Source organism: Episyrphus balteatus, chromosome 1 (genome assembly GCF_945859705.1).
Source record: "Episyrphus balteatus chromosome 1, idEpiBalt1.1, whole genome shotgun sequence".
Taxonomy (NCBI): Eukaryota; Metazoa; Arthropoda; class Insecta; order Diptera; family Syrphidae; genus Episyrphus; species Episyrphus balteatus.
This window is the reverse complement of record NC_079134.1, coordinates 46,890,111-47,001,907: the sequence shown is the minus strand read 5'-3', so window position 1 is coordinate 47,001,907 and position 111,797 is coordinate 46,890,111. Positions and strand designations below refer to the sequence as shown.

The following is a 111,797-nucleotide window of genomic DNA, read 5'->3' as shown; positions in this document are numbered from 1 at the left end:
AGGCCCCGATAAAAAAATGAAATAAGGCCCCAAAAAAATACACACAAAATAACAACAATGAAATTTCTTAAATTTTGGGGTGTTATTTAATTTTTTGGGGCCTTGTTTCATTTTTTTTTTGGGGCATAATTTCATTACGAAATAAGGCCCCCATGAAATTAGACCCCAACACTTATTTTGGGGCTTACTTTCATTTTATTTTAAAAACAATTTCGGGCTTTATTTCATTTTTCATAATTTACATAAAAATCCTATACTAAATTATCTGTTGTAAAATTCCGCTTATCAAGGACCCACAATTGGCAAAGTACCGCATATTGTGGCATTCGTGGCATATTTGAAAGGCATTCGTTTGCAGCACGATCTTTACATTGAAAAGCATTATTAAATAACAGAATAGATGAAAAAATAGCGCGATTTTTTCAGCTATTCTGTTATTTAATAATGCTTTTCAATGTTAAGATCGTGCTGCAAACGAATGCCTTTCCATGTTAAGACCGTGTAGTAAACCATCAGGGAGTAACAGAATAGCTACAAGAAATCGCGCGATTTCTTACAGCTATTCTATTACTCCCTGATGGTTTGCAGTACGATGTTTACATTGGAAAGCATTATAAAGTAACATAATAGCTGAAAAATCGCGCGATTTTTTCAGCTATTCTGTTACTTTATAATGCTTTTCAATGTAATCATCGTGCTGCACTGCAAACTAACGCCTTTCAATGTAAAGATCGTGCAGTAAACCATCAGGGATCATTGAAAAAAGCATTAATAAGTAACAGAATAACCGACAAAAAACACAACAACAGTTTAAAACATCCTTGAGGAACAATTTTAAAAGCTCCGTCCATAAAGATGGTTCTGTTGGTTTGGGCTGATATTTCATTACCGAAAATAAATTAATTATGAAAAAGAAAAATTGGGGTCTTATTTCATTTTTCTAAAAAACTTCAAAACAAGTTGGGACTTTATTTAATTTATTTTTGGGGCATTTTTTCATTTCAATGGGGCCTTGTTTCATTGGGGCATATTTTCATTATGAAAAAATACCGCAATTTGGGGCCTTATTTCATTTTTTCTTTTGGGGCCTAATTTCGCAGAGCCGTACTGAAAAAAAAATTAGACTTGTGAATTTTTGGCATCAAAATTTAAAAATATTTTTTTGTTACATTTGAGTTATGTTTATACGTACCTACTTTGTTTTCCCGTCTATTTTTCAAGTATAGCCAAAATTTTCTATACATTCAAAAATAAGAAGTACAAAAATATGTTTACATAGTTAAGATTCAATTCCAGATACTGTGTTCCTAAATCATTTTCCTTAATAAACCGACGGAAAAATAGATAAACGCGAAAATAAATAAGGCTCCTGGTAGAAGATGGCGTTGTTGATTATGGTTTTTAAAAAAAGACAAACGAGTCTAAGTTTAGGAACAGAGCCTCCCAACAAATACTTTTACTTCTATAAGGCCTTAAAAAAGCTATATTAGCACCATTAAATCTTTGTAGAAGCATAAATGTTATTTGGACTTTCTTTATCACTTTTAATTTGATAAAATAAACGACTGGGTAGCAATTATACTTACTACTTACTTACTTACTTAGGGTGACCAGCGCCGTAAGGCGGCTACAATCCGCTGTGGATTTGGGCCTCAACCAACAAGCTTCTCCAGCTAGCTCTATCCTTAGCTCGCTGCTTCCAGTTGCGCACGCCAAGTTGATTGAGGTCCCCTTCCACTTGGTTGCGCCACCTCAGACGAGGTCTTCTTCTACTGCGCCGTCCCTCTGGGTTGGAGTCGAAAACTTTCCGGGCCGGAGCATTGTTGTCCATGCGCTCCACGTGACAACTTGCAATTGTATTTTAAAACACTTAATTTAAGCTTTTGGTTAAACAAACAACATTTGTGGGTATACACATTTTTTTCCCCAAAAACTTGTATTTATAATATTTTTTAAGATGAATAGAAGCTATTTTCAAAACATTTTTAATGAAATTGGATGAGCAATTCAGAAGATAAAAAGGAATAACTAGAAAAATATGTCCTTTTTTACAATATTCCATTTAGAGCCGTTTGCTGCATCAAAACTTAAGCATTTATGTTCAACTTAAATTATGTGACAATATGCGCAGAGGAAAAAGTAGAGAATAAGAGCTTATGTTCAGCTTAAATTATTTAGGTTTCGTTTCAGCAAATGTCCCTTAAAAATTTAAATTAATTTAAATTAACCGAGTTTAGGGCAATTTTCCGGAAATTATTTGACTTATTAAGGGGCCAAAATTCACACTAGTTCACATTCTAAACAAAAGAACGGATATCAACTCTTTCGTTTTCCCTAAACCTGAAAAAAAACAGGGTCGCAACAATTCATTATTAAAACTTGAAACTTTATTGATCGGATTTTTACGATTGCGTTCTCATAAAAATTGCAGAGCATCATAAAGCAAAATATGATTCTCCACTTCTCCACTCCAAAAAAATTGCTATATCAAATGAAACGAAATTTTGATATAATAAATTTTGTCCTGGACATTATATCATACGTTGTTCTCTACAATAACTGTATCTCTTTATTGAGTAATTTAAAAATGAAAAGTCAAAGGGCATTTAAAATTGGGAAAATTACCATATTCCATATGTTCACATTAATTTTTTTTTTTCATACACAATATCGACGTAAGGTCGGGTCAAAGTTTACTCGAAACTTGTATCAATAATTAATAATTATTATAAGCCTTTTTATTTTATACCAAAAAATCAATTCAACATTTAAAGTTGAAATGCATTTTAGATAATCGGATTAATTTGTTTACACAAATAAGTAAAATAAAATTTAAAAATAACTAAACATAGGGCATTATTTGACTATGTTTGGCAATGACCTAAAATTGTTTGTTTTTTTTACGATAGATAAACAACATCAAAAAGAATCAAAATTAATGTATAGGCTATTAGATTCCTTTCCAACCACTAACATCACATCTTAAAAAAAAATGGTTTCAAAATCGTCATAGGACATTTTTGACAGTTCGTTGATCTGTCTGCTTCATCTGCCATCTTGTTTCGTTTTTTTATGAGGGAAAATATAATAAATTTTTTTATTAAATAAGCTGGGTTGACACTTAAGAAGGCTTTTTGTGTTTAAAAGGCACCACTTAATAATAACTTTAGCCAGAACCATAATTGGCGGATGGAATCGGAAGCTACTGTCAATTGTTGTTGTTTTCTTTGTAATTTCGATAAGTTTTAATCCGTCGAGTGCGCTCGACAACAACAATTGACAGTAGCTTCCGACTCCATCCGAAAATTATGGTTCTGGCTTTATATAACTTTTTAAATGAATCTTAAATTGCTGTCCATGTAAATGTCAAAAACTCTTTATTGGTAACACTTAAAATGACTTAGCTTGAAACCGAATCAAAATTGTTCAAATAATTTGAAGATAGTCCTCGTTAGACAAAGAATTTTTCTAAGCTATCAACACGGTAACTGTAGTGACTTGTACACTACTCAACTTTTGGTAATTAGGTATATAAAAAATTTCCAAAATTAAGCTAGGTACCTACGCCCTAATTTGCATTATAATTAACCATATAATTCAGTTGCACGTCAGAGAAAATGCATAATTATGCATAAATATTAAAATTGGGTTGACGAACTGCTTTCTTATCAATTGATTATTTCTTCGAAAAAAAATTCTTCTTCGCATATTTAATTTGATTAAAAAGAAATCCCCAAAAAAAGAAATAATATCTTTGTATCTATTAGTCAGTGGTGTTATGATTTGTAAATTTCCAAGATCTTCTGGTATTGGTAAAACCACACCAAACCTAAACTCGTTTATTTTTTCTGATTATAAACCTATAAGAACGCATTGGGGAATTATTTTATTTTAATTATTATTAATAAACAAGATTCTAGTTTCTCTTATAGACTCTTGTCATTTAAATTTGGTTTGGAGACAAATTATAATATAAAAACCAAACTGTCACAAACAATCGATATCAGTATAGTTTGAGATAGTTGAGCAATTAAGTTGTTGGAAGAAGAAAAACGATACATCAAAAATGAAATTATTAATTGTGTCCTTTGCATTGGTGGTAGCTATTGCTGCTAGGCCAAGCCCTTATGGTCATGAACATGATCATCATCATGGACCTGAACATCATCACTTACCACCCCCACCATTGTTTGATGAACCTGGATTTGAGGGACATGAATTTGGATTTGGACCCGGTTTTGGACCAGATTTTGAAGATGACTTCGAACATCATTTGCCACCCCCACCACACCATCATGGACCACCACACCATGTTCCACACCATGAGCCACACCATATTCCACACCATGAACCTCATCATATTCCACATCATGAGCCACACCATTTACCCCACCATGAGCCACATCATGAGCCACATCATTTACCCCACCATGAACCTCACCATGAACCACACCATATTCCCCACCACGAGCCAGTTCACCACGTTCCACACCACGGTGGCGGAGGATTTGGTGGCATCGGAGGTGGAAAACTTGGAGGCGGTGGTTCCCAAAACTTTGGACTATTGGCTGGAGGTGGTGGAAGTTCTTTGGCATCAGGACAAGCCCAAAGTGGACAGGGTATCGGAGGTATTGGCGGAGGTTCCAGTCTTGCTTCTTCATCAGCACAATCACAGAACTTTGGTGGATTAGGTGGTGTTGGAGGTGGTTCCAGCATTGCTTCGGCCCAGTCACAAAGTTTGAACCAAGGTGGACTCGGAGGTGGACTTGGTGGTTCCTCAGCCCTGGCACAATCGCAAAGTCTGAACCAAGGTGGACTTGGTGGATTTGGAGGAGGTTCTGGAGGTTCTAGCAGTGCCACAGCCTCAGCACAAGCTCAAAATGTTATTCAAGATATATTTGGTGGAGTTGGAGGTGGATTGGATAGTGGCAGCAGTGCTAATGCTCTTACACAATCTAATCAAGGTTTATTTGGTAGTGGATTTGGTGGAAGTGGAGCATCTGCTACAGCTCAATCACAAAACTTAAACCAAGGTGGATTTGGAGGTGGTTCATCGAATGCAGTTGCAACAGCACAAAGTTCTTCATTTGGAAGATAAATAGATAATATATATAAATTTAAGAAAACTATACCGATGTATTTTAGAACGTACTAAATATAGTTCTACACAAATAAAACTACTTTTTAAAACAATGAAATAACTTGTCTTATCTCTAACATATTCCTAAACAGTAGTTCTGCAAAAGAGATTTTTCAGTTTATATTAAATACATTTAACAAATCCCTTGGATCATTCGAAAGGTAGTTTCCAAAATGGTGTCAAAGTAGTCGGTACTTTGACTTTCCTCCATGATACGATCTAGTGTTTCTTATCTTTAGTACATTTATGAAATTACTCTGCCTCTCGATTAAAATTTTTCTATAATATTTTCTGAGCATATCCGCTTTTTTGAATAAATGGACTGGGAATATTGACTTCCATGTTAATATTCAAGTTGATCGTTAGTATATATAATAATAGGTACTTTAAAATTCAGTTTAACTAATTTTTTTTTGTAATTGGGAAAGTTTTCCGAAGATTTCCAAAAATTTCAAAGAACTCATTGGCTGAGAGGTTCATAAATTTAAACCAAATTAAATGTATTTCTGTGATCAGAGAACGAATGATCTTTTGATACTTTGCATTTGGTTATCCATTTATGTAATATCCATACCACGCGCTGATCTCTTTATACGCTTATGTCAACCATATATACCACCTTGGCCAAAAGTATTGGACACTGGCCTTCGACCAGAATAGGAACTAGGGAGGAGCCCCAGTTTTCGTTCCTTTAATCTTTCTTTTGAAATTGAAATAATTTATCAATCAAGCAAAATTTCATCAAATTCATAAATGTTGTTTTAGGAGTTTTTGTGTTATCTTTTATGCGAATATCAAAATATCGTGCTACAGTTTGAAGAGTCAAATACGTTGAAATATTGTTGAACAATTAAAAAAATCATGTGTGCAATTCACACGTGTTAGAAGTGAAACCTTAAAAAATCATTTTTCTTGCAAAGAAAATCGAAAAAACCTACCTTTTTTTATCCCAACAACCTGTAATTTTATATCACCTTTTATATGACGCTTCAATAAAACAAATAAAACAAAAAAATTATAATCAATTAATTTTTCCTGTCGCTTTTTCGTTTCATCTTGTTTCAAATCACTACGATACTAAAGAAGTTTTCACTTTAAAAAATTACACCATTGTAATGCACAAAAAGTATAAAAATAATTTATTGAAAACAATCATTTCCATAAAAAAAAAGCGAAAAAAAAACACGTAATTTTATCTTCTCACGCTATTAAATCCATTTTTTGCCTAACAACCTATATATTTTATACCATCTAAAAGCTTATGAACCAAGCTCAAAATATATATATCGATCAGGTCTATGAGACATCTACAAAAAGAGCTAGAATTTTTTAAACTCGATGAAATTTTATCATAAAAAGCAAAAAAAACATTTATTTTTATGTTCTCATGCTGTTGAATCAATTTTTTTGTTTGATATACAAAATTTTATACCATGTGAAAGCTTACTCTTTCACCTTTCATATGACGTATCAATTTCATTTCAAAGATGTCTACAAGAGAAGTTAGAATTTTTTAAAGTCAACCATGTCGAATTTCCAGACTGAGATTACGACGGTACTTCCTACACTGGTGGCTGGTCATCGGCAACAGATCTCCACAGGTGTTTTGAGGTATTTTTCAATTTTTTTCAATATAAGATTGTGTAACTTGTAGAGCACGTACCGTTATGCGTGATATATCAAATAAAAGGTTATGTTATCAGCATTCGTATTAAAGTTAAATCAAATTTGTATGTGCACTAGATCAAAAGATTTAACGTATGTAGGTAAAGAACATCTTTTTACCGTTATCTCAGAATTTTGAATATGAAATTAATTGAAATTTTGTACAATTATAATTTATTATTATTTTAATTATAATTATCTATCTATCTTTTAAAACAAAAAAGTTATAACAAGTTGAATGTTCGTGTCGCGTTTTCGTTTCATCTTGTTTCAAATCACCATGATACTAAAGAAGCTTTCACTTCAAAAATGAATTTTATTGAACTTTCGAAATCGATTTCGAAGCTAGCGAGAGACTGATGTTAGTTCACTTGGAGCACCTGTTTTCCATCCCTGTATCGCGTTTCGGCAAAGCCTTGACTGTCTCTGGTTTATTCTAAATGTTATATCACACTAAATAATAAATATCGGCACCGTCATCTTGTACACTAAAATCCATTTTTATATTATTTAAAATTTCATTTTAATTTTGACATACGTAAGTATAATAGAAAAAAAAACACTAAATAAATATAAATGCTCTCATAGATTAACGCTCGCTCGCTTAAGTTTTCCCTTGCATAACTCAATTCTATTAACGTTTTTGTTTTCAGACCACATGTATTGGATTACGAGGAAAAAGTTACAAATGATCCAAAGCATATATCAAAACTACATAAAGCGTTAAAAGAAACTTATTCAAATTTGAGATATAATCGCGCCTTAAGAAAACTTCCCTTTTCGAGGAAATGTTTTCTCAGGTTGGTGGTCCAAAGGGAAAAGAACGGTTAAGAAAACTTGGTATTCAGCCAAGTTCTCGTGAAAGCAAATAAATTGTTATCCCTGTGTCCTGATCGCAAATTTATTAAACGAAACCACCCTCGAAAACTCCAAACCAGAATTTGGAATTCTATTCGCATGACAGGGTGCCTCATTATTATGGCGTGTTAATTATTTCTTTGTTTATCTTATCTATTAATTGTCTTCTTAATGATTGCTCTAAATCTAGATAAAGAAGAACTAACAAATTGGTCACCAAGGTGTATACGCACTTTTTTGTTTTTTTTTTATAAATTCTTTTAGTTGATTCGTAACAGTTTTTTTACACTCAAGCTCAAATTTAACGCACACCCTATATATTTTACAGAAGAAACCTATTATTATTATCCTCAGTATTATCATTCTTTTCTTATACGAGTCAAGATTATTAATATGGTGGAATGAAATGTGTGTGGAGAAGGTTTAGAGAAAGATTTATTTGAGCTTAAAATTGGCTTATTCCTCTATTAGAAACTTAGAAAGAAAAAAATTGATGGAGCTTTTCTAGTCCCGACACATATCGGAATTTATCCAAATAAATGAACCTGCTTGCAATATTGATGAGAATCGCAAGAAATCTGCTCTTTAGCTTTGGTCCAAGAATTGTTTTCAAATAAAAAAAAAAAACCCAGAGGTTATTCTTTCTGAAACATCAACTAAAACCAAAAAGTAAACATTTGTTACGCTAACAATAATATTTAAAATATATAAATCTGAGAATCGAAAGAAATTAACATTCTAGATTTCCATTAAAACAGGCTTTGTGACGTCATTATACTTTAGTTGATTTTTTGTTTTTTTTTTTAACTAGCCTTTGGGGCCGGAGGCGTATTTAAGTTCAATTGCCGCCCTGGGCTACTTTAATTTTGCCAGTGTCACTAACTTTGGTTAGGTATCATTTTTATACTGTTTTAAGCTAAGCAAAGATGTTCTTTTTCACCCTAGACTAAAACGCTTTCAACTCGTATAAATAGAATTTATTAAATACGGGTCTGCACAAGAAAAAAAATATGTATACAATATAATGCTCAACTTATGCATAACTTGATTTTAACTAACAAGTTATATTTTTATGAGTTAATACTTTTGTCATTTTCGGAGTCAAACAGACTTGGTTCTATTGTTATGTTTTTTTATTCAAAAGAGTCTGGAAGGTGTTCCCCAAATTTATGCAAATTACTTAACAGTTAATTCGAAATTTAATGAGAAGAAGATTATTTGTGTGCGCGAGCCAAGTAAACACTACATAAATCAATCTTATGACATCTAGTGGTGTCAGAACAGGCATCACACGGTTATTGAAATTAATAATAAAAGAGCTTGAACACCTTGAGTTAGGTGCCACACTAATCAACAATTTATTGTATATATTTTGGACATTTAATATTAATATTTCTTGGAAATAATTATATTACATTTTTAAAAGACCTACGCTTTTAAAATACAGCTTACATATTGCTTAAAGAAGGATTTAAGAATCCTAAAGCGCTTCTGACATTCTTCTTTAAGAAAGATTAAGAAAGAAATGTTCTTTATCAAATTCTTGAATGAACTTTCTTTCTTCCACATGCAGCAATGCAACTATACAAAATGGATCATTTATTGTTTTTTTTTTTTTCCTAGAAAAGAAACAATCAATTTGATAACAAATTAGTTTATGTGGTTTGAAAATAACCTGAAATTTTGTCTGCAGGAATTCCCCTTGTTAGTTTTTGATCTGTTTCTGTTTTTTGTCACAATGTTTTCTTCCAAAAAATACAAAAAAATTAAAAAAAGGTCTAATTATTTGAATGAATCATGGAACCTATATTATAGGTCTAATACCAAATAACCAGTAACCTAACCATGACGTAGTCGAGCATTTAGAAATTCAAACTTAGTTTCACAATATCATCTACCAAACCTGTTTTTATTTTTATTTTTTAAATAAAATAATCAAAATAATATTCTAATAAAATAGTAATAAAATGTTTATCAAATTCAAATAACTTCTTTCACATAATTTTTCCATTCAATCTAAATTGGTATAAATACTGATGTTGTTCTCTAATTTGATATCAGTTTAACTTTGAACAACGAAAATGAAGTTTCTTATTGTGTTCTCGATTATGATTGTGGCAATTGCTGCCCAAGGACATCATGGTGGTGGTCATGGAGGTGGCCATCATGGTCAAGGAGGTTTCGGAGGCAGTAACCAAGGAGGATTCGGTGGTAGCCAAGGAGGATTTGGCGGTAATCAAGGAGGTGGCCATCATGGTCAAGGGGGGTTCGGCGGCGGTAGTCAAGGAGGATTTGGAGGTAATCAAGGAGGCTTCGGCGGCGGTAACCAAGGAGGTTTCGGCGGTAGCCAAGGAGGTGGACACCATAGCCAAGGTGGGTTCGGTGGTAACCAAGGAGGATTTGGAGGCAACCAAGGAGGTTTCGGTGGTAACCAAGGTTTTGGAAAGTAAAGTAACAACGTGAAGAAATCGAATCCAATTCAATCTTAAGGAATTTTTTACAATTCAAAGTGCTATTCCTACATGCATCCAAAATAAAAGACTTAAAAATGTAAATATTTATATACTCGTACTTTAGAAATAAATTTAAAAATCTTTTAAAATACAATTTAAATTAAAAACAAATTCTACATTTATTTAATTACTTGGGGTAAATAATTTATAAAATAAAAAAAAAACAAAAATATTTTTTTGGGGCTCTTGTCAATAAATGGAAATTTGAAAAAAAAAAGAAACTCAGCTGTGATCGCATATTACCTAATAATTTTCCATGAATATGGACATAGTACCTCTTGTGAAATAGGTTTAAATAAAAAATGTTACCCTTATGAAACCTACCAAGAAGTTTGCTTTTTGATAAGTCCGATTAAATAAATGGTACCCTTTCGAACATTATAATTAAAGATTTGGTATTTGCCATGGGAATTAAGAATAAAATAAATCTTTACTTTTTTTAATGTGAAAGGGTGTTTTTTTTTTGTGTAGAGAAAATTTGGTTATATGTATTGCAAAAACATTTTAATAATAATTATAACCTATTAAAATTAAGCAAGTATGTTACATTTGAGTAAAACAGGGTGTTTTTATTAGAAAAAAATGATGGGCCACCCAAATGAAAATTGGTAATAACGTTACATTAACGATAGAAAAAAAGTAAAAAGAGAATTTATAAAATAATTTTGGGTGATAAGGTGTAGTTCTATTATATCATAAAAGATTTACTTAGAAAATATGTACCTATGCTATCTATCATTCACTTATATTTATTCCAAAAATTCCTTAGAGTTTTTAAGTTTAATTATTGTAGGGTAAATTGGGTCAGATGGGCAGGTAGGGTAAATTGGTTCAGATGGGCAGGTAGGTTAAATAGGGTAGGTTGGGCAGGTAGAGTAAATTAGGTAAGTTTTGCAGGTAGGGTAAATTGGGTCAGATGGGCAGGTAGGTAAATTGGGTAAATGGGGTAAATCTGTTTTAGAGCTGTGCAGGTTGGGTAAATTGGGTAGTTTGGGCAGGTAGTATTGTATATTGGGTAAGTGATGCAGGCAGGGTAAATTGGGTTAGTGGAAAATGTTTTTAATGGTATAGAGCTTATCAAAATTGTGTAGTTTCATAACTTCTTTTATTAAAATAACAAAAGTGATAAATTCATCACACTTTCTAAATAACTTTTTTATTTAGTTTTTATATTAATAACATCATGCACTCAACAATACTTTTACTTTACTCTTACACCTGACAAGAACAATGTCAAATATTTGAATTTATCTATCAATGATGCCCATTAAAATTTTGAACTGATGATGTAGCAGATGCCTGAGCAGAAGAAGAACCCCCACCACCTATGGTGGAGCTGGATGCTGAAGCTTGAGCTGAAGATGAACCACCTCCTCCGCCGCCTCCGCCACCACCACCGTGTCCATGTCCTCCATATCCACCACGTCGATTGTTATATCCATTAGGAGCTCCCATTGCCAAAGTAATAGCAAGGAATATGCAAAATACGATATAGAATTTCATTCTTAACAAAATCCTTATTGTACTTTGTAGTTTAAACGATCAACGATTATAATGCATTATAAGAAAACGAAATTGTCTTAAATAGTAGATTTTTGGTACAAAAAAAAATATTAAGTGTTAATTGTAATTTAGCTTTGTTTACTTTTTAATTTAGTATAAAATTAAACAACCAGTATTATATGATTTAATTATCACAATAAACATTTATATGGAAATGGATGCATGCAAAATATGTTAACATGAGGGTAGACACAAAGAAAAACGACTAAAAATAAAACTTAATAAATTGCGCGTGTTATCGTATTTATACAATAGTTTTTTTTGAGGAATTCACTTTAAATCCGGAATGACTCCAAAAAGTCTGGATTTGGAAATGCCATTCTCTTATCAAAAACTTTGTGAGCAAAAGTTCCCTTTACAGGAAAGCTCGAAGAAGACAATTTTACCATGTTTATGGGGAGATAATACAGTACTTATCTCATAAAAAAAAAAAATTAAAAAAAAAAGGAATTCTCAAAGGGACATGTTGTTGTGCTTTTCGCTTCTGGAACAAACTTGACCAAATTTTTACGGAGTTTCAACAGTTCCTTTGCGTTTCCCGGATCATTGAGATAGAAATTTGTGAGAATGTGGTCCATGAAACTTTGTTTTTGAATGAAAGAAGCATACCAATATGTTCCTTTGAGAATTCAATTTTTTTCGATTTTTGTTTTATGAGATAAATACTGTATTATCTCCCCATAAACATGGTAAAATTGTCTTCTTCGAGCTTTCCTGTAAAGGGAACTTTTGCTCACAAAGTTTTTGATAAGAGAATGGCATTTCCAAATCCAGACTTTTTGGAGTCATTCCGGATTTAAAGTGAATTCCTCAAAATGCGTCTCTTTTTTTTTAATGCATTTTTTCATTTTTTTGTCCATTCGTGTAAATTTTTCATAGGATAATTATATTTTAGTGTTGTCATATTTGGTAATTTTTAGTTTCCCGTGATAAATTCAGTTCTCCACAGATCTTTTAACAGACACACCGAAATTATGACTTGCAACAGAAGATGCACTAATTTCGATGTTAAGTTCCGCCGTTTTGTCCAATTTTTTACAAATCGGAGCCTTAATAACTCTGTCAGTTGTATACGTGCTTGAAACACGCAAAATGCATTACCTTACCTTACCAACGTTGAAAAAGAACGTTTGTCAAAATACTTTTTTCCCTCAAAAATTAGTACTTTTTATACAAAAAATGCGCCTCTAAGCATAATACCAACTATATGACTGACATTGACCATCATGAGATTCACCATAATATACTTATTAAATAACCGTCAACTTCCTTATTTAATGTTTAACCGTTATAGATTTTTCTCATCAGTTAAAAAAATGTTCATTTTGTCAAAATACTTTTTCCGACTATTGTAACCTTAATGTCGTCAGCTGCTCCTAAAAAGCATGGCTTGCATCGGCAGTCGGTTTAAATATCTCTTCCAATCTAACCTATACATGTTTAGAATACTTGCATCAAGAGCATTCATAACTCTAAATCCAAACACCAGTACTTTGTGGCCCTTGTTACACATCCCATATCTCTAGATCTCCACACACAAACAAAGCTCATGTTTATAGTGTGCTTTGCTTCTGATGGACATATTGGACAGGATCCATAAGAAAATGGCCCGATATCTTGGTTTACTTTAGTACTGCATAAATGCACCGAACTGCGATATTCTCACGACTTTATGGCATAAACTCGTAATTTAGCTTGAGTAGTTCTTCCATCCTCGATATCGATATGTAATCCAAAAATATAATAGTGAAAATATCAAAAAGCTTATATTAGAAGGCATCCCTGTTTTATCTATTTTTATTCCATATTGTTGATTAGTTAGCGCTATAATAGCCGTGTTTTTGTTGTACTCAGTATTTTACTGAGTAAACATTTTATATGTTTAACAACAAGAAGCGATTACTTTTATTTTTTATTATAATAGTCCTTTTTTACAGAAGGGTCAAAAATGTATATAAATTCCTTATTTATTTATTTATTTATTTAAACAAAATTTTCTCTGTAAGCCAACAAATAAATAACTATTGTTTATCCCTAGCAATCATCTGTTGTTGTTTCCCGTGAAAATTTTATTGAGCCAAGTATACTGAGTTACCAACGAAATACGTTTAATATTAATAAAGAACTTTTTTGTTGAAACGCCGATTTGTGAAAAAGAATGCCCATTTTACTATGGAGCCATGGTCCCGAGTGTACAGAGATAAGTTTAATATTAAATGAAAGATGGCGTTGAGCTTGTTATGTGTGTTAAATATTTTTAAAATCGTTCATGGGAGAGTCAAGATATTTGAGGTTGAAATTGCCCATCTCAAAATCAAGATTTTAGATATTTTTTCAAATAATTGATCATTGAATGAGTAATATAACGTAGAAAAATCAAATTGGTATCAAATAAAAGGTATTTTTAATGTCTATAAATCTGTATCAAAAATACTTTATTTTCAACCCAACCCAAAGATATATTAAGTGTTTACTTCTCAGGAATTAATTTTTTAAACGAGGCATTTGATGCGTCGAAACAGAGAGTTTACTATTTAATTAAATAAACTTTAGTTATTGGTACCTGCCTGGCGACCTTAAACGGAGCAACGAATTACGTGAATTAAAAATTACTTTCGTTGCTAAAAATTAGTTTCTTTTCAGATACTAAGTGTTTACTAGGTTACCATGAGAGAATGGAGTTTAATCCCACCTTATATGGCGACAAAGGTCACTTTAAAAAGGATTTCGTTTAGTAGACTTGGTTCCCCTTTACTAAGTTCTGCACCAGGTGGCAACTGTATTGTGAGCAATTTTTGAATAAGAAGTTTCCTATGATATACTTTCCAACATCCAAATCTAATTTTTGAGAAGTACTCGCATCACAGCCGTAGTAATTAGTGTGGTGTTAAAAAACTTCAAGAAAGGAAAGACAATTTTTTAGATATTATATCTTCTGAGTTCTGAAAAAAGATGAGAGACATGTAGTCTTGATAGATTTAGATTCTCATCTCCAAACTTATCAGCGGTAATTGAATACCTAATCAGAGGAACAGGAATTTCCCTTCTCCCAATCTACAAGGGGGAGGATTATACACGAAACTGTGATAACACCGGTTTGATTTATTATTATTAATGATCGTCTATGAAAAATAATGCAACTGTCTGATAACCAGTGTTGGGTTTTTACAGTTAAATCAACCATAAATCAATCGGAAGAGAAAAACAAAGTCATTCCTCAAGGGATTTTTATATTATGTTAGCGAACTGAAAACGCATTTAATAGACTCTTTCTGATATGGGTTTCTTTAAGACAACGAGGTGCCCCAAAGATCTATTTGTGAGATTATGAGCACATGCAAGTAAGAACAAAGTTAAGATTTCTCGCAGGAGTCACCGAAGAGTTCCCAATCAACATTGGTATACACCAGGGAGGCGTCTTGAGTCCTTTTCTATGTAACAGTTCTTGGCTTTCAGCTTGAGGCAAGCCGGGGGATTCAAAATTGAATAAGTTATTTAATCTTATTTATCTTTCGAATAATAATATATTTTTAGGGGTGCGAAACAGTTTTGGCCAAGACTGTTATTAGCAAGAGTAGACACTATAGGCTTAGGTAATACTTTAGTAACAATTTTTTCAATTTAGTTTAATGTATTTGTTTGTTTACAGAAAAAAAAAAAAAAACAAATCTTAAGAATTTAAAAACTAGGAAAAAAATTCCAATGGACCAAATCTTTGAATAATCATTTCTTAGAATTTAAAAGTGTAGTTTTTTTAAGAGATTTTATTACATTTTCTATCTTTTAAAACGTCATTACTTGATGAGTGCTTCAGACAAGCATTAATTACTGTCAACATATATAATTTGTCGTCTATTGGTTATATATGTACAACAAAAGTTATTTGATATCTTCAGAGGAAAAATGAAATCTTAAACACTTTAACGTGGATATACCTATTGCTTATTGCAAAACTGTGTGTCCTTGGTATTGAACAAAGACTTTCAAATTAAGTTCGTCTGGAGTTTAGTCATTCTCAATACACGCGTCATTTATCAAACAATGAAAAACATCAACAAAATCAACGCTAATAAAATAATAATTAACAAAACAAACATCCAAGTTATTATTATCTTCTTTCTAGTCATGTTTATTTAAAAAAAAAAATCTTACAATAGGAACAATTTAACCATAGGAATGAGGGTTGTTGCCTGCTGATGATGTAGCACTAGCTTGTGCATTGGAAGAGCTCAGACCACCATGATTTGAACTTTGAGCATTGGCACTAGCTATTGCATTACTACTGGAACCGCCACCACCAAATCCACCTTGAAAAAAAAAAGCAAAATATAATTTATATAAACCTCCACTTCACCACTGAATGTAATTATACGAAAACATACCTCCTAATCCTGGACCGCCACCACCACCATGTCCTCCTAATTGCTGTTGACCCCCAAATCCTCCACCACCTCCTTGATGTCCGCCTCCACCCCCACCTTGATGTCCACCAAATCCTCCACCGCCTCCTTGGTGTCCTCCAAGTCCTCCACCACCTCCTTGGTTGCCACCAAATCCTCCACCACCTCCATGTCCACCACCGAAACCACCGCCTCCTCCAGGTCCTCCTCCGTAGTTTCCTCCTCCATATCCTGGCTTCACTCCACCTCCAAATCCACCACCACCATATCCTGGTTGAACACTACCAAATCCACCGCCTCCACCTGGACCGAATCCTTGACCTCCTTGGCCATATCCACCACCTCCACCATATCCTCCGCCAAAGCCACCACCGCCTCCTCCACCGCCGCCGCCACCACCATGTCCATGTCCTCGTTTACCATATTGCGGCGCCGAATGAACAGCAACAGCGAAAAGACACAAAACCACGAAAACCTTCATTATTATCCAACTATAGCTGAAGCAACTTATTGTTCAGCAAACAGAATCTCAACTGATTGACGAATGGATAAGGTGATTAAGCTTTTATAAGAATCAAATCCGAGATGAGAAAAATCTAACAATAATGCGTGCAACACTGGAGAAAACCTGATTTCCAAAAAGTTTTTTTTTTTTTGGTGTGAGTGATTAGAGTAAGCTGTCAGTTCTAAAATCTCATTAATTATTATCCCCAGGGGTGTTCCCCATCATTCTATAGCTTAAATAGATTTGTGCAAAAACATATTTCAGTACTTAAAGTTCTTACACAGATCGAGTCAATGGTCTCATCTTTTTTTTTTTGTTCATTATTATTGTTTATCGAAATGATGCTCAAGAAATATGGTTGTTAAGGGGCTTTATCGAAATATATTATTTACACCTTCAATTAGGAGTGGGATGTGGGAATTTCTGAGATCAATCATTGTATGTACTTTATCTATGACATCAAACATTGTTCATTTATCTAAATTCAATTCGATTAATGTACCGAGAGAGGTAAATATTATTTTTGTTTGCTAAAATTGCAATTCCAAACTAAACTCTCTGATTCAACACAAAAAAAAAATTAACAAACAAAATAAACATTAACATGTCATTAAGACTTGCGATTTCATTTAATTATTTATAATTTATTACTTCTGGTAAATACTCAAAGACGTAAAGTAGGTACCTATGTTTATAAGAAATTTCTGCTTGTTGTGTTTCCTGACTTAAACTACCAAGAAAATGATGATTTTTTGTTTTGTTGTACAAAACGTGCCAAAAATATATTCATCATTATTTTCTATAAGTAATTTTTGATACAAAAAAAAATTGGTTCCCAATTTTGAGTCGAAGGCAGTACCTACATCTGGTTTTTTTTAAGGTTCGTACATCAACTCTTTTGTTTGATGTATTTTCAACAAATATTGTCTTATTGTCTTATTGATTTGCTTTTTTAGTTTAGTTTTAGTTGAAATTAGTTCATGGAACATATTTCACATCTTTAATTTGCATATAAGAAATTCGAAGCGAAGATTGTGTTGAGTAAAATAGTGATGCTATCTGATTTGATCTCGGCATAAGATTAATACAAGTTAAAAAAAAAAATTAAATGAATTATTCTCTGTCGTGTTGGTTTAAAAATACAATTTTGTGCGAAAAATAGAAGTACAATATTGTTAACTTTGTTGGTGCAATATGGTATTTGATTTAATCTTCAGTATTTAGGGAAATACGACGATAACAGTTGCCAAAATCGCATACCATATGGTACAAGATATAAAAAGAATGTGACACAGGTACGATATTTTACTTTCGACTTTTTGTTGTGTTTCTGCTCGGAAATTGATTTAATCGAAAATTATTTCTGAATCAATGAATTAACATCTTGTCATTTTGTTTCAGCTTTCTCTGCAAAAGAGCTATGAGCGAAGGTGATTGCATCCTTCTGAAAGTGTTTTATTCGCGCAAAAATTAAAATTGGAAAAATTCTCTCCATGATTTCAAAACATAATTCACTCAAAATCACTAATATTTAAATAATTATATACGTCAAAATAAATTTCCTATATATAGTCGAAAAGCAAAACATTTTTATTTGATTATATTCACCAATACAAATATAAAATTTTAAAATTGAGTGGAAGCGATTCAAAGTGTTTTATTTGATTTCAAAATGAGTGAATCCTTGAGTGAAACCAATCGAAAACGACATTAGACTTGTGCTTGAGAAAAAATTTATCTTGAGTGACGACTGTGAATTTCGCCCTTAACCCTCTACCGCATACCAACTCATATATGGTTTATCGATTTCATATCGATTTGTTTCCGTTATATTGCACCAAATGTCAAAAAGAAAAAAACTATAATAAAACTACGTCTATTTCTTTATATAAAATCGGTTTTATTATCAGTAAGAGAGTCGTGATTCTGAAATAAACTCATTGTTTCAAGAGCATGTCTAAAGTGCAAATCAGTGAATAAAACTGTGTACTTTTCAGGTGTTTTTTTATAATAAACAAGTAAGTTGTATCCAATTAAAAATAAGTTTCGTATATATTTATTATACTTTTATATGTTTACGAAGTTTGTTTTTTGTTTTTATAATAATTTTTCTGTTTTTTTGGCGTTTTTTCCAAAACACCATATATGGGTTATCATGCGTTGGCGACAAACATTACTAATTTTTATGGGATTTTTATTTTTTTTGTATAATGAATTCGAAGACTTTCTATAGAAACAATAAGTGTGTAAATGCTATAACTGGTGATGGCTTTCGAAGTGATGATGATCTAGCTTCAGATTCTGGCTCTTTTTAAGCCATCTCCGAGCACTTATATGGAAATCTTTAAAACCTACAATGTCACGAAAAAGAGGATGAACTTTAACTTTGGCAGGTGATCAAAGCAGAGATGGAACAAAACAAAGGTGAGGGAGTTATACAAGTCACGGAAGTCTATCCCCATCATATCCCGAAACATCAATTCACTTACAACAACCAAAGGCAAAAGTCGTTGAATTCAGTGCGAACTGGAAAAATCGACCATATCCTTGAATGGCAAAAAACGCCAATTTGTCAAATTTGCGGACTGAAGACGTACACAATGTGTAGAAAATGGAATGTGTTCTTCTGCTACAATGATAAAAGAAAGAGTTTGAATAAATTCCATGAATAAGAAAAGTCCATTGTAATAAAACCATACTTTACAAAACATACCTTGAATGCATACTTAACCATATACATATGGGTTATTAATTTTTTGCTGGAAATCGCCTTGCTGCATACTAACCCATATATGGTTTATGTTTCTAAAAATGTATATTAGGGTGCTTCTTAAAAATCAATTTTCGAAATTTTAATGGGACACCCTTTCATTTTGTTCTTCCTGCCTTAAAAATAAATTGGTTAAAATTTGGTCCAGTTTAAACACGTTCTAGGGGTCGCTACCACAATTCAAAGTTTTGAAAAATACACCAAATTCTGTTTTTTTTTCTCAGAAAATTTTAAAATTTGTAATCAGAATTATATTAATACATTATATTAAATCTCTAACTGTTTTGAAAGAAATTTTGATAAAAATTCAGCGGAATAAAAATAAAGTTTAATTTTGAATATTTTTGAATTTGACATTTTTTTTTTTTGTTATTATGTAAAATAGCTAACTGAGTGATCTTTCTTAATTGAAAAATTCAATGATTTTATCTGATTGTTTATGATCCTAATATCTTTATTCGACAGACAGTTAACTGACTGTTTATTAGAAGATTGAAAAATCGGGTCTTAAGCGTACTTTGTACTGTAACAAAAAAAATTTTGTTGAAATTGATCTTTTTTTTTACTTAAATCCTTAGTGAATGGTAGCGACCCCTAAATTTTAATATTAAAATCGGAAAAAAATACCATGCTTATATGGTAGAACATAATGCAGGGGTATCCCATTAAAAAATCGAAAAAAAGATTTTTTCGACCATATAAGAAGCACCCTAATGTATAGTATATGTAAAAAAATAAAAATTTCTATGTTATACCTTTTATCAACCCCTAATAAAGCTAAAAAATTGTAAAAAAAAATTTTATATCACTTCGTTCATGATTCATGCAGTAGAGGGTTAAATCCTGGTATGCAGTTGGCGCTTATGTAATTTTAGCCAAGCTAACATGAATCCCAAACAAATTATCGATAATTTGTATGGGAATTTTATCTCGGCTGAAATTCAGCTCGATCTGCTTACCAGGCTTAAAAAACGAAATATCGAAAAAATTTGAATATTTTTTTTAATCTTAAAATCGTCGTCTTTCAATGAAAACTCCCTAAGTAATTTTTTGTTTTTTTGAGAAATCACATTAAATATTGGTATAATCCAATATTAAAAATTTAAAAAAAAATGGCTTAAGCTCTGGGTGTTAACATTTTGGTAAAACAATTGTTTTGTAACAATTGAAAACTAAAGCTTCCGTTTTTGGTTAACTTTAGAAAATTAATTAAAGATTACGAAATATTCTTTTTGAAAATTTCGTTAAATGTATGTATAACGGTAACTTTAAAGTGCCGCTAAATAAAAGTTTTCGTTGAAATGTGCTTAATCAGTTAAGAGAAATAAAGAAATCATAAAAACGGTTCTGATGTTTTTCCTTGAATTTTTGTATTTGTTTTCCATTATTTTGACTTTCACATAATACTCTATGGTATATTATCGTTAACATATGTTAGCTGTTGACTTCCCTACTAACAATTTTGTTTCTATAATGCTTTACAGAAGCAACAATTGCATCTGTAAAGCTTTATAGAACCAAAATTGTTTGTCGGGTTTGGAGACTTAAAAATTTTTCCGTTTCGCTTCAGCTGCTTACTAGTTTTTTTAGAACAGTTCAAGCAAAACTTAAAATGCCTTCTTAAGAGGAAATGTAGGAGGCCTCCTCCGAACACTTCTAGGAAGTCTTAAAGGGTTTTTTTTTCAAAATAGTTAACTTGCATAAGCAAGCCTTAATATAATCCTATAGAAGCATGTTAGCTTATACACATAAGAATCCTTATCGAAAATTTAAAGCTCTCAAATTTTAACACTCCTTAGCTTACGCAAATTCTTTTTATTTATTCAGTTTTCTCTTTCTAATAAAGCAAAAAATGAGACCCAACAAGCAAGCAACAAAAACTCCAAGCCTAGTAAGCAGATCGGGAAAAAACAAATTATATCTCTACAATTTTAATCTTTACAAAACATTTTTTAATCCCGCGCAAAATTTTGAAGTTGCAGAAATTACCTACATAAGTAATTTTTATCAATAGTTTTTTCTTCTTTCAAATTAAATTGAATTTTTTTTTTTTTTATTCGATTCTGAGTTTTTTTTATCTCACCTTCACTTTCCAAGTTTTTATTAAAGACTCCACCCTAATTTTGTTTGATTTTTTTTTTTCAATTTTGTTATTTTGTTATTTTTTTTCCCTTGTCACAATTTTGCAGGCAGATTAAAGGCTTGGCCACACCGGAGGGTATGCGGTAGCGGTACGGGTAGAGGTAACGATATTTGTATGAAAAAAATTCAACATCTGAACGTTGATATGTCAGTTTGGAATTTTTTTCATACAAGTACCGTTACCTCTACCCGTACCGCTACCGCATACCCTCCGGTGTGACCAAGCCTTAAAGGCTTGGCCACACCGGAGGGTATGCGGTATAGCGGTAACGATATTTGTACTAAAAAAATTCCACACCTGAACGTTGATGTGTCAGTTTGGAATTTTTTTCATACAAGTACCCTCACCGCTACCCGTACCGCTACCGCATACCCTCCAGTGTGGCCAAGCCTTAAAGGCTTGGCCACACCGGAGGGTACGCGGTAGAGGTACAGGTAACGGTACGGGTATTTGTATGGAAAAAATTCCAAACTGACACATCAACGTTCGGGTGTGGAATTTTTTTAATACAAATATCGTTGCCGCTACCCGTACCGCTACCGCATACCCTCCGGTGTGGCCAAGCCTTAATGCTTCGAATATTATTCGTCCGCAGTGTTGCCAGAGCCGGCTATTTATCGCCAAACAGGCTCCTTAAACATTTCACTCGCTCCTTAAAATTTTTATTTCCGATTTATCGGAATTTGGCTCTTTTCAATTTGAACTTGGCGATTTAAGGCTCCTTTAAAATTCAAGCATTTTACAGCAAAAATCCACCAGAGATGTGAACAGAGACAACTTATTTGCATACATTTTTTATTTCTATGTATTGCAAATATAATTTCCCCCCGTCAATGAGCATGAAAACCAGAATATATCGACAAAATGAAATACTTGAAGTCGACTTAGCTAAAGTTATCTGAAAATAAAAAAAAATAGTTTTTTTGGACAGTTTTTGAAAACGGCTATTTTTCAAGATTTTTCAAGATCGGCTCCTTATTTCCTCCAAAATATTCTGGCAACACTGTTCGTCCGCGCAAAATTAAGTGGAGAGTTTTTCTTTACAGCGGCTAGAGCGCGCGAACTGCGTACTGCTTGGAAAAATTTTCAATTAAAAAGTCCCGAGAAAAAAAATTTGTATGAGAAATAAAATTTTTCCCGATCTGTGCCTACGTTCTGTAACTCTCGCATCGAGAAATTTCTCGCATGAAACAGGCAAATCGAAACAAAAATAATGTGAATCGGCACAAAAACTGTTTTCTCACATTCGCTTGTGTCTGTATCTTGAATTTTCTCGACTTGAAACGTTTCGGAATAAAATTGACTGGAAGCCTGGAAAAATGTGAATAAAACTGTGTCTGTAAAAAAATTATCGAGATAATTCCTCGATTTTTCTGTCAAAACTACTCACAAGCAAAAATAATGTGAGAAAGGAATCAATGAAAGATGTCTGAAAAAAAAGAGCCGGTAAATATTTTTAAATATTATTTTTTAAAAACAAAACTGAATTTTTCATCAATTCATTATTATAGAAAAACCAAAGAATTTCCAAAAATCAAAAAGAAAAGCTGGTGGAATATATGTCCACGCATTTAGAATTTGCAAGGGGGCAATTCGGAACAACCAACGCTAATGTTAAGAGCCAGGGAGATTGGCTGGCTTTAACTACAAAATTAAACTCCTTGGGCGGTAGTAACAAAACTACCGATCAGTGGAAAAAGGTATGTAAATTGTTTATTTACACTTTTAGTAATCAAAATAACTTTTGAAAATGTTGTATATTTTTCCATGCCACCTGGCGAATTCCTTTTTTGCATATCCCGATAGTATGCTTTTCATCTTAGTTCATGTTAATTTTTACATGCAGTACTAAAATAAAAGCGGTTCGCACTATTTAATAGTGAACATTTTACAAATTTCACTTGGATTTGCAAAAGGGAAAGACCTTTTCTTTGAAGTATTTATTTCTTATATAGAAATTCATTTTTAAGTTTTAAAATGTATTACAAAAATTAAACATGATTTGTTTGATTTTCAAGTCAAATTATAACGGTAACTACAGGTTTTTACTACCATTTTTCTTTACAAAAATAACGGTTCTAAACAAATTATATTTATTTATTGCTTACTATTAGGTGTTTTTTTACTACGTCTGTGCTAAATGGGACAGCAAAATGCAGTCACAGTTGTTGTTGCATTTAACATGAAAATTGTTTAGCCCCGTCTGCGTTTTTTGTCCAGTTTAACCAAGGCGTAGTGTCATTTTCTTTTTGCAGTCATTAGTTGTGTTTTTTGGCAAAGATATACGCAGTAGGATTCCCCAAATATCAATATTAAAAAAAGTTATATGCATGTACCAAGATAAAGGAACAAATAAACAAAAATACTTCGTAAAAATTCAATTCGCAGCTATACTTAGCTTCTATTCTTATCGGTAGTTGGGTCTTGTTATTGTAATACATGTAAACTTAAACTGTGGATAAGGATAGCAATGCCAAAAAACACAGGTATTGATGAAATGCCTTTATCTTAAGACTTTAAATATTATATAGCTTTTTAGCATACATGTTTTTTTTTAGTGTTGGATAGATCTTAAATCTGCGGTAAAAAAAAAAATTAACCTGAAAAGAAGCTTTTTGAATAAAACAGGTGGAGGGAGCATCAAGGATGTTCCAAATGACTTAAACGGTTTTGAGGAGCAAATTTTGGGTGTGATGGGAACCCATGCAGTGCATGGTGATTCAACGGCTGTAGAATCAGGCGTGGCTCCACTTGCTGTAAGTTTTTAAAAACTTTAATTTAATAAAAAGTAAATATTTTTTTTTTACAGGAACCTATGTTCTCCGTCGAGTTATTAGGAGATGACTTCTTAGAAGATATAACACTCGATGAGAGTAACTTGGAGCCACCACCAAAAGTATCTAAAGTTGAGCCAAGTATCAAAACTTCTGATCCATCAAGTTCCTTAAAACCGAAGTCCACCGAAGCACCACCATCAGCTCGATTCAAGACTGGAATTGAAACAGCAAAGGAGATGCATGGTGCATTGGTAAAAGACATCAAACAAATACATACAAAAATCGACAACATGGAAAAAAAAATTGAAATCATTGAAAAGCAAAACAATGATTTGTTACAAAAAGTTGATTTATTAATTAATTTGTTCCGAACAGGAAAAAAAAGTGTTATTAGGATTAGCAAGGAGTTAATCCCACATTAGCCCTGTTCTATTGGAGGTGGTAGTTTACTCATGAGTAGATCTAGTACTACATACAATCAACACATGATCTGCTCGAGGAAATAGAGGGATGTGTAGTTGTTGTACTGGATTTCTACTCATGAGTAAACTACCACCTCCAATAGAACAGGGCTAATGTGGGATTAACTCCTTGCTAATCCTAATAACACTTTTTTTTTCCTGAATGGAGTATAAAAGATTCCATAAAATGTTCTAAAGGCTTTCAAGAGTTATCGATTAAAAAACGCACGTGAAAAAAAAATAAAATATACAATAAATATACAAGTTTCAAGATATGTAATATAAAATAATTCTATTTAAAAAGTAGGGTATGTAGTTATACCTTTAAGCAGAGGCGTTGGAAAATGTATTTGATTTTTTAATTACATTAATAAAACTTACCAACTGAACGTTTTTTGAATGATAACTTTTCCGGTTGAGGTAAGCACATTCAATTTCGGCATCCGGCCTTTTGATTCGGATGTGGGTGCAATCCACCGCACCGATGACTCCTGGAAATCCAGTTTCTTCAAAAAACCTAAAACAAAATCTGCTAAGTATGGTTTTTATTCATATGCAATATTTACCTTAATTTAATGGCTTCGTATTCTTCTTCAGTTGGAAACTGGATCCACTTTGGCATCAATTTATTTTGTAGAACGGTGGACACCTCTTTTACTGACCGTGATACCATCGTTCGGCTAAGAGCAGCTGTAAAATCTTGCCCTACATCTCTTTGAAACGAGCCCGTTGCAAAGAAATGGAGGGCGGTGCAAACCCTTAAAGGGATAGGCACAAAAGTTTTTCTCTGCCCTTTTGCCATATGAGGGCTCATTTCTTCTATTAGTTTAAAGGCACACTCCCGAGTAAATCGATAAACCGCACGAAATTGCTCATCCGGCATTTCGAACGGATCTTGAGCATCACGAAGACGCCGGCGCTCGATTCGCATAGCGTTTCGTCGATTGTACTCATCGTATATTACCATATGATACATTTTTTTATCACTGTTTTATATTTATTTAATTGTTAATTTATTTAACACAGCCAAATGTTTTAAAAATTAATATTTTTGAAATTTTAACAGAAATTTTTTGACATTTGGTTTCCACTATTGAACTGGAATATGAAATCTCCAGGGTAGCTTTTCACATCGAGATACAGATACAGTCTATTTTTCCAGATAGAGAAACGGTTGGAATTTTTGTTTCACAATTTTTCGATGCGAGAAGTTCTCGACTAAGTTACAGAACGTGGGTACTGCGTACCATTGTATATATATTTCCATAGTACTATCATGAAGTAAAACGATCTTAGGAACTCTAGTGGTGACTTCAAAAATCAGAATTTGTATGAAAAAAACACACTGAGCGCCACCTCAAAAAAGTGGCGACATGAACTAATACTAAATTCGACTTCATGATAGTACTATAGAAGTATATATACAATGCTGCGTACTAGACTTTTGGTTTAGTTTTCTCAAAGCGCTCAATAATTGAACGCATCCATTATCTTCTCTGAATTCTGTCATTTTACTATTTTAGAATAGTGTTGAATGCACCCATTCTAAACGTCAAAAATAACATTTCCCATTTTTGTTTGTGTCGAATAAAAAACAAAATAAACTTTAATCAAAACAAAAAGAGTAGATATTTTAATAAAAACCCAAATTAAAACTTAAATGAAATCGAAACAAAATGAAAATTCTATGCGAAACACAAATATTTAATCGTCAAACAAATTCCAATAAACCAAAAACAGCTAAAGCCACTGTAGCAATTGGTTTTCATCCAACAACAAAACAAGACAACAAATCTACTCTAGAATTAATTCATTTTACTCCACAAAATCGAAACGGAGTTCGTTATAAAATCTCTGATAATATTGAGAATATGTTTACAAAATTTATAAATGATGGTAAAGCAACAATATCATTTAAAACTCCACCTGAAAATTTAATGATTAAATGCGATCCAATTCAACTGAAATCATTTTTGCAAACACTCAAATTAGGACTTCAGGGGAAGTCCTCAATGAATTTGAAAAGCAATTTGGCAGCTGCTACAGCTATTCCTGTCAAATCACAACCAATTACAAAGATTGTTGTGACAAAACGTGCGGAATATCCTTTAAAAGGATTTCCCAGATCACTTAAACAACTTACAGTCAATGGAATTGGTTTGCATAAGGTTACTTTTGAAATTTGTAGCCTTACAAACTTGACTACTTTGAAACTGAATGACAATAGTATTTCAAAGATTCCCAATGAATTTGGAAGATTACGATTGATCGAATTGGATCTTTCAAATAATGCATTGGGCGAAGATACAAATTTTCGCTGGTTGATTGGGAAAGAACTTAAAAAGACTTTGTGTGAACTTGATTTGAGTAACAATAAGTTAGATTACTTTCCAATTGAGTTAATCAAACTGGAGAATGTTGTCACACTCAAACTTAGTCATAATTCCATAAAAAAGGTTCCATTCGGGATCAGGGGAATGAAAAACCTTCGATATTTGCATTTGTCAACTAACAAACTAGAGTCATTACCATCATCAATTGATGAAGTTAAACTAGAGTTGTTGGATGTTTGGGAGAATAACTTTCAACCGATTTGTGAGAAGACTGTTGAAGGTCGTCTTAATGTTACAAATAGCCCACAATCATTATGGTTGATGGCGGCAAATGCTGTTTCAAATTTTCGTCTGCCAATCAGTTCGAGGACACTTCCTTGGATATTAGTTGATTTGATTTGCGAGAGTCCCAAGTGTTTTTGTGGAAGACTATGTTATGGTGAGCCTGTATGGGAGCGAGCTATTGAAGCAACTTTGGATAATATCAAACAATTGGTGTTTAGTCGAGATCGTTTGATTTATGCTGATATTGTGGTTTGCAGTGCGGCGTGTGCGGCGAAGAAAGCAATATTCTAAAAATACTATCTTGTTATATATTTTTTTTTTAGTTAATTTAAATTATTACTGAAAACTGTTAGATTTTATATTCGAAATTTTGTTTCTAATAAATTTGAAAAATATTTGTTTGTTTTGTAAGAAAAACTTTCAAGATGTTTAATTGAATGGAGTTTTTTTGTTCTTGCATTCTTTTGAGAAACGATACACAACTAGATATCTTTTTAGTTTCGGTATAGTGGAGTTGATTAGTGCAGGTAAATATAACAAACAAATATCTTGATGTCAAAATCTATGGTAATGAAACTGTTTTTATTTGCAAGGAGTTAAAAAACGACATTTTTTTCCTAAATTTAAATATGTATTGAATGAAGTTGTTTTGATGAATGTAGGCAGAGCTTACCAGCTAATTTTGGAGGTATAAACAAAATATGAGTACGCAGTTTTATAGGTTTACGCGTCCTAATGACGACTTCAAAAGTCTAGCAGCTTTAATTCGAGGCACTATGTATAGTATATTTTTCGAGTTCTCGAACAATGTGAATGTGGTTAGACTTAATTCATACTATTTTACACCTGTAAGAACTGATGCTTTGTCGTTTTTCTAATCCTGAAGAACTCAATCTTGACAATGTGATCAATAGAACATAAAATACAAGCTTTTTAACTTACAATCGACCTTTTTTTTTGGAGAGTTTTCAATTCAAACAAGAAATTAAGCAAAAAAGTCTTCAAAACATAACCGTTTTAACAAATTTTATCTTGAGATGTATTAATCGAAAACTATATAATACCGCGAATTAAAACTTCCAGGCTTTTAAACTCGTAATTACCTAGAACCAGTAACGAGAAAGCCTATTAAACAGCGGTAGGAGTAATTGTATGAAAAAAATTCCAAACTGGAACATCAATATTCAGGGTTGGAATTGTTTTCATACAAGTACCCGTATCGCTAATGCATATACCTTCCGCTGTGGCCTCAATAGTTTTTGAAAACATAATTTTCAAACTTGAAGTTTTGAAAAATAAAATAAATAAATCCAAAGTCCAAAAACTCTTTTGGAGCAAGAAAATTGACCTGGGGCCTATTTCTCTTTTAACTCTTTTTTAGCTGATGTAGTTGATTAAGCTTGATGAGAAATAGGCCCCTGGACAATTAAATGTAAAAAACAAATGATTGAAACTATTCCAACCAACTATTCTGGAACAAATAAGAATTTCGTAAGTCAAGCTGCGACCTGTGCATTGGATGATTGGATCTCTACTTTTCTCTAACAAAAAAAAAAAAAAAACATAATTTTGAACCATAAACAAAATGTAATTCATTTCAATTCCCATCTACTTTCTACCACATTTCTTGAAGTATCACACTATAAAACTTAAACGTTGGCACTCTCTTACAAGAACTGGTTATAGAGATCAGAACAAATTTTCAAATACAGTAAAACCCGGATAAGTACCTCACCTTAAATGCCCCGTTTTGTTAGGCACTAAAGCGGGTAAGTTACTTACAAGAACCCGCTTAAGTGCTCATAGGCACTTATCTCTATATTTACTTAAAAATATAAAAAAACATGTTTGATTACACTGGCAAAAAACAAAAAAAAGTCGGGAGCAAGAACTTTGTAAGTTGATTTTAATTAACTTTAGTGTGCTTAATTCAAAACTGTTTACAGTTTTATTCTATCACGTCTAGTTTTTGAGCTACACTCCTCACTATTTTCGCTATAAACTCCCAAAAACTAATTTTCAATTTAGTTCTTTTTGATGTTTAGTCAAAAATATATATATTTTCCCGTAATATGGTGCTTTTTTAAGTCAAAAACAGAAGACGCAAACTGGAATTTGGTTCAAAAACCATTCATTTCTTTGGAAAAAAACAAGCAAGTTTTGGAGATATTTATCATAAATTTCTTTTTTCAATGTCTTCGAGAAAAAAAAAAATAATTTGAAAAAAAAATAAGTAACTTAAGGACGTTTTAATATGGCGTTTCGAGATTGCATAAGTAGTTTTGGAAAAAAAAATAACTTAACGGTAATGTAATTTGACGTCAAATGTACCCAAAAAACGCGTTTTTGACCTGTTTATATTCAAGTATTTCGAAAACGTGACGTGCTAGTGAAATTTTGACTTCGGATTCGGACTCAGCACACAAAAATTCTTTAGAAAAGTAGGGTTTGCTTCCTGCTCTATTTTCGTTGCCGACCAATGTTATTAAAAACAGAATCTTCACAAACAAAATAACTTTGAAAGTTTAAAATAACTAACTACTTAGTTTCTACTTTTAGTAGAATTTTTGAATCTTAAAGCTCTTTAGCAAATGAAGTTTTTTTTACTGCTGAAACTTGTTTCAAATGTGTACTTAAAAGAATTTCCTGCAAGTAAATTCAATTATAAGTATTTAAAATAGAAGGTAGTTAAGCGGGAAAGGCAGTTAAGCGAAAGGTACTCAAAAGATGAGTTTTATATGAAAAAATCCTTAAAATTTTGGTTCTAAAAAACAAAGGCACTTATGCGGGTTAGGCACTTAAGAGAGAGGCACTTATACGGGTTTTACTGTATATATTTTGTGATGTTTTCATTTCGTTTGAAACACAATTGTTATACCAATGGTATATAAAAGGTCTGCAGACCACCTGAACTTAAACTCTTAATTTTTAGAGGCTTTGCTTTGCCAGATGTCATCAATAGTTAAAAGACATTTGGTTTGGTTTGGTGACCAAAAATAAATCAATTTGTTTGTCCAAACCCAAAAATTATCCTTGAGAATGAAACTCATTACACCCTTAGAGTATTCCTTTCAACATTGTGCTTTCAACTTGAGCTCTTTTAGATTTCACTGCCTTTATAAGCAAAACTACTCTCTGCCTTTGTAACTTCGCTGCTTTTTTCAGAAAATGTTCTCGGCTCTTTAAAAAATCATTCTGTTCATAATTATGATTTGATAAACGATGAATAAAGGAAAGATGTAGAAAAAAGTTTACCATAATAATGACGAAACAGAGGAGTTTATTTTGAAATACAATTGTTTTCAGTGCAGTCATTCAAGCAAGACTGTTACCATCATCCATATCAAGATTTTCGTAAACGGTTATTTTTTCGTTTGGAATCCGGAATCATAAAACATAGACGGCGCTGTCGAGGTATCCGTCGAAGAGCAAATTATTTAAATTTCATACGAATCGGAGAGTTTCTACCTTTCGCACACCTAGAAACATGATTCATATGAAATCGGAAAATATTCCGCTCACACGGATACCTAAACACAGATGAGAATAAAACAGAAATATCGTGTTCGCCTGTACGACCGGAAGCATCAAGAAGCTTCTGATACTACGGTTTTATGGCAAAAAAAAAAATGATATTCTGCTTCTCAGAAGAGGAATTCGTTCCTTGATTTCGTTACGACCGGATTCTGATTCATAACGACTAACTTGTTTCCCTGTATTTTTCTTATTTTAGAAATTAGAATATTCTTTAAGAGCACCTTTTAAAGTACTTCAAATTTAATTTCTTCCTTCCTTATAGTCCAGTAATTTTAGGTTTTATCTGCGGAAAAATTCCTACTGGGCTGAATTTTGGTATACAGCTTAATGACGGCTTTGTTATGAAGATGTGAAAAATCGACATTGATATCGTGTCCGCGTTAAGAGTTATAGGGGTCAAAAGGTCACAAAAACTGGTTTTTCACGATTTTCAGCAAAACGGTAAGTCTTATCAAAAAATTTTCAATGCAAGAATTGTAGACCAGATTATTATATATAAAAAGTGTCATGACACTTTTTTTCCTAAGACCCACCGTTTCTTAGGTATAACGATTCAAAAAGTTGAAGTTTAGTTGTAATCGTCATAATCCTATTCCTGAAAAAAAAAACTCCTAACTGAAAAGTTCCTGAAATTTCATTATTTTTTTAGCTTGAATTTCGTTCCTCAACTGTTAAGAATATGGGGAAACCAAACAAAAATGGAAATTTTCGCCATTTTTCCGATTGGGGCCCTTCTCCCGAAACCATTTCCCTGGGAATTTTTGTTTAGAATATGTCTGAAAATATACAGGGTGTGCAATAGAGAATGGACAACCCTAAAACGGCTTATAGCTACACTTATGATTGTTCTAAAAACAGATAGAAAAAAGTTCTATCGCAACCAGTTCATAAAATATGGACTTTTTTTCGTTCAGTGTATTTTAAATTTTATCATCTTATGTTTTCGTTCACTACAACCACGAATGAATGAATTTTATTTATTTCTTTTTTTTTATAATTTTCTACAATAATTGTATGAGTACATAAATGCTTAAAAAACTGCACAGCTATTGCACATTTTTGTAAAAAAAATTTTTAAATCTATTTTTTGATGCAAAATGTAAAAAAAGTATTTTATGAAAAATTTTAAACACCTGTGGTATAAAATAAATCTATAGAAACCTAGGTGGCCAACTTTCTTAAAAATATTCTGGTATAAGGAGAATATTTTTAAGAAAGATGGCCACCTAGGTTTCTATAGATTTATTTAATACCACAGGTGTTTAAAATTTTTCATAAAATACTTTTTTTACATTTTGCATCAAAAAACAGATTTCAAAATTTTTTTTACAAAAATGTGCAATAGCTGTGCAGTTTTTTAAGCATTTATGTACTCATACAATTATTGTAGAAAATTATAAAAAAAAGAAATAAATAAAATTCATTCATTCGTGGTTGAAGTGAACGAAAACATAAGATGATAAAATTTAAAATACACTGAACGAAAAAAAGTCCATATTTTATGAACTGGTTGCGATAGAACTTTTTTCTATCTGTTTTTAGAACAATCATAAGTGTAGCTATAAGCCGTTTTAGGGTTGTCCATTCTCTATTGCACACCCTGTATATTTTCAGACATATTCTAAACAAAAATTCCCAGGGAAATGGTTTCGGGAGAAGGGCCCCAATCGGAAAAATGGCGAAAATTTCCATTTTTGTTTGGTTTCCCCATATTCTTAACAGTTGAGGAACGAAATTCAAGCTAAAAAAATAATGAAATTTCAGGAACTTTTCAGTTAGGAGTTTTTTTTCAGGAATAGGATTATGACGATTACAACTAAACTTCAACTTTTTGAATCGTTATACCTAAGAAACGGTGGGTCTTAGGAAAAAAAGTGTCATGACACTTTTTATATATAATAATCTGGTCTACAATTCTTGCATTGAAAATTTTTTGATAAGACTTACCGTTTTGCTGAAAATCGTGAATTGTGACCTTTTGACCCCTATAACTCTTAACGCGGACACGATATCAATGTCGATTTTTCACATCTTTATAACAAAGCCGTCATTAAGCTATATACCAAAATTCAGCCCAGTAGGAATTTTTCCGCAGATTGGGCTTAAAAATGACTAAAATGACTGGGCTATTAGACCATTAGTTGGTCATCGTTTGTATAATACTTACTATATAAAACTGACCTCTCCTTTATATCTAATGTAGCAAATAAAATAATAGTTATAGGCAAAAGAAAATAATTATAACATAAGTTTTCTTTTTATCATCAACTTTCAGTGTTTTATTTATTTTATAATAATCAATTTTTTTTTTTTGTTTTGTAAATTATAAATAGCAGTAACTGGTCATAATAAATTATTATAGTTAGAACAACCACTTTTTGTAAGCCTTCTATTTGACATTATTTTTTTTTTCTTCTTGCATAATCATTTTTTTTGTTTTTATTAAATTAATCTAAACTATTTTTATTTATAAAAGAAATTAAATAAGAATAATAAATCTATTTGTTTTTGAATTAAATTACATAACTAAAAAAAGAAAAAAAAAAAACAAACATTAAAAAAAAATAGCTTTGCTCATAAAAAAAAAAAATAAAGAAAAAACAAAATAAACTTAAGTAAATCACAGCTTGCATAGGCAAAATAGCAGAGGAATAAATGCTCCAATTGCAATAAATACAGGCAGCATTACTGACGAATCATCCATTGTATAAGGATTCGGCTGTTTCGGTCCGCTCGTTTTGCGCGATTTCAATACCGGCTTCTCCACAAGATCCTCAATCGGTATCTCAGTCTCTAATGGAGTAGCACGCTCCTCCATCACAATGGGCGGTAATCTAGGAATACTTTCTACATCGCCTTTCAACAAGGCAAATGCATTTATCTTAGGATTATCCTTAATCCCTTTGACAAATTCCAACCGAATTCGGCCATTTCTGATCTCAGATTCCTCTTCTTTTACAAACAGTCGCTTTCTCGACACAGTGAAGAACACATACTCATCGTGAGCTGTTCCCTTGCCCACCTGATGGAATATATCTAAATCCGAGATGACAGTGTGGTCACCATTAAGTACAACATCAAATACTTTCATATTCGGTGCATTAAAGTAGACTTCGCAGAATTTTAGTATTAGCACATATTCACCGTCTTCGGTGACTGGGAGGTCATAACCAAAAGTGGCAGTGTGATAGCGTTCTGTTTGATAAAGAATCTCATCTTGTTGTGAGACTCTTCCAATTATAAGCAATTGCTTGCCATAATCAGATTCTGTGCCAATTTTGCCTCTCAATGGATCCTGTTCAAAGAGGATACCATTTTTGTCAGTGTGACTATCGCCACCAGCATTGACAGCGTAGACAACACGCAGACGATTGCTAGATTCGGCGGCACGTGTCAATTGGACTAATAGAATCAAAGCTAATATAGCATTTTGTGCGGATTTAGTCAGTGTACAAGAAGAGGAGGACTTAAAGTTCCAGGCAAGCATTATGTTTATTTTCATTGAGAAACTACATAAATATTTGTACCTTTTTGAATTTAGTTAGTGTGTGATTTTGACTTTGCTCTGTGAGAGTGTGAACCACTTTATTTTTTATAGCTGCATAGTTTTAGTGCACTTTTAATTGGCAAGTGTTTGATTAATGCATTGGAGCATTTTGTAGAAGGGTTTTTATTGAATTGAAGAAGTTTTTTTTTTAGATACGATTTGGATGAATGTGAAAATTTAATGTTGGTTATGAGTTGAGAGGAATAAAAATATACAACTCCTTCAACACCACACACAACCAAATTGCGGAACGAAAAAGTTGACACGTAATGTGGATATTTTATTTTTTGCACTACAGAAATGTGTAAGGGGTTTGTCCTTATCACACATATGGGGAAAATGTTAGTGCGGTATTAAACGTCACTTCAGTTGAGTGTTGTGAGTGCGAGAAAGAGATGACGAGAGAAGTGAAGAAACATGCATATTTATACAGGGCTATACTTACTTACTATGGGGATGATAAGGCGATACCATAGTTTTCTGGCCCAATTCCGCAAGAGTGAGTTTTTGATTAAATATTTGTCTGGCCGTTAATGTTAGATTTTCACAATTTGATCAAAATATCAATTTAAAAGAATTTTTCAGCTTTCCAAAACTACACGGAGAAAAATGAATCTAGTATTTTTTACTCAATCCGAATAGTAAGATAATTAAAGTAAAAAGCTCTAGATTTTTAACAAAATTTACCTTAGCGCCTGGCTTACGGTCATTTTTCAATCGCCTAAGCAGTGAGTTTGTAGGCAAAAAGGATGAGGAGTGAAGGGGGGGGGGGGGGGAAGATTCTCACGAAGGGAACTGAATTTTCTGAATTTTTCCTCTTTCTGACGTTTGTTCCTAGAAAATGTAAAAGTGGAACGTGAGTCGGCACAACAGTGTGTAGCCACCGCATGTGATTTTTCAATCGATTAAAAAATCACTGTGACGTATTGAACATTTTAGGGCCGGTTGTACAAATTGAGGGTTAACCCACAGATCAGCTGAACTATAGTTAAAGCCTGGTACACTGCTGAAGCGAAAAGAAATTTTCCATACAAAATTTCGTTAGCGAAATCCTGAACGGAAAATTTCGTTTTGCTTTTCGTTTTTCAGTACGCAGTTCGCTCTACCGAAAAATTGGAGAGTTTTTACTCATTTGTCACTTACTTTTTGCTGTCCTGTGCATTTTTCTTGAATCCAAGAGCTGTGCGTTGACGATTTTTTCATATTAATTCATTTATTTCTTGCTTTAAGCCTTAACTACATTGGCTCAAAAAGTGAAAAAATACAAAAGTAAACATTTTCAAACGCATTTTTATATGTTTTTTCGGGATAGAAAATTAAAACAAATGATGCAGAAAGCTTATTTTTTTGGCTAGAAAACAACTTGTGAACTCTTTTTTACAAAAAAACGGCGCTAGAGAAAAAAAAAATATTTTCAATTTTGTACTTTTTCAAAAAGTGGTGAATGTAGTTAAGCCTTTACAAATTTTTTTTTCGCATCCAGCAGAGTACCAGGCTTCAGTGCGCGGTTTTCAAGTTTTCACTTCCCCCACTTAAAGCCTGGTACGAAATCGAGCTAAATTTTAGCAGAAATAAAACTCCCATACAAGTTATATCGATAACACGGTGCGACACTGAAAATACACCCGAGAAATAACATAGTGTAGGCTGTTCGTATGGTCAAATATTGCATAAAAATATTTTTATTATATTTTTGGAACCCTCCATTTTTTTTTTTTATTTGCAAAAAACCATTTTTACAGACCATAAGATGTAATCTATCAATATTTCAGTCATTTTTCTAACAACTCTCAATATGTTATATGTTTTTGGAAAGAGGATTTCCAGACCTTTTGAATGATGTATATAAGTCTATTGTTTAAACAAATTAAGTGTAGGTTTTTATCCCACAAATCTTGAAAAAGTGATTTTTTTCCCAATTTTTTCAACTTTACCCAATTTTTTTTTGCAAAATAAAACAAACAAAAAGATAAAGTATGGTTATATTCTGAAAGAATATACGTTTAAGCAAAAATTGGCGTATTTTTTTTATTGAATTTGACCAAAACTGCGGAATCTATGCTATTTTTTCGTAAAGCCTGGTACGCTGCTCGCGCTAAATTTTAGCCAAGATAAAATTCCCATACAAGTTATCGATAATTTGTATGGGATCCATTTTAGCTCAGATAAAATTTTTCGATAATTTGTATGGGAGCTAAAATTTAGCGCGAGCAGCGTACCAGGCTTAAGTCTGGTACGCTGCTCGCGCTAAATTTTAGCTCCCATACAAATTATCGAAAATTTTTAGCCGAGATGAAATGGATCCCATACAAGTTATCAATAACTTGTATGGGAATTTTATCTCAGCTAAAATTTAGCGCGAGCAGCGTACCAGGCTTTAAATAGAAAATGTGGCTTTTCATGATGTGAATTGCAAGGTGCACAATGGGGTGTTCATTATTTTAAAATAATAAGAATTTCTATGCTCCTAGGATCTTATATGGTTGGAAATAAACTAAAAAAAATATTTTCCAAGTTTCAAGTCTCTAACTTAATTCTAACCCGTGCCGGAGTGAAAAAAATACAGCATGACCGTTTAAGCTGGTACTGTCATGTACAAAGACGAAACCCTGAGAACCCAGTTCAAAAGGCGATCGCTTACGACGTTCCAACGCAATCGCGAAGAAGAGGCAGGCCTAAGAACTCATGGAGAAGACAAATGCAACGACAACTGCATTCAGTTGGCCTTAGACATGGAACAATTCGAAATCGAGAAGCCTGCCGACGTTTCCTGAGGTCAACCCAGCGAACCCCACATGCGGAGCCGTAGTGTGAAGCAGTAGAGTGGGAGAGTTGTGACCCCATCCGAGATCATGACTATCGTCGATAATGGAGAAGAAGAAGAAGACATAAGGGAGTGAATCACTCCTTTTTCGTGCAATTTTGGAATCTGTTCACGAAGAATTTGACAATTGGAGTGATTTGACGTTTGCTTTGCATGTGTTTTAAATACGAAATAATGAATAAAATAATAACACAATCTTTTAAATTCACTTTTAGTGATTTTTTACAATACTTTATCTATTGAATTTTTTTTTGTAAATCATCATCATATAATAAAACGGCAAACACTTATTTTGTGGTACAAAATACGTGGCCCACAAAAACCGAAGGGGCATAAATTATATACGGAACGATTGGAAATTTTATCTAGATGTGCAGAATATATACTTTATTTATTTTTTTTTTTACAGAAATAGCTAAAAACAATAAATTAAAATTGAGGAAAAAAACAAAAACAAATGTGCTGAACCACGCCCTCTCCCTTCTGGAAGTGGAAACTTCTAAAAGCAAAGACGAGAACCTTCGAAAACATTCTCGAATTTCGAAAAAAAATTAAGTGTTGCATATTCTTAGTAGTAAATAAAGTGATTTATATAGTGTGCTTATTTGAGCATAAATAAAAGTTACAGTTGGCACTCGAATTTTGAGTGCGGGGTCGGCTAGTAAATATAATTTCCTTCACAAAAAAAAATTAAAACAACCACCCAACAATTTGACAAGCAGTCCATGAAGTCAAATGTAGAAGTATTGGTAATCACTCCGTCACTCCTTCAAAATTTTGGGAGTGAAGAATTCACTCCAAAAATTCACTCCTTTTTCAATTTTGGAATTTGAAATCACTCCTTTTGGAGTGATTATATAGCTAGGAGTGTCACTCCTTGAATTTTGGAAAACGACACTAGTAGGTACAAAGCCTAAATCCTAATCTTTTTCCACTAGAATCTGGAATGTTTATTGGAATAATCACAAAACGTCATGAATGTCAAACTTGTGTCGACCGTCTGTCAAGCAAAACGAAGCGCTATCGAGAGCACGTGTGGTATAAAAATTAACAAAATAAACGAGGAAAATTAGTTAATATTAAATATATTTAATTATTAAAAATAATTCCACAAAAAGAACAATGGACGAAAATCCAGATAAATTAAAACTGCAATATTTAGCTGGAGGTAGTTTAGTCAATCATGCACCAATCTTTTCTCCCGATAGCAGGTTTGCAAAATCAGTTTTTTTTCCTTAAACTTTTTTAAAATTTATAAATTTTTTTTTTAATATTTCTAGTCTTCTTTTTGTTGTGACTGACAAATGTATCCAAGCATATTCTACCAAGACTGGCCTCGTTACTCATGTCTTCGAAGGCACAAAAGATTCTCTCATTAGTTTAGAATATGATTTACTTGATGAGAATATTCTTGTGGCTTGTTCAAAATCTGGCGAAGTCATTCGTTGGAAATGGGTCAACGGACGTGTGCATAGTCGACTTCAACTAACATTTAGTGAAGTCGCTGAATATCAAACATTTAATTTGATGAATTTACATAAAAAAGGGGAATCGTCGTACGCATTTGTTACTTGCACCAGGCCAAAATATCCTGTTCAATGGTTTATTGTAAACACTGTGGATGGAAAGCTGCTAAAACCTAGAATGGAAATGATCTTAAAGTAAGTTTTAACTTAAATTAAATCAAGCTATTTAAAATATATAAATCATTTTGGATTTCTTTTAAAAAAAGACGTACGAAAGCTATTGTAGATGTGAGTAAGACATATTTCAAATATTTGGTCATTGCTCAGGGACCTTTTTTGTTTTTTGTCGATTATGAAAAATGGACATGGAGAAAGTAAGTTGAATTGAAAAAAAATTATATATTTTTCATGATTGCATCTAAGTTTTTTTCCTTTTTTTTTTATTCAAGATTATCAAATGAAATGAAAACACCAGTAAAAAGTGTAAAGACCCATCCAACTGAACTAATGGTAATGACGGGAGATGAAAAAGGAAAAATTATGCTTTGGAGAAACTTTTTCTTTGTCAACGATACCGTTAGAATGGTAAACAATTTTTTAAATCTTTATTGTATTAATCTTAAGCTATTTGTTATTATTATTATTGTTTGCATTCCTGTAGGGTGTTGTACGTGTACTTTGCTGTACACGTTTGTAGGTTTAAAATATTTTGATCGGCGTTATTATTTTTCCCATTCATATCGTAGGTATACTTGTTGCGAATCCATCGCGATGGAACAAATTCAACACTCTCGGATTTTAAAAATCCATGAAAATGCTCGTTGTCATAACTATCTCGCGTATCTGCTTCACCTGTGCGGTTCGCCGGGTTGAAAAAACGGCGGCAAGTTTCCTGGGTTTTAATTGTTTCCCTTTTGAGGCCTGGAGTTTTTGTAATTGCTAGTACCAGAAAGGTGTTCCCATGATCTCTCTGTTTAACACGGCAATACCAACTGAGTTTGAGGTGTTCTTTTTTCGAATATGTTAACATGTAGCATGTAGGCTAGGGTGCTTTTTTTTCGATTTTTTAATGGGACACCCCCGCATTATGTTCTACCATATAAGCTATCGTTCACTAATAGCTGTGTCTTATTTTCCTCGTGATCCAGATCAGATCATTGTTTTTATTAGCTTTACAACAAAAGTAGGATTTTGTTTTGTTATTGTTTCGCAAATAAATTCATGATCTGATCTGGATCACGATCAAAATAAAACACAGCTAATGTCACTATCATTTAAGTACATGATTTAAGTACAAAAAAAAAAAATGATCAATTTCAACCAATTTTTTTTAATGATTTATTATGGGAAAAACAATACAAAATAAGCTTAAAAATAAAATTATTTTTATTTATTTATTATTTATTAATACTATGTTTCCACCTACGCTAAATCTGAGATTTAGCTAAGTAGATTTAGAATAAACTTCGAGATTTATTTTAAATCTACTTCGCTAAATCTCAGATTTGGGTTCAGCTACCCTAAATCTAAGATTTTCACCTGCTTTCAATCCGAGATTTAGAATAAAACTCGAGATTTATGCTAAATCTACTTAGCTAAATCTCGGATTTAGGGTAGGTGGAAACGTAGGATAACAAGCACTTAAAAGTAACAAGCTAATACATAGTGTAAAGAGCCTAGCTGCGAGGACTATTAGCTCTGATTGTTTTACAATAAATTCAAATTTTATTATTTAGGTTTGATATGAGATTGTTTATAATTTCAATATTTGTATGATTTGGAGTTGTAAGTAATTATTGTTTTTTAAAAACTTTTTAGATGTTATGCAATTTTTTAAAAAATGTTCTAAATTTCAAGTTACGTTGCAGGTGATGCATATGGGCTGGGCAGGTTTTGTTTAGTGAAGAGGTGTTCGTGTGTGACGGCTGTACGTCCAAGCCGAAGTCGAATATAGTGTCTGATTTTATATTTTGGTAGATCCGGGTATTGAGGAATGAGGATATGTTTTGTTGCGGTTAATTTCCTTGTAGTGGTGATGGTATTGGCTCCAATCATTAAGCTGCTTCTTTCTTAGAGTTTTTTGTAAGAAGTTGTTAATGTCTTTTTTTGTAAAAATGTTGAAGGAGTAAACGGGTGCCTCTTTCGACGAACTGGCAGCTCGATCTGCTTTTTGGCTACCGCATATGCCAGTATGGCCGGGTACCCACATTAGTTTGATTTTATTTTGCAGTTTGAAAAGCTGATTTCTTATTTCGGTTACTAGTTCTGCATTGTTGTTTGGGTTTATAGTAGCTTTTAACACAGATATACTGTCAGAGCAGATTATAGTTCTACTACGATATTTAGCTGCTGTGTTGATTGTAATGGGTTTTGTTAGCTCCACCTGGAGCCTTCATTAAAGTTTTTCATATATTAAAAATTTACAACAAATACTGTTTTAGCTCCTCGTTGATTGTATGTAACTTGTTGAGCTCTTCCAGCAAAGCAACGCCACGCGCAGCTATGTTAATGTCATTGACAACTCATACAATTAAAGATGTCCATGCAGAAATTAAATGAATCATCTGTTTCACATGTTTCATGAAAAAATCATGTTGAGCTCTCGAATTCCGGAAGAACCTTAATGTATTACTTGACACAAAATCTTTTAAATTATTTGAAGAAATTACTTCGGGATCTACTATTATTTTTTTTGGGTGGATATTCAAATTCTTCAATATCTGAAATATTTGCCATTTTTTTGCTTTGTATGGTTGCTTACATTTTACAAAGCCGAAATGTACTATAAACGACCAAGAAACTTCTTCATTGCTGGTTTTGATACTGGAAGATTGAAAATTTTATACTTTTTTTTTTATCTTTTAGAAACTATGGCTCGTTTCGGGGGGCGTAAGGTGCTGAAAGTGATTCGAACTAATATTTCACGCATACGCCAACTGTGAATAGACAAATATCTAAAATTTCTGTCTCTTAATTTTTTCTTAGCTTTAACTGTCCTCTGAATAAATACGGTCAATAAATAGATTTTGCTTGGTGAAGTCCAGCAGGGGCACATAGTTTTTTGAACTACAGTTGCTTTTTATTTTAGTAATATCCAGAGAAAGTGCTGTGTATCGCTGACAGATAGACTTTTCTTCTCACCTTTTCCCAACAGCTTTTCTTTTTTTGGAATATTTAACCGCCTCACTAACTTCTTCCATTGTGACGTCAAATACTTCACTAAAGCTATTGGAAAGTATAGCCTTGGTAACTGTTCATTTAAAAGTCCGTATCGTCCTCCACAAGTATTTGGCCTTGAGCATTGTTAATGAAATCTCGTGAGCATTAATGTAGCTTTTGAATATCACCACCAACCGGGGTAGAAATTTCCCGTTGTCTTGCCGACCAATCCGTTCAAATCTCCGCCCATGAACCAAAACTCTTCCTTTTCCACCGCCTCACATCTAGTTTAGGGAGCATATATGCAGTGACAATATTACACAACTTTCTTTTAACAATTTAAGTGACATCAAACAGTCACTGGTTTTCGAAATGGTCAACACGCTGCCTGTTACATGGATGATTCCGATTCCGTTTTTACACTTTGTATCCAAGAAACGCGTTCTGCACCCAAGATATTTAATCGCCTTTTCATCATCTCTTAGAGCTCGAACCTTCGATCTGTCACACTACCAACTTTTCAATTCACAATTCTCAGATTTTGTCTTATTTGCGACATTACTTTGCTAGCCCCCGGAATCCGTTTAGCTCTGAGCTATGCTGTTCGGTCTTGGATCAGTACAACGCTTAACAATGGTAGTGGCTAAGAGGATAGTGTCATTTCATTGAGCGAGTACTTCCATTATGGAGCACTTCCCATTGTCTTAAACAACATTTTTGTAGAAATGGAAATCGTTGACAGAAATACCCTCAGTCCATATAAAAAGCCCCAACAAATTTCGTGTGCAACACTGCCTATTGCATTTTCATAGGTTTGACTATATTTAGGAAAGAATTGGTCCTTTTAAGTTATTTTATTTTCGAAGTAATAAAGCAAAAATTATAAAAATAATAATTTTTGGTGACTGTACTATTTTTGTAAATCAAATACATTGATGTGTGTTTTTCGTCCTCTTTTGTAGTTAGAAATTTTTTGAATAATTCTGCGTTGGGATTATGAATCTAATTAAAAAAATTATTTCAATATTTTTTAGACTCTTCTCCATTGGCATCATACTCAAATTACAAGTATAGTATTTTCTCCAACTGGATCATCAATTTTCAGCAGTGGACTTGAAGCTGTGTTAGTTAGATGGAATTTGAATGATTTTGAACAGCGTGACTATATACCCAGGGTGTCATCAGTTATTCTTCAAATTGCATTAGCCAGTGATAATTCAAAATTGGCTATATGTACAGCTGACAATGGTAAAACAAAAAAAAAAAAAACAAAAATTTTGCAAAAATCATGTATTCATTTAATTATTTTTTTTTTTCAGCCATACAAATTCTTGGTGTAGATTTTAAAACCCAATGTACCATACAGAATTTCACTTATACTTTTGATGACAAAACCAAAAAGGACAAATTTCCAATTGGCTTACGAATTAATCCTCGTCAAAGTACACTCGTATTGAATGGTAGATCTGGTCATCTACAATTTTATTCAGCTTATAAAAAGGAAATGCTTTACAATGTAAGTATAAAATTAGTGTTATTTTATTTTATTTTTAAATATCTTCGAATAGCCTCTAACAAATTATTTAGTATAAGCAAAACATTTATCTAAACATAATGCGCATTTTTTAAAGATTAGGAAGAATTTAAAATTCAAATACACTCCTTCTCAAATTTAACGCACATGCTATTTATTTTGCATAAAAGTCCTATTATTACCTTATGTCACAGTGACAAAGTTATTTTATCAAATAAGACAGGAGTGATCTTAAATTCAAGGTATGGAGTAAAATATTTATGGGGAAGATTTGGAGATAGAAGTCTGAAGTCTGTCACTGTCTGTTAACCCGCGAACCTTTTAGAGGTCATAAATTTTCATTTTGTAAAATCTACTTTACAACACCTACGGAGCTAGTGAGCTCTCGTTGACCTACGTTAAGTACCCAAAGATACTTGACTGATATCCTCGAATAGCATGCGGTTCCAATCAACCTTATATATGGTCCACAGTTTAGTCTGATGCACGATAATGCATGCTAGAGTGCTTTGAGAATATCTCCAAGATTCTAATATGCCAGATTTGGATTGACCACACAGAAATCCGGATTTGAATTCAATAGAACATATCTAGGAAATGTTGAAGATATGCATTCGCGACTGATATCCACCTCCAAGTCGTCTTGATCAACTGAAAACTGCAGTTAAAGAAGAGTTAAAACAAACACTTTTCGAGGAATGTCATATGCGGTAGAGGAGACAATATCTACCAAGTATTGAATAAAATTACTAGAAAGTACTGTCACTTGCTTCCATTTATTTTTTGTTTTTCTTGAAAAGCAAAAATTATTTTAATATCAGTTTTCAGACCTTAAATTAAATTTGGTTCATCTTTTTTTGGTTAATATGTTATGCTGTTGCAGTTTAGCATTTTTCTACTTGCTAAACAATAAGCAAACAAAACCAAAATACTTTTTATAGCCATTTAAAATAAAATACAGCGGTATTACTATAGTAGAAATAAATTGCACGACTGGGTTGCACGTTCTTGCTCTTATGGTAAAAGTTACTCTAGATGTTAAAACTTTTCATTGAACAATATTAAGGAAATTTATAATTTGATTATTTTAAAGAATTTCATAAGTATGTAATGTAAAAAAGAAAATATAATCTGTTTTTATAATTAATTAAACACAGTTTTAAGTGGTCTTTTAAATATCTTTTTCTTGTATAAAAAAGGAATTTTTAGAAAAAAATAAAATACACGACTGGGGTCGCACGTACTTGCTCTTATGATAAAAATTACTCTTTTTTATTAACAAAATTAGGGAAAATTTGATATTTTTAAGGAATTTCATAAGCAGTGAAAAAAATCTGTTTTTATAATTGAGTAAACACCGTTTTAAATGATCATTTACACAAAAACAAAGTACCTTTGACATTTGATTTCTTGAAAAAACAATTTTAAGAAAAAAAAATTCGAAATCGTTAGAGCTTTTTTTAAAATAATTTTTTAAATAGAAAATTTTCTAACATTTTTCAAAAAAAAAAATGTTGGTATGCGATTTTGAAGAAATTATTAATTTACACATAAAAACGAAATTTCAAAATTTTTCACCAACCCGTTTCCAAAAAAATTGATTTTTCAAAAATTTTTAAATATTTTTTTTTAATCCAAAAATGTGTTTCTTTTTAAATTTTCTAAAATTTTAATACATATTACCTTTAATCTTGTACGAGATATTCAGAAACCAAAAAAAAAAAATACGTTCTATGGAAGGTACCGTTAATAACGGCACAACAAGTATTTTTTTATTCCAAAAGTTGGCTATTATGTGTAATACTACACACAAACATTTAATCAAAATTGTTAGAGCTGTTAAAAAAAAAATGACTTCTATTTCCGTTATATGACAGGAACCGTTAGTTAGAAAATATTATTCAACACACAAAAACGAAGTTTCGATAAAATTAAAAAAATGATTTTTCAACAAAAATTTGAAATATTTTTTCAAAATTCAAAAATGTGTTTTTTGTAAATTTTGTGATATTTTTGTATAACGATTACCTTAACGCTTTTGTATACAAATATATTGAAATCGACTAGGTCGTTTACGAGAAATTCATATATAATGTATATTACTAGACACAAGAATTTTAATATAAAATTGTTAGAACCGTTTTTGAAAATAAGTAATTTGGCAAGGTTATATGGCAAGTACCGTTAGTTTTGGTTTAAAAAAAATTTCAATTTGTCCTCTAGGGAATCCTTCAAAACTGTTTACTAACAAGTTTGAAGAAAATCGCTCCAGTTTTTTAGGCTGTAGTTCGAGGTACATACAGACAGACAGAATTGCCGGACCCACTTTTTTGTCATTCTCGATCATCGTAATGTCCTGTCCGATTGTTATCTCGAGATCGATTTTTTTCCGAATGCTAAACTTGCCCAAAAGTGCCTTAATTTTGATCAGGAGTGTATATAATTATTAATTGCATATATAAGTAAGAATACATTAATTCATATTTTAACTTTCTTTCAGGTGGACATTGTAGGACAAAATCAAATTTGTTACGAAACTGAAAAGATCATGTACAACACACGTGTAACTCAAGTAGCACTTAACATTGATTGGATGGCAACTGCAGAAGTATTCAATGATGAAGAATATCTCCCTGAAGTTCGTCTTAAATTTTGGTACTTTGATGTTAAATCTATGAAGTAAGTTTACATAAATTAAGTTTTTATTATGCATTTGATACGATTTTTTTTTGTTTGTTGCATCCTCTTTCAGTTATCTTTTAAGAACAAATGTTGGTCTACCCCATGAAGGTGGCATTAGAGCTATTGAATTCTCAAATCCAAATCAAGTTGATAATCTTTTATGCGCGACTGTTGGTTTCGATAATATCATCAAAATATGGTCAATAGAATGCGCGTATGACAATATTACAATGGGAATTAAAATATGGTATTGCTCTGCACAGACTAGTTACAAGAACTTGCCAATTGAATCGATTGGATTCTCTGAAGATGGTTCACTGTTAGCAGCTGGGTTCGGAAACACTCTTTGTGTGTATAAAGCAGAGAATTTGAAATTACTAACTGCCCTCGTGCCGGGTGGAGGTTTTGATGGCTGTGTGCGTAAGGCACAAATTAGTGTTCCTAAAGTGAATAAAAATGGTTCCAAAAATGACTCGAACACCATGAGACAAAAAATTGTCCAATTATTTTCGAATATCTTGCGCACAAACGATGAGACTTTGCTGAAAGAAATCAAAAACTCTGTAAAGACAAGAAGAATTCAGGAAATTCAATCCATTGACAATTCACAAAAACAACTTTTGTATAAGAAAATTCGATCAATGAATCAATTGAATTTGTTCCAAAAGCTTTTGTTATACCAAAAGTTGGGAATTTCATTCCAAGTATCCGAGGAATGGCATTCAAAGATGGTCGATTATGTACAAGCAAATGTTCCCAGTGCTAATATGAGTAAAAATCTGGACAAACAAATTCCTTGTTTGAATTTAAAGACCCGTTTCAAAGCTAAATACATGATCAACAAATATGTGAAACGAAAACAGAATTATGATGAGAATATTGCCAATAAATTGGCTCCACTATTGAGTTTGATAAAGATAAGTAATAGCATGCCAACTAAGCCAGTTTTGACGAATGGCTTTGGTGGAGGACCTGAGGAGTCGAGTAGTAATTCGAAAGTTCTTCCTCCAATGCAATCTCCGCTTTTAATTAAAAAGATTCTGTTTTGCCATGGAGATTTTGCACATTTGGTAAGTTTGATTTATTTTGTTTTGTATTTTTATTTTGGAAAGATTGTAATGAAGAAATTTATTTATAGGTAATTGCGTGTACTGAAAACAGACTGCTCATATGGAATTTACTTAATCTTCGGCTACAGACTGTTTTGAAGCTATCAACAGAACAAATTGCAATCGATCCAAAAACTAATTTAGTTTCTGTCTTTACTAAGAATCAAGAATGTGAGTTCTTTTTTAAAAATTTATTTAATAGAGACAATTATATAATTATTTCCTATCTTCAACAGTGTATGTATTTTCACCAACCGACGCATTGACGTTATATTATAGACAGAATATGCCACGTGTTTTAGGAGCTGTGTGGCTTCCAAGGAATCATCCAAAATCACAAGCTTTTCTTGTTAATTGGCAATCTAGATCGATATTGTATTTCTTAACGGATAATAGTGTAAGTTATATTGTTTTGCGAAATGTTGCATCATGTTAACTTATTTAAAAATTTGTATTCCAGGAAATAATGTTTCTCGGAGAAGATGATGATGTTGAACAGAATCCGTTGACATTTGCAAATGAATCAAATGGTCCTGTTGCAAAATATACACCGTTTGGTACATTTGCAACAAATCAAATAAATAATACACAAAACAATCAAATCACTCGTAAAGCAGTGTCGATGGGTGTGCATGGGAAAGCTGCTGTTAAATCAGTAAGTATAGTTTAGTTTACAATCCTACTACTACCATCCCAATGACTGGTTGCTATTTTCAAAAACCTATTTTCAACGCTCCCTGTTGTTCCAAATGATAAAACGTTCTGTGTATAGAGATTTTTTTTAAATCGGTTTTAACTCAAAAATCGAATGGACCCGAATTTCGAAATATTGCCTTATAAACAAGTCTTACTCAAATCAAATTATTGAATAACTTTGGTTATACTAATTTAATTGCATTCCATGCAAATCTACCCGTAAAAGACCTTTTAACAAATATATTTTTCAAATTTTCCATGCAAATCTACCCGTAAAAGACCTTTTAACAAATATATTTTTCAAATAGCTGTGTTTTATTGGGAACTGAGTACTATGTTAGGTAAAATTTTAAACGGAAAACAACAACAAACGATTGCTAAAGATAAACAAAAATATTTGTGTGGTGTGGTTTACAGAGTTAATTTGTTGTAATAAGTTTTTGAACCTTCAAAAAAAAAAAAATCAATTGTTTGTTCTTGTATTTTGTGGAAAATGTTTACTGATGTTTCCTTTGTGACGTGAAGGAACAACAAACATAAGATCTAAAAGGTTACTCAGTGGAGTAAAGGAAAACATAAGTTCAAGTCTATCAAAAATTGCCTTTTTTTTTATCCCTGTGTAATAATTTTAATTTAATGCGGTTAAAATTCATAGTTAATAAGCGCATTAGGGTGGGTCAAAAAAATCGAAATTCTTTTTTTTGAATTGGTACTCCGAAAAATCGATTGCTAGACCCCTCTAGAATATACACACCAAATATGAGCTCTTTATATTAATGGGAAGGTCCTCCGCTTTGCAATTTTCCATTTTTACATCAAGCTTCTACTAAAAAAAAATAATTTTTTTATTAATTGACTTTTTAGCAAATTTCTTTTCATATTCTTGTAGGAAATTGAACGCTCTACAAAAAAGGCTTTATACACTTTTTTCGTTTATCTAACCGTTGAATAGATATTTGAGGTCCAAAAATCGAGAAAATCTTTAAAAATTCGTTTTTTGTTCTTAATTTTGTAACAAATTGAAAAATTATAATGATCAAACGCGCAAGACATATTCTTGTTGAAAATTGATTGCTCCACAAAAAAGGTCTTATTAACTTTTTTCATTAATCTAACCGTTCTAAAGATATTCGAGGTCAAAGTTTAAAAAAAATATAAAAATATTTTATATTTTTAAAAAATTTCTAATTCACTGAAACCTCATTATTTTCAAATTAGCAAGATATATTCTTGAAGGGGCTTAAACGTTCTACAAAAAATTCCTTGGAATGAAATTGATTGCTTTAACCGTTTAGAAGATATTCGTATCCAAACCAATGCTCACTGATTTCAATAGTTTTCTTATGACCCGTATGCATTGCGATTTGGATACGAATATCTTCTAAACGGTTAAAGCAATCAATTTCATTCCAAGGAATTTTTTGTAGAACGTTTAAGCCCCTTCAAGAATATATCTTGCTAATTTGAAAATAATGAGGTTTGAGTGAATTAGAAATTTTTTAAAAATATAAAATATTTTTATATTTTTTTTAAACTTTGACCTCGAATATCTTTAGAATGGTTAGATTAATGAAAAAAGTTAATAGGACCTTTTTTGTGGAGCAATCAATTTTCAACAAGAATATGTCTTGCGCGTTTGATCATTATAATTTTTCAATTTGTTACAAAATTAAGAACAAAAAACGAATTTTTAAAGATTTTCTCGATTTTTGGACCTCAAATATCTATTCAACGGTTAGATAAAAGAAAAAAGTGTATAAGGCCTTTTTTGTAGAGCGTTCAATTTCCTACAAGAATATGAAAAGAAATTTGCTAAAAAGTCAATTAATAAAAAAATTATTTTTTTTATTAGAAGCTTGATGTAAAAATGGAAAATTGCAAAGCGGAGGACCTTCACATTAATATAAAGAGCTCATATTTGGTGTGTATATTCTAGAGGGGTCTAGCAATCGATTTTTCGGAGTACCAAATCAAAAAAAAAAATTTCGATTTTTTTGACCCACCCTAAAGCGCATCATCCATACGTGTTTTATTTATTGAAGTCCTAACCTATCAGGAATTCAACCTCAAACGAATTTGCAGCTCTATCCGACTCCGTCTAAAGGATTGTTTTCCTATATCTTTACACTATAATTGTCATTAAGAGCGGTTTCAATGAACACAATTCTTCGTGGCTTCGCTATTCTGAGGAAGGTATGGTCAGATTTTCGCTAGTTAAAACCCCTAACTTAGCTTGTTCATTCGAATTTTGGATGTTAATAGTCGATAATTGTCACATCTGGGCAGGTGCTCCAATAAGGGATTTGAGTTTCTTGGAAAGAATACTGGCGCTTCTAAGAATGCTCATCAGTTATAAGTTTTCCTGTAGGACCAACTTCGGACGTACCGTCAGGTACAGAGATTCTTTTTTTAGTCGTACCACACGAATGTAGAATATATCACCCGCCTCTGTTTATCTCTCCCATTTTAATGCCCAGAACTTCAAAACTAATGTGCATTGGTTTCTCCTTTTAAAAACCTCCCTATTTTCCTGAAGCTCGCACTGTGTATTAAGAGTAGCCCAATGCGTTTAATGCGCGTAGAATATAAAAAACGTAAATTTATTTTCCTTAGATGCTTTATTGGGACCACTAAAATGAATAAGTCGGTAGCCTTTATCTGCTGTTTCCAAATAGTGAAATTAACATGTTTTCCTCCCAGACTTTGCTGGGGCAATAGTTTTCTGAGCCATTAGCTTTTTTTTTCCACTCAATTATTTTTTTTTTTACATTTTTGAACCTCTATGAGTGCTTTTAAATAAAATAAATGAAAGATAATATCTGTTTTTTTGAGCTACAACTCCAAACCTTTGTTATTATTGAACTTCACATATCGAAAGTTTAAAGATATAGGGCGTATTCATAGACACTGTATAAGCTGCTTTTAGGAAAAACTCGAGTTTACTCCATTTGAATTGCATTGGATGAAGTCCAGTTTTATATAAACAAGAACTATGAATTTGCCCATACTCACGTCAATGATGCGTAGAAAAAGAAATGGTAAAATATGGGTTCAATATATTAACCCAATCACCTAACCAATCACACCTAACCCTTTGAAAAATACATTAACATAAATTTTAATCCTTTTATTTCATTCTTTTTTTTTTTCAGTTTTTAGAAATGTCCTCGCATACGATGGCTCCATTAAGTTTATTGTGCAATGATTTCTTGAAATCAGTTATTGAATTAAATTTACCATCTGAAGATAAGCAATCGAAAGAAACTAAGAGTAAAACATTAAATGGTCACATTGATTCGAGTGACGACGAAGAAGACCTTTTGGGACATCGGACTTTAATCGAGAAAGCAGGTATCACTACAAAACCCGCAACGGAAAGCAAAGCACTAAGTGAAGACTATTTACAAAAAATTGCTGCTGAAACGATAGAAATTGAGTTTTAATGTTTAAACGCTATTTATAGTTAAAAGATGTGTAGTTGAGGTTGACTGGAAGAGAAGTGTACAAAACGTTATTTTTCTTTGTATAAAATAATAATAAATATTTTTTTTTAATAAACAAAATGGATTATTTTATTTCTTATAAACTTACAAAACTATCAAAAATTCAGTGCTTAAGAGATATTATTATTATTTAAATTTTAAACCAATCTTTGATAACGTAAACTTCGTTTTTGTTGTCTACTCCGTGGGATCAGTCCAGCGTGCGATAGAACAGAATAGATTTGAGAACGTGGAATCTTTTCAGCTTGTCTTTCGTACACCTAAGAAAAATTATATTGAGTAATGTGTTGAAATAAGCCAAATTTTTTTTTTGATTTACCAATTCTTCTCCAGGTCCTAACCAACTGGATTGTTTAAGTGCAGCATTTATTCTTGCTGTTTTATAAAATGGATTCTTGAAATCGTTTGATAATGTTTGTTCGTAGGCATCATTTTGTAAAACAGCCTTGTGTTGAATTTGTGCCAAAGTAGCCACGATTAAAATGCAAAATTGTAGTAAACATTTGAATAACCTGAAAAAAAGAAAATTGCAAGTAGTTTTTTTTTTATTTATGTACAAAATAAATATGAATACTGACCACCTGAACTTAATTTCTGAATTTTCAGAGGCTCTAGTTTATCAAAACCAAATGGGCGCATTCACAAACCTAGGTGCTACGTAGTCGAGTTTTAACTAGCTTTTGGAATGCGAATTTGCACTACAAAGCTAGGTGACAGATGCAATAAAAAAAAAATGTGTTTTCAGTGGTTTAAATGGCTTTTTTTCTTTGAAATTCCTTAATTTCCTGATTTATATTCACATACTAACAATTTATTTTATTTTATATGCTTTTTTCATCAATTCCACCAAATTTTAAATTCAAATAGAATTTGTTTCCATCAAACAGCTGACTGAGAAATGTCAGCTAGTTTTTAAGCTGAAAATTTTTCACCTACGTCGGAGGGGAAATTTCAACTAATTTCTTAGCTATTTTCAGCCAATCAGAACGAGTCGCTACGTAGCACCTAGGTTTGTGAATGCGCCCAATGTCACTTAACTTTTATGACATCGGACCCATTAAAGCCTCTAAAAATTCAGAACATAACTTCAGTTGGCCCGTGTTGAACCCCGCCAGTGTAAAACCGAGTTTTGAAGCTTGGTAAAACTTTGTGTTAAACTCGCCCGATGCATGAAAAACCGCGAAATGTTCGTAGTTTTTTGTTCAGTTTTGAGCTTATAAAATCTTAAAGTAGCTTCTATAAGAAATGAAAAAAAAAAAAAACTTTTTCCCTGCACATGATACAAACTTATTATACTCAACCATACAAAAAAACTAATGCATTCATGATGAAATTTCACCAATTAGACGAAAAAGCCCATTATCCTTTTACTAATTTGTATATTTATAAATTTAGACATTCTTAAAATTTTCATATCCCATTGACTTTTTTCGAAAAAAAAGACCCAAATCACACTTGGATTTTTTCTTTCTTATCTTTTTTAATTTTTTTACGTATTTGAAAAAAAGTTTTGCCCGGCTATCTACGGGCGGAATTCAGAGTCGTCACTCAAGTAAATTTTTTTCTCAAGCACAAGTCTGAGATGAGTTTTCTGAGTGTTTGCTTACGCATTTACTTCAAAATTTCCTCAGTTTGTATTCATGAGCTAAAATCAAAGAAACACTTGGGTTTTCTCAACGTAACGAGTAGCTTAAGTGGGCCAAACGCGAGAGCAAATGTTCACTTGAGTTAAATTTTTACTTGAGTGACGACTCTGTAAAAGTAAAAATGGAAATTACTTCACGTGAACAATATCCCACTCGATAAAACGTGATTTCACTTTTTATCCTTATTGTGTATTCCGGGCGAAAAGTTGTTCATTTTCGAAAAAAAATCTCCTTTATCTGAATTTTTGCTGCTCAGGCGAAATGCGAGCTAAAACCCAAGTACGCAGATGAAGCGAAACGAAAAATTTGTAAGTCTCCAAAGTAGGCTTGTGTAGTTCGCGAACGAACTAGTTCAATGAACTAGTTCATCTTGGTGAACTAGTGAACTTAGTTCACTTACTTAGTTCAATTTAGTTCGCGAATAGCGAAAAAGATTTTTTGTCAACAAACTGAACAGCAACAGCTTGCGCTCACCTTACATTATCTTTTTTTTATATATTTTTTTGGTGAAAGGAAGTCCCATTTGTATAGGGAATTTTCTCCCTTTCTTTTACGACGACAGCGCCCTTTTAACCCGACAGACGTTTAAAGAAACCAAAGTGCATATGAAATTGCATCCAGTTCTTTGTTGAGCGAAATCATTTCTTCTGCTCTACCTCAAGATTTAGATGTAAAACAAAAGGTCGCTTGTGCCAGTATCAGCGTTTCTTCTTCAAGCACCACTTTTTCTTATTTCTGAGCAAGAACAAAAAAAAGTATCATTTTGGTCCTTGCATTACTATGATTTCGATATAATGAAAGCAAAACGTACTTCTTCTAGACTTTCGTCAGGTACTAGAAAGCTCGAAAAGTATATGAACGAAATTAAGAATTTTTATAGAAAATAAAATATGTACATATCTGTTATTCTAAGGTTGTATTATTTGTTTTATTATGTAGAATGCGTCAATTTTACATAAATTTGGATACAGTTTGTACAAACTAATTTTGTTTTTTAATTCTAACAAAATCGGAGTGATTAAAATAAATTGAACTAAAATGAACTAGTTCAGAACTAGTTCAGTAGCGTGATTTGAACTAAAATGATCGATCACTCAAATGAACTAAAGTGCCCAACTCTACTCCAAAGTCAAGAGCAAACATGTTACGGATAAACTACCATCGAGTATTATGTGAAAGTCAAAATAATAAAAATACAAATAAAAAAATTTAAGACAAAATATCAGAAAATAAGTTTTAAAACAAACAAACTTTGATTTCGTTCAAGATTTCTTTGTGCTATATGTGCGACTGGAAAACTTTGTTTGGGTTCAGCTGCGCACTAGGCTTAATAGGTGAAATGCGATCTAACAAGTATTTTTAAACTGAAATTTGTTAAGCGAACAACTAACCACTTTAGCGGAAATTGTTATTTTAATTCGTAGGCCAGTCATTATATACATTTGGAAATGCAAAATGACCGAGAAAGCTAAATTTTGGATATGTTGTAGACGATGCTTAAAAAATCTTAACTTGAAGTTTTCGACCAAGATTTCCTATGAGCTTTTTCCGCCTTTTTGAAAAAAAGGATAAAATTGGTTTTTTGACAAAGTATATCAAAATCAAAACTGTAAGTGTTGCCGTTGTTTTTTAATAATTTTTTTTTATTTTAAGTATTTTTTTTAGAAAATTGCCCCTCCCGCCAAAACGGGGGTACATAGACCTTCCCTCTAATAGTAAACAATGATTGTATTTAACCTCTCTACAAAATCTCATTATCAGTTTTTGGTGCTTAAGTTATCGTACTTTCCCCTCAAATGTTTCTGTTTTACTTGAGTAAAACTAAAACTGCGAAAAAAAGATAGATTCAAATGGCCATACTTCGGTTAATTTTCAATAAAAAAATTTAGTGAGCACAGCATTTTGAAGGAAATTTAATCTTCTTTTTTTCTTTGGAGCAATGTTTATGTCTATCTCAACCCAAAAAAAATGTACAACTAAAAAAGCAAAAAAACTCAAAAAATCGATTTTTTTGATATTTTTTTTATGATTGTTTCAACTATTTTGGTATGGAAATTTTTTTTTTCAATTTTTAAAAAACATTATTCTAATAGGAAATTCAATTCTCTACAAAAAGTTTTGAGAGCAATATATTAAAATTTTGCTCGATTTACGAGATATATTGAAAAAACCAAAAAGGGGGCTTTTACACCCCTATCTTCAGGTTCCACCCTCTCATTTAATAGCACTCCGCGGTTTTATGTTCTTTTATAACCCATTGATTGATTTCTGCAATAAAAACCCGTGAACGTCTTAGTTCCTTATTGCCCTGTTATTTTCGACATAATCAATAGCCCAATTGTAGAATTGCAACATATAGAAAAAATTGTAATAATGAACATTGAAAACGTGTAAACATATTTCATATTTGAGGGAGTAAATGATTCTGTTAAATTGCAAGTTCTTGATAAAAAATTGTAGATACCTTCCTAAATTCCTCAATTATTTAAAACAAAACTATCCAATATCTATGAATGTACACTTCCACATGATATATGCATATGCTTGCAATTTAATTGTTGCGGAAATCAATAAGAAACAAAAAAAAAACCAAAACTTGCATGCAACTTATTATGCAATGCAAAAAAAAATGTAGGTGCGACAGGTTTTTTAACATGTCTCCGTAACGATTTCGGTCTGTACCTGACACTCGATTTACGAGTATTGTATGGTTATCCTGAATTTCAGATGAAAACACATGCGACTGCATATTAACTGAATTGGTACTACATATATTTATTTAGTTTTTTTTTTTCCTGCCACAAATGGAAATATAGATCAGGCTGATTTTGAGTCACAAGAGATTGACCCGCATTTTACTTGTGTTACATATTCATACATACACACGGAGAAAAATAGTACCTACTTCCTACCTAAAATCAATAAGATTCCCTTATGTGGTGCTTGACCAGGAAATCTTATTTAAATAATTAAATTATTATATTTATTTTATAAGAAGAATCTTCTTAAAATTTTAGGAAGAAGTTCTTATAATTTTTAACTTGGAACTAGAACAAAAATTGTGACCAATATTTGTATAGTAAGTAAGTTCTTGTGCATACCGAAAAATTAGACACTTAGAATCAAATTTACCTTTTTAAAATAATGAGATTTCTTTTAAAAATTAATAGATATAATCCGTTTAAACTGTTAGAATCAAAGTAAACTAATGTCGTTTTCTATTGACGAATCTCAGAATGATATCTGTGAATTTGACAGCTGAAAGGGGGGGTGAAGAGGGGAAATAGTGGACAAATCTCAGATTTCATGATCTATTTGCGTCTTGAGATTCAAAAAAATGACAAAAAAATGAATCTGAGATTCAAGAATCTGATTCTGGATTTTTATCAAGATTCACGCATACAAACACACCCACTTTCACACACACTCCTCTGCTTGACATTTGTCTGAACATTTGTTGTTGTTTTATTTTTTTTATACGCACAGATTTCACACACAATTACAAAACTAGATTTCATATTCTATTTGCAGTGGAAAATCTGAGAATTTTACACAAAAATCTCAAAAGTCAATAGAAAACGACATTAGTATTTTTCTTGTAAGAATTTTCTTCTTAAAAAAATTCTCTTTAATTTTATGTACATTCATATTCATATATTTTATGTACATTATGTACATTTTGCATTAACTACGTGAAATTGTACTTATCAGCTTCTTAGCTGAAGTGGAACTGGGCGCTCAACAAGTCTTATTAGGATATCATCAGAAATGATAGATATTTCAAAGCTGATGAGCGCCCTCTTCCCATGAATTAAGAGGGCCTAAACTTTGAGCATATTATGTAGGTATTGATGTGTCCAACAAAATAAAAGATGGGGCACTAATGATTTATATATTTTTTTTTTTTTGCCATGTAACGTGGACCATACTTCACCCGATTAAACAAAAATAAAAGAATTCTTTTCTTTTGGCATACATTTTGCATCGTTGTTTAGGTGCAGAAATTAAGAAAATTTGCTAGCTTACTTTAAGATGGCAGTCTTTTTGGCAAAAAAAAACCTAAAGAATGCAGTTTTATTTTAAAGTCTTCAGTTCGATCTCCGGCAACCGGCAAGATCGTAGTTCCCAGGCAAGAAAATTAACGCGATTCTTTATGATACTAACACTTAACATAATTAATTAATTTGATTTGGTTATTTTATTTATTTAATTTTAATAATAGGTTTTAACAAGGTTTTCAACCTTTATTTTCAATTGGTCTTACAATAACCGATTTTAAAATTATGCTGTATGGAATCCATCACAAAATCACTTAAATGTCAACATGGAGGTACTTATTCGCATAGTTTATTTTAACATTTGTTGTGTCTAACGGCGAGGCGGCTAACAATTTTAAGCAGACAAGATTTCTCTATAATAATTAGTCTGTTTAATCAAAGCTGAATTCATTGCCAAGAGTTGCTGGAAAATTTTAATTAAGCAATTACATTACCACTCACGTTTAAACACAATGGTTAAACATCAAGTTTATAATGATATTATTTTAAACTATTTAATAGAATATTATAAACATTGGACATTAAAAATAACATCATCATCAGAGAATATTTGGTTAAGGAAGCTTCGTAGTGTAAACAGCCTTTTATAAAAATTCGAGACCACTTTCTTCTACATTCTAAACTGTCCGAAACTATAAAATCTTGCTTCTCAAAATTAAAAATTTTAAAATTAATTTTACAGATTTTTTTTTTTTTTTTTATAACTAATACCTTTATCAACAACAAAAAAGGACAGTGCAAAACATTAATTTCAAAACAACGTAATTTCAAACTTATGATCAAAAAACTTAAGATAATCTTCACAGTTCTTAAGAAAAAAAAAAACAGTGGATGATTTCAAATTTGCAACACAATTTATTCACTTTCAATTTCAATTGCACTTACATTTTAAAACGATATGTTCTCTTATTTTTCTAAACAAACAAAAACTAAAGGTACAAATTGAATATTTGCAACAATCTTTATACGCACTTTATGTTATACTGGTTAATTGTTGACTGTCTTTGCATTCATGCGGTTACTCTTTTCTTACCAACTGAATTTGGACAGTGGACACAATTATTATTATACTTTCAACAACCTTAACCCCACTCAGGTTTGTTTTCATAACCATATTGCCATAGTCTGTCTGATGGGGGCCAGTCTGATGGGCTGCGGCTGGGGTTTTTGGAGTTCGTATGTAAGTGGCCAAAACAGGCCTTGGCTTGGCCATACGTTAAATTATATTATTGTCTTTCCTGTTTATGAATGCATATTGTAGTAAGCTCTTCGTTTTGTGCACATCAAGTTGTTATTTTTATGTAAAACTTAAATTACCAGTAGCTGGCTTTTTACATCAACAATTAAGTTTTTTTTTTTAATTTAGGTAATGTAAGAAGAATATGATATATTTTATTCTCACGTTATAAGGTGTTTATTCTGTGGTACTAAAAGATAACTTTTAATAATTCAGTTCCATAAATGAAATGATAGTTTTCTTATTTTGATTCAAGAAAGAGTTATGCACTTCGTTATTAACTATTTTTAAATACAATTTTTGAAAAGTATTAAGGGGTTATATCTAGTTGTGAGTGCAAAAAAAACCTTCTTATTTGTGGATTTTTCGTGAAGAGGCATTTGATTATATAAACATAAACAATACATATCCATATAGCAAATTTAATGTATTAAAAGAATTCGCTGTGTATTTAAAAAAATATTTGGTTCCGTTATTTTTGTAGTAGATTTCCTACCCGACCTAAAAAAAAAGGTGCCTGGCGGTGAGCAAAATTTCTCCGAAACGGCTGGAGTAATCGGCTTGAAATTTTTACACAATTTTCTTAGATACTTTTTTCAGGTAATGAACGAAGGAAAAAGGTTTTTGACAATAATTCGATTTTTTAAGCCACTTTAAAGTGTAAATTTTCGTGAAAAAAAAACTATTTTTTTTTCTTTGGGAAGATTTTGTCAAAAATCCAAATTTTGACTTTTCCTTCGTTTATTACCTGCATTCGTCTATCCTGAAAATGAATCTTTTGGTTTTTTTAATTTTTAGTGACTTGGATCAGAGATATCTTGCTCACCGCAAGACACCTTTTTTTTGGAGGTCGTCTAGGAGATCTACTACAAAAATAACGGAACCCAATAGTTTTTTAAATACACAGCGAATTATTTTAATACATTAAATTTGCTATATGGATATGTATTCTTTATGTTTATATAATCAAATGCCTCTTCACAAAAAATCCACAAAAAAGAAGGTTTTTTTGCACTTACAACTAGATACAACCCCTTAAAACAATAATCATTTTTATCAAAAAAAAAAAAAACAAAACCGACTTCCATGGATCAAAACTGGGGTTTATGGTTTTTCTCATAGTTTCTATAGCCTTAACTGGACGAAATTGAAATGGGACCACACTGCAGGCACCAGCCAATACAAAAAGAATTATCAAAATTGGTTCATTGTCTAAAGTTATGAACAGGGCAATGAAAATATGCATTAAAAAACCACATTAAAAACCAAAAAATTAACTGAACTCCGTCAAAATTTAAACAAAATAACAATATAAATAGAAAACATAAAATCTTATACATAGAACAAAACACACAAAACATTAGATGTAAATTACATATTATGTACATGCAAACAAACCATAAGAATACATTTTTTTGGTATACACCACAAAATATTTCCTGAAATTTTTAATGATAAAATTCTGCCTATTTTGCCTGACATGGCTTTTGAACATGGAAAATGATTGTTCAAATTCAGTCGGTGTCATTGGAGCATTTTTGAACGCAAGTATCTCCCTACCCGAAAAGTTTACCAAAACCTCTTCATCGTCAGGTTTTGACGAAACGATTTTCCAGCATTGTTTTACATTTTTACTTGCGATATAGGTACTATAGGGCAAGTTTAGGATTCGTAAAAAAAATCGAACTCGAGATAACAATTTTACATGACATTACGATGATGGAGAATGCCAAAAAAGTGGGTCCGGCAATTCTGTCTGTCTGTCTGTCTGTCTGTCTGTCTGTCTGTCTGTCTGTCTGTCTGTCTGTCTGTCTGTCTGTCTGTGTGTCTGTCTCTATCTGGAGCTGCAGCCTAAACGAGTGAAGTGATTTTCTTCAAACTTGGTAGTTAGCAGTTTTTGGTGATTCCCTAGAGGGGAAATTGAAATTTTTTTTTTATGACCAAAACTAACGGTACCTGCCATATAACGGAAATAGAAAATGTAACTTTTTTCAAAAACGGCTCTAACGATTTTGATTAAAATTTTTGTTTTTTTATTTTTAAATAAAAAAAATATTTTTTGTACCGTTATTAACGGTACCTGTCATAGAACGGTTTTTTTCGTTTCTGAATATCTTGTACAAAATTAACCCGATTTTAATGAAAATTTTTATACAAAAGTGTGTAAGTAAAGATAATATTAAAATTTTAGAAAATTTTCAAAAAACGCATTTTTGGTTTTTTAAAAAATATTTCAAAATTTTTTTTTGAAAAATCAATTTTTTGAAAACGGATCAATAAAAAATTTTGAAATTTAGTTTTTATGTGTAAATTAATTATTTCTTCAAAATGGCATACCAACTTTTTTTTTGAAAAATGTTAAAAAAATTTTATATATAAAAAATTATTTTTTTAAAAAACGGCTCCTACAATTTTCAAAATTTTTTTTCTAAAAATACCTTTTTATACGAGAAATAAAATGGCATATTTGTTTTTTTTTTTAAGATATTTTAAAACGGAGTTTTATTAATTATAAAAACAGATTTAATTTTTTTATACTACTTATGAAATTTCTTCAAAATATCAAATTTTAAATTTCTTGAATAAAAAGCTTTAACATTATAGTTACTTTAAGCATAAGAGCAAGTACGTGCGACCCCAGTCGTGCAATTTATTTTTTAAGTTTTTGAAGTGAAAACTTCTTTAGTGTCGTAGTGATTTGAAACAAGATGTAACGAAAAAGCAACAGGAAAAATGCATTGATCATAACTTTTTTGTTTTAATGGATAGATGAATGAAATTTATACAGTAGATAGGTAATTAAATAAATTATAATTGTGAAAAATTTCAATTAATTTTATATTCAAAATTCTGAGATAACGGAGAAAAGATGTTCTTTTTTTAAACACGTTATTTCTTTTGATCTAGAGTACATAACAAATTTATTTAATACGCATGCTGATAATATTAACTTTCATTTGATATATCACACATAATGGTTCGTGCTCTACAAGTTATGTACATATATAATCTTTAATTATTGAAAAACTTGAAAAATACCTCAAAACACCTGTGAAGATCTGTTGCCGATGACCAGTGTAGGAAGTACCGTAATATCAGTTTGAAATTTCGACATGCTTGGCTTTAAAAAATTCTTACTTTTTTTGTAGGCATGGTAGAAATATGATTGAAGCGTCATATAAAAGGTGAAATAATAATGATATAAAATTTATTTTAGGTTGTCATTTAAAAAATTTATTTAATGGCGTTAGAAGAGAAACGAGATTGATTGTTTTGCTTTTTTTATGAAAACTAATTGGGTTAAAAAAATTCTAGCTCTTTTTGTAGATGGTATAAAATTTATTCTAGGTTGTAATATAAAAAAATTGAATAAAAAAAAGTTATATTTTTTCGATTTTTTTCTTGCAAGATAAATGATTTTTAAGGTTTCACTTCAACCACTTGTGAATTGCACACATAATTTTTTTTATAGAGTCATCCAATTAATTGAAAACTTCTTCAAAATATTCAAAATTATTTGCATAGTAGGTTTTTCACTGCAGTAAAACTAAAAACTGTGACGGTTGGAATTTAGTTAAGTGCTGCAAAATGCGTTCTTTCATGGATTTTGAAATTAAAATGATTAAGTTATGCGTATACCTACACCCTTGAATCAAATTAAAAATTAAGTAAAACAAAAAAAAAAATCTTCCCTTTTTTTCAAAAATATAACACAAAAATATGTGTTTATCATTAAAATATGCACAAAAAACCGAAATATGCGTTTATATGCATTTAAAGCAAAATATGCAAAAATATGCACTAACAAATAAATGCCATTTTAAAGGAAATTACTTGATTCGAAAAACGGTCTTATTCCAATGCTTCTATTAATGCAGAAAAAAAATATGTTTTCACATAAGAATCCTTGCCCAGGTTATGAGGTAACAAACACAAACAAAAAAATACCGACGAATTGAATACCTCCTCCTTTTGGAAGTAGGTACAAAATCAAACAATAAGATCGAAGCTAAATTTTAATAGTAATTGAAGTTATAGGTTTATCCAAATTTAAATCTTTAGTAACTCGGTTTAAAAATCCAATTTAACATGAAAAAAATTGAGAAGAATAAATTGTTGTTGAAACGAAATGCAGAAGTGGGGTTATTCTCAATTTTTGAAACTATTATTGCATTTAAATTAATAAGAAAACGTTTTTTTTAGGAATAACGTTAGGACATTGCTGTTTTTAGTCTTAGTCATATTTTCTGGAATATCATAATCTATATTTTATCCACGTGCCTCTGGTATCATGTAATGCAATGGTTCGTCATGGTAGACTGTTATAAAGCATCTGATTATCTTCTGGTGGAGGGGGGATGTATCGTCAGGCTGCTATGATGGCCTCCTTCCATTTTTCTTTGTGGTTGTATTGTCGACCTTTCTTGTGTTTTTCTCGAATTATAAATCCACGAAAGGTATTCAATAATATTCACACCCAGTGGTCTGGCATGGCAATTGGCGATAATATTGATTCTAAGCTGCTCAAAACCAGCCACAGTTGATCTACCAACGTTAATTAGAGCGTTATCTTGTTGAAGCTGCCAGTTTAATCCAGCAACTGCATTTTTTTTTTCGGGTAACCAAACCGTGAATGAAGCTCGCCGACATGGACGTTAAGTAAAAACCTTTTCTCCTGTTCGTAGATCGTTCCAATACAAGCAAATCCATATGAACCATCTAGATTGAACTTTTTCTAGTCGGAAAAAATTATTTTGCACCATTGATTTGTCTAATGAATGGGTTTCAAAACGAATTTTTCGCGGCCTTTTATACCGGGAGAAAACATTGGTTTATGCTTCATTTTCTTATACTTGATTTCCTCGAAACTACTCAAAATAGGCTGAACGCATCGGTAAACTGTTGTCCAACCGGTAAATTGTTGTCAGAATCAATTGCCACGCAGCTGCGCGCAGACTTGAAATTATACCATACCACATTTTTGCACTGCAGAAACCATTGATGATGGCCAACCACTAGCATAGTTTTAACCATAATTCTCGCGATCGTTTATAAAATTGTGCACTACATGGTTGATTCGGTTTATTTCAATTGCAATTTGACAAATTTATATTGGTGTAAAATCTTTAAGTGTGGATATTTTAACAAGCGATGCCGTAAATAGTGATTCGGTCGAATACCGAATATTCCGCAGCCGAAAATTCGGCCAACGATGTGTATCTATCCTACAAATACGTCACGTCAGATGTTATCTTACTGTATTGCATTGCATATGTCGGCCGAAAGTTTAGATTTTTCTTTTAATTTACGAGTGAAATGCTATTTTCAGAAGCTGGAATGCTTACACAGATGGAAGTTACCGTTTGCCACCAACAAATGCAAAATTTTGTTAAATGAAAAATTTTTTTATTCGATTTTTTTGAGAAAAACTGCTTTGAACATTACGCCTGGAAAGTTAAATCAAAATCGTTAGAGCCGTTTTCGAGTAATTTGCTATAACTTGAAAAATTTGTATGGGAGGTACACTTTCTAAGCGAGACATAAAAAAACAAAAAAAAACTAACTTTCAAAATTTTATAAAAATTATCTTTACCAAATTTGTAAAAAACCCGGGTGGACGGGTTTGGGCTGTGGAAATGTGTACAGATGGACGCACAGACTCACAGACGTAAGGACGAAATTGCGAGACCCACTTTTTCGGAATTCTCCATCATCGTAATGTTGGTTTTGATTAAAACCTCAATTTTTTTTTTCGTACAAAATACTTATACTTATACTTAAATACTTATACTTTTTACTTAAATTAATTCATATTAGTGTAAAACCTGCTAATCGGGACACTCTATAATCAGACCACCTTCTATTCGAACCGCACTTAATGCTTTCCCTGCTATTTTTCATACAAATTTCCCTCTATAATCGGGACAACTGCTAATCGGACCATGGACCACCTTTCTAACATTCTTTTCTTATATTGTTTTACCTGTTTAATTGGACCAAAAGTTAAAAATATGAAACATGTGTGTTCAATGTTCATGTACATAGGTATGCATTGCATTTTGTTTCCTGGTTTGCTAGCAGCGCCAATTTTGAAAAGCTCTCCGGTTACATCTGTTTTATGCGGGGATTCCTCAAAATGTCTAATGTCAAAGGAAACAATTTGACAGTGCAATAGAGTTTTTAAAGTTGAATGTTTTGTTTCTCGATATGTATTTGTTTTCAAAAAGGAAAAGAATGAGCAAAGTATTATAGTGAAATTGATTTGAAAAAGAAAGTTAAAGTTAATAAGCCCTTTGAAATTTGTTGGTACCTATATTGGCATTAATTTTTTACGTGGTTTACAAGTATGAATAAGAAAAAACTTTCTAAATGGACCGGTCCGATTAAAAAGGAACCTCTATAAGAGGACCACCTCCTAATCGGACCACTTTTCTTCGGTCCCAAGGGTGGTCCAATTAAACAGGTTTTACTGTATTTTGTTTATATAAACCCAATCTGAAACTGAAGAGTTTTTAGTGAAAAGTGGAAAAATATTAATACTATAAAAATGTTTTTTTTTTTAAGTTTTGTAAGATTCATAGAACCTACATGATAAGAAAAAAACAATCGCTTTCAAGCGACAAAATTGTAGCGAAATTCTTGTTTTCTAAAATTTAGGAACACTCAAGTAAAATAAAACACTTTTCTTCAAATAAATAAAATTTAATTAACATTTCCATTTTATTTTCGATATAGGAAGGTACATTTTTTTAAAAAGACAAACGGTGAATGTACAGCTTTTTTTTTTGTTGTTTTGATTAATGCATTATTTAGTTTTATTTTTTTTTTTTTTATTATTTTAAATATTTTACTCAAATCGCAGTGGCTATAATTTATATTTAAAATTACATACCTAATATAACATAAAACCTAATCATTTTATCAATTAATTTATCTAAATGCTAATTTTATCGGAGGACGGAGAAATCTTATATTTATATATATATTTTTGTCCAGTTTTGTTATTTGGGACAATATTTTTATTTTTTTAAATACACCACAAGTTTTTTATAATGTTTAAATAAGTTTTTTGAAATTAATGGTTGCCTTTCTCAATTTATTTTCCTTTGTGTAATTAATTTAATTTACACTATATAATTTTTTCAAAATGTGCACATAATACGTATAATATAATGAGAAAATTGCCAGGCTATATTTTTTAATAGAACTTATAAGATATATCAAATTCATTCAACTCACAATATTTATGCCAATATACTTAGGTCGCTATTTGGTATATTATTTTAACAAGCATCTGGGAACTTTAGATTTTGAACTTTGCAAGCTGTTTTTTTTTTTTTTAATTGTGTGTAAGGAATTTACTTTGAATCACAAATCTCACTGCATCTTATGAAATTATTATTAGTAAAATTATATTAATTCTCTTAACTGGTCAGTCCATTCGTCACCACTGCCTCTATCATTTGAATACTCATCTTCTGACGTATCCGAATGTCATCTGTTTCCCGAAATAACTTGTCCTCGTGGCATTCGAATAGTTGTTTTACCCGAAACACTCGGTATCAGTTCTTCATTCATGGATTCTCCATCGAAACAGTAACAACACCAATTATCACATCGAAATAAAAGAACCAAGCCACCTAGAGCCCAGAATACAATTGCTGGCCATGAATACTCAAGGCATGACGAGAGTAACAAAGATCCAATGGCAAAAGATGTGGTACACATTACTGGCGAAACATTGATGACACTTGCTGTGTATTTTGGAATGAATGACATCATAATACTAACTATCGAAATTCCTAAACAAATTTTGGCAAAATCAGATCAGTGGTTCCTAAGTTTTTGATTTGCAATTAAACTTACCAATAATACCAGTAACAAACATTGGAAAAAGGTGCGTAAATACTCCAACAATGGTAAGCGATATTCCAAAAATTATAACTATAATAGCGAATATGGTAACCCGCCAAGAGGCAAGTGAAGGCACCCGAATACTTCGTTCCATTGGTCCGGCAGTAGTAACCTTTAATAAATAGTGGATATTGAATTTTATTGCATGAATGTTTTGAAAAATTGGTTATCTTACTTTGATTTTTTGTCGATATTCATCCACAATCGCATCGATATCAGTTGAAGTATCAGATTCTGAAGATTCAAATTTTTCTGCATATTCAAAATCTGATGGCTACAAAATATAAAATATACTTCATTTTCAAAAATTTTTTGAAAACTTCTTTTATTAATACGAACCGGAGGTTCACCATCAGATAAAATAGTTGATTCAATATCTGGATTATCACGAACCGGGCATGGTGATGATGGTTCGCCCAAAAGTAACCATTCTTTTTCAACTTCACGTTTATTATTTTTATTCGATTTCGTTTTGGCCTTTTTTAAATTGCCTTGAATTGGAAAATTGATATTCCATAAACTTCTTCGTCGTGCTGTGCTACTTTTCACTATTGGAGCTGTGGACAAGCGACTATACGAAAGTGAAGAATCACCTAAAAAAAATTATGTTGGAGTTGATATTTGTCTTTATTTTTTAAAACGATTCTTAAGAACTTACTACTTTGCTGAACATATTTAGGCCGATAAGGTGAGTATAATAAATAAAAAGCACGAAAGAGTCCAGCACATAAATGTCCTGCAGCTAAAATATATGTTAGATTTTGCAAAGGACAAGCAAACGCTACCATTGCACATAAGCTTCCTGAAAAATAAAAATATTTTTATCTAATTAATTAAAACTTGAGTACTGATAGTGATTTTGATTATTTTGATTGATTTTGAGAATAGGGCCCATTCTGTAAGAAAACACAGGGAAAATATGATCACCTAAAAACTAACAGATTGTCTTATTGAACTGTTTTATGAAGAAACCTTATTAAAATCAAAGATTAATAAGGTTTTTCCATAGAGATTTCTTACAATTTTCATTAAATCTTCTTAAAATTTTAGTAAAAATTTCATATTTTTTTCAACTTGGCACTAGAACAAAAATTGTGACCAATATTTCAATAGTGAGTTGGTTCAGGTGATAAGGGGTGAGACTAGAAAGTTGAAGTCTTCAGTGCATTTATTTTTATTTTCGTGGCAAAACCCTACAAATGCAGATTTTAAAACAATAAGGAAAACCCGATTTTTTAATAAGATTTCCTTCTTCGATTAAATCTGAATCTTCTGTTTAAATAAGTTCAGAAACATTATACAAACAATAAAAGTGTAAAAACAGCACTGCACAAGTGCATTTAATTACAAGTGTATTTAATTATATTATGTACACTCGGGCGTATGAGTGTTTTTTTTTTTTATTATTTGAAAATTGACTGAAAATAACATTTTTAGCTGTTTGAATTTAATTATATTAATAAATAAATGTACATAGATAACTGATGTTTTGTATAATTTTTTTTAGAACAACCAGTTGGGAACAAAAAATTTTCGAGAAGTACTGATGTGTTATCGTAAGCGCCAAATTAAATAATGAATTATGGGCAACACATAATTGTATTTTTGCAGCACTAAGAACGAATAAAATATCATTTTTTTGTGTTAATAATAATCGGCAATAATTGTTCAAGAAAACATTCACATTAAAATTGTCTTCAATTAATCTTTAGACAAAAGAAAATAGTTAAAGGTTTTTCTTACATTAATTTGGCGGGAAGGGCTCGATGTGAGGAAACGCTTTGCTCAAAACTGTTTTCACAATGGGTTATTTTGTGTTCCTAGAAGTTTTTCAGAGCATTTTCGCACATTTTTGTTTAATCTTACTTTTGAGTTACAGAAAGTAAGTCAAAAATTTCATGTTTCAACTGATATTTGTTTAATTGATTAATGAGATGAAAAGGATAAAGTTAAGTACTTTTTTTAACAGCGATATTTTTGACAATTATTAAATGGCAGGTACCGTAATTTTAAAAATAAGAAAGTACCTATTTCATGATTTTTACCAACTCTTTGTTGGACATCTTTTAACGAGACTCATCTATTAATTTCTGGATGAGGATAACCGATTCATATGGTACATAATTGTTTAAATGCAAGTATCAGTTCACAATATGCACCTAAACGCTTTTGGTTTTTGACTTTACAATTTTTTTTGGCAGAATAATTTTTGGCACCGCATCTCATGAAGGAGCAATTGCTAGTGTTTATGAACTCTCAACCGTTCTTGTGTGCGTGTTATTAATTTGCAAGAATGGATGGTACCGATTCCGAACGGCTCAGCAGAAATGCACTTTTTCATGATAATGATATTCTTGAAGGCTTTGTCCATTCGTCACAAGGAAAAAAGGTTATAAAGTGGTGGAGGCGGATATACAATTCCATACCTATTAAGTTATCGTTCATCGCACGAACCATTAGTCATAAATTTTAGGGAAAATCTTAAAGTTTGACATTATCTAAATATTTCTTGTCTCAAAAGAGTTTTTAGCCAGAAAACACCGAAGCACTATTTCACTCAAGCGAAAGTTTCCCTAAAACTGCGGTTGTGAAAGAAAAACTCGATTCCCCAAAAATTGACAGATGCTCAAAAAATAACCCTGTCGGAGATTCTTTCAAAAGAGGTTACAATATTGTCACAAGTCACAAAACGTGGATATATGCATAATGAACCCGAAACGAAAAATCAACCTATGAAAAAAAAGCAGTTCAAGGTAGAAGCCTTTCGAAGCAAATTTGTAGTGTTTTTTTTTCACGAAAACCAGTCATGTGGCTACTGTAGCTTTTGAAAGCCGAAAGATCGTAAATTTAGCGTGATATTCGACCATTTGTCTGTTCGAAATTTATGAAAGATTGAGAGAAACTAATCCAAAAAGGAGAAGCATATTGAATCTCGTAAACGCAAATTCTCTCACATCAGCTCAAACAAGTGATTATTTATTTGTCCACTCAAAAACTCCAATCAAATTTGCACCTTTCTGTTTCCAAAAATAAAAGATCAGATGCGTGGACAACGATTTGCATCACCCGCAGAAGCAGTTAAGACTCTTGTGAATTTTTGATAGTGAATTTTTCCCTCCCATACTCGAGAAAAATAAAGCGATACAAAAATAATTTTTACTGATTCCTTAATGATCGTATATTTTTTGGTTGAAAATGGTCATACAAAAATGCAATTTAAATTTAAAAGTATCATGTTTTTAGATTAAATACAAAGTTTTGTCAAGGCTATATGCATCTCGTTATCCTTATGAACACCGTTAACAATGCAATAATGATTCAGTTTCTTAAATAAAAATTGGTTGGTGTCAAGATAAATCTTTTTTTCGTGTTACCAAATAATTAGTAAATGATTTTAAGATAATCTCGGTATGAAAGGACCCATCCATTACGTTGGTGGGAGCTAATATTTCAAAAACATTTTTAATTTAAGCGTTCAGAAAAAATCAGTTGGTCAAGTCGTTAGACGTTTTAAGGTCTTATAAATTAAGTGCTTACTTATTTATAAATAGAATAGTGAACGAATAGGGCACCCAAAGATGTTGGTCTGTAAAACATTTTTTGCAAAAGTTCATTTTGTTTTGAGAAGATAAAGAGCTATTCAAATTGTATTTTGCACAAATTTTAAATGGACATAGCCCATTATTATTCTGAACCTTTCACACTGAACATTTAAGTAAATTGTAGGTTTTAATTATGTTTCAACATTTTGTGCTAATTTGGCTTATTGTAACGGAAGAGGTTGAATATTTAAAAAAACATGTTTTACCCTCCTGAATTGAACATGAGCATGAGTGGCTAAATAGTTAAAATATAAAAAATTACCTGCAATAAAAACAGCTAATACTGGATTACCACTATCTGAACTTTCATAACTAATTTGCCTAGATAAAATTTTCCATTCCGATTTGGCAAATCGAACAATAATACTGTACATTTCTGGAAATAGTTCCAAAAAAGAACCAGAACACGTTAGCAGTAAAAGGCACGCAGCGGCTTGGATAAGTTTTTGAAAACCATTTTCTTCTAAAATTTTAAATAATGGCACAGCAATGTATTCGTTGGTTGTCCTATAAAAAAAAGATAAAAGTTTATTAGATTGTTTTCTTTAATTAAAAAAAAATATTCCTACTTAGCATGAACAATAGTTGACAAACAACCAGCTGATAAGAGAATTGATCCACAAACAAAAATAACAAAGAAAAGGCCAGAAAATCTTTGATATCTTGATTTACTTGTGAAATCGCCAGGATATGCAAAAGCTATTAATGCTGCCGCTGTAAGGAACTGAAAATATAAATATTTTATTAGTATAGAGTTTAATTTAAAAACGGGTATTTTTTCAAGTTTAACTAACATTACTTGACCCATTTGGAAGAAGTTCTTCACGATCCCATTCTTTTGAGTTACCGCTGTACCAGCCAACAATACTTAGAATCCCATTGATACCAAGCATTCCAAGTGTCATTATAAAGCTAAAAGCTTTTGTGTTCTATTTCAATATTAACATATTATTTTAATTTTTTTTAAATTTAATTTCGATACAAACCTCTAATCCAAGCATAAACATTCCAGTTACCAAAAATACTACTGCCACACCTAATACATCTGGCCATGGTTCGTTTTCTGATGAATTTCTTCCTATACAAAAATAAAATCATTTTTAGTTTAAATATTTTTTTCTGAAAATATTTTTTGTAAGATATTGACTAACCTAAAATTAATATTCTGGCTAAGCCTCCCATTAATTCATCCAAGCAAGCACTTAGAGTACGAGCCAAGGCTCCGCAAGCAGCTAAAATGGGTAAGATATCCATCCATGTAGCCAGAAATAGGCACGTAAAATCAAACTTATTGCTAGCTCTAATATAAGGCATTTGAAGTGGTCTTAGACTATTTTTACAAGAAGCTGAAAGAATTAAAAATGTTATTAAATATACATATTTACAATATATTTACATAAAGTCTTTATTTTTACAATTATTATCAATTTTATGAAGTACACTCGGGCGTATGAGTGTTTTTTTTTTATATTTTCTTTACTTCAGTTATAAGTTTGATATGAAACAAAATTTATAAAAAAAGCTTTTTTAAGTAGTTTGCATTATGTACATAAATATGTATATGTATAAGTATATGCTTATAAGGAATACACTGTATATGTATGTGTTTAATTAAATGTAAACTTACCTGAAATAAATCCATATACTGATGCAAATGCTGTTGCAAGAACAACTGTAGGGCCAGGCGATTCATTATAAATAATAAGATGAATTAAAACCACCGAACCTAGGGCCAACCTTCCCCCACAACCATTTGTAATGGCTTCACACATTCTGTAAAATTAGTCAAATTTTATTAATGATTAAAAAAATATACACTTTTACATCTTAATAAAAAAACAGTAACATCTTTTATACTGAGTGTCCCTGAATAAAACAAGGAAAGCTTAAGGGTCGATTCTTGGTTATATTTTAAGAAAAAAAATTGTGCTACAGCTGATACCATTTAGCAATGATTTAAGAAAACCCTTATTTTGTTATGAAATTATAATTAACATGCGAGTAGAGAAATGTGTGATTAATATAGTGCTTTATTAATATAGTCTTAAGAAAAAAGAATAGTACAAAAAAATCAATTTTTTAATTTGATCTTTTAAAGAGATGAATCCATTTAAAAAAGAGAAAATAACAGCTCAACAAAAACTGCTTAGGGTTTCTTTCATAAAATTAGATTGTTAAATTTTGTTATTATTACTTTTGTTTAAATTTGAAACATAAATTCTTTGGTTGTACATAAATAAATAAATTAAAAAATATTGTGTATTTTTGTATGTCATGGGAAATTAAGTTCCTTTTTAAAATATGTTAACTAATATCGAATTACTTTAAAAGAAAAAATCGAATTTTCAGCGATCTCAATTTTGTATGGAAATCATATTCCTTGGAGAAAAAATTCACTTGAATTCGCTTTTTTTAATCCCTCTTTTTTGAAAGATTTTGGTACACGGACTTGCACACACACTGGGAACATATATGACATTTCTCAAGCTGAAAGTTTACGTCGTGTTTCTTGTTTATTTGAGAACACCAATTTTAAATAAAGAGTAAATTATTATCGAATATCGTATATGTATGTATGTATGTATTAAATTTATATCAAATTGTAAGCAAGTAGTACATAGTGGCGCAACGGTTAGTCCGATGGACTCTAACGCCAGAGGTCTTTAAAATCTCAGCCTAAACCACATTTTTTCAGGGTAACACGGAGAAAAAATGCATGCTTATACATATGGAGTGCGTATTAAACCAAGCGAATTTAATAAGCGTCTTAAAATAAGCGGATATAGATAGATAGAACTTAAGAAAAGCATCATCTTTATTCATATTGCCATATTTTTCTCTGTGTAACAGCTTTTCTCGGTACCTTCTGATACCGAGTTATGTATTTAATGAAATGAAACTCTAGTGCTTATTTTGTATTCAAAATGGCGGATCGTGCCCTCTTTCAATATAAAAGATATTCAATATCCATGCAACATGTACAAAATATGGACGATTTCATTTTTTGAAGGGCAAAATAATCCACTGCCTGATGTAATTGTGCTAAAACAGAATTGAAAAAATATTCGATTTATACAGAACATACTCTTTTAAATTTTATGCATGTTGACTTTTATCCTAAAACTTAGGGTCTTCATGTAAAAAAAAAACGTTATTGTGTATCCTTAAAAAAAAAACACAAACTTAGCAAGTATTAGCAAGCAAGTATTTTTAATTTTGGTTTGCAGTAAATAATTATTTAATTATGATTACTGGACCATATTCATTAGGGTGTGTCAAAATGCTAAACTATGGCATTTTCAAATGTAATAGCTTTTAAAAGTTGCATTGCTTATCAAAATTTAATTCTGGGTTTCCAATTTTCATTTTAATTAATTTCTTTGGCTCGCTCAAAATATACGAAGAAATCGAAGAAATTTGGATTTTTAGAGATTTCTCAAACATATGTTTCTATTTTGATTGCGCCGTTTGGATACAAAAAAAAATATATTAAATTTTTTAAGGATTTCACGTGAAAGATAATTCTAAGAAAAAACTTTTAAGCTGATATTTGTTGAAATTGAACACTTAGTACGGAAAGTGCGAAATAATGAGTGAAGAAAAAAAATAATTTTTATTTTTATAATTTTTATATAGAAAAATATATTAATAAAGTACCTACTAAACCGTCTAACACCTTTCACGAGAAGTCAGAAATTCATACAATCATTAAATTTAACAACAAATACATCATAGCAATGTGTAGCAAAATAATTCTTTAAAAAAGTTTATTGTGAACCTAAAATTCAACATTTAAAAATTTTTTTCGAAACTGCTTTGGGTACGGTCAAAAGACCAAAAGGATATGTTTGTCTACTATTTTAATTCATAAACCTATGCTGAAACGTAGTCTTCCTTTAGAGTATTATTTAAGCTTGTTTATCATAAAAAAAAAATCAGCACTTTACTACTTTTAAAAACGCAAATTCAGTTCTGAAAGGGTACGAAAATTAAATAATATGGAAAAATTACCTAATAAAAAAAAGTCGGATTTCTTAAGAAAAATATTTTTATTTCCGTTATTTATGGAATATTCTCAACAATGTTATACCATTCACACCAACTTTTGAGATAACGTGGATTTTTTTTTACACAACGGTTCATTGAATTAGGGTCATGTAAAATTTGTGTTTACTTAGTTGGGCAAAAAAGTACTATTTGGTTTAAAACTGATGCAGCTGAGTTACAATTTTTGAATGCATTTGGTAGCAGGGCTATTCAAGGTTCCGTAGCAAAAGAAAAAAATGAGAAAACTTAAGATTTGTAGTCACGGTACATGAAAGACCGTCACAGGGTGAATATTTTTTCGTTTGTTTTTAGAATGCCCATAACTCCCAAAATATATGGCTGCCATTTTTTTTTTATTATTTTTCTGATAACAGTCACCACCTCTTCTATCTACTGTTTTCATTTCGACGTTGACTTTTGGGACAACCTGTATAAAATGGTTTTTTTTTCTAAACAACTTCAACCGATTTGAGCGAGCCAAAGACGAACGATATTATAATTATTTTTTACTTATTCTTAAAACTTAGACCATAATACAACTTTTGACCACTATTAGATTGCAAAATTAGAGTACTTTTTTCCGCCATACAAAAGTGACACATCCTAATATTCATAGACATTGTCTAAGCTGCTTCTAAGAGAGACTGGAGTTTATCCTATTCAAATAACATTGAATAAACCCCAGTCTAAAATAAACTGGGGATTTTAAAACGACTATGAATATGCTCCAATGTATTTAAAGATAAAATCACCAAAACCATTAACCAACAAGTTTATAAAATTATTCAGACCGACAAAATTGCAAGACCATCTGTTTTTGCATTTTCTGTCATATAAATATTAAGTTCTATAGCTTTATTTTCTACTACGAATGCTTAACTTGACTTAAACTAAAGTCATTGAACGAATCATAACGAATCCTTTGTTCCAAATGCTTGCAATAATTGTTTTGTTTATTTCTCAACTTGTACACAAAAGTCCTGAGTTCAAGTCTTGACATCCCGTCATTTCTGTCTATGTCAACCCATTATGACTGACTGAACTAATAAAATGCACGACTGGGGTCGCACGTACTTGCTCTTATGCTAAAAGTAACTCTAATGTTAAAGCTTTTTATTCAAAAAACACCGTTTTAAATTATGTTTTACAAAAAACCAAGTATGCCATTTTATTACTTGCATAAAAAGGTATTTTTAGAAAAAAAATTTCCAAAATCGTTAGAGCCGTTTTTTAAAAAAATAATTTTTTATATATAAAAAATTTCTAACATTTTTCAAAAAAAAAGATGGTATGCCATTTTAAAGAAATAATTAATTTACACATAAAAACGAAATTTCAAAATTTTTCAACAAACCGTTTTCAAAAAATTGATTTTTCAAAAAAAAATTTTGAAATATTTTTTAAAAATCCAAAAATGCACTTTTTGAAAATTTTCTAAAATTTTAATATTATTATTATTTAATTGCTTTTGCATAAAAATTTTCGTTGAAATCGGGTTAATTTTGTACGAGATATTTAGAAACCAAAAAAACCGTTCTATGACAGGTACCGTTTATAACGGTACAAAAAATATTTTTTTTATTTCAAAAGTTGGCTCTTATGTGTAATACCACACATAAAAATTTTAATCAAAATCGTTAGAGCCGTTTTTGAAAAAAATTCACTTTTCTATTTCCGTTATATGGCAGGTACCGTTAGTTTTGGTCATAAAAAAAAAATTTCAATTTCCCCTCTAGGGAATCACCAAAAACTGCTAACTACCAAGTTTGAACAAAATCGCTTCAGTAGTTTAGGCTGTAGCTCGAGGTTCTTACAGACAGACAGACAGACAGACAGACAGACAGACAGACAGAATTGCCGGACCCACTTTTTTGGCATTCTCCATCATCGTAATGTCATGTAAAATTGTTATCTCGAGTTCGATTTTTTTTACGAATCCTAAACTTGCCCTATAGTACCTATATCGCAAGTAAAAAAGTTCAGATTAAAAGAAAATAAAATGCACGACTGGGGCCGCACGTACTTGCTCTTGCAGTTCAAAGCACTTTTATGTTAGCTTACTTGTAGATTATAAGATCTGCCTCTATATATGTACATTTTTAAGAAATTTGGTTGGGGGAAAAATAAAATTTAGTTTTTATTTGACTTGACTTTTTTGAGAAAAACTAAAACGGCAGTTTTACTGCAATTACTTCGAATATTAAGTATGCAAAATTTTATCAAAATCATTAGAGCCATTTTTGAGAAAATTGCAATAACTCCATAATGATGTACGGGAAGAGCCGACATCCGCGATTTAAAAAATCGTAAAGACCATATTTCCACTATCCGCATTTTTTGAGAAAAACTAAAAACGCAGTTATGTTACAACTATATACAGCATTACGTGTGTTAAATTTAATCAAAATCGTTAGAGCCGTTTTCGAGAAAATTGCAATAACTCGAAAATTTTGTATGGGAGGTATACGTTCTAAGCGAGATATTAAAAAAAAAAAAAAAACCAACCTTGGAAATTACGAAAAAAACATCCATACCAAATTTCAAAAAAATCCGTCCACCCGTTAAGGCTGTAGCCACTTGTACAGATGGACGCACCGACGCACAGACGCACAGACGCACAGACCGACGGACGTCATGACGAAACCCACTTTTTTGGACTTCTCCATCATCGTAATGTTAGTTTTGATTAAAACCTCGAATTTTTTTTTTGACACGAAACCAATACTTGCCCTATAGAGCAAGTAAAAAATCTATTGTTCAAGAAACAAAACCACTGTTCAGTGTTTTTCTCGTTAGTAAAAGGTCAAGATTCGTCTCCGGTACACCACAAAATGTAGGTATGTTTGTACACTTGTAACATCCTTTGGCGTTATATGACCTAGGTTAATGTCTTACTTTTGGTACAGATGTGTCATTCACTTTGCTAAAAGCACATTTTGTGTTTATCCAGAGCATTTACCACAAAATCAATATTAAAGAAAAAAAACACAAGTTTTTTTTGTTTCGTATCTTGAAGGTACTTTTGGAGCTTTAATGTTTTTTTTTTCCTTCAAGGCGAATGGCATTTAGGTTTTTGTTATCCGATTTTCTTTTTATATCACTAATTTAGTTTTATTAACTATAAAAAAAAAAACAACTACAAAATTGATTTTGGGGTGAAATACCTTTTAAGAAAACAATAAAATTTCAGAGTCAAAAAAAACTAAGAAAAGCTAAACAATAACATGACACCATTAGCATAGAGTTCATAATTATTAGGTTTCGCACGCGTTTGATGTTACTGCTTTAATCCAAAAAAAAAAAAAAATAATAAAAAATCAATTTATAGATTTTCGTTTGAAAAATCAAGTGAAAATACTGACATGATGAAAATGCTCTCCGCCTTTTGTGAAATGTTGTTTGATTTGACGAATTTTTTAACGCATTATACTCTTAGACTTTAAAAACAAAAGAAAAACGAAAGTTAAATCCACGTATAGAATGCGTTTTTCAAAATTGCTTTCATATTAAATTTTTAAATTAGTTTTACTTTCAAAGATTTTTTTTTTTAAGCAAAAATTAACGTCTTTTCATTAATGTAGTATTTTTTGATTGTTTTAGTTTTAATTTTGCAATCTTTTTTCCATTGCGTTTAAATAACAATTTTATTTTTTATTAATTTAACAATGAAATTATGCAATTTTTTTTTTAATTTTTTTAATGAAATGCTATCCACACTCTCTACGAACTTATTTTTGTCTAATGAAAATTTTGTCTGTTATGATTGTGAGAAGAGTGGATGGAAAAAAAGTTTCATCAAATCACTTTTGGTCAATGAATTCGAAAGCTTTTCGCTTGGTTCTTGCGCATTAAATTGAAAAGCACGTTTTGTTATTATTCCTTTTTGGTGATTGTCAGAGAACCATTATTAGATTTGGCCAATTCACAACAATCAACATTAGCATTGGAATTGCATGATTTGCACGAAGAAGCGTTGTTGTTATTAGACCGAAAATAATGCACAAAGAAGAATAAAATTAAAATTGATAAGTGCCTTAGATAAAATACAGGGTGGTAGTTGGTAGAAAACATTAAATTATAAATCGGTCTATCTGTTTTTGTACACATTTTCACCGCATAATCGAAAATCGGATAAAACATTTTTTGGATTTAAAAAAAGGTGTAGATTAAGGTGTAGATTGAAAAACTTGCAATTTGAATTCTGACAGCAAGTTTGTGCGACCCAGTGATGCATTTTATTTAGAAGAGTTTCTTTGCAAAACGTTTTAAATTTTTATTTAAGCTCAATAGAAGTTTAATGCTTAAAAACAAACTTATATGACAGAAATTTTCTTCTTATTTTTATGGATACATTTTTAGAGAGCACCAACATTTTTAAGAGTGAACTGCTTTTTTTAGAATTTGAGAAAATCATTTACAATATACATAAATTTCAAAACATATTTTAAGCACAAATTATGATTTTAAAAAGCATTAACCACCCAGACTGATAAAAAGTTATCTCTCTTTAAAATAATTTTTGTTTTGTATCGATTAAAAAAAATGTGTTGATTCCCACGTTGGGCGCCATATTTGATGACATTGGTTTTTAGTTTTTATGATACCACCTGGTATCATATTATTTTTACCAAAAGGATCACTAGCTTATTTTTAGGGCTCCATTAAATTAACTGCCAAAAGTATTAAACTTTTGTATTAACTTATGTTAACGGTTTCTGCTCGATTTTAATTGCGCGAGATAACGATATCAAGCTAAATTGAGCCTAAGCCATTTCCAGCGACCTTTCTTATGAGCTCATAGAGGTGAGTGAAAATGTATGGTGCGTTAATAGTTTACGGAAACTTTTTAAGATATTAAACCAAAATTCACTATCCGCCTTGCAAATATTCGAAATAAATTTATTTCATTTCTTTTCCCTATAACTTAAGATCAGATTTTTAAAAAAAAAAGAAAAACAATCAAATGTATTATGTTGATAAAATCTTATTTTATTCAAATGTAGTGTGTGTAACGTAACTTATTATTTCGATTTTCCTTGGAAACATTGGAACAACATTTTTATCGCTTTAGAATTTAGATTTATTTCCTCGAGATAACGTTTTTCTTCGTCTTTAAGTCCAAATTTTTAAACTGACATCGTTTTGGAGTCTCCAGCTTTTCCGGTAAACTTATTGTTTACCTATCGGAAATGAAATCAATATCCATATTGTATGAAATAATTGACAAAGTTTATACCATTTTCTTTTTAAATATAGAATTGAACATCTCACATTGCATTGAGTAAAATTCAAAAGTTCATCTAAAGATCGATCACATACAGAAAAAGTTGAATCTTATTCTGAGGAAAATCATAAAAAGTCCAAGTTTCGAACCTAATTCTGTCCATGTTAATTCTTCTGAGATGACAGAAATTACAAATTGTGCTCCTATTTCGACTCCAGTTCCTCAAAAAGTTGATGATGAACCTGATTCATTGCATTTTCCGTTAACAACAGTTCAAGATTTGAAGGATTTGAATATTTAGGTATATCCTTCAGATCTTAGACTTTTGTTATAGGTAAATGCAATGAATCAAGCTCGTCATCAACTATTTGAAGAACTGGAGTAGAAATTGGAATACAATTTGTAATGTCTGTCCTCTGAGAAGAAGGGTCATGGACAGAATCAGGTTCGAATTTCGGATTTTTCATGATTTTACTCAGAATAAGATTCAACGTTTTCTGTAATAATTATTTGATAGACTTTTAGATGAACTTTTGTATTTGACTAAATGCAATCCGTGGTCGCATTTTTTAGTGAATGAGTTCGTTGTTGATAAAGTTGCTCCCAAGTCTGCATTATTATTTATCTCATGTTGCCCATTCAACTCAATCATTTCTTCGACTTCTTCAGTATCTGAAATTTGTAAATTTTTATATTTTTTTATTCGAATTGGAGCACGGATGAATCTGTTACTATTACCGTCCTCGATTCTTGAAATTCTATGTTTGAGTATTTTCTATGAAAACTACAATCAGCTTTCGATGCTGATATTTTGAGATTCTGAATAATAATACAATTAATTTTAAATAAATCAAACATACATATACAACAGTCGGAAAAAGTATTTTGACAAAATGAACATTTTTCTAACTGATGAGAATAATCTGTAACGGTTAATAATAAAATAAGGAAGTTGACGGTTATTTATTAAGTATATTATGGTGAATCTCATGATGGCCAATGTCAATCATATAGTTGGTATTATTCTTCAGGCCTGCATTTTTTGTATAAAAAGTACTAATTTTTGAAGGAAAAAAGTATTTTGTCAAACGTTCTTTTTCAATGTTGGTATGGTAAGGTAATGCATTTTACGAGTTTCAAGCACGTATCAAACTGAAGGACTTATTAAGGCTCCGATTTTCAAAAAATTGGGCAAAACGGCGGAACTTATCATTGAAATTAGTGCATCTTCTGTTGCAAGTCATAATTTCGGTATGTCTGTTAAAAAATCTGTGGAGAACTGAATTTATCGTGGGAAACTAAAAATTACCAAATATGAAGACACAAAAATATAATTATACAATTATACTATTCAGAATTTACCATGAATGGACAAAAAATGAAAAAAATGCACTAAAAAAAATAGACGAATTTTGAAGAACTCACTATAAATCGGGGATTGACTCCAAAAATTCTGAATTTGGAAATGCCATTCTTTCATCAAAAACTTTGTTAGCAAAAGTACCATTTGCATTGAGCTCGAAGAAGAAAATTTTGCCATGTTTATGGGAAGATAATACAGCATTTATCTCATAAAACAGAAATTGAAAAAAAAATTGAATTCTCAAAGGGATACTTTGTTTTTGAATGAAAGAAGCATACCAATATGTTCCTTTGAGAATTCAGTTTTTTTCGATTTTTGTTTTATGAGGTAAGTACTGATTTATAGTGAATTTTTCAAAATGCGTCTATTTTTTTTTAGTGCATTTTTTTCATTTTTTGTCCATTTATGGTAAATTTTGAATAGTATAATTGTATAATTATATTTTTGTGTCTTCATATTTGGTAATTTTTAGTTTCCCACGATAAATTCAGTTCTCCACAGATTTTTTAACAGACATACCGAAATTATGACTTGCAACAGAAGATGCACTAATTTCAATGATAAGTTCCGCCGTTTTGCCCAATTTTTTGAAAATCGGAGCCTTAATAAGTCCTTCAGTTTGATACGTGCTTGAAACTCGTAAAATGCATTACCTTACCATACCAACATTGAAAAAGAACGTTTGACAAAATACTTTTTTCCTTCAAAAATTAGTACTTTTTATACAAAAAATGCAGGCTCGAAGAATAATACCAACTATATGATTGACATTGACCATCATGAGATTCACCATAATATACTTAATAAATAACCGTCAACTTCCTTATTTTATGTTTAACCGTTACAGATTATTCTCATCAGTTAGAAAAATGTTCATTTTGTCAAAATACTTTTTCCGACCATTGTATGTAAAAAACAGAACAATTCGATAACAATAAATAAACAAAGTATTTAAAAACAAAGTATAAAATCTCAACTTTCAACACAGGCACTAGATTTTTATACTTTTATACCAATAAATAAAAGTATTATACCATTGGTATAAAAGTATACAAATCTAGTGCCTGTGTTAAAAGTTCAGATTTTATACTTTGTTTTTAAATACTTTGTTTTTTATTGTTATCAATACAACAAAATGTTATGTTTTGTTGCAGGGAGTATTTTATTCATCTCATAACATCAACCGGCATCTCTTTGATTTCAAATATTTTCTTCTATAAGATTTCATATGAAATGATGGGCTAAGTCGATCACAACAAAAAAAATGTTAAAAAAAGAGCCAAGTTCTCTTATGTTAAAATTATACTGGAACAAAAAGTAATTATCAATTCTTCAAGTTATTTGAAAAATTGCAATCAAAATTACAAACAAAATTTAACCAATACAAATTTAAAACCAAACTTTAGAATTTGGTACACTTTTACTTCTCAGTACTTCTTGTGCCAGCATAATTTTAACATATTTCCTTAACAGTTATGTTTTTGTTGTGATTTCACTACTTTTTGCAAGGTATTGCTAAGAGTGGGGACCACGCCCTCTGATAAAAGAATGTAAATTTTTAAAATATTTCTTTTGCATAAGATTTTAGCAAAGCTATTTCAGATTCTATCAGGAGTGCTCTATAATATTTGATGAAAATTCAGAGAAAATGGGCGATTGCCGCGCCCCCTGACTAAAATTCTCAAATTTTAAATTTTGTTCCTTTGTATAAACTACCTGGCTCTACCAAGTTTCAAGATTCTAGGATAGTAAGAAGTGCCCCTTAATTTATAATCTCAAATTTTCGATATTCTCCTTTGTATGAACCACAAGACCCATCGCTGTGCCGAATTACAATTTTTTACGATAACGTGAAGTTCTCCATAATTTTGGTTAGTGAGTGAGTCAGTCATTTACGGTTTTTGCGACTTTTGAAGCTCTATATCTAAGTAGCTGAAATTTTATGAGGAGTTTGTTTCAGTTCAACAAATGGAGCGAGTTTGAAATTTCTGGCATATTTGGTATAGAAGTTAGAGGGGTTCGAGAATGGTGTGAGTTGTTTCCTGTAATCTATTAATAAGGGTGTAGTGCCAAAGCGAACTTACCTAAATATGGTACTACCGTGCCCCTTGATTAAGAATATATACTTCTGGCTTTCTAAAAAAAATTTATATTTTAACATTGTAGGTGCTGCCGTTTCAATTTTTTTTAAGTAAATTTTCTAGAACAATTTTAAGAAAAACAAAAACACATACAAATTGAAAAAAAGTAACGTAACTGTGTCGTCTGCAAATATGCATTGATACTTTTTTTTTATAAAGGTAGTTGTTATCAAGTTATTGCACGAAATGTCGTTTCATACACCTTTTATACAAACCACCACCTTTGAACTTTCTCTGAAATATAAATCGATGTCCACACCTAAAATTACTTCACGCATCAAGATTTAGATAGGTTACTTTATATAACATCGATCTGATGCATCCAATACAAAATTGGCCATTCTCCTATAATTATAATCGCCCCTGCCACCTCAATTGGTAAAAACAATCCATATTAAAAATAATTTTTGTTATTATCGATCCAAAATATTTTTCGGTTCCTGCGTTGGGCGCCATATTTGATGTTATTGCTTTTAAAATTCCACTTGGTATCATATAATTTTTAACATACGAGTCATAATCATATTTGAGTGGTTCCAATTAATTTACTGCGAAAAAGTATTCAACTTTTTTATAACCTTGTTTATCTTTATATTACCTTTGTTTTTTGTACTACCTTATGGCTACGGTTTCAGTTTGATTTTTAACCTGCGAGCTAACGATTCCAAACGATTAAAAACTTAAGCGAGTTCGTGCGAGCTTTCTAATAACTGAGCCCATAGATTTTAGCACCATATCCATATCCACCGAATTAAAAGTTAAGTGTAATTGTGTGGTTAGGTGAAAATGAACGGAAACTTTGTAATACATTAAACAAAAATTCAGTATTCAAATTAACTTGCCTTGCAAATATTCAAAGAACTGTATTACATTTGTTTTTCTGAGGGATCAGATTTTAAAATATAAAAAAGAAAAGCAATGACAGATCAGATTTTAAAACATAAAAAAGAAAACCAATGAAATTTAAATGTTTATAAAGTCTTATTTTGTTAAAATTATTATAAAATGTAGTATGTTTAACGTAACTTATTACTTCTTAACATTCATATTATCTTCCTTATCAGAGACATTATATATTATATCTTCGTCAGCATCTTTCTCCAAAGAACATTCACTAACTGATGAATCTTTGTCCTTTCGCCTAAAAAATATTTTAAGTCATAATTTATGTTTACTATAATCAAATCTATGAAAACTCACCGTTTTCTGGCAACTCTTAAATTGACATACTTAAAAACGCTGTGTCTAAGAAAATCTTCACATTCTTTTCGAGTAAAACGATCATCAGCCTTGGAAATGATTTTTTGAAAGAAACTTATTAAAGCTTTGTATTTCATAAAAGACAATTTAGAATTATTCCCTCGAGAACGTCCAGTCCACGAATATTTCATTAGTAATTGTGTTGGGATAACGTTTTCCACGACTGCAAGTCCAAATCTTTGCACTGACATCGTTTTGGAGTTTCCAGCTATTCCGATAAACTTGTTTATCTATCAAAAAAGAAGAAATTAGTATCTATTAAATTTTATGAAACAATTGGCAGTGAAAGGTTGTACCATTTTCTTTTCAAAGTTCTCACTTGTGGCGAGTTTTTTATTCAAATCCTTCAGATCTTGAACTGTTGTTAACGGAAAATGCAATGAATCAAGTTCTTCATCAACTATTTCAGGAACTGGAGTCAAAATTGGAACACAATTAGTAATGTCCGTCATCTGAGAAGAAGGGACATGGACAGAATCCGGTTCGACACTTTGATTTTTTATGATTTTACTCAGAATAAGATTCAACGTTTTCTGCATATCATCGATCTTTTGATGAACTTTTGTATTTGACTTAATGCAATGTGAGATTTTTATGTCCATATTATCAAGTTTGTCTTCGTGGTCGCATTTTTTCATGAATGAATTCTCTGTTGGCAAACTCTCTTCCCCGATGTCTGGATTATTAGTTATCCCATGATACTCTTTTAATTTAATCATTTCTTCGACTTCTTCAGTATCTGACTTTTGTAAATTTGTTTTTTTAGATTCGAATTTTAGCTCTGATGGATTTATAATCGTCCTCGATTCAGAGCACCAATTTCCTTTTCTTCGATTTGTTTTCTTATTGAATTTACGAGAAAATCTTAAAATGCTATGTTTGAGTATATTTTGTTTCAAAAAGTGTTCACATTCTTTTCTGCCAAAACTATGATCAGCTTTTGATATAACTTGCAGGCAAAGATTGAAGATCGACGAATAAACCATGAAAGGAAGCTTTACATCTTTAGAGACCTGATGGCGACCGGTCCATGTGAATTTTGTTAATAACTTGGGAGATATTATTCTTTCAACAATTTTGACACCAACCAGTTTAGCCAATTTATTTCCAGAGTCTCCAGCAATTTTAGTAAATTTGTTAACCTGTAAATAAGGTAAGAAATAATTACACAATTTAAGGTAAGATTAATTGTAAATGCTAAAATCTGTGAAGGATCATTTGTTTTTGCGTAGTAAATTTATTTATCAACCGAAGAAACTATTTTCAGTGGTCTTAGCCTTAAATGAAGTCTCAAAAGTGCCTAGATAGTCCCGAAACCAATGCGCTCCGAACCTACCATAGTACGAAAACGAAAACTTTAAACGCATTTTTTTCGAAACTAGTTTTTTTCCGCGCCGTGCAATGTAACTCAAAAACTAATGAAGCTATCGACTTGAATTTTCAAGCAAATTACTCCTTAACTTATTGGCCACAACACAAACCTAAAAGTTGAATAAAATTTGTACAGTAAATATTTTTTTTAACTACTTCTTTGTAAAAAAACATGGTTTTTTTCGTTTTTTTGATTTCTAATTTTTATTTTTCATTTAAAAAAAAATAAATTTAGGTTCATGCAATGCGTACTAATATCATCTAACGGAAAAAAAATGATTTAAGATGATTTCCTGGACCTGTGCATTGCACGGCGTAAACTAGTAGTCCAAGAGCTAGTGGCACATTTGACTAAGGTAGCTCTTTTAAGGCTAAAAATTCTTACAGTGGTTATTTTTAGCACGCTAAGTAAAAAAATCTTGGTCTGGCAGGCCACAGCGGTGCACATCATATATATATATGACCTTGAAAGTGTAAAAAAAATTAAAAAAAAAAGTTGCTCTTTTAAGGCTGAAATTTTTATAGAATTTAGTTTACCCATCGAGAAGATCAAAAAAAAAATTGCCAGACTTTTTTGAGGTGCACAAGTGCCTGCCAGACTAACTTAAAGGTGCGCATTTTACATGCATTATACGAAATTTTATTCTGTAAAGTCGAAATTTATATATTTTCCAATTTTCTCAAAAACTAGAAGTCGTAGAGACATATAGTTTTCAGTTTTTGATAGGAAATTTATTAGAGCAATGTTCTGTATCACTCAATTTCAGTCTTAATTCACAGTCTTGACAATATTATTATTCAAGGTTTTTTTTTTAAGTTTTTTTTCCCTAAATTCAACTTTAAAATTGGTTATTTAAAAAACGATTGATTTAAATACTTTGATTTCAAATTTAAAATTAAGTGTACAACTTAAGCTTTTAAAAAAAGTATCGCTCATAACTGTAAGTGTTGCCGTTGTTTTTAAATATTTTTTTTTTGATTTTAAGTCATTTTTTAGAAAGTTGCATCTTTCCACTCACCTAACTAGGACTTATATTGGCCAGAACCGGATGTAATTGCACAGTTCCTGTTAAAATCGCTTAGACAAACACATATATAAATTTCGACTTTACAGAATAAAGTTTCGTATAATGCATGTAAAATGCGCACCTTTAAGTTAGTCTGGCAGGCACTTGTGCACCTCAAAAAAGTCTGGCAATTTTTTTTTGATCTTCTCGATGGGTAAACTAAATTCTATAAAAATTTCAGCCTTAAAAGAGCAACTTTTTTTTTTTAATTTTTTTTACACTTTCAAGGTCATATATATATATGATGTGCACCGCTGTGGCCTGCCAAGATTTTTTTACTTAGCGTGCTAAAAATAACCACTGTAAGAATTTTTAGCCTTAAAAGAGCTACCTTAGTCAAATGTGCCACTGGCTCTCCTACTATAGAGGCGTCAACTTTGAAAGGCTCCAGAGCCGCCATTTTGTTATTTTTTCATTTAATTTTTTTTGGAACAGGGGTTATTCTGGCAGTTTTCTAAGTAGTTGGAAAAGTTGACGACGTGATGCAGTGGTTATATAAATGGGTGAAAGGATTTATTACATAAGGTAAAATAATTTTTATAAACCGGAAAGGAATTCCATCATCACTAATAGTTTCAGACTTTAAGGTTTTGAAAATGTTGAAGATTTTTTCCTCGCAAACGACCTTGAAACTAAAATAATCCAAATGGTCATAAAGAAGGTCAGAATTAGGAATAAAGGAAGTAGGCAATTGAGTTGTAAGGGTAAAATGATTGTTTAGGTTATTAGGATTAGGCTCACACTTAGAGATTTGATCAGTGATGTAAGTTGCTTGGTTGCGATACATGTAGTATTTTTGCCAAGTTACAGAATTTGGTGATTTTCTCCACCTATGTACCATGGACACTTTTTATTTTGAATTCGGACTGTCTTTAATGGAATTTGTTTTTCAAATAAATTTTTTAATAAGTTATATATAAAATCAAGTTTATTATCTACGTGTACTATAGGGCAGACTACTAGCATCAGTGTAAAGGGATTCAATATTGGCAGATTTGAAATTTCTATAAGTAAAAGTCAATGGTACTTGAGAATGCGATAAATCAATATCGTAAGATCAGAAGAGACATTTGATTATTTAGGAGAATTCTATTAGGTTCAGACACAATTAAGAATCTTTATAAGAAATAAAATGTTTAACTATTATTTGTTAACTTGATGTTTGTTTTATTTATGTAGAATGCTTCAATTTTACATAAATTTTGATACATTTTGAACAAAGTAATTTTGTTATTTTTTAGAACCGATTTTTCAAAAGCCAGTTAAGCCCCATTTTAATTTTATTCCTACGAATAAATTTTTACTTGCGATATAGGTACTATATATCAAGTTATGCATTCGTACAAAAAAAAAAGTTGAGATAACATTTTTCCATGACATTACGATGGTAGAGAATGCCAAAAAAGTGGGTCCCGGAAGTCCGTCTGTCTGTCTGTCAGTCTGTCTGTATAAGGAGTTACAGCCTAAACGGATGGACCGATTCAAATTTGGTATGTAGTATTTTTTGGAGACTCTCCAGAGGGTTTTTGGAATTAATTTTTTGGACCTAAAATAACGGTACTTGTCATAAATATACCGATTTTAGTAAAGTTAAAATGCTCAAAAACAGCTCTAACGATTTTGTTTAATAAATTTAAATGTAAGTTTTAAAACAAGGTCTATTTTCTTATGAAAAAATTTGTTTTGAAAATCATTATTAACGGTACCTGCCATAGAACCGTTTTTTTTTTCAAATCCGATTATCTCTGAAACTGCTAATTCGATTTCAACGAAACTTTTTGTGAAGAAGCATTTATACAATTTTAATATAAGCCAAAAATAAAATTTCGAAAAAAATAATTTTTGGATTTTTAAAAAAATTTTGAAAATTTTGTTTTGAAAAGTCAAATTTTCGAAAACGGGACATTGAATTTTTTTGAAATTTTATTTTTAGATGTTGATTAGTTATTTCTACAAAATGGCGTACCAATTTTATTTTAAAACTTTTTTTCCAAAAAACTATTTATAAAAAATTAGTTTTTTTTTAAAAACCGGCTCTAACGATTTTGAAAATTTTTTTTCTAAAAATGCATCTTAACAACTTAACTGTCCCCATAGAAACTCATTATAAAACCTTATACGTCCATCATTATTCTCATCAACAACTCTATAAGTCCCATGAAGCACATTGGATTCATATAATTTATTTTTTCCCTTGCCGCCAGAGTCCAATGAGTCATATATGATACATACAAATATTTTCATAAAAAAGAATTTACTGTCCCCATACAAACTCCTTCAAAATCATCTCTGCGTCCAGTACTTTTTTTCAAGAATAAGCATTACTATTTACAATAACGAAGAAAAATAACAAAAATAATAAAAAATTATTAAAATTATTTTTATTTTAAGTGGAGTGATTGAATATAATTCAATATAAGTTCAAGTGACCTCAACTCCAAAAATTTTATAAAGCGTTTCGCCCAGGTACGACAGTGGGCTCATCAGTTAGATCTGTCGTACCCTTACTAAGACGCCTTATTTTGGTCGATGTTTACCGACACTATAGTAAGGGTACGACAGATCTAACTGATGAGCCCACTGTCGTACCTGGGCGAAACGCTTTATAAAATTTTTGGAGTTGAGGTCACTTGAACTTATATTGAATTACTATTTACAAATAATGCAATTAGAATTGGTTTCTTACCTGAGTAATTGGTAAATATTGTTTAAAAAAGGGTTTAGTTTTATGCTCCTATATGATTCATGGACGTATGATATTTGACTTTCATCGCCACAAGTCCAATGAATCATATAGGAGCATAAAACTAAACCCTTTTTTTAACAATATTTACCAATTACTCAGTTAAGAAACCAATTCTTATTGCATTATTTGTAAATAGTAATGCTTATTTTTGTAATGAAAATGTGAAAAACTGACATTGATACCGTATAGGCTAAAAAAGTTATAACTTATAAGGGTCAAATGGTCACGGAAATCAGTTTTTCACAAATATCTCGCGACCTATTTCTCGGAGTTCATCAGAGGGCATGGTTCGTCGTAAAACTATATACAATATAATTTTCTCTCTAAAATCAAAAGTTTCGGATGTAGAGCGCAGAGAAGATGAACTAGATTGCACTTACATACGAAAAAACACATCTTTTTGGTTTATGTTGCTCAATTTTTGAGGTTCTTATAGATGCTGCTTATATTTTTTTGGTCTCATTTACTTATGATTATTATTTTTATACGGATTCTCTTAAAAAAGTGCAAAAATGTACACATTGAGATAAAAAGTAATAAACAAAAAAGAAAAAAAAATTGTTTGGAAATTGTGTATGTTTCCCTTACTTCTTACCCCTTACAACAGCCCTGGGGAGTAAAAAATAAAAATTAAAAGCACGCATTAGTTGTTTGGGTCTCTAATTAAAAAAGTATTCTATAGGAAAATTTTGAATTTAAAAAAGAAAGATAATATAATTTAATGTCAAAAACGTCCTTGCAAATTTTCTGTAAGATGGGTCGTTTTCGAGGTATTGATCAAAGCGTATTTTTCAAAAAGGCTGGCGTGTGGAAAGCCGTACAAGACAAAACACATTATCAAGCCTACCTACCCATACAATAATTGTGGATCGTAGTTAAAAAAATATTCTTCCATATCGATACCTTCCCGTAAGAATGTATTAAGCGACATTTTTTTCGAAAATGACTCTTTGATGTGGAAATATACTATGAGATAAGCGCCACGTTTTGGTTTCATTTTGGTTGTTTTATCATGTATACAAATGAAACTAGAGCGAACATAAAACTGTGCAACCCATACATTTCCTCACAGAATAATTTTGTTTTTTGCGTTTCCTGAACAATTTTAGAAATGTCGCTTAATACATTCTTACGGCAAGGTATCGATATGTTTACATATAACTTCTCCCAAAATAAAAAAAAAAAAATCTTAAAAAAAATCAAAGATTTTTTAATGAAATAACTTTTTTTGCTCAAACATTTTTCCAATTTTATTTGCAGTTTGGGAAAGTATTTCTTCTTTTCCTACACATTCATGAATAAATTATGCTCTATAGCCATATTTTCATATAGCAAACACGTTTTTAGAAACACGTCTTTGTGAATCATATATGACTCATGGACTCTAGAAACACGAAACAGAAAATTTTCTATGAGTCAAATAGGACTCATGGGACGTGGAGTGATGAATCCTTCAAATAAACAAAATAATATTGAACGTAGAGAGGTTTTTTAATCAGATTTTATGGGGACAGTGAAGTTGTTTTTAGTAAAAATATGTATATGAGTCATATATGATACATGGGCCTCTGGAGGCTTGTGACAAAACATATATTTTGAGTCATATGGGACTCATTGGACAGTTAAGCTGTTAATATATCAATCAAAACTGCATACTTGTTTTGGAGGGCAATTTGATTTCAGATTTTATTTTATTTTTTTTTTAAGGGCCAATTTTTCAATAGTCAGTTAAACAGTCAGTTAGTACTTATTCCTAAGGATAAAGAAAAAATCAATTTTTCAACAGGCAGGTATAGCTTATTCCTAAGAATAAAACTATCTGCTTCTTTCAGAGACGAATAAAAATTATTCTAAGAAATAATCTCAACAAAAATATTGTGTCAGTTGTCAAAGCTGTTTTGAAACAATTTTCAAAAAAATACAGTGGAAAACAAGAAAACAAAAACAATCATGAATAAAAATGACATTTAATTTTAAATATTTTTGAATTTGACAATTTTTTTTTGTTATTCTGTAGAATAAATTAATATTGATTGAAAAATTCAATGTTTTTATCTGATGGTTTATGAGCCTAACAACTTTATTCGTCGAACAGTTAACTGACTGTTTATTAGAAGATTGAAAAATTGGCTCTAAAACGAATTTTTTTTTTATTTAGTTTTGTTTGTACCTATATAGTAGGTACCTATATTTTCCAAATTTCTATTTAAAAAGTCTTACAAATTTAAGCAACTTTAACTCTAAGAGCAAGTTCGTGCGACCCAGTCGTGCATTTTATTTTTTTAATATTGACATTTATTCTTCTGATATTCTACAACTAAACTTACCAATTTCGACATTAAGATTTTATTATGTTCCAGTTCTTTATCAAGACGATTGAGTTCTGTAACTGTAGAGATTGGAAATTTATATGATTCTGTTTCTGCACTATCGGATAGAGGGTCTTCGGCCAAGTCTATAACATTACTCTCGACATTTTTCAAAATATCATCCAAAGATTTCTGTAAACTATCAATCTTCATATGAGTAAGTTCATTTGCCAAAAGACATTTTTCAATTTTTTCATCGACTTGATCGATTTTCGCCTTCGACGAAAATCGATCTGCAAAGTCATCAATATCTTTAAATTTATCAAACGGAAGATTAGCTTCCAATCCGATTTTATGAAAAACCAAATCTAATGTTTTTGCAAAATTATCAAGTTTAAAATGAGTTTCGGTATTTTGAAAAAGACAATTTGATATTTTGCCATCCATTTCATTAAGTTGGATATTGTGATTGCAAGTTTCTGTTATATTTTTTTGATCAAGATCATCATAATCGAAAGAATAATCAATTTTAAATTGTTGTTGATTTTCTTTAGAATCAATCAACGTTTCAGATTCTTCTTCTTGATAAGAATTCAAATCTTTTTCTTCATTTTTCATGTTAATGATAATTGGCGGGAATTGGTTAATGTGTTTTGATTGGAGATTAGTGCTCATGGTTTCTGCTAATTCGTAGCTTTTTGCCATTGTCATGAAAGTAAAGTTCTTTTGTTGCCAAATATCTTTATTAGGCAAAGATGAAGGATCTTTTCTAAGTTTGTCAAGTTCGGTTGTGGGAAGATGTTGAGGCCAATAAACTACAGTACCAGCTAACCAATTTGCTGGAACAACTACATAACACATAGTGATTTTATCATTTATTTGTATATTTCCAACTACGAAACTCATGTTTTTTTTCTATGGAAATGTATTATTAGTTATAAGATCAATAGATTTGTTTAAACAATTTATAAGATTGTTTATTTTTAAATTTTGTTTATTTTGTAGTTTTTGACAGCTGACGTTTGTGTGTCGGCCATGATTCGAATTCGAATTCTGTTTTCGAATATTAAGGGTCTGTTTTCATGAGAACAAAATTCAAGTTCGAGTATCGAAACCATTGTGAATTGATCACAGAACTAAATTTTATAGCCTGTTTTCACTAGAGCCGAAATGAGATCATTTCGCAAATTATTTAATTACGAATGTCAAATCGTAAAGAAAAAAAAAATATAAATTGAACCGACGTACAGCCATATTCTGGCAAACCTCAGAAGTCGCAAAAACCTCACAAAAGGATCACAACTCTCAAACCTCTTACTAGCAAAAATCCAACTTATGTGTTGTGACCTGCTTCAGAACAGATCACAAAATCAAAAGTTTTTGTGATACGAAAACCTCACAAAATCGAATTCAACTCACCTTGTGGCTGCGTTAATTTACCAAATTATCTCATTTGGGCTGTTGTTGTGAACACAGGTTTCTATCTGACATTTTTTCCGGTTTTCTTGACTTATTTTTCTTCCGCTAAGTTGTGTCAGATAGAAAATATATAATTGGAAAGGAATGTGTGATTTTATGGCAGAATCTGCGTATAACTCGGCTGAAATTCTTAAATAAATTTTAGCTCGGTTAAATGTTTGGGATAATTTTGTATGGGACCTATAATTTGGTTCGACCCAGCGTACTAGGCCTTAAAGCCTTGTACATGATTTGACTATACATGATTGAAGTTATAAATATACTTGTCTCTTTACTGAAATTCAATTTTATCAAATCATTTGCAGTAGTTGTGTGAATATGCACGGAGAAAAATGAATCTAGTATTTTATACTCCATATGACTAGTAAGGAAATTAAAGTAAAAAGCCCTAGATTTTAAGTAAAATTTACCTTACGTATTGAACATTTCTTGGCTCCGTAAAGTAATTTTTACAAGAAAATTATGGTGAACAAAATAAAGTAGTATATACCTTACGAGTAGCAATATTTTCTTTACGTAGAGTAAAATAAACCTTCATCCAAAAAAGTGTATGACTCTTTTCACTTTAAGATTCTAGTAAAACATATTTTACAAATTTAACTATTCTATGAATAAGTTTTACCTTACACTAAGGTAATAATATTACCTAGTTCTAGGAATTTTCCCCTATACATAGTAATAACTCTTAATTGCTGTCATTGAAAAGTCTGCCATTTTGTCTTCCATGTGTTTTTGAAATTTTTTTTTGTCAAAGCTTTTAGGTGCCCGGGTGCGGAATAATCAATAAAGAAATAAAATCTAAAAAAATTCTTTTCTCATTTGTGTTTTTCTTTTGGAAGTGAAATGTGTTCATTACTTTTTGTGTTCTTTTATGCGTTGTTATTGGCTCCGTAATTACGGATAGCAATTTTTTTTTCTTGTGTTAGAATAATATATGTATCCATATATGCATTAACATCATTCAATCTAATTAATTCATGAAGAATTAGAAAAAAATTGGATCAAATAAAGTCAATTCCATTTTTATTGATGATATTTTCCTAAATAAAATTGTTTGTTTGCACCTTACAAAAATTATAATAAACTAGGTAATTTATGTAATTATTGAAAAACATAACAGGGTCATACGTTACTTACTTCTAAATAGCTTTGAGGATTAAGTACGTGTTACATAGTTATGCTTTTCAATAATTACAAAAATCACCTTTTTTATTTTAATTTTTGTAAGATAAATGCATACAATTTTATTTGGAAAAATGTCATCAATAAAAATGAAATTGACTTTATTTGATCCAATCTGTAACTAAATTATATACCTTCCATAGAGAAGTTCAATTTACTTTAAAAAACAGTATTTTCAGCCTTATAGTAAGGTAAAATATGTACCTAACTTTCTAGTAATTTCTATTAGAAATTCATACAAAAAAAGGCTTTACTGTAAAGTTAATCATAAGCTATAAATTTACTAGAAAAGTAAGGTAAATTCCATTTTATTGGGGAGTCATCCCTATTTGAACTTTACATTAAAGTTATAAATATACCAGAAATAAGGTGGTTCATACCTTATTTTTTCTCCGTGTGCCTTTGAAAATTTAGAAGGTTTTATACTGTAATAATTCGATTTAATCGCTGGGTTATTTAATATAGGTAAATCTCATTTTGACATGTCGTCGCCCTAGTATTGGAATGCCATACCCGACAAACAATTTTGGTTCTATAAAGCCTTACAGATGCAATCGTTGCTTCTGTAAAGCATTATAGAAGCAAAATTGTTCGCAGGGATATACGCCAAATTGCATTTTGCAGGTATGCAGTCTTATGTGGCTGTATTCAAATTTATTATCCATTTTTTTCTATCTATTTTGTTGCTGAGATATTAGGTGTGTTTTTTATTACCACCGATCTTAACTGGACAAAAAAATTGACGTATTGTTTGACGTAAACACCAAATTTTGGCATTTACTTCAAATTTTTCATGTAATTTATGAAATAATGAATTCGATTATATCTTTTCTGACGTACGTGTATGAAGTAAAGAAACTTCTGATTTTCAAGGCTTATACGGAAAACTCATTTTGGACAAAAATTAAATATTTTGAAAACCAAACTAATTTCAAATGTCTAATAACATTTATATACAAGAGAAATTTTTAACTATAATAGCCGTTTTTTTATTATCCCACATGATCCCCCTGTTGGACTCTTGCAATTTAACCTTTCACAATTTTGGTTCTATAAAGCTTTACAGATGCAATTGTTGCTTCTGTAAAGCATTATAGAAGCAAAATTGTTAGTAGGGCCATATACATAAATCATAAAATCATCATGAAGACCAAGATCTCATTTTGCTGTTGTAGTACGTGTTAATTAATGATCTATATCTATATGGATCAATTGGGATAGTAAATAACGGCTAACATCATACTAAAAATAAAAAAAAAATGCCAACGGTTAGTTATTTCGCCATAATCTTCCAAACATTAAAATGCGATTTCCCAAAAATGTAAAATTGGTGTATACGGCACTTCAATACTAGGGCGAAGCACGATGTGTCAAAAAGTAAATTTTCACTCTAATACAAACGCTAGAAGAGAAAAATAAAACAAGTTTTTAATCAAAACATCGACGTTCAGTTTTTTTTGTCTTAGCTTCTGGTGTGGGATGGTTTTCAAATTCAAAAGCTCAAATATCATTTTCCTCACACAATTCCCTGCAAATAATTCTTTAAATTTTTAATTTTCAATTTCAAAGGCGATATGGCTACATAGCCCAATCACGTTCCAATTTACATTTTCTAGGAACAAACGTCAAAGTGCCTGGCTACACAGTGATTTTTCAATCGATTGAAAAATCACATGCGGTGGCTACACACTGCAGTTGTGCCCAATCACGTTCCACTTTTACATTTTCTAGGAACAAAAATGTCAAAAAGAGGAAAAATTTAGCAATGTAACTGTACTGCCCTCAGAAAATTCAGTTCCCTTTGTGAGCATCTTCCCCCTTCACTCTTCATCCCTCTTGCCTACAAACTCACTGCTTAGGCGATTGAAAAATCAACGTGTAGCCAGGCACAAAGATCAAACAGCATACAGCAGAACGAAATTCTTTGTTGACGATTTAAGGGCCCAACCCATAGAATCCGTTGCGTCCGTTGCGACGAAGTTTTAAAATAAAATACACACGTTCTTATGGGAAGCGACCCATAAGCGACGGATCGGACGGAGACGGACTTCCCATAAGAACGTGTGTATTTTATCGAGCTGTCAGTCAAAAACTTCGACGCAACGGACGCAACGGATTCTATGGGTTGGGCCCTCTAGTTGTGTCATTTTTGTATGTGATTTTTCGATGCGTCAGCCGAGCACTAGGATTTTAATGTTCATTGAAAAATAAACAACATTGTTGATTCACTATTGTGAATGAATCTTTCGAACATATGTCATCATCGGAAATTTTCAAAGTTCGAAATCAGCAAGTACGTGTAACGTCAATTTGACAGCTATATATTTGGGTTTTTTTTTCATGCAAAAAAAAATCTTATAAACCATTTTCAACTAAAAATTTAAGCAACAAATTAAATTATTTATTATTCTTTTGGCTAAATATAAAAGAAAAAATGCTTACTCTACGCGAAAGGCAAATAAGTAAGTAATTAAAATATATTCTTAATTGTTATTTCCACCCTTTAAGAAATGTAAACTAGAATCAACTTTTGCATTGCTATTTATAAATTTCTTGCCTATGTGGAAATTTTCTTATTTGTTATATTTTATTGGTTTGTTCTTTATAAATTATCTATTTTATTATACTATTTAAGATGCCATTAAACAAATGCTCAACTTAAATGTTCAGCAACAAAAAATACTTGCCGCTGAACCAGTTTGGAAAATTCTAATTTACGATCGTGACGGACAGGACATCATATCGCCAATCATTCCAATTAGAGAACTACGAAATCTGGGTGTAACGTTGCATGTGTAAGTAGAGTTCAAAAACTATTGCATAGTTGTTTATGATTTTGACCTATTTAATTGGAATTAAATAATCATTTTTTGTTTTTGTATGAATCACGGTTATTCAGTTCATGCTCTTTTGAAAAGATTGATTAAAAGCTAAATTGATCTAATTTGTTATACAGACATTTGACCTTTTATCTCATATTCAAGAAATTGAACTCTCACAAAAACCTTTCATTTAAGCCTGTTTCTGGTTTCGTAAGGTGACCTTTTTGCTCCTAGGACTGGTATGGCTTTTTCATAAAAGCAGTAGAGTTATAAAATAAATATTGTATTATTTCCTAAGAAACAGGGGATTTTTAACTTTGAATAACTTGGAATCGATGCATATAATTACAATGTTATAATCAATTGGTACTCGCTTTGGTTTATTACTTCTTGCTTTGTTAGTGTAGATGTAGAATCATTGCTGTTGCATTTCTTGGGAAAAAGTATAATTAGGTATGTTATTGTAGTTGTTGGTGTTATTTTTTATTTGATTCCAGTTTTTTATAAAATTACCTTTCTTTTCCCTTTTTTCTCTTGCGTCGAGTTTACTTTTCTTCACAGAGTCCCTTCGCTAATCTTCATCCAAAAACTAAGTCCTAGTACTGTCAATTAGGCACCGAGTCAATTAAGCACCGGTACTAGCTAGCTCAACAAAATCAGCTGTTATTTAACTTTATCACTATACTCTGTCCGATAAAAATTGGCAGTACAGGGAAGATAGGGATAATAAACATTTTTGGATGTCTATAAAATTCATTTCAATCCGTAAATATTTCTTTCAAATTCTATAGCTGGTTATGAATAATGAAAATATTATTTTTGAATGAAATTTCTTTTATTTTAATATAGGTCGTTTCAAATCAAAAGTCCCATGGAAAATTGAGCAAAAATAAAAAGAACTCATTCGATTACTGGAAGGAAGCATTTATGAGGCAGCTGAACTTTTTCTAAAGTTACTATAAAATAATGAAGAACAGTTTTAATTTTATTAATTAATCCGTCTGTGAGATTCACTGGGTTAGTTTCAGAATGCGGAGGCAAGTCTCCCGGGCTTGCATTACTCCATATTCGCGGGCAATACAAAAAAAACATACAATTATTAATTTATTTATCATTTGAAGGCAGTTGTGATAACTTTGCCGAAGATATTGTTATAGGATTAGGTGAAGATGGACCAGAAATGTCCAGTTTATAAGATAGCAATTCATAACTTAAAATTCTATTCACATCTTTTTATTTGTATAATTGGGCAGTAAATATCTTATTTTTATTTTTCAATTATTTTGGAGTCGTCACCATAGAAATCATTAATAAACAAATTCAGATTTTTCGTTTGCTTATTTTTTTCTCTATAGGTCGTTTCAAATCAAAAGTCCCATGGAAAATTGAGCAAAAATAAAAAAAACTCACTTTCTTACTGGAAGGAAGCATGTATGAGGCAGCTGAACTTTTTCTAAAATTACGATAAAATAATGACGAACAGTTCTTGATATCCCTATTTTAATTAATTTATCCGTCTGTGAGATTCACTGGGTTAGCCTCAGAAAGCGGAGGCAAGTCTCCCGGGCTTGCATCACTCCATATCCGCGGGCAATACAAAAAAACATACAATTATTTAATTATTTATCATTTGAAGGGAGTTGGGATAACTTTTCCGAAGATATTATTATAGGACTAGGTGAAGATGGACCAGAAATGTCCATTTTATTTGATAGCAATTCATAACTAAAAATTCTATTCACATTTTTTCATTTGTATAATTGGGCAGTAAATATCTTATTTTTATTTTTCAATTATTTTGGAGTCGTCACCATAGAAATCATTAATAAACAAATTCAGATTTTTCGTTTGTTTATTTTTTTTTCTCTAGCATTTCTTTCATTCAAACAAGCATGATTTGTTGTTATTTTTGAGTTGATTTGTCGCAATGAGCCAATAAAATTGAGTTTTTTGTTTATTTGTTCTCAATTTTATTGGAAGGGAGAAAATAAACTCAGAGTCAGGACTTTTGATTTGAAACGACCTATAGTATAAAATGTATTTTATAGTCATTCAAAAATTTTATTCTCAGTAATAAAAATTTTAAAACAAGGGTACAGGATAGAACCATTGAATAATTATATATAGAAGTGACACCGATAGTTTCTAGCGCCACAGAATTTTATTTTTTTCGGCAATCAGATGTACTAAAAAATGTCCAGAGAGAATGGGGCTTGTCCTAGAAAATTATATTTCCAAAAATTTGTTTTTAAAAAAGGAAATTTCACTAATACAAACATTAGAAAACAAATATCAAATAAAAATAAAACGTATCGACATGTCGACATCCTAAATTAGAAAAAAAAAATAAGGAAATTTTACTCACACATAAAACATAAAACAAATATCAAACAAAAATAAATCTTATCGACACATCGACATCCTATAAATGAAAAAAGAAAATATGGAAATTTTACTCATACATACAAAATTACACAAATATCAAACAAAAATATTGAAAAGTTATTTGACATTATAAATGTATCCATAGTAACTCGAAACTAAAAACAAAACATTTTTATTAACGACGAGAATTTGAACAAAATTAAATAATTATTGTTGTATATCCTAGGCACGTTATAGCTTATAGGGCATGAAAGTTACACTTATTTCAATAGTCCTATTAGCGTAGGTGACAAGGTGATTGCTCTTTACTTTTGCTCTTTGAGTTCGTATCCCCACAGAGATTGCTATTTTTTTATATTATATTTTTTTTTTGGCAATATTATAAAATGCGTAACAACTAGCGCCTTTTTTTGCTGAATCGAAACTCCACCTGATAACTTTACTTCATGACAAATAAATTTGTGCCAAAGAAATCTGAATAAGAAGTTTTATTCACCAAAACTTATAATTAGTAAATTTTATTTTCTACGGGCCTTACCAATAATCAAATTTAAGGCTGACTTAAATATTTAACTGAATTATATATATTTCACCCTACCCACAATAAACAATTTAATACTCAGGTACAAGGCTAACGCTCGGCTAAATTTAATAGTTGAGTTTCATAACGAGTGCAGCTTTTAACCTGAGTTGTTTTTATACACTAGTCCAAAAAGTTAAAGGAACAAAGCAGAATTCGTGATACCTCCAACAAGTACCTATTCAATTTGATTTCTTCTACTAAGAAAGATTTGTAGAAAAAAAATTTCAAAATCGTTGGAACCTTATAAATAAATTAAAACAAAAAAAAAATCAAAAATAAAATTGGTATGCAATTTCGTAGAAATCACTATTCAACATTCAAAACTAAAATGTCAAAAAAAAATTAATTTCCGGTTTTCGTAAATTTGATTTTTCAAAAAAAAGTGTTCAATTTTTTTTATGCAAAAACTATTATTTTTCCAAATTGTCTTACTGTTTTATATTTAAACTATATAAAAATTCTTTAAAATTGAATTGGCAGTTTGGCAGAAAATCAGATTTGAAAAAAAAAAACGGTTCTACGGTAGGTTAATAATAATTTTAAAACATTTCCATGATTGCCCAAAAACTATTTTATAATTTTTTTAAACAAAATTACTGGTACCGTTTTCGAGAAAATAAAACATTTCCGATATTGGTATATGGCAGGTATCGTTATTTCTGGTAAAAAAAATTAGTTCTAAAAACCCCTCTGGAGAGTCTCCAAAAAATACTTCATACCAAGTTTGATGTTAATCGGTAGATCCGTTTAGCTATAGACAGACAGACTGACAGATGAACAAAAAAATCTACTATTAGTATTCTCCAATGGAACAGGGCTATAGTAATGCAATGTCTGATTGTTATCTCAACTTTTTTTTTGTGAGAATGCATAGCTTGACTATATAGTATCATGACAAAATAAAGAGCATGTAAAAGCTACATTCTTCTAGTTTTAGGATATTAGAAATAAATATTTTATTTCAAATGGTGAAAAAGGAAAATCATTGGAACTATCCAAAACCACATTTTCATACATTTGCGATCAAAATAGACCTTTTTACAGTTTTTTTTTTTTTCAAATAAACTCAAATTCTTGTGAGTTTATTTCAACATTTTATTAATTTATTATCGTTTAAATTTTAGATTAAAAAAAAATTAAAAACAGAGAAAAGTATCCAAAAATGGTACGAAAAGATTTTTTTTTCCAAAATTTAACATTTTGTAAAAACTGCAAATTTGAACAAAGCCGTAAATCCAAAGTTCTTGTTCGCATACATAAATCATTTTAAGCAAATAATCGAGATAGTTTCGTATTGTATTAAATATTTGAAATATGCATTAAAATACTTTAAAATAATGTGTAATATGGCCATATTGTATGAACTTGATCCTTACCTACTCTTGCATATGGGGTTTAAGAAAATAGTAAGTATATGCTACAGTGCATGCAGACAACATTTAAATAATGTGAACTACAGCTAGATATTATTACAAAAAGCACCCTAGTCAAAATTAAATAAACTCTCTATAGTTGAAGAAAAATCTTCTTGTCGTTAATAAAAACAGAAAAACAAAATCCTTTCAAATATACATAAGAATCAAACATTCAAAAATAAATGTTCAATTCAAAATATTACAAAAATTAAAAATAAATTCAATTTGAATATTACAGAAACAAAAATAAACAAACACACTTCTAACACAACACAAAACTAATACAAATACACCAAATATAAATAATATAGTAGTTGTGGTTACTTAGTAACCAAAAGTCCTTTTAAGGAATTTTTCGGCCATCGAATACACAATCCTAAAACGATTGTGGCGCCACTCTTGTAACGATTGTAGCGCCACCCCTCAAACAAAGCGGATGTTTTTTCCGGTGTCACTTCTATATATAATTATTCAATGATAGAACTATCGGTACGAAGTGATTCTTCACTTGATTCTTTTACTTGAAATTTCTGCATTTCTACCTTGAGGTGAAGTCGTTTAAAGATTTCTTTTGTTAATTTACAACTGATTTTCATAAAAAAATTCCTCGTTGAATAATAATAAATAAAACTGTTTATAAAAAAAATTTCCAAAACACAAAATGTTGGTTTAAACGGACTCAGAATTATTAAAAAAAAACGTGCAAAAAATGTTGTACTTTGAGATTCAGTCCATAAAGTCTACACCCATTTTGGTGCTTGAACAAAATAAAAATATTTTCAAAAAGAACAAGTACTCCTCTGTGTAGAACTGTAAAAATCTGAAATTGACCTAAAAATGACTGAGTAAAAAATCTTTGAAAAGTTCAAACATTGAAAAACGATAACTTGAAATTTTGAGGGTCTATGGAAAATTTCAAATACCGAAATATGATGTACTCAGCAACCTCTGCTGGGTCACTTCCAAAGCAATTAACATGATTTTTATTTTGTAACACAGTGTGATTAGCCCAGTTGGGATGTACAAAAAATAAAGCTGAAATGGAAAAAATTAAATCGTGAAATTTTTTTCACAGAACGGTAGAGGGAGTTACTGAGAGCTTAAGGGTCCTGAGCGGCTGAGCGTCTGAGCGACGTCGCTCATTGTGCAGATTGTGCAGATGATTCTATGGAATTAATTTTTTTAGAACCTTATCTAACCATACCTGTGATGCACCTTTTCTAGAAAAGTATAATTTTCTCAAATACTCTTTTAATGATTAAAACAAAACAAAAATTAAGTGTGGGTTTTTGGACAAGGTCTATTTTTTAACAAAAAAAGATTTTTTCGAAAGTCATTATTAGCTGCGTTCCTTTGGAAATATTTATCTACTGCTTAGTACTTAAAACTTTTTTGAACTACTTTTGCTATACTGAAAAAGTAGTTCAAAGCAGCTTTAAGTACTAAGCAGTAGATAAATATTTCCAAAGGAACGCAGCCATTAACGGTACCTGTCATAGAACCGTTCTTTTAAACTCTGAATTTTTCTCAAACGACTTATTAAATTTTATTAAAATTTTTTATACAGAAGCATTTATATAGTCTTAGTATAAATCAAAAATAAAATTTCAAAGAAATGCATTTTTGGATTTTTGAAAAATTTTGAATTTTTTTTTTGAAAAATCAAATTTTCCAAAACAGGTCATTGAATTCTTTTGAAATTTGGGATTTAGGTGTTGATCTATATTTACTACAATATGGCATACCAATTTTATTTAATTTAGAATATTATAAAATAAAAAAAATAGGCACTTCTAGGAATCGAACCTTGGACTCCCGCGTGCGAGCCGAATACTCATCGAATATTTTGCACTTGCAGGGTTTTGAAATTGCCGCTCAGGACGTGGCCACCTCGTCGCTCAGGATTGACGCTCAGCCGCTCAGGACGTGGCCGTAGCCATTAAACAAGTTTTTCGGGAAAATCGAGCTTGAGAAAAAGCTGCCATCTTAGATTTAAGGAAAAACAAGTTTTATTGAATTGAAACTCGGCCATTTTTGGTTTTTGATAAATCTTAATAAATTTTTTTCTATGAACCATATTTTTCGAGTTAATTTGAAAATTCTATTCCCCTACTTAACTTAAATGTCATAAACCTTATCATCTTTAAGTATATAGTTTAAGGTAAACGCAATATGGGAGTGTTTTTATATGTTTTTGAGGGTGAGAAATCTAGCTGCGATGTTATTTTTTCCGAAAACCTAAAATTGTATAACCAAACAGTAAAATCTTAAAATCGGTTAGTGTTATGTTTAAAAAAATCAGAAAAAATTATGACTGATGTCTTACAAAAGAATACCCTTTTTAATCGGTTGTTTAATTCCAGAGATATTACCAATTTTGTAGAACTCTCTTTCTCTGTTTATCTTTTATTATTCAAAGATTTTTCCAAAACTTTTTTATTCAAAAATTCAACGCATGCAATACCTCGAAATCGTTGTTTAGGAGGTTTTCGTTCCACATATCTGGTCAAACAATAAATCTTGAAGTTCATCGTATAAATAGGAATAAACAAGACATTTCCACCCACATTCAAACTCTTCTCGAACCAATTATAGAAGAAAAAATATACTAAAAAAAAAAAAAAACAAAAAGAGTTTTTTTTTTAAATTGAGTATTAAAAAAACTTTAAACTGTTAAAAAATTTGTAGCAAAATGGCTACAAGATAAAAAAATGTTTTGATAAATAATGTTTAAAACAAACAAATCAACTAAAGACATGGGAAGCAAAATATACATACTAGATTAAAGTGGAGGTTCTTAAAAATTTTCAAAAAACTGCATTGAATCGAAAACCGTTAAGATTTGGAATGAACAAGTTACCATATTTTGAGAACCCTTAAATTGGTCTTTCATCATATTTCGTTCAGACCATTACTTTTGAGACATCCTGTAAGATCGGTTTTTAACTTCTGAAATTAATGTAATTCATACAATGTTGATGTTTTCAGTATTCGTTCAATAGATGTTCCAATCTATACGTTAACGTGCATATAAGGAGTTGAATTTGACTGAATTTTGCTCGAAGAGTCTTGACTTTTTATTTACTAATACTATCCGTCTACAATTTTAGTCGAAACATATACAACTGGATTTGAATTTCAGTTTACTAAGACTAACTATACTTTATATTTTTTCCAGGCAATTGCATTCGGATCGCGATTCCATTCCAGATGTTCCTGCGGTTTACTTTTGCTCACCTACCAATGAAAACCTTGGCCGAATTCAGCAAGATTTACAAAACAATCTATACGATACTTATTATTTGAATTTCCTCTCGCCAATATCCAGGCAAAAGATTGAAGATCTTGCTGCTATAGCTTTGCAAGCAGGATGTGTTGCAAATATCCGCAGTGTCTACGACCAATATGTAAACTTTATAAGTCTCGAAGATGATTTCTTTGTCTTTAAGCATCAAAATAGTGATGCAGTATCGTATTATTCCATCAATCGAGCAAATACACGTGACGATGAAATTGAAATACTTATGGACAATATAGTAGACAGTTTGTTCTCGGTATTTGTGACACTCGGCAATGTACCAATTATTCGTTGTCCTCGTAATAGTGCCGCCGAAATGGTTGGTCGAAAGCTGGAAAAGAAATTACGTGAGAATCTTTGGGATGCAAGAAATAATTTGTTCCACATGGATGCCACACAAGCTGGAGGAGTTTTCAGTTTTCAACGACCATTGCTATTGCTTCTCGATCGGAATTTAGATTTGGCTACACCATTACATCACACTTGGTCCTACCAGGCACTTGTACATGACGTCCTTGAGTTGAGCTTAAATCTGGTATATTTGGAAGATGAAAATGATGGCGCACGAAGCGGGACAAAGAAAAAACTCAAAGCATGTGATTTGGATAAAAATGACAAATTCTGGATGACACACAAAGGCAGTCCATTTCCACTGGTTGCCGAGGCAATTCAAGAAGAACTAGAATCCTACAGATCCTCAGAGGAGGAAATCAAGAAACTTAAAACATCCATGGGCATTGATGGCGAGAATGAGGTGGCTTTCTCGATGGTCAATGATACAACAGCTCGGCTAACAAATGCAATCAATTCTCTTCCACAATTGATGGAAAAGAAACGCCTTATTGATATGCACACAAAAATCGCCACAGCAATTCTCAACTACATCAAGACTAGGCGTCTTGATTCCTTTTTTGAATTGGAGGAGAAAATTATGTCCAAACAGACCCTCGATCGCCCATTGCAAGATATTCTAAATGATCCTGAATTTGGTTTGCCAGAGGATAAAATGAGATTGTACATAATTTATTATATTTGCTCCGTAAATGTCCCCGAATTTGAATTCCAACGTATTAAAGAAGCTCTGCAAGAGGCAGGCTGTGACTTGTCCCCGTTGACGTATGTTGAACGATGGAGGAGCATTAACATTCGATCGCCAGTTCAGCAAACGACTCAGTATGAAGGCGGTGGCACCAAGACAGTATCAATGTTTTCCAAATTAGTCTCACAAGGATCTTCCTTTGTTATGGAAGGAGTTAAGAATTTGGTCGTTAAGAGACATGTAAGTAAAAAAAATAGAAATATTTAAACTTTTTTTTATTAATTTTTCTTGGTTTATTTGAAAATAGAACTTGCCAGTTACAAAAATCACTGACCAAATAATGGAATGTCGAAGTTCAGTTGAAACCGATGATTATCTTTATTTGGATCCAAAATTATTGAAAGGTGGTGATGTTATGCCAAAGAATCGTGCTCCATTCCAAGATGCAGTTGTTTATGTTGTTGGTGGAGGAAATTATATTGAATATCAGAATTTAGTTGATTTTATGAAACAAAAACAAAGCGCAAATGTTAACAAGAGAATTATTTATGGATCATCGAATTTGAGTAATTCAAAGCAGTTTTTGAAAGAATTATCACAGTTGGGAAAAGAGATACAAGCTCCTGTGTTAAGTTAGGGATCCGTATTTTGTTGTTAGATTATACATATATTATAAAAAAAAAAAACATTTAATTGATTTTAACAGAATTTGATATTCTGCTTTGACATTATTCCAGTTAGAAGTCGATCCGAAAATATTTTGTAATGTGGGTAAGAAAACAAAAGTCATTTTAAGGTAAAGAAAAAAATATAATTGTTTTTTGTCCAGATGGAATGTTGTAAAAAATATTATTTAATAAAATTAAACACGAAACTTCACACATACTCATAGTTTTTTTTTTTTTTCTTTTATGTGTTTAGAAGTGCATTTCGCTTAAAAAAAATGATTTATTATAAAATATATCTGTGGTGTTTAGTATAAACATGATCACTAACTAAATTGAAAATTTTCATTTGGGGCTTTCAAATAGCAATTGAATTGAAATATTGTTAAATTTCTTTTTATTTAATGCTTTTTACTAAGTTAGTACAGTCACCTCCAGGCTTCCGTTCAATTTCCATTGTTAAAAATAGTAAAAATATAAGAAAAGGTATCAAAGAAGTAATCTTTTATTGATTTTTTTAAATGCAGTTATCATGTTTATACTAAACACTGACTTTATATTTTAATAATTTGATGAGGGTCATTCCGTAACTCGCTCATCGACAAAATATATTTTTTCGATGATGGTTTTGCTTTCTGTAACTCGGTTGTCATCAAGAAAACGATCGTGCTTGGACTATAGATAAATAGATATCGTCGTTAGTTACCTTGTAAACGAAATGAATCCTTTTTGTGAATTTTATCAATTTTATAAAAACTGTTTTTTGTAATCTATTACTAATACTAGCTGTGGTTTTTTTTTTAACTCAGTACTTAGTTCAGTAAAATTTTGCTCGGTAAACAACAACAAATGATTGTTAAAGATAAATAAAAGTTTTTTATTTGTTGGTTTACAGAGAATTTTTTTTCTAAACCTATACATTATTTAACCATCAAAATTAATGGATTATTAAAAATAAATATAAAGCAAAAAATGTTAACCCAGTAAAATACTGAGTACCAATAAAGCCCGGCTACTGTAAACAGCCTTATCACGAATTCCATTCGTATCGAAAATTTTCTACGATTCCCGAAAAAAACAATCACAAAATCCGATCGTAGTGACGATTTGTATGAAATTTTCCAATACAAACTGATTCCGTGGATTTTCAGGTTTAAATTCAGTAGAACATGCATGTCAAATACTGAATTGATGCATTCGGGACCGGAATATACATAAAAGCAAGCTTGATCAGCTGAACACTACAGTGAAAGAAGAGCCGTTGAATATCTTCATTCTTGGAATGAATAGACGACAAAAAAAAGTCAATATAAACTTTAAAATTCTGAATTTCTCTCAAAAAAACTTATTTAATTTTATCAAAATTATTGACAAATACTTGGTGCCCAGCAGCGGTGCATAACAACAGTAACCCATTTTATATGAATTTTCAAAATTTAAATTTAAACAGTCACTGTGGTGTATACGTACCATTTTTGTAAATACATTTTTGTTGGCTAAGAAATTTGTTTTCTAACAACTAACGACTCACAACATTCAACCGTTCTTGAGTGCGTGTAATTTATTTTAAATAATGGAAGCGAAACAAAATTTACCGCCGAGTCCGCACGGCTAAGAATGAGATAAACTTTTTCGTGACAATGTATTGAAGGCTTTGTCAATTCCTCACAAGAGGTAGTACCCCCGAAAAAAATCTTTAGGTGGTTCGTGTTTCTTTTGTTTGTTGCTTCATTTACTTGAAACGGAAAATTAAAATTAAAAAATTCATTTACTCAAAATAGTCAAATTTAAAAAAAAAAGTAAATGTACCGTCTTACACATAAAAAAAAAAAACGAAAAACTAATATTTTTTTACAATAACGTTGTTTATGTAACAGCTTTAGATTATTTCGAATTTGTTGATGTAATTTTTGTGGTGTAACGTTTTGAGAACGTTTTCAATTAACACCAGGGCCTTCTAAGTGGAGTATACAAATATGTTATTAAGAAGTTTTAAGAGGCTAGGTTAAAGGTTCTTTTTAGAGAAACGGTTTGAAGGATGAGCCCACCATACATATTTTGTTTGCATAAAATAAAATCAGTTTTAAATTGTTTTAATTTTACCTTAACACTCCCTCTAAAAAAAATTTGATATTTATGTCTAACTGTGATAAAAATAAATTTGGGACATATGTCCCATGGTTTATGAATGTCCCATATCCCATTCAACTGGGACGAAAGTCCCAAAAAAACTTAGGGCTACGTTCAACCACTTTTAAAAAGCTATAACTCTTACCTAAACTATTTCTATTTTATATTCTAAAATAACCAGCGCAATAAGGCGGCTACAATCCATTGTGAATTTGACCTAAATCAACAAGCTTCTACAGCGAGCTCTATCCTTAGCTATCAGCTTCCAGTTTGGCACGCCAAGTTGCTATCTTAAAATGCTAAAAGAAACTTGTTGGAAACCCTGCAGCCAAAAGCTTGTCGTAACTTTTTTCCTAAATTGACTTGATTATTCTTAATAATTTGATTAAAATGTTATTTCAATCACATATCGTCGGCGTAAAGCAAAATTGTTCTAAATCCACTTTTTACCGAAAATGAATTAATGATGCAGTTTTACTAATTTGATGGGTGCTCTTTCCGAATTTGAAAACCGTTTTAGTCAAAAAAATTTCATTCCGCAGATAATATAAAATAATAATATAAAAACAGGAAAGTAGCCTTTTGAAAATGAGCCCGAGTATTCTTAATTGTTCTAAGTCCCATCATTTTTTGTTCTAAGTCCACTTTTTATTTATGGAAAAAACGTACTTGTGTAGGAATTGTTCTATGTCCAATTTTGGGTTTTTAGTTTTAAAAAATATTTAAAAATACTATGCACCTACTAATGAGGTAAACTTGTAGTATATTTTTAAGAGAAAGGAACAAACTTTATAAAAAACATAACTTGAATGGCAAACGAGCAGAAAATTGTCGCTTTAAACCAATTTGAAACTTAAAAATCGTCCCCTGTAAAATTTGCTTTTTGTGACTTAGAACAATTTTGCTTTACGGTGACGATATCTAGGAAGGTATTTTTACCTTCTATATATGTACGCACATACATACATAACTGTTTCAAGCAAAAAAGCAACTCGAATCAAAAACTAGTCTCATCTTGAATCTGATAAAAATTAAAGAAGCTTGGTTACCAAAATAGCTGCAACTTTGTATGTTATGTGTAATATTCTCGGTCATCGATGAAGACATTTTCACACGCCTCACAGCAAATATTAACTTTTTTTTTCTTTAAAAAAAAAAACGAAAATATCCATTAATATTCTGAATAAAAAAAACAAAACAAAAAAAAAAAAAAAAAAAACTACCAAACAACTTCATTTATCAATAAAATAATAACTTTCAACGGATTAGGGGTATAATTAATTTACATATTTTGTTAACCGTCCTGAGTGATTCTTGGTATTTCTCCTTCTTAATCTTCTTTCCTTATCCTTTTGCCCATCAACACAGCCAATTTAAAACCAATTAGTAAAAACATTTCAATGAAGCCGTTCATAGAGATGCGTAACATGAGACATCAGGAACACGCCCCTGCTGGGAACTTTGTGTGTGGTTTGGCAAAGTAACAAAAATAACAAAGAACCACAGGTCCCTACCTTCCTACCTACCTTCTTCCATCCATCTTTAACTACACTCCAAACCGACCTCTACCTACAATAACCGTCAGAATGAACTCACATAATGCATCAAAATTAAATTGTCATCCACATCGTTTTACCTACATCCCATAGTTACATACCTACTTGTACATATATATTCGTTTTTCGGACATCGGAACGGATAACAAGATGATCAAAATACCAACCAATACCATTAACAACAGCTATATAAGCTTGGCTGCTCAATGCCCATCATGATGGCCCATAAGAATGTTCCCATTTGGAAAATTGGTCATAAAATCGAAAAAAAAAAACGAAAACCTCATCCCGAAATTGTGGAATTTTGAAATAATTAACAAGCCAGAGCGACTCGCTTCTCGGCGCATCGGGAGTGTTTGTGTGCTGTGAAAAGAACTATTTCCTTATGAGCAAGATCCATTAAGGAATAACAAAAGTTGAAAAACCTTTTTTTGTTACAAAATGGAAACAAAAAACATACAAACGAATAATAATTAGTAGAGTGAGGCTATCAACGATTTCAGATCTTCAAAATGATGAGTTGCGCCTGTAAATTAAGAGATAAGTACAAAAGGAAGAAGACTACAATCTTACTTTATGAATGGCATGATAAGAGTTTTTTTTTTTCAGTTCCACCTTTGCTACACTTTGTTAGTTCTTATTACAGAGACAGTGTATTGTTTTTTTCGAAAATAAAACTTAAGATTTGAAGAACTTGACATCAAGTTAATTGTAAACTTGTTCAAAGTTACATTTAATTTTAAAACATTTTTTAGTTGAAGAATTGATGAATCATGATGAAGACCAAAAACACCAAAAATAATTTTAAACCAAGTCTACCATCACAATGCGTCGGTCGTCACTTTGTCTGGGTGGTATACAGTGGCCTTACATATAGCTTTAAGTTTTAAACTTTTTTCTAAATAAGTGGGACATTTTATGAGGAAGTGAGTTAGCACATTTTTTGACATCTTTCCTATTTAATTTCATAAAAACATAAATAAAATAAAATAAAATAAATAAAATACGAAAAATGTAAAAAATGTGCTAACTTGAACAAAATATTCAAGAAATAGCATTAAAAGGGTATAAAAGTGTTATTTTTAATACTTTGGTACATTTTTTAACATTATTTTTTCATTGAATATGAACAGTTCTACATAAATCTTTCTGCGAATATCGATTTAGCTAAATTTCTAGCTAATATTCAGTTTTGAAAAAAATTCTATGAACGCTTATTCTGTCCGCCATTTTGAAAAAATAAAATTTGGAAGATTTTTCGTATTTCTCATACTAATATGCTTCAGTGTCCTAAATTTCATGACTTTTCGTTAAGAAATGGCCGTATAAATGTTTTTGACGCCATAAAGCACCAAATGTACCAATGTGCGGCAAGGAGAATGATAAATAGTCAAATTCCTCTTGGCTATCAAATCTTTAACGAATTCATAGCATTCACTGATTGTGTCAATTCCAATTATACTTCAAATTTGGTAAAAATAATAATTTACCAAATAGTCTACATATAACAATAAAAAAAAAGTTCGTAAAAATATGAATTTTGCCATATTTCGATACATTTCACCTTAGTACCTATAGTATAAAGAGTTTTTGGTGCTTCCCTAGATAGAAATTTAATTGTTCTTTAGAATCAAAAATAACGGTACCTACTTGCAATGTAACCAGAATGAAAAAAAAAATAGCTCTAATTATTTCGATTAAAAAAATACGTGTGCTGCAAATAAGGTCATATTTTTGAGTTGATATGGTTGTTTAAAAAAGCTGATATCTTGAGTTTTATTTGCCGCA

General features: G+C 31.1%; 11 protein-coding genes across 12 annotated transcripts; 5 read left to right on the top strand and 6 right to left on the bottom strand.

Annotated features, from left to right (window-relative positions):
* Positions 1 to 3,925: 3,925 nt before the first annotated feature.
* On the top strand, positions 3,926 to 5,175 carry LOC129907112 (protein pygopus-like). The gene has a single exon (XM_055983181.1). The coding sequence runs from the start codon at positions 4,067 to 4,069 to the stop codon at positions 5,096 to 5,098; it is 1,032 nt and encodes a 343-aa protein (XP_055839156.1). The 5' UTR covers positions 3,926 to 4,066; the 3' UTR covers positions 5,099 to 5,175.
* A 4,444-nt stretch (positions 5,176 to 9,619) lies between these two features.
* LOC129907877 (TATA-binding protein-associated factor 2N-like) lies at positions 9,620 to 10,218 on the top strand. Its single transcript, XM_055984301.1, has one exon. It carries the CDS (start codon positions 9,745 to 9,747, stop codon positions 10,111 to 10,113), a length of 369 nt encoding a protein of 122 aa, XP_055840276.1. The 5' UTR covers positions 9,620 to 9,744; the 3' UTR covers positions 10,114 to 10,218.
* Positions 10,219 to 15,876: 5,658 nt separating this feature from the next.
* Positions 15,877 to 16,687, bottom strand: LOC129905778 (ctenidin-3-like). The gene is made up of 2 exons (XM_055981347.1): positions 16,122 to 16,687; positions 15,877 to 16,046 (listed from the first exon to the last, which is right to left on the bottom strand). Exons 1-2 carry the CDS (start codon positions 16,618 to 16,620, stop codon positions 15,904 to 15,906), a joined length of 642 nt encoding a protein of 213 aa, XP_055837322.1. The 5' UTR covers positions 16,621 to 16,687; the 3' UTR covers positions 15,877 to 15,903.
* Positions 16,688 to 25,225: 8,538 nt separating this feature from the next.
* Positions 25,226 to 25,771, bottom strand: LOC129920068 (uncharacterized). Its single transcript, XM_056001275.1, has 2 exons — positions 25,362 to 25,771; positions 25,226 to 25,286 (listed from the first exon to the last, which is right to left on the bottom strand). The coding sequence occupies exons 1-2, from the start codon at positions 25,769 to 25,771 to the stop codon at positions 25,226 to 25,228; spliced, it is 471 nt and encodes a 156-aa protein (XP_055857250.1).
* A 582-nt stretch (positions 25,772 to 26,353) lies between these two features.
* LOC129921395 (leucine-rich repeat protein 1) lies at positions 26,354 to 27,846 on the top strand. The gene has a single exon (XM_056003201.1). The coding sequence runs from the start codon at positions 26,472 to 26,474 to the stop codon at positions 27,702 to 27,704; it is 1,233 nt and encodes a 410-aa protein (XP_055859176.1). The 5' UTR covers positions 26,354 to 26,471; the 3' UTR covers positions 27,705 to 27,846.
* Positions 27,847 to 33,494: 5,648 nt separating this feature from the next.
* LOC129906746 (malectin) lies at positions 33,495 to 34,791 on the bottom strand. The gene has a single exon (XM_055982642.1). The coding sequence runs from the start codon at positions 34,450 to 34,452 to the stop codon at positions 33,571 to 33,573; it is 882 nt and encodes a 293-aa protein (XP_055838617.1). The 5' UTR covers positions 34,453 to 34,791; the 3' UTR covers positions 33,495 to 33,570.
* Positions 34,792 to 38,304: 3,513 nt separating this feature from the next.
* LOC129905526 (WD repeat-containing protein 75) lies at positions 38,305 to 51,530 on the top strand. The gene is made up of 12 exons (XM_055980998.1): positions 38,305 to 38,532; positions 38,602 to 38,982; positions 39,054 to 39,161; positions 39,237 to 39,372; positions 42,981 to 43,194; positions 43,266 to 43,462; positions 45,981 to 46,159; positions 46,233 to 47,232; positions 47,301 to 47,442; positions 47,508 to 47,668; positions 47,732 to 47,926; positions 51,120 to 51,530. Exons 1-12 carry the CDS (start codon positions 38,444 to 38,446, stop codon positions 51,408 to 51,410), a joined length of 3,093 nt encoding a protein of 1,030 aa, XP_055836973.1. The 5' UTR covers positions 38,305 to 38,443; the 3' UTR covers positions 51,411 to 51,530.
* Positions 51,531 to 51,607: 77 nt separating this feature from the next.
* LOC129919982 (uncharacterized) lies at positions 51,608 to 58,387 on the bottom strand. The gene is made up of 3 exons (XM_056001166.1): positions 58,212 to 58,387; positions 51,790 to 51,982; positions 51,608 to 51,730 (listed from the first exon to the last, which is right to left on the bottom strand). The coding sequence occupies exons 1-3, from the start codon at positions 58,385 to 58,387 to the stop codon at positions 51,608 to 51,610; spliced, it is 492 nt and encodes a 163-aa protein (XP_055857141.1).
* Positions 58,388 to 65,773: 7,386 nt separating this feature from the next.
* LOC129906382 (probable cationic amino acid transporter) lies at positions 65,774 to 77,530 on the bottom strand. 2 transcript variants are annotated; one of them, XM_055982128.1, is made up of 12 exons: positions 77,337 to 77,530; positions 71,555 to 71,700; positions 71,079 to 71,273; positions 70,914 to 71,005; positions 70,722 to 70,856; positions 70,497 to 70,651; positions 70,190 to 70,434; positions 66,984 to 67,127; positions 66,665 to 66,918; positions 66,501 to 66,599; positions 66,278 to 66,437; positions 65,774 to 66,213 (listed from the first exon to the last, which is right to left on the bottom strand). In XM_055982128.1, exons 2-12 carry the CDS (start codon positions 71,697 to 71,699, stop codon positions 65,906 to 65,908), a joined length of 1,932 nt encoding a protein of 643 aa, XP_055838103.1. In that variant the 5' UTR covers position 71,700; positions 77,337 to 77,530; the 3' UTR covers positions 65,774 to 65,905. The 2 variants fall into 2 exon arrangements, with proteins under 2 accessions (XP_055838103.1, XP_055838104.1); XM_055982129.1 differs by lacking the exons at positions 71,555 to 71,700; positions 77,337 to 77,530 and adding an exon at positions 71,343 to 71,425.
* Positions 77,531 to 83,688: 6,158 nt separating this feature from the next.
* On the bottom strand, positions 83,689 to 92,461 carry LOC129906429 (uncharacterized). The gene is made up of 4 exons (XM_055982201.1): positions 91,474 to 92,461; positions 84,259 to 85,104; positions 83,903 to 84,192; positions 83,689 to 83,843 (listed from the first exon to the last, which is right to left on the bottom strand). Exons 1-4 carry the CDS (start codon positions 92,359 to 92,361, stop codon positions 83,732 to 83,734), a joined length of 2,136 nt encoding a protein of 711 aa, XP_055838176.1. The 5' UTR covers positions 92,362 to 92,461; the 3' UTR covers positions 83,689 to 83,731.
* Positions 92,462 to 96,430: 3,969 nt separating this feature from the next.
* LOC129905313 (protein sly1 homolog) lies at positions 96,431 to 106,543 on the top strand. The gene is made up of 4 exons (XM_055980762.1): positions 96,431 to 96,578; positions 96,752 to 96,911; positions 104,500 to 105,898; positions 105,966 to 106,543. Exons 1-4 carry the CDS (start codon positions 96,551 to 96,553, stop codon positions 106,293 to 106,295), a joined length of 1,917 nt encoding a protein of 638 aa, XP_055836737.1. The 5' UTR covers positions 96,431 to 96,550; the 3' UTR covers positions 106,296 to 106,543.
* The last annotated feature ends 5,254 nt before the right edge of the window (positions 106,544 to 111,797 follow it).

Bases quoted from the DNA above. Each gene is read 5' to 3' on its own strand.
- LOC129907112 (XM_055983181.1), top strand. From the start codon at position 4,067: ATGAAATTATTAATTGTGTCCTTTGCATTGGTGGTAGCTATTGCTGCT.
- LOC129907877 (XM_055984301.1), top strand. From the start codon at position 9,745: ATGAAGTTTCTTATTGTGTTCTCGATTATGATTGTGGCAATTGCTGCC.
- LOC129905778 (XM_055981347.1), bottom strand. From the start codon at position 16,620: ATGAAGGTTTTCGTGGTTTTGTGTCTTTTCGCTGTTGCTGTTCATTCG. The intron at 16,047-16,121 runs GTATGTTTTCGT...TTTTTTTTCAAG, and splicing joins TGGCGGTCCAGGATTAGGAG to GTGGATTTGGTGGTGGCGGT.
- LOC129920068 (XM_056001275.1), bottom strand. From the start codon at position 25,771: ATGTATCATATGGTAATATACGATGAGTACAATCGACGAAACGCTATG. The intron at 25,287-25,361 runs GTAAATATTGCA...CTGGATTTCCAG, and splicing joins TACGAAGCCATTAAATTAAG to GAGTCATCGGTGCGGTGGAT.
- LOC129921395 (XM_056003201.1), top strand. From the start codon at position 26,472: ATGAAAATTCTATGCGAAACACAAATATTTAATCGTCAAACAAATTCC.
- LOC129906746 (XM_055982642.1), bottom strand. From the start codon at position 34,452: ATGAAAATAAACATAATGCTTGCCTGGAACTTTAAGTCCTCCTCTTCT.
- LOC129905526 (XM_055980998.1), top strand. From the start codon at position 38,444: ATGGACGAAAATCCAGATAAATTAAAACTGCAATATTTAGCTGGAGGT. The intron at 47,233-47,300 runs GTAAGTTTGATT...ATTTATTTATAG, and splicing joins ATGGAGATTTTGCACATTTG to GTAATTGCGTGTACTGAAAA. The intron at 47,443-47,507 runs GTGAGTTCTTTT...TATCTTCAACAG, and splicing joins CTTTACTAAGAATCAAGAAT to TGTATGTATTTTCACCAACC.
- LOC129919982 (XM_056001166.1), bottom strand. From the start codon at position 58,387: ATGGCCAAGCCAAGGCCTGTTTTGGCCACTTACATACGAACTCCAAAA. The intron at 51,983-58,211 runs GTTGGTAAGAAA...TCTTTTTTTCAG, and splicing joins GTGTCCACTGTCCAAATTCA to GTTATTCAAATGTTTACTAC. The intron at 51,731-51,789 runs GTAAATCAAAAA...AATTTTTCTTAG, and splicing joins TAGGACCTGGAGAAGAATTG to GTGTACGAAAGACAAGCTGA.
- LOC129906382 (XM_055982128.1), bottom strand. From the start codon at position 71,699: ATGTGTGAAGCCATTACAAATGGTTGTGGGGGAAGGTTGGCCCTAGGT. The intron at 71,274-71,554 runs GTAAGTTTACAT...TAATTCTTTCAG, and splicing joins AGTATATGGATTTATTTCAG to CTTCTTGTAAAAATAGTCTA. The intron at 70,652-70,721 runs GTTAGTTAAACT...TTATATTTTCAG, and splicing joins TTCCAAATGGGTCAAGTAAT to TTCCTTACAGCGGCAGCATT.
- LOC129906429 (XM_055982201.1), bottom strand. From the start codon at position 92,361: ATGAGTTTCGTAGTTGGAAATATACAAATAAATGATAAAATCACTATG. The intron at 85,105-91,473 runs GTAAGTTTAGTT...CCTTATTTACAG, and splicing joins AAATCTTAATGTCGAAATTG to GTTAACAAATTTACTAAAAT. The intron at 83,844-83,902 runs GTGAGTTTTCAT...AATATTTTTTAG, and splicing joins TTAAGAGTTGCCAGAAAACG to GCGAAAGGACAAAGATTCAT.
- LOC129905313 (XM_055980762.1), top strand. From the start codon at position 96,551: ATGCTTACTCTACGCGAAAGGCAAATAA. The intron at 96,579-96,751 runs GTAAGTAATTAA...ATACTATTTAAG, and splicing joins TCTACGCGAAAGGCAAATAA to ATGCCATTAAACAAATGCTC. The intron at 105,899-105,965 runs GTAAGTAAAAAA...ATTTGAAAATAG, and splicing joins ATTTGGTCGTTAAGAGACAT to AACTTGCCAGTTACAAAAAT.